We start from the raw sequence: 118629 nt of genomic DNA, 5'->3' as shown, positions 1-118629 counted from the left end.
TGCCACCATGCCTAATTTTTTATTTCTTTTGTAGAGACAGGGTTTCACCATGTTGCCCATGCTGGTCTAAAACTCCTGAGCTCAAGTGATCTACCCAACTTGGCCTCCCAAAGTGCTGGGATTACAGGTATAAGCCACCACACTGGCACATATCTTTCAATCTGGAAAATTCTCTGTCTTTGCATCTTCCATATTGTGTGCCACCCATTCCTTCTATTTTAACCTGCAGGAACTTTTCTCAGACACATGTTGGACCTGCTCATTCTCTCTGGTCTCTTCTCTTCCATAGGTCCTATTTATACCTCTTTGTGCTGCAATCTAATGGACCGCATTGGTTTCCACAAGGCTCTGGAGCTTTCACCAGTCTGGGCCAATCTTTATGTTAATTTTTCAGCTTGTGGCCCTTCAGCATGCTGGTAACAAAAATTCAGGCTACACACATCTGTATGTGGCCCAGGTTTGGGAATTTTTCATGGATGTCTTTTTCGCCCTATCCATTTCCCTGGTCAAACACCACATTTCCCTGCGGCTGCCCCAGCATGATTGGCAGGGGTTCTCTAGTCCCCTTCCAGCTTCCAGCTCTCTTCATGCAGGAGACTCAGCTGTAGCAATCCTGCACTTCGCAGGGGCTCAGGCTGTATGTGTCCTGGCCCTACCTGGAATGAAACCAGAATCCTGGGAGCTGTGCTAGTACCACTCAGCTTCCCTTTCCTTCTTGTAACAAATATTAACCTTCCTCCCTCCCCGACTCCCCTCTCTTTTCTTCCCTGGTAAGTTTGTTATAGCTGATAAACCTACACTGACATATTACCCAGAGTCCATAGTTTACATCAGGGTTCACTCTTGGTGTACATTCCGTGGGATCAGACAGATTCATAATGACATGTATTCACCATTACAGCATCACAGTGAATAGTTCCGCTGCCCTAAAAATCCTTTGTTTCTGCCCATTCATCTCTCATCTCTCTCTCCACAACTGCTGATCCTTTTTTTTCTGAGATGGAGTTTTGCTCGTCGCCCATGCTGGAGTGCAATGGCGTGATCTCAGCTCACTGCAACCTCTGCCTCCTGCCTCAAGCGATTCTCCTGCCTCAGCTTCCCGAGTAGCAGGGATTACAGGTGCCCGCCACCACACCCAGCTAATTTTTGTACTTTTAGTAGAGACGGGGTTTTACCATGTTGGCCAGGCTGGTCTCAAACTCCTGACCTCATGATCCGCCCACCTCGGCCTCCCAAAGTGCTGGGATTGTAGATGTGAGCCACTGCACCCAACCAAACTGCTGATCCTTTTACTATCTCCACAGTTTTGCCTTTTCCAGAATGTTATACATTGGAGTCATATATAGCCTTTCCACATTGGCTTTTTCCAATTTAGTAATATACATTTAAGTTCCTCTGTGTCTTTCCATGACTTGATAGCTCATTTCCTTTTAGTGCTCAATAATATTCCACTGTCCAGGTGCAGTTTGTCCATTCATCTACTGAAGCACATCTTGGATGCTTCCAAGTTTTGGAAACGATGAATACAGCTGCTATGAACGTCTGTGTGCAGGCTTTTGTGTGGACATGAGTTTTCATCCCCTTTGGGTAAATAAACACCAAGGAGTATGACTGCTGCTCCATATGATAAGATTATGTATGTTGTTTTGTAATCCTGTTTACTTTTATTAAAAACTCTCTTCTCAAGTGGCTGTACCAGTTCCTGTGGCTCTGCAACCTCACCAGCATATGGTGTGGTTAAGTGTTTTGGATTTTGGCTATTCTACCAGGTATGGAATGGGTACCTTGTTTTAATTTGTGGTTCCCTAAGGAGATATGATGTGGAGCATCTTTTCATACGCTTATTTACCATCTGTGCATCTTTGGCGATGTCTGTACAGGTCTATTGCCGATTTTTTAAAAAACTGACTAGTTTCCTTATTAAGTTTAAAGAGTTCTTTGTATATTTTGGATAACAATCCTTGATCAGATGTGTATTCTGCAAATATTTTCTTTCAGTCTGTGGCTTTTCTTCTCATGCTCTTGATGTTCCTCGTTTTTTGAAAAAAAGAAAACTCTAGGCAGGAAAAGTTACTAAGTAACTCAGCTAACCATAGAGCCAGAAAGAAAAAACAGGGTCTTCTCTAATAATCCCAAACCTCTAGAGAAATTAATTTCAGGCCCAAATTTTAAGGTTTTAAAATATATAATCATTTCTAAAATTCCTTTTTCACACCATTCAACAAAATGCTGCCCAAGTAAAAAGGACCCTGTCACACCGTACAGCAGTCCCTCCTTTCCACGGTTTCATTTTCTGAGGTTTCAGTTGCCCTTGGTCAGCCAAAGTCCAAAACTATTAAATGGAAAATTCCAGAAATTCATGTTATAAATTGCAAACTGTTCTGAGTAGTGTGATGAAACTTCACGTTGTCCCACTCCATCCCCCGGGAACATGAATCATGTCTGTCCAGAGTATCCACACCGGTGATGCTACACATTAGTCACTTAATAGACATCCTGAGTTTCAGATTCAAATAACATAGTACGGTATAGGATTCAGTACTATCTGAGGTTTCAGGCAACCGCTGGGGGTATTCAAATGTATTCCCCATGGATAAGAAAGAGACTACTGCACAGAAATGAGGTTCTTTCTAGAATGAGTTCAGGAAGCACAGAGTTTCTAAATAAATAGGGAAACTGTAGTATTCTAAAGAAACGCAGTGCTTAAGTGAGCAGGTAGGTGCTTTGGGAAGGTACTTAAAATTTTATTTTTAATTTTTTGGATACATAGTGGTACATATTTATGGCATATATGTGATATTCTGATACAAGCATATGATGTGTAAGAATCAAATCAGGGTAACTGGGCTATCACTGCAAACATTTATCTTTTTTTTTCTTTTGAGACAGAATTTTGCTCTGTCACCCAGGCTGGAGTGAGGTGGCACAATCGCGGCTCACTGCAACCTCTGCCTCCTGGGTTCAAGCAATCCTCCTGCTTTAGTCTCCTGAGTAGCTGGGACTATAGGCACACACCACCAAGCCTGGCCAATTTTTGCATTTTGTAGAGTCAAGGTCTTGCCATGTTGCCCAGCTGGTCTTGAAGTCCTGAGCTCAAATGATCCACCCACCTCAGCCTCCCAAAGTGCTGGGATTATAGGTGTGAGCCACGGCACCCGGCTCATTTATCATTTCTTTGTGTTAGGAACATTCCAATTCCACTCCTCTATTTTGAAATGTACAATAAATTTTTGTTAACTATAGTTGCTCTACTGTGCCACTGAACACTACATCTTATTCTTTCTAATGGGATTTTTGTACCCAGGGAAGGTATTTCAATGGTGAAAGACATGCCGTGAGGTATGTGTAAAAAAGGGCAAGCGTTAAAAGAGTGGAGTGGTGGGGAGGCTGCCCTTGCAAGTGGACACACTCTGGCTCTCACTTAGGGTAACAGAAATTGTCTGATGGGAGAAAGAGAGCTAAAAACCACATACACACACACACACACACACACACACACACACACACACACACACACACACACACACACACACAAAGTGCTTCATCTGTCTGAGAAGTGAGGCGGCTACTGTCTTTTTCAATAAGTCTTCTTACCCAGCTGATGATGAAATTACCTGGCTACTAACACTGGAGTTGCATCTTACAAGCAGAGTAATGAGTGTTTCTAGGAAGTGCTGCAGCTCTCTGAAGAAAAAGAGTTACATCAATATAATAATAAACAACATTATTTCAAACACAACTACAAATTTATACAAAGTTGTTTTTATTTCCCACCCCATGACCCAATCATTTGGCATTAAAACCGAAAAACGAGGCAAGAAAACCAAGAATAAAAAGTAAAGAAATTTTTGTATTATAATGTATTCAACCATTTGTTCTGACTATCTAAGAGAAAAAGAGTATTAGGAAATCCAACTTCAACAGAAAAATTCAAAACTCTTCCAAAGAAAATCAGAAAACTGATCTGTTTAGCCAGAGACCAGTGGTTCATAGTGTTTGATCCTGTGGTTTTTAAATTCCAGGTCCTTGTCTCACCCTAATGTCCCACACTCCAAATGAAACCAGAAGGGCACCAACAATACCCATCCCTCCTCAACCTCTGCTGGGCACCGCAACAAACCAAAAACATTCTTGGTTTTCTTGTTTTAAGGAAATCTTTTTTCTTTTTTCTATATGCTAATCTTCTCCATATCATTTCAATTTTAGTGTATGTGCTGCTGAAGTGAGCACATTTTAAGGAGTTTTAAGCTAAAGTTTCTTTTCTCACACATTGTCATATAAAAGGGGTATTTCTGCTTTGTCCTCTCCCTGCCATCATACCAAAAAATAAATAAGTACATAAGTACAAATTAGAAAAGCTTAAATAAGACTGGTTTTTAAAACCCAATAAAGCAAGATGAGACAGAACTAGGCCCGAAGGGACTGGGAGAAGATTCTAAAATGGAGAGAGGGGAAAAAAAAAACAGAAAAAAAACGGGTTTCCAAAAACACTGAAACCCATGGTATGTGATAACTTTCTGAACCGTCTGGACTTTGACAGGAGTGTCACGTTTTCCAAAGCTGACTTCTGGAAATCTTAACCTGGATTCAGAAAAATTCCAGCAAAGTGAGCCAACAGCCAGGAAGAGGTTATTTTGCAAGAGAAAGGGGGTAATTCCATTTACAAACATATATAAATAGAAATAAAGGCCACACACCTGGGAGAAAAGTTCACTAAAAACTCCCACCCCAACTTGAACTCTCCTAGCTGCTAGATTTTTTCCACCTGTTAAAAAACTAAAAATTACTGAAGATCAGGCACAAAGAGCAAAAGAGCATGTGTATATTTGGGGAAGAAATCGTCATGGTATGCTGGAAAGTTACTGAAAGCCACGGAAAAGGCTTCATCTGCACTCTTTCAAGAGGCCAAGGGAAGCCATTTTCGAATTCAACTCAAGTCACAGGCGTCATCAATTCAATCCCCAGAGAGGATTTAGTCAGCAAGGGCCTACCTATGCCACAAACTGATTTTACTACATGCCTTGCACACCTGCCAGTAATAGCAATATCTACTTGAAAACTTTGCTTCACAGACCTTCCACTGCCTTTCCCAGCTGCCTGAGTAATTCTCTTCAGGAAACTTGCAATGACTTAATTATCCTCTCTGGCTCCAGAAATGGGAACCACTTAGTTGGCACAGCTTAGAAGTATGATGGCTGCTTCTGCTGGTTTCTGCAGCTCATGTTGGCTTTTTTTTTTTTTTTTTGAGACAATCTTGCTTTGTCACCAGGCTGGAGTGCAGTGGCGCAATCTCGGCTCACTGCAACCTCCACCTCCCAGGTTCAAGCGATTCTCCTGCCTCAGCCTCCTGAGTAGCTGAGACTACAGGCGTGCACCACCACGCCCGGCTAATTTTTTTGTATTTTAGTAGAGATGGGGTTTCACCATGTTGGCCAGGAGATGGTCTTGATCTCCTGACCTCATGATCCACCCGCCTCAGCCTCCCAAAGTGCTTGGATTACAGGCGTGAACCACTGCACCCGGTCTGGAGGTCTTAATGGTCCCCCAGAGTCACCCGCTCCACCTGCAGAGTGGCAGTACCACCGTAACTCGCTCTACACAGGCAACAAGGCCATTTTCAGCTGTTACTCAGAAACTTGCTTCTTGGTGATATTAGGTTTAAAAGACAAAAAAGAAATCTTATTCTACACGGTTGGAGAAAGGGAAAATTATAACACAAAAGCCCACTTCAGTCTCTGTTGATTCTGCAAGAGTCACAGCTGAGTTCAGAGGCTGCCTTTCTTCTCACCAGCCCATCTCCAAGCTGTGCAGTCACAGGAAGAACAGGTTCTCGCACAGCTGGATGGCTGGTTCATGATGCAAGATGTGTCCTGACAGGAAAGCTAGCTTGTGGGCATACTTGCAAGGAGCTGGAACTCTGATGGTGCCAGGCCAATTCCAGTACATGTGGCACATTTTGAAAGTCAGCCTGTAGGCCAAGAAGAAAATATAATTCTCATCATCCCCCACCTTCAATTTGTGGCATGCAATACAATACAATAGTCACGGGGATATGACACAGAGCACACCTTCCTGAAAACTGGGGAGCAGAGGAATACATGATGCAGCTTTTTAGAATCATTGTTTTTAAATGGACTTGTTTTTATTCCCACTATTCATAAGTCAGACGACATGGATAAATCTTCTCAATTTAGGCATTTCCCTGTTTTTTTTGTTTTTGTTTTTGTTTTTGTTTTTGAGGGAGTCTTGCTCTGTTGCCCAGGCTGGAGTGCAATGGCACAATTTCTGCTCACTGCAACCTCCGCCTCCTGGGTTCAAGTGATTCTCCCGCCTCAGCCTCCCGAGTAGCTGGGATTATAGGCGTGCGCCACCACACCCAGCTAATTTTTTCTATTTTTAGTAGAGACAGGGTTTTGCCGTGTTGGTCAGGCTGGTCTCGAACTCCTGGCCTCAGGTGATCCGCCTGCCTCAGCCTCCCAAAGCGCTGGGATTATAGGCGTAAGCCACCGCACCCAGCCTCCTGTTTTTATATGAAAACAACACAAAGAGAAAATATTTCTTGTTTACAAGAAAGGGCTGGAGAAAGGTAAGTACCCTAGTGGAGTCTTTATATAACCTGAACTCAATGGCACTGGGTCTCAAGTCTGGCTGTATGTCATAATCACCTGGAACAGATTTAAAAAATACAGATGCCTCAGAATATTTGGGGGGAAGCCTGGCATCAATATTTTTTAAAGCTCTTTAAGTAAAAGTAATTTTAATATAAAACCAGGATTTCCAATCTCTCCTCAAAAAGACACCATAATTGTCAAAGATATGAAGAAAGTCAAGAGGTAAATATATTTGGGGGTGAACAGTGAACCCATCTTAGCTAGCAGGCCGGAATTATTTAAGAAAGAGTAAGTTACTGATGGGCCCACCTCTGCATATGATCAGGGCTCAGGTTTGCGGTGTTGAGAACACAGACATAATGCGTAGGAATGCCACAGCCCTGCCGTACATGATGGGCAAGAAGATAGAAATCCACCCTAGGAAGGAAAACCACAAATCAGTGATATGGTCGGATTCGGCCAGACAGAGCTGGCAAAGATCCTGGAGATCGTTCTAGTTCCTTCAACTAAAGCTCAGAGAGGTCAAATGACTGGACCAAAGACACAGAGGCCAGACCAGGATTAGAACCCAGGTCTCCTGACTCAACAGGCTACTGAAGAATGGTGGTAGCAGGCTGGGTGCAGTGACTCATGCCTATAATCCTAGCACTTTGGAAGGCTGAGGCAGGCAGACTGCTTGAGCCCAGGAGTTCGAGACCAGTCTGGGCAACATGGCAAGACCCTGTCTCTACAAAAAATACAAAAATTAGTTGGGCATGGTGGCATACGCCTATTGTCCCAGTTACTCAGGAGGCTGAGATGGGAGGATCACCTGGGCCTAAGTAGATTGAGGCTGCAGTGAGCTGAGATCACATCATTGCACTCCACCCTGGACAACAAAGCGAGACCCTGCCTCAAAAAAAAAAAAAAAAAAAAAAAAAAAAGGTGGTAGAAACTCCCTTATCTACCTGTAGAAGTTAAGCATACACTATCTTAGCAAAACAAGATATGTTCAACTTTTCACTTAAGAGGTAAAAGCTTTCTTGTTTTTAAATCTTGTTTTGTTTTGAGACAGAGTTTCTCTCTGTTGCCCAGGCTGGATTACAGTGGACTTACTGCAACCTCCGCCTCCTAGGTTCAAGCGATTCTCCTGTCTCAGCCTCCAGAGTAGCTGGGATTACAGGCACACACCATCACACCTGGTTAATTTCTGTATTTTCAGTAGACAGGGTTTTGCCATGTTGGCCAGGCTGGTATTGAACTCCTGACCTCAGGTGATCTACCTGCCTCAGCCTCCCAAAGTGTTGGGATTACAGGTGTGAGCCACCATGCCAGGCCTTTAAATATGTTTTTAAAGCTTCATTCTTTTAGCAGTAGCATCTCTGAGATTCTAGTCCATACCTCTCCAGGAAACCTCCCCATTCCAATACTCAGGAAAGTGATACTATCTCCAACTTATTCTTCCTCCAATACTACATATTTTGCTCACTTACCACTCACAGCTTGTTATTGTATGATCTACCACAGTTCCAGGAGTGGGAGTCACAAAGTTCTGAGAAGCAGCCAGATATAGATTAGTACTGATTTTCTTCTGAACTACAAACACCACCATCTTGGGCTGATAATTCTCAAAAGCTTCAAAACACTTCTGTAGTTGAGGAATCTCATAGTTGGCAACTGTCTTCAGTTGGCCATCAGACACTCCATCACGGTACACCACAATCTTCTCTGGTAGACAGTGGTTCACCTGAAATGACAGCCGGGATGTGGTGACTCACAGAGCCCTCAGGCTACGGACCACAGTCAGTGAGAGGCCCACTCACACTGTGTAACCTGGAATCATGGCAGATCCTTTTGCAGTTAGTCCCAAAGCTACTGTGCCTAGAGGGCAGGGAAAAAAAGCTTCTAATCATTTCTAGACTTCCTTGGGGTAGTAAAACATGCCTGGTGCAGCAAAGGTGTTATAAAACATGAAAGAAAACACGCAAGTTATGAGTCACATGCATACGGCTTATCCACAAACAATGCAAACAAAGTTCAAAGGAATGCTGGGAAAACTGCAGGCTGAATCAATTTTCCTTCTACTTGGATTTAACACTAATAACTGTCGGGGCAAAGAATAAGGTAAAGTGTTAGAGAAATTCTAACATACGACCACATATGCCACAGATCCGCTGCCATCAGACTTTTACCTACTGGAAACATCTCAAGTTGCTGACAAGTGAAACGTCCCTTTACTAAATATTACCCTACAGTCTGGTATGGTGTGAATCATTTTTACTGTAACTAAGTAATTAGCAAACAGCTAGCTATGTGAATTGCCTATGGGTCCAAATTAAATTAAATGCTTGCTTGAAGCAATTTGAAGAATAATTTTTTTCCCATTTAGGGAATATAATTGTGTTCTAGTTGTGTTCAACTTCAATAATTCAAGAATAGCCAGGCACGGTGGCTCAAGCCTATAATCCCAGCACGTTGGGAGGCCAAGACGGGTGGATGACCTGAGGTCAGGAGTTCAAGACCAGCGGATCACCTGAGGTCAGGAGTTCAAGACCAGCCTGGCCAACATGCTGAAACCCTGTCTCTACTAAAGATACAAAAATTAGGCAGGCATGGTGGCACATGCCTCTAATCCCAGCTACTTGGGAGGCTGAGGCAGGAGAATCACTTGAACCCAGGGGGTGGAGGTTGCAGCAAGCTGAGATTATGCCACTGCACTCCAGCCTGGGCAACAAAATTCAAGAGGGTAAGTTCACTTCAACTTAAAATGGAAGTTCCCTTTAAAAGTGCTTTAGTTTAATTCGGTTTTGATTCTAGTGGAGTGTGGTTCATTCTAAGTTTGTGTTCATACTTACCCTCAAAAACCTAAATTATGGGCTGGGCGCAGTGGGTCACTCCTGTAATCCCAGCACTCTTGGAGGCCGAGGTGGGTGGATCACCTGAGGTCCGAAGTTCGAGACCACCCTGGCCAACATGGTGAAACCCTCGTCTCTACTAAAAATACAAAAATTAGCCAGGTGTGGTGGTGCGCACCTGTAGTCCCAGCTACTCAGGAGGCTGAGGCAGGAGAATTGCTTGAACCTGGGAGGTGGAGGTTGCAGTGAGCCGAGATTGCACCACTGCACTCCAGCCTGGGTGACAGAGCGAGACTCCGTCTCAAAGACAAAACCAAACCAAAAAAAACACCAAAAAAACCTAAATTATGAATTAGGTTTAGATATAAATTATATATATATGTATGCACTGTTCCTTACAGGTTACTCTACATGAAAATGTGGTTTCCAAGAACACTTTAAAAAAATAAGCACTTAGAATCCCTTTAAAAAGTTGAGTTTCAGTTTTTTTTTTTTTTTTTTTTTTAAAGAATTGAGGTCTCACTCTATTGCTCAGGTTAGACTGCAATGGTGTAATCATAGCCACTGCAGCTTCAAACTCCTAAGCTCAAGAGATCCTCCTGCCTCAGCCTGTCAAGTAGCTGGAACTACAGGTGCTTGTCACTATGCCAGTTAATTAAATTAAATTAATTAATTTTTTTGAAACAGAGTCTCACTCTGTTGCCCAGGCTGGAAGGCAGTGATGCAATCTTGACTTACTGAAATCTCTGCCTCCCAGGCTCATGCAATTCTTGGTCCTCAGCCTCTCAAGTAGCCGGGGACTATAGGTGTGCACCACCATGCCTGGCTAATTTTTGTATTCTTAGTAGAGACGGGGTTTTGCCATGTAGGGCAGGCTGGTCTCAAACTCCTGACCTCAGGTCATCCGCCTACCTTGGCCTCCCAAAGTACTGGGATTACAAGCATTAGCCACTGCGCCCAGCCTAATTTTATTTAAAAACATTTTTTAAAGACGGGGTCTCACTATGTTGCCCAGGCTGGTCAAACTCCCAGCCTCAAGTAATCCTCCTCCCTCAGCCTCCCAAAGTGCTGAGGTTACAGGAATGAGCCACCACTTCTGGCCCAGAATTTCAAATATTAGTGAACCCTTTTCCTAAGAAGCCTCAAGCACTACATTTACAAGTATGTAATTCATCTTCACAGTCTCAGATTGCACCAGTTTGTGGTACTTTTTATTTTTTCTGAGATGGGGTCTCACTCTCTTGCCCAGGCTGGAGTACAGTGGCACCATCTCTGCTCACTGCAACCTCCACCTCCCAGGCTCAAGCCATCCCTCCTGACTCAGCCTCCTGAGTAGCTGGGACTACAAGTTTGTGCCACCATGCCTAGCTAACTTTTGTATTTTTTGTAGAGATGGAGGTTTCACCATGTTGCCTGGGCTAGTCTCGAACTCCTGGACTCAGTGATCTGCCTGTCTTGGCCTCTCAAAGTGCTCAGATCACAAGTGTGAGATACCACACCTGTCCTGTAGTACCTTTAAAAAAATTTTTTTGGCTTTCCAGCATCTACTCCATCTTTTCTCAGTAATAGCACTTGAGTTTCCTCCTGCCCCCAAAAAGACATAGTCTGGTGGGACTATTAGTCAACGTGCCCTAACCCAACCCAAGGTTTCCCAACCTGTCAGCACTACTGACATTTGTGGGTGGATAATTCTTCATCCTAGAGGGCTGTCCTGTGCACTGTAGAATCTACATTTAGCATCATCCCTGGCCTCTATTCACTAAATGCCAGGAGCAACCTCTCACCCTTATGACTAAAAACGCCTTTGTATATATCACCCACTGGGAGGACAAAATTGCTCCCAGTTGAGAACCACTTCACTAACCAAAGGATGTGTAGATGACTCAAGCCACACCAACAGACTGCTCCTCCCTTGCTCTCCATCTTGAGTAGAGAACGCAAAACAGTGGAGTTTGGCCCTTCAGTGGCAGTGACTTTTCAGGCCCCTGCTTCTGAAACCCCAGGAGTTAGCCTGAATCATGCCCATTTCCCAGCCTGGGGCTCCACCTTCTCACCAATCCTCTCAGCCTCTGCAGGATCTTGCCAATTTCTATTCTGCTCAAGTTACCAGTTCCTGTTAATTCCCAAAGACTCCTAACTAACTCGCTGTGTTAAAAGGGTAGGTAACCCAGGAGGCCAGATCTGGAAGAAACCCTCATTTGACAGACAAGGAAACAGACAGTACACTGGATTTGGGGTCAGGAGACCTGGGACTGAGTCTGACTCTGCTGCTCCTTTAGCTGTGACCTTCAGGACTCAATTTCTTCAGTTGAAAAGTGAAGAAAAATGATCACCTCACCTTCTTCTCAGGGTTGTTAAAAGGGATAAAGTAAAATTTACATAAATAAATAAATATACATATACACATATATATTTATATAAGTTTATTTATATATGTATATATACACATATATATGTATATATATATATACACATATATAGAGAGAGAGCATACACAAAAGTTGAGACCGAGCTAGATGAAGGATATACAGATATTCCGAAGCACAAAGAAGGGACTTAATAAATCAATGGAGTGAAAAATAGAAGGCCGGGTACAGTGTTGCTCATGCCTGTAATCCCAGCACTTTGGGAGGGTGAGGCAGGCGGATCACTTGAGGTCAGGAGGTTGAGACCAGCGGGCAACATGGTGAAACCCTGTCTCTACTAAAAATACAAAAATAAGCCAGGCATGGTGGCGTGCATTGAACCCAGGGGGCGGAGGTTGCAGTGAGCGGAGTTTGTGCCTCTGCACTCCAGCCTGGGTGACAGAGTGAGAGTCCATCTCAAAAAAAAAAAAAAAGAAAGAAAAATAGAAATCAAATTTGACTTTGGTAATTACTGGCATCACCTTCTTTAACATTTGCCAACTAACCACTGAGTTCAAGGCATCACGCTCAGCCCTATGTAGGCCTCCAACAGAACTGAAAGGAATCAAGGAGCTGAAAAATCTAAAAATAATCAACAATGTTAAGCTGTCTAGGTCATCTAGTCTATTTTCTTCATTTTGTAAGTTATAAAACTATGGTTGAGGGAGGAGTCAGAATATAGGACAAATCACAAGGCTAAAACATAACTCTTAAATGTGTTTTTTTTCTTTTTTTTGAGACAGGGTCTTGCTCTGTCACTCAACCTCCCGGGCTCAAACGATCCTCCTGCCTCAGCCTCCTGAGCAGCTGGGACTATAAGCATCGCTGGGACTACAGGGATGTGCCATCAAGCCCGGCTAATTTTTTTATTTATAGTAGAGATGAAGTCTCAATATGTTGCCCAGGTTGGAACTCCTAAATGTATGTTACAAAAACCACTTCAGTACTCAGTAGATACATGAAACAGTAAGTAATGAATGTTCTTGAAAGCAAGACTGTGTTTATTAATCTTGGTATCCCTTAGCACTGCGCAGAGGGGCAAGGGTCAGTTAGGCAAAAAACATCTGCTGAGTGTTTGACATGTTTTTATATGTGGCTCCATTCATTCACGGAACAAATACTTCACGTCCACTAGATACGAGCCACTGCATTTATCTCAGAAAATTAAAACATTATTATTTTTGAGATGGAGTCTCGCTCAGTCACCCAGGCTAGAGTGCAATGGTGTGATCTTGGCTCACTGCAACCTCTGCCTCCCGGGTTCAAGAGATTCTCCTGCCTCAGCCCCCGAGTAGCTGGGATTACAGACACCCGCCATCATGACCGGCTAATTTTTGTATTTTTAGTAGAGATGGGGTTTCGCCATGTTGCCCAGGCTGGTCTTGAACTCCTGACCTCAAGTGATGTGCCTCACTGTCTCGGCCTCCAAAAGTTGCTGGGATTACAGGTGTGGGCCACTGCGCTCAGCTAAAACATTATTTTAATACTATCCAGATCCTCACGGAACTCAAATTAAAAAGGGGAGGCAGACGCATAAATGCCCTCAATATATTATAAATAACATAATAAAGATATAAATGCTATGGCAACAGAGGAGTGTAAGAGATTTGCTCCCTGGAGGGAGAAATGTGTCAGGAAAAGGCATAAAGAATGAGTTGGCCAGTAGTGGTGGCTCACACCTGTAATCCCAGCACTTTGGGAGGCCGAGGTGGGCAGACCACCTGAGGTCAGGAGTTTGAGACTAGCCTGGCCAACACAGTGAAACCCCGTCTATACTAAAAATACAAAAATTAGGCGGGCATGCTGGCAGGCGCCTGTAATCCCAGCTACTCAGGAGGCTGAGGTAGGAGAATAGCTTGAACCCGAGAGGCGGAGGCTGCAGTGAGGCAAGATCATGCCACTGCACTCCAGCCTAGGCAACAGAACAGGACTCCGTCTCAAAAAAAAAAAAAAAAAAAAAAAAAAGCCAGGCGCAGTGGCTCACGCCTGTAATCCCAGCACTTTGGGAGGCTGAGGCGGGCAGATCATGAGGTCAGGAGATCGAGACCATCCTGGCTAACATGGTGAAGCCCCGTCTCTACTAAAAAAAATACAAAAATATTAGCCGGGTGTGATGGCGGGCGCCTGTAGTCCCAGCTACTCGGGAGGCTGAGGCAGGAGAATGGCGTGAGCCCTGGAGGGGGAGCTTGCACAGTGAGCCAAGAGCGCACCACTGCACTCCAGCCTGGGCGACAGAGTGAGACTCCGTCTCAAAAAAAAAAAAAAAAAAAAATTCTGTTTATGTTAATGTGCTGAATTTGCTAATTTTTTTTTTTTTTTTTTTTTTTTTTTGAGACAAGGTCTTGCTCCGTTGCCTAGGCTGGAGTAAAATGGTGTGATGATGGCTCATGCAGTCTGAACTTCCTGAACTCAAGCAATCCTCTTACCTCAGCCTCCTGAGTAGCTGAGACTACAGGCATATACTACCATATCCAGCTAACTTAAAAATTTTTTTATACATATGAGGTCTCACTATGCTGTCCAGGCTGGTCTTGAACTCCTGGGCTCAAGTGCTCCTCCTACCTCGACCTCCCAGTGTTGGGATTACAGCCACGAGCCACTATGCCCAACTAAAAATTTTCCTTAGAGATGGATCTTGCTATGTTACACAAGCTGTTCTCAAACCCCTGAACTCAAAAGATCCTGCCACCTCAGCCTCCTGAGTAGCTGGGACTACAGGCATGCACCACTGTGCCTGGCTTATTGTTATTTCTAAGTAAATTAATAAACATTGAAATTTTTACCTTCTAATATACTAATTATTGACAGATATGTATCCATATAAATAAAAACTCTTTGGGGCCTTCAATAATATTTAAGAATAAAAAGGGGCCCTAATATCAAAAATTTTGAGAACTCCTGAACTAGAGATACAAATCTAAATACAGATATTAAATAAATCACATGTGAGCTTAAGATTGTCTGGGAGGCTTCGGGTGGTGAACCATGAATTCTGAGAAGCCCTACAACTCAGGACAACTGGAAAAGCTGGGCAAAATATGAAAACATGTAGTTTCTCAAGGCCTTAGATGCATCCCAGCATCAGAGGAGGAAGGATGGCGCCCAGGGAAATCAGCCAAGCATGCGAAGGCATTCTTCTCTGGCAGGGCTGATGATTCCACCATGGGAACTAAAAAGCTGTGAGGTGGAGGAGTGCTTTTTATTTTGAACAGCTTTATTGAAATATAATTAGAAATACCATAAAACTCATCCTTTTATTTACTTTACTATTAGTATTTTTAGAGACAAGGCCTCACTGTGTTGCCCAGGCCTGAGTGCAGTGGTGTGATCATAGCTCACTGCAGCCTTGAACTCCTGGCCTCAAGCAATACTCCCACTTTGGCCTCCCAAAGCTCTGGGATTACAGATGTGAGCCAGCACGCCTGGCGAGACTCACCCACTTAAACTATACAATTCAATATTTTTTTAATACTTTCAGAATTTTGAAACCATCACCGCTATCTAATTTTAGAACATATTGATCACCCCAAAAGATTTTAATCCCATACCCATTGGCAGTCAGTCCCCCAGTGCCTCCTTCCTTCAACTCCTAGAACCTACTAATGCCCTTTGTTTCCATGGGTTGGACTATACTAGACAAATAAAATCATAAACTTTTTTATGTTTAAATAATTTCACTGAACATAACATTTTCACAGTTCATCCATGTTGCAGTACGTCTCAGTCCTTCATTCCTTATTACAGAATAGTATTCCATTGTATGCATATGTCACATTTTCTTTGTCCATTCATCAATTTGTGGACATTTGTGGGTTTTTAAAATTATTTCATTTTATTTAAAATTATTTCATTTTATTTTTGAGACAGAGTCTTGCTCCGTCACCCAGGCTGGAGTGCAGTGGTGCGATCTCAAGTCACTGCAACCTCTGCCTCCAGGGTTCAAGCGATTCTCCTGCCTCAGCCTCCCTAGTAGCTGGGATTACAGGTGCACACCACCATGCCCAGCTAATTGTTTTTGTATTTTTACTAGAGTTGCAGTTTCGCCATGTTGCCCAGGCTGGTCTCAAACCCCTGGCCTCAAGTGATCCGCCTGCCTCAGCCTCCCAAAGTGCTGGGATTATAGGTGTGAACCACTGCGCCTGGCCCATTTGTATTATTTCAATTTCTGGCCATTATGAATAATGTTGCTACAAACATTTGTGTACAAGTTTTTGTGTGGACTTATGTTTTCAATTTTCTTGGGTACATACCTAGGACTAGAATTCTTGGGTCATGTGGTAAATCTGTTTAACTTTGATTTTTATTTTATTTTACATATGGAGTCTATGTTGCCCTGGCTGGAGTACTGTGGCTATTCACAGGTGTGATCATCACACACTATAGCCTTGAACTCCTGGGTTCAAGTGACCCTTCCACCTTACCTTTAAGAGTAGCGGGGACCACAGGCTTGCATCTCCAGGCCTGGCATGTTTAACTTTTTAAGGAACTGCCCAACTGTTTTCCAAAGTAGCTGCATTATTTTATTTTACAATCCCATTAGCAATCTATGAAGTTTCCAATTTCTCCATGTCCTGGACAACACTTTTATTACTTGTCTTTTAAATTTTATTTTAATCTTTTCTTTAAAAGGGTCTTACTCTGTCACCAAGGCTGGAGTGTAGCGGCACAATCACAGCTCACTGCAGCTTTGACCTCCCGGGCTCAAGCCATCTTCCCACTTCAGCCTCCTGAGTAGCTGGGACCACAGATGTGCACCATCATGACCATATAATTTATTTTCATTTTTTATTTTTGTAGAGATAGGGGTCTCCCTATGTGGCCCAGGCAGTCTCAAACTCCTGGGCTCCAGCAGTCCTCCCACCTTGACCTCACAAGGAGCTGGGATTACAGGCATCAGCCATCATACCTGGCCTCTTTTAAATTTTAGACATCCTCGTGCACATGATATGGTACCTCATTGTGTGTCTGTATGTTTTTAAATTAAGAAACTATTTTTTAGAGGAATTTTCAAGTTTACAAAAAAACCTGAGGCAATAGTACAGAGTTCCCATATGCCCTCCTCCCACCTCCTATCCCCACCCATAAACAGTTTCCCCTTTTGTTATCATATTGCATTATGGTACATTTGTTACAACTGATGACCAAATGTTGATACATTAGCTATAGTCTACAGTTTACATATTTGTGTTGTACAGTTCTATGGGTTTTGACAAACGCATGTTATCTAGTTTCACTGCCCTAAAAATCCTGTGTGCCACGTATTCCTTTCTCCCCCTTCCAAACCCTTGACAGCCACTTTTTACTGTCACCACATTTATGCATTCTCTAGAATGCCATTTATCATACAGCTGGAATCATATAAAGCCTTTTCAGATTACCATCTTTCACTGAGCAATATGTATTTAAGATTCCTCCACGTCTTTTCATGGCTTAATGGCTTATTTCTTTTAACACAATATTCCATTGTCTGGATGCATGGCAGTTTATCCACTCACCTACTGAAGGATATCTCTGTTTCCAAGTTCTGGCAATAATGAATAAAGTTGCTATAAACATTCACGTGCAGGTTTTTGTGTGGGCGTAAGTTTTCAAATTATTTGGGAAAATATCAAGGAGCGTGATTGTTGGTATGTGTATGTAAGTGCATAGTTAGTTTAGTAATTAGCTGCCAAACTGTTCTGCAAAGTGGTTGTACCATTTCCATTCTCACCAGCAGTGAATGAGCATTCCTATGGCTCTATACCCTCACCAGCATTTGGCATTACCAGTTTTTGAATTCTGATCATTTATAGGTGTGCAGTGGTATCTCATTGTTTTAATTTGCAGTTCCCTAAGGGCAAGTGATATTGAACACCTGCTTGTATGCTAATTTGCCATCTATTTATCTACCTATTTTTGAGACGGAGTCTCGCTCTGTCACCCAGGCTGGAGTGAAGTGGTACAATCTTGGCTCACTGCAACCTCTGCCTCCTTGGTTCAACCCGTTCTCCTGCCTCAGCCTCCTGAGTAGCTGGGTTTACAGGCGTGCGCCACCATGCCCAGCTAATTTTTTTTTGAGATGGAGTTTTGCTCTTGTTGCCCAGGCTGGAGTGCAATGGCACAATCTCGACTCACCGCAGCCTCTGCCTCCCAGGTTCAAGTGATTCTCCTGCCTCAGCCTTCCCGAGTAGCCGCGATTACAGGCATGCGCCACCATGCCCAGCTAACTTTGTATTTTTAGTAGAGACGGGGTTTCTCCATGTTGGTCAAGTTGGTCTTGAACTCTCTACCTCAGGTGATCAGCCCACCTCGGCCCCCTCTAAAGTGCTGGGATTACAGGTGTGAGCCACTGCGCCCGACCTAATTTTTGTATTTTTAGTAGAGATGGGGTTTCACTACATTGGTCAGGCTGGTCTCAAACTCCTGGCCTTGTGATCTGCCCGCTTTGGCCTCCCAGAGTGCTGGGATTACAGACGTGAGCCACCGCACCTGGCCTTATCTACCTATACTCTTTGGTGAAATGTCTGTTGGGCTATTTTGCTCATTTTCTAATTGGGTTGTTCATTTTCTTACTGTTGAGTTTTAAGAGTTCTTTGTATACTTTATAACAGTCCTTTACCAGATACGTGTTTTGCAGATATTTCCTCCTAATCATGGCTTGTTGTTTCATTCTCTTATCAGTGTTTCCCAGAAGTTTTTAAATTCGATGAATTTTCGATGAAAAATTTATCAATTTTTCCTTTCATGGGCTTTTGGCATCATATCTAAAAAGTAATCACCAAACCCAAAGCCACCTAGATTTTCTATGTTATCTTCTATAAGTTTTAGAGTTTTGCATTTTAAACATAGGTCTATAATTTGTTTTAATTTTTGCAAAAGGTGTATGGTCTATGCATAGAGTTTTTTGCATGCAGGTGGCCACTTGTTCTAGCACCATTTTTTGAAAAGATTATTGTTTTTCCACTGACTTGCCTTTGTTCTTTTATCAAAAATCACTTGACTATATTTGTGTGGGTCTATTTCTGGGCTTTCTATTCTGTTCCACTTATCTATTTGGCTGTCTTTTCATCAATACCACACAATCTTGATTACCATAGTTTTTACAGTAAGTCTTTGGGCTAGGCAGTATCAGACCTCTGCAGTACTATGTTGGCTATCGTGTGTCTTTGCCTCTTATAAACCTTAAAATCAAGTTTGTTGATATCCACAAAATAACTTGCTGGGATTTTGAGTAAGATTGCATTGAATCTAGCAATCAAAGTTGGGAAGAATTGATATCCTAACAATATTGAGTCTTCCTATCAATGAATACAGAATCTCTCTCCATTTTTTAGATATTGATTTTTTTCATCAGTTTTATAGTTTTCCATGTGTACATCTTGTATGTAATTTGTTAGGCTGAAACCAAAGTATTCCATTTTTTTCTGCTGACACAAATATTTATTGTCTAAAATTTCAAATTCCGATTGTTCATTGCTGGTACACAGGAACAAAATTGACTTTTTTTTTTTTTTTTTCCCACAGCAATAGACTTTTGTATAACTGTGTATCCTACAACCTTGCAATTCTCACTTACTAGTTCTAGCAGGGTTTTTTGTTGTTGGATTCTTGGGATTTTCTACATAGACAATCATGCTATCTGCAAACAAAGATAGTTTTGTTTTCTCCTTCCCAATCTGCAAGGCTTTAATTTCCTTTTCTTACTGCATTAGCTAGGATTTCCAGGAGGAAACTGAATAATAGTAGTGATAAAGAGTATCTTTATAGCATCTATCTTAAGGGGAAAGCATCCAGTTTTTCACAAGTATGATGTTAGCTGTAGCTTTTTTGTAGATTTTAAAAATCAAATTGATGAAGTTCCCCTCTATTCCTAATGTGCTGGGAAACTTTTTTTTTTTTTTTTTTGAGACAGAATTTCACTCTTGTTGCCCAGGCTGGAGTGCAATGGCACAATCCTGGCTCACCACAACCTCCGCCTCCCAGGTTTAAGCGATTCTCCTGTTTCGGCCTCCTGAGTAGCTGGGATTACAGGCATGCACCACCATGCCCAGCTAATTTTGTATTTTTAGTAGAGACGGGGTTTCTCCATGTTGGTCAGGCTGGTCTCGAACTCCTGACCTCAAGTGATCCGCCCACCTCAGCCTCCCAAAGTGTCGGAATTACAGGCATGAGCCACCATCCCTGGCCTTTTTTTTTTTTTTTTTAATCATGAATGAGAGTGAAATGATTTTTCTTCATCTACTAAAGTAGTCATATGATTTTTCTTCTTTAGCCTGTTGATGGATGGATTGCATTAACTGATTTTTGACTGTTGAACTAGCCTTGCATAACTAGAATAAAACTCACTTGGTTGTTTCACTAGTTTCCTAGGGCTGCTATAACAAAGTACCACGAACTGGGCGGCTTAAAACAACAAAGATTTATTCTCTGATGGTTCCCAAGGTATCAGTAGAGCCATGCTTCCTCTAAAGGCTCTATGAACAAATCTTTGCTAGGGTGCAGTGGTTCATGCCTATAACCCCAGCACTCTGGGAGGGCAAGGCGGGAGAACTGCTTGAATCTGGGAGTTCCAATCAGCTTGAGCAACATTGTGAGACCGTCTTTACAAAAAAATTTAAAAATTAGCCAGAAATGGTGGCGCATTCCTGTAGATCCAGCTACTCAGAATACTGAGGTGGGAGAATTGCTTCAGCCTGGGAGGTAGTGAGCTATGATCGTGCCACTGCACTCCAGCCTGGGCGACACAGAAAGACTCTGTCTCAGAAAAAAAAGAAATAAGAAAATAAAAAATCTTTCCTTGTCTGTTCAAGCTTCTGGTGGTTCAATCCTTGGTGTTTCTGGCTTGTAGATACATTCTTCCAATCTCTGCCTCCTTCTTCCTGTTGCCTTCTCCCATCTGTGTCTGCATCTTCACATGGTGTTCTCCCTGTCTCTGTGTCCTATCCCTGTCTTACGGTAATAACCGTCATTGGCTTAGGGCCCACTCTAATCTGGTCTTACCTCATCTTAATTTGATTACATCTACAAAAACCCTGCTTCCAAATATGGTCACATTGACACGTTCCAGGTGAACATAAATCTGGAGGAGCTTTGTTTAACGTAGTATGGTCTCAATGCAGAATTCTTTTTATAGGCCAGGCATAGTGGCTCACGCCTGTAATTCCAGCACTTTGGGAGGCCAAGGCGGGCGGATCACCTGAGGTCGGGAGATCAAGACCAGCCTGACCATCATGGAGAAACCCCATCTCCACTAAAAATACAAAAAAAAATTAGCCGGGCATGGTGGCACGTCTGTAATCCCAGCTACTTGGGAGGCTGAGGCAGGAGAATCACTTGATCCCAGGAGGCAGAGGTTGCGGTGAGCCGAGATTGCGCCATTGCACTCCAGCCTGGGCAACAAGAGTGAAACTCCATCTCAAAAAAAAAAAAAAAAAAAAAAAAAAATTCTTTTTATACAGTTAGGTTCATTCTGCTAATGTTTTGTTGAGGATTTTTGCATCTATGTGCATGACAAACATCGGTCTGTAGTTTTCCTTTCTTGCGATGTCTTTATCTGGTTTTGCTGTGAAGTGGCATCTCATCGCTTTGATTCCCAATTTCCTAATGACAAATGATATTTAGCTTCTTTTCATGTGCTATTTGTATATACTCTTTGAAGAAATGTCTAGTCAAAATGTCTGCCCATTTTAAAATTGGGTTGTGTTTTTCTTGAGTTGTAAGACTTCTTTACATATTCTGGATACTAGAGCCTTTCCATATGTATCGGATGAATGACTTCTCCCATTCTATGCATTGTCTTTTAACTTTCTTAATAGTGACTTTTGAAGCACAAAAGGTTTTAATTTTGAACAAATCTTATTTTTTCTTTGGTTGCTTTTGCTTCCAGCATCATATCTAATAAACTGTTGCCTAATATTAATAGAGATGGTCACAAAGATTTACATCTATGTTGCCGTCTACAGTTGCATAGTTTTTTTTTGGAGATGGAGTCTCACTCTGTCGCCAGGCTGGAGTGCAGTGGTGTGATCTCGGCTCACCACAACCTCCGACTCCCTGGTTCAAGTGATTCTCCTGCCTCAGCCTCCTGAGTAGCTGGGATTACAGGCACGTGCCACCACGCCCAGCTAATTTTTTTGTATTTTTAGTAGAGATGGGGTTTCACCATGTTGGCCAGGATGGTCTCGATCTCCTGACCTCGTGATCCGCCCGCCTTGGCCTCCCAAAGTGCTGGAATTACAGGCATGAGCCACCACGCTTGGCCAGTTTTATAGTTTTAATTCTTACATTTAGGTCTTTGATCCATTTGGAGTTACTTTTTGTATATTGTGTAAAGAAGAGCTTCAATGTCATTCTTGTGTATGTGGATATCCAGTAGTCCCAGTACCATTTCTTGAAAACATTACTCTTTCCCCCACTGAATGGCAAACTTGCTGAAAATCAGTTAACCGGCCATAGGCCCATGGGTTTATTTTTGGACTCTCATTTTTACTTCACTGATTTGAGTCTATCTCAATGCTACTGACCACACTGTCTTGTTTATCTCTGTAACAAGTTCTGAAATCAGAAACTGCGAGTCTACTTTGTTCTTCTTTTTAAAGATGTTCTTGACTATTCTGTTTTTGCATTTCTATACGAATTTGAATATCTGCTTATCACTTCTGCAAAAAAAATGTTACTTTTGCAATGGATCTTGTTGCATTTGTAGATTCACATTTGGAGAGTTAAACCCAAAGTACTCCATTGTTTTCTGCTAATGCATAAATGTTGTTTTTATTTATTTATTTATTTTTGAGATGGAGTCTCGCCGTCACCCAGGCTGGAGTGCAGTGATGTGATCTTGGCTCACGGTAACCTCTGCCTCCTGGGTTCAAGTGATTCTCCTGTCTCAGCCTCCCTATTAGCTGGGATTACAGGCACACACCACCACACCCAGCTGTTTTTTTGCGTTTTTAGTAGAGATGGGGTTTTGCCATGTTGGCCAGGCTGGTCTCAAACTCTTGACCTCAGGTGAACCGCCCACCTCGGTCTTCTAAAGTGCTGAGATTACAGGCGTGAGCCACCGCACCTGGCCATTAATGTTTTTAATTTCAAATTCCAATTGTTCATTGCTGGCACACAGGAAAGGAACTGACTTTTAAGTGATTGACTTTTGTGTAATAACTGTGTATCCTGCAACCTTGCAATTCTTGCTTACTAGTTCTAGCAGGTTTTTGTTGTCGTCGTTGTTGGTTCCCTGGGATTTTCTACATAATCACGCAAACTGCAAAGATAGTTTTCTTTTCTCCTTCCCAATCTTCTCAATATTGCATCTTAACAATATTGTCTTCCAATCCATAAACATGAGATGTCTTTCCTTTTATTTAGATCTTCAATTTCTTTTTTTTTTTTTGAGATGGAGTCTCGCTCCCGTCACACAGGCTGTAGCAGTGGCATGATCTTGGCTCACTGCAACCTCCATCTCCTGGGTTCAAGCAATTCTCCTTCCTCAGCCTCCTGCGTAGCTGGGATTACAGGCATGCACCACCACACCCTGCTAATTCTTGTACTTTTAGTAGAGATGGGGTTTTGCCATGTTGGCGAGGCTGGTCTTGAACTCCAGCCTCAGGTGATCCACCTGCCTCAGCCTCCCAAAGTGCTAGGATTACAGGTGCGAGTCACTGCGCCTGGCCTAGATCTTCAATTTCTTTAACAATGATCTGTCGTTTCCAGTATGTCTAGTATTATTATTATTTATTTTTTTATTTTTATTTTTTTTGAGACAGAGTTTTGCTCTTATTGCCCAGGCTGGAGTGCAACGGCACAATCTTGGCTTACTGCAGCCTCCGCCTCCCAGATACAAGCTATTCTCCTGTCTCACCTCCCAAGTACCTCGGATTACAGGCATGCACCACCACGCCCAGCTATTTTTGTTTGTTTGTTTAAACTTAGTAGAGACAGGGTTTCACCATGTTAGTCAGGCTGGTCCAAACTCCTGACCTCAGGTGATCCACCCGCCTCAGCCTCCCAAAGTGCTGGGATTGCAGGTGTGTGCCACTGTGCCTGGCCTAGTATCTTTTTTGTTAAAAATTTTTCCTACATAGCTTATTTTTATGCTATCATAGATTGTTTTCTGAATTCCATTTTTGATCATTCTAGTGTACAGAAATAAAACCAATTATTAGATACTGATCTTGTATCTTCAACCTTGCTGCCCTCATTTATTAGCTCTAATTGTGTGTGTGTGTGTGTGCACTCTTTAGGATTTTCTAATATAAGTTCTTTTTATTGTTCTACTTCTTTTCCAGTCTGGATTCTTCTGCAGTTTTCTTGAGATGGCTTTGTTTGGCTTTAGTATCAGAGTAATATTGACCTCATAGTATAAGCAGGGAAGTGTTCCTCCTATTTTGGGGGGAAGTTTGTAAAAACAAAGCAAAACAAAACTGGTTTATTTAAATATTATGATCCAATTCTGAAATTTCAGTATTTTCTGTATTTCCAGGGATGTGTCCATTTAGGGCATCTAATTTGTTGGTATATAGTTGTTCACCTTATTCTCTTATAATCTCTGTATTTCTGTTAGGTCAGTGGCAATGTTACCGCTCTCATTCCTGATCTTACTTATCAAATTCTTCTATTTTTCATAAATGGTCTAAGCTAAAGGTTGTCAACTTTATTTCCTCAAAGAACCAACTTTTGGCTTCATTGATTCTATTGTTTTTCTAGTCTCCATTTCATTTATTTATGCTCTAATCTCTACTAATATTATTTTTAGAGACAGGGTCTCACTATGTTACCCAAGCTGGTCTTGAACTCCTGGGCTCAAGTGATCTCCCACCGCAGCCTCCGGAGTACCTGTAACTACAAGCATGAGCCACTGCACCCAGCTCTCTAATGTCTATTATTTCCTTCCTTCTCCTTGTTTTGGATTTAGTTTGTTGTTCTTTCCTGGTTCCTTAAGGTGGAAGCTAGTTTGTCTTTAGATTCTTATTTTAAAATACGTTGTTTATAATAAATTTTCCTCTAAGTACTGCTTTACTTACATCCATAAGTTTTGATATGTTGTGTTTTTGTTTTCAGTCATCTCCCAAGTATTTCCTAATTTCCTTTTAATTTCTTCTTTGAGCCACTGGTTATTTTGGAGCTAGTCTTGTTTAATTTCCATGTATTTGTGAATTTCCCAAATTTCCTTTATTTATTTCAAATTTCATTCTATTGTGGGTTGAGAATATATTTTGAAAGATTAAAGTCATTTTTAAATGTGCTGAGCCTTGTTTTATAGCCTATCATGGAGAAGACTGCCACATACATTAAGAAGAATGTGTATTTGGTTGCTGGGTGAAGTGTTTTATAGATGTCTGTTAGGTATAGTCAGACTACAGTGTTGTGCAAATCTTCCATTTCCTTGTTGATCTTATGTCTAATTATTATATCTAAGACTGAAAATAAAGCTTTGAAGTCTCAAACTATTGCTGAATTGCCTATTTTTCCCTTTAATTATATTAGTTTTTGTTTCCTCTATTTTTGGGTCTCTACTGTTAGGTGCACATATAATTGTTACGTCTTTCTCATGGATTGACTCTTTTGCTATTATAATATGTCATTCCTTGTCTCTACTTACAAGTGTTATCTAAAAGTCTGTTTTGTCTGAGGCCGGGCACAGTTGCTCAGCCTGTAATCCCAACACTCTGGGAGGCAGAGGCAGGTGGATCACTTGAGGCCAGGAGTTCCAGACTAGCCTGGCCAACATGGTGAAACACTACCTCTACTAACAATACAAAAAAAAAAAATTAGTTGGGTGTGGTGGTGTACACCTGTAATCCCAGCTACTCGGGAGGCTGAGGCAGCAGAATTGCTTGAACCCAGGAGGCAGAGGCTGCAGTGAGCCGAGATCATGCCACTACACTCCAGCCTGAGCGACAGAGCAAGACTCCGTCTCAAAAAAAAAAAAAAAAAAGTCTATTTTGTCTGATATTAATATAGCTATTTAATTTCTTTTGGTTACAGTATAGCTATACTAGGCAGAAAGATTGCTTGAGACCAGGAGCTTGAGGCTGCAGTGAGCTATGATCACACCGCTGCACTCTAGCATGAGCAACAGAGACCCTGTCTCAAGAAAAAATAAATAGGACTACAGACATGACCACCACGTCTAGCCACATTTTTCTTTTAATTTGTACTGTCAACCACTATCTTTTGAGTGTTGAGTCCATTTACACTTAATGTAATTATTAATAAGGTGACATTTACATCTACCTTTTTGCTATTCTTCTATCCCTTATATCTTTGTCATTCTTCTATTTTTCCATTACTCCTCATTTTGTATTAAATAGCTATTTTCCAGTTACTGTTATAATTCTCTTTTTTACTATATATCTTGGAGTTATTTTCTTAGTGGTCCTTTTGGGGATTAAAATCGACATTTTTTTTTTTTTTTTTTTTTTTGGAGACAGAGTCTCACTCTGTCACCCAAGCTAGAGTGCAGTGGCACAATGTTGGCTCGCTGCAACCTCCACCTTCTGGGTTCAAGTGATTCTCCTGCCTCAGCCTCCTGAGTAGCTGCGATTACAGGTGCCTGCCACCATGCCCAGCTAATTTTTGAATTTTTAGCAGAGATGAGGTTTCACTATGTTGGCCAGGCTGGTCTCAAACTCCTGACCTCATGATCTGCCTGCCTCAGCCTCCCAAAGTGCTGGGATTACAGGTGTGAGCCACCACACCCAGCTAAAATTAACATCTTTAATTTACAATAATCTTGCCAGGCACAGTAGTTTATACCTGTAATCTCAGTGCTTTGGAAGGCTGAGGTGAGAGAATCACCTAAGCCCAGGAGTTCAAGACCAGCCTGACCAACATGGAGAAACCCAGTCTCTACTAAAAATACAACATTAGTATTCACAAAGTCATGTACCTATCAAAATTACCAAATTTTGTATTTTCTTTTTTTTTTGAGACGGAATCTCACTCTGTCACCCAGGCTGGAGTGCAGTGGCACGATCTTGGCTCACTGCAACCTCCATCTCCTAGGTTCAAGCGATTCTCCTGCCTCAGCCTCCCGAGTAGCTGGGGCTATAGGCGCCCGCCGTGACGCCCAGCTAATTTTTGTATTTTTAGTAGAGATGGGATTTCACTACAGGTGTGAGCCACTGCACCCGGCCCCAAATTTTGTATTTCATCACCCCAAAAAGAACCTTGTACCCAGGGCCAGGTGCGGTGGCTCATGCCTGTAATTCCAGCACTTCGGGAGGCCAAGGAAGGTGGATCACCTAAGGTCAGGAGTTCGAGACCAGCCTGGCCAACATGATGAAACCCCATCTATACTAAAAATACAAAAAATTACCCAGACATGGTGGTGGGTGCCTGTAATCCAAGCTACTCAGGAGGCTGAGGCACAAGAATTGCTTGAACCCACAAGGCGGAGGTTGCAGTGAGCTGAGATCCTACCACTGCACTCCATCCAGCCTGGGCAACGAGTGAAAACTGTCTCCAAAAAAAAAAAAAACAAAAAAACTCTGTACCCATTAGTAGTTCCTCCTCATTCTTGCCCTTCCTCCCTATTCTCTGGAAACCACTAATCATCTGCCTCTGTGAATCTGAGCTATAATTCATATGCTACAATTCACTGAATTAAAGTTTATTATTATATTCCCACATGTGTAACCACCACCATAGTCAATTTTATAACATTTTCATCACCTCACAAAGAAACCTCATACTTTTGAGTAATCATCACCCTATCCATACTCCAGTTCCCTCCTTGACCCCAGCCCCAGGCGACCACTAACCTTCTGGTTTCTATAGATGTTCGTGTTCTGAACATTTCTTATAGATGTTCGTGTTCTGAACATTTCTTATAGATGTTCGTGTTCTGAACATTTCTTATAAATGTTCAGAAACTTTTTTTTTTTTTTGAGACAGAGTCTTGCTCTTGTTGCCCAGGATGGAGTTGAATGGCGTGATATTGGCTCACCGCAACCTCTGCCTCCTGGGTTCAAGCGATTCTCCTGCCTCAGCCTCCTGACTAGCTAGGATTACAGGCATGTGCCACCATGCCCAGCTAATTTTGTTACTTTTAGTAGAGATGGGGTTTCTCCATGTTGGTCAGGCTGGTCTCGAACTCCCGACCTCAGGTGATCCGCACACCTCGGCCTCCCAAAGTGCTGGGATTACAGGCATGAGCCACTGCACCCGGCCCAGAAACATTTCTTCTATGTGATCTTTTGTGACTGGCTTCATTCACACAGCATGTTTTCAAGACTTAGGTATTGCTTGCTGTTGATCCTGTTTATTTACCTGTATTCTTCTTAAATTTATTTTGTTTTTTCCTCTCATATCTTGATAATTATACATTCTTTTATTCTTCCTTTAGTAGCTACCCTAGAGAGTACAACATCTATAGCATATCAAAGTGTAATGTAAATGAGTACTTTTACCTTTTCCTCAACAATTCAAAGACCTATGAATATCAGGACATCATTTACTTCTTCCTGATATATGTGCTGTTGTCATAAATTTCAAATTATATGCACAGACAAATATACAGCCACATGACATTTTTTTCTTGTTTTAGATGGAACAGATTTAAATTTACCTTCATAATGGTCACTTATATTGTTACTTATTCCTTTAACCATTTCTAAACTTCTATCTGGGATCATGTTCCTCCTAGCTGAATAATGCTTTTTATATTTTCCTTCAGTGTAAGTCAGCTGGTGACAGTCTATTTTTTATTTGCCATGCAATATCTTTTTTCACCTTCACTAGTGAAAGTTATTTTCAGTGGCTATGAGATTGAAGCTATGCTGGCAGTTACTTTCTTTTAGTGCTTTGACACTATTATATTATTATCTTGTGGCTTACACTGTTTATTTTGATAAGTTAGCTATTAGTCCATATTGATCCTTTGAAGGAACCTCTTTTTAATTTTTCCTTGACTGTTCTTACTATATATATATTTGTATTTATCCTCAACAGTGTTATAATGTGCCTAGATGTGCTTTTCTTTTTATAAATCCTGCTTGAGATGTGTTGGGCTTTCTGAATCTATGGCTTGGGGTCTTCTAACAGTTTTGGAACATTCCTTACCATCGTCTTTTCAGATGTTGTTTCTGCCTTCTTTAACCTCCTTCTGAGCCACTTCTTATGTACATATTATATTTTAACCCCCTATCTATTGGCCTGTTACAGTTTGATTATTTTTATTTTTGTTTTTGAGAGACAGAGTCTCACTGTGTAAGCCCAGGCTGGAGTGCAGTGGCACAATCTCAGCTCACTATAACCTCTGCCTGCCGCCCAGGTTCAAGCCATTCTCATGACTCAGCCTCCCGAGAAGCTGGGATTACAGGGGCGCAGCACCACACCTGGCTAATTTTTGTATTTTTAGTAGAGACGGGGTTTCACCATGTTGGCCAGTCTTGAACACCTGACTTCACGTGATCCACCTGCCTCAGCCTCCCAAAATGCTGGGATTACAGGCTAGTTTGATTATTTTCTGCTCACCTATCTTTCAGTTGACTCTTTCCAGCCTCAGCTGTATCTAAGCTACTGTTATCCATTGTTAGGGGATGAATTATGCCCTCCGCAACATTCATATGTTGAAGTCCTAACCCCCAGTACCTCAGAATGTGACTGTTTTTCAAACATAAGATCTTAAAAGAGGTACTTAAGGTTAAATGAGGTCATGGGGGTGGGCCTAATCCAATATGACTGATGTCCTCATAAGAAAAGGAGATGAAGACACAGACACAAAGAAGACCAAGGCCCCCAAAAGAAACCGACTCTGCCAACTCTTTGAGCTTGGATTTCTGACCTCTGAAACTGTGAGGAAATAAATTTCTGTTGTGTAAGCCAGTTGGTGGTACTTTGTTATGTCATTTGTAGCAAACTAATACACCCATCTACTGAGTTTAATTTCAGTTACTGTAGTTTTCATTTCTAAAAATTCCAATTATTTTTTTCATGCTTTCTAATTCTTTGTTAAAATTCTTAATGTTGTATTTCATCTCTCTGAAGAATTTAAGTAAAAGTCATTTTTATTTTTATTTGCAACAGGGTCTTGCTCTGTTGAAAGAGGGAGTGCAGTAATGCGATCACGGCTCACTGCAACCTTGAACTCCTTGGGCTTTAGAAATTAAAGAAAATAAATTAGAAAACAAAAACAAGAAATAAAAATTAAAAATTTTAATTTCTTTTTTGTAGAGACGAGATCTCACTATGTTGAGCAGGCTGGTTGCAGACTCCTGGCCTCAAGCTATCCTCCTACCTTGGCTAAAAGTTACTTTTAAATGCATCTGATCAATTACCTGAATCCTCTGTAGGTCAGAATTTTTTATTTTTTACTTTTATTTTTTTGAGACAGAGTCTCGCTCTGTAGCTTAGGCTGAAATGCACTGGCACAATCTTGGCTCACTGCAACCTCCGCCTCCTGGGTTCAAGTGATTCTCCTCCCTCAGCCTCCTTAGCAGCTGGGATTATAGGAGTCCACCACCACACCAGGCTAATTTTTTCTATTTTTGGTAGAGACGGGGTTTCACCATGTTGGCCAGGCTGGTCTCGAACTCCCGACCTCAGGTGATTCACCCGCCTCAGCCTCCCAAAATGCTGGGATTACAGGCGTGAGCCACCTTGTGCCCAGCTTAAATTTCCAGTTCTCAACAAAGAATTATGATGCTTGCCAAGAAATAGAAAAGTAGGACACGTATGTATGGGAAAAAAAAAAGTCAACAGAAACTGTCCTGGAGGAAGCCCAGACGTTGGTCCTATAGACAGTCTTTATATCAACTATTTATTTATTTATTTATTTATTTATTTATTTTGAGACAGAGTCTCACTCTGTTGCCCATGCTGGAGTGCAGTGGCGTGATCTCGGCTCACTGCAACCTCCGCTTCCCAGGTTCAAGCAGTTCTCCTGCTTCAGCCTCCTGAGTAGCTGGGATTACAGGTGCCCGCCACCACACCCAGGTAATTTTTGTATTTTTAGTGGAGGTGGGGTTTCTCCATGTTGGTCAGGCTGGTCTCGAACCCCTGACCTGGTGATCCACCTGCCTCAGCCTCCCAAAGTGCTGGGATTACAGGCATGAGCCACCAGGCCCGGCTATATCAACTATTTTAAATATTATTCAAAGAACTAAAGGAATCCATGTCTTAAGACCTTAAGGAAAGTATGAGAATGTGCCTCACCAAATAAAGACTATCAATAAAGGCATAGAAATTATAAGAAAGAACCAAATAGAAATTCAGGAGTGAGAAACTATGGTAATTGCAATGAAAAATTTACTAGAGGTGCTTAAACAGCAGATTTGAGCAAGCAGAAGAAATAATCAGCAAACCAGAAACGATGTCAGTTGAGATTATATCCAGTATAAGAAAAAGAAATAAGAAAGAAAAATGAAGACAGCCTCTGAAACCTAGGAGACACCATCAAACACACCATCATATAAATATTTGCTGTCTCAAAAGGAGAAGAACAAGAGGAAGGGGCAAAAAGAATATCTGAGTAAATAACACATAAATTTCCCAAATTTGAGGAAAAACATTAACGGACACATCCCCAAAGCCTAAGTAAGGGACACCAAGCAGGATAAACTCAAAGCTGACCTGCAACATCAGCTATCCCCCGGGTCTCCAGCCTATTGGTTCATCCTGCAGATTTTGAACTTGCCAGCCTCTGTAACTGTGTGAGCCTATTTGTTAAAATAAATCTATACACACGCTCACACCCTCTCAGTCCAGTTTCTCTGGGGAATGCTAATACAGAATTAGCACCAAGAAAGTGGGAGAGAATAGAACTACACAGAAACAAAGTTTCTATATACTATTGCTACAGTCTAAATGTGTGTCCCTGCCAAATCTCATGTTGACATGTAATTCCCAATATCGGAGGTGGGGCATGGTGGGAGGTGTTTGGATTATAGGAGCGGATCCCTCAGGAATGGCTTGGGCCATCCCCCAGTGATAAGTGAGCTCTTGCTCTGAATTTACACAAGATTTGGTCATTTAAAATGTGTACCACCTCTTCTCTCTCACTCTCTCTCTCTCTCATTTACTCCTGCTTTCACCATGTGAAGTGCCTCCTTCTGCTTCACCTTCCACCAAGACTGTAAGCTTCCTGAGGCCTCCCTAGCAGCTGAGTGGATGCCAGCATTATGTTTTGTGTAAAGCCTGCAGAACTATGAGCCAATTAAACCTCTTTTCTTTATAAATTACCCAGTCTCAGGTATCTTGTTACAGGCAATGCAAGAATAGCCTGACACAACTATTGAAATTAATTTGGTATTAATCTGAAAAAGACTGTTAAAAGTTAATATGCAGAAAAATCATCTGATAAAATCCAACATACTTTCATTATAAAAATACTCAGAAAATTAGGAGCAGAAACTTTCTTAACATGATAAAGGAAATTTATTAAAAACTCACAGCTAACATCATATACAACAGTGAAAACCTGAAACCTTTGCCTCTACTATCAGGAAAAAGACAAAGATGCCTGATTTTAGCACTGCTATTCAATACCATAATAGAAATCCTAGCCATAACAATTAAGGAAGAAAAGGAAATAAACTAAGCAAATTAAGAAAGAAAAGGAAACAAAAAGAATTCAAACTGAAAAGAAAGAAGACTCCATTCCCATAAGCAAATGACATTATTCTGTATCTAGAAAATCCCAAAGAATTAAAAAAAAAAAAAACTACTAGAGCTCATAACCACATTCAGCAAAGTTACAGGGTACATGATCAACACATAAAAACAGCTGTGTTTCTATATGCCAGCAATGAACAATCCAAAAATGAAATTAAAACTATTCCATTTACGATAGCATCCAAAAGAATAAAATAGCTAGGAATAAACTTCAACCAAACAGGTAAAAGACTTATACATGGAAACTACAAAACACTGCTGAAAGAAATGTAAAAAGATCTAAATAAATAGAAAGACATCCTATGTCCATATGCTGGAAGACAGTATTATTAAGATAACAATACTCTTCAAAGTAATCTAGATATTCAATACAATCCCTATGAAAGTTTCAATGGCCTTTTTTTGCAGAAACAAAAAAGCCTTCTCTCAAATTCATATACAATTCCAAGGGGGCACTGAATAGCAAAAACAATACTGAAAAAGAAAAATAAAGTTGGAAGACTCACACTCTCCAATTTCAAAACTTATTACAAAGCAACAATAATCAAAACAGTGTGTTACTGGCATAAAATGAGATGCACAGACCAATGGAATAGAATTAGGAGTCCAGAAATAAACCCAAACATCTATGACAATTGCTTTTCGAGTAGGGTGCCAAGATTTCTCAATGGGGAATTCTCTCAACGAATGGTGCTATGACAAGTAGATATCCAGATGCAAAAGAATAAAACTGGACCCTTACCTCACTTTGTATAACTCAAATCAGTGACTTATATATGTAAGAGTTAAAAAGTGTAAAATTGTTAGCAAAAAAATACAAGGAACAAGCTTTTATGACCTTGGATTTGGCAATGAATTCTTAGATTGAGCACCAAAACCATAAGGAACAAGATACAATAGATAAATTGCGTGTTATCAAAATTTAAAATTTTCGTGCACCAGAGACCATTATCAAGCAAGTGAAAATCTAAAGAAAGGGGGAGATATTTGTAAATCATACATCAGATAAGAGTATAGTTTCCAGAATATTTTTAAAACTCCTGCAACTCAACAACAAAATGACAAATAGCCCAATTTAAATGGGCAAAGGATTTGAATGACACAAACGAGCAACAAGCACATGAAGGATGTTCAACATCACTGGTCATTAAGAAACGCAAGTCAAAACCACAATGAGATACTTCACAACAGTGATGATTCAAGCCGGGCGTGGTGATTCATGCCTGTAATCCCAGCACTTTGGGAGGCTGAGGCAGGGAGATCACTTGAGGTCAGGAGTTTGAGACCAGGCTGGTCAACATGGTGAAATCCCATCTCTACTAAAAATACAAAAATTAGCTGGGTGTGGTGGCGCACACTTGTAATCCCAGCTATGTGGCAGGCTGAGACAGGAGAATCACTTGAACCTGGGAGGTGGAGGTTGCAGTGAATGGAAATCACATCTCTGCACTCCAGACTGGGTGACAGAATGAGAGTGTCCCAAAAAAAAAAAAAAAAAAGACTAAATCAAAAGATAATGCATCAGTTTGGACTATGGAGTCACATTTCTTCAAACCAAAGAACACACTTTCATCCTCACAGTAATGGTTTGATAATTAGAATGGGCAACTGAAACATCTGTTGTCTAAAATGGAAGAAAGAAAAACCTGAAGGGCTGGCTTACACACTTTCACGAGTGTGGGCTCACACTCAACAGGGCCAGGGCCTAGGAAACATCTCCACTAGGTAGATTTCTCCCCTTTTTCTGCCGAATCGAAGAAAGTGCAGTGGGCAGGATGCTATCGTGACTTTATAATTCTTCCCTGGGGGCAGGATGTGGTACAACTATACTTTTTTCTTTCTTTCCCACATGACCTCAAAAGTTTTCCTACCTGATGTAGTACTCCTACACTGCAGGTGCCAGAAGCTGGGATGACTTCTGTATTAGTCTGCTACGGCTGTCATACAAAACAAGCTGGCTTAAACAACAGAAATTTATTGTCTCACAGTTCTGGAGGCTGGAAGTTCAAAATCAAGGTGTTTACAGACTTTCTGAGGGTTGTAAAGAAAAGGATCTGTTCATGCCTCTCTCCTAGCTTCTGGGATTCTCAGGTGTCTCTTGGCTTACAGATAGGTGTTCTCCCTGTGTCTTCAGATTATCTTCCGTCTATGTGTGTCTGCCTCTGTGTCTAAATTTCCTCTCTTCATAAAAACATAGTCATATTGAAGCACGGCCCATTCTAATGACCTCATTTTAATTTAATCATATGCAAAGCAAAGACTTTATTTCCAAATAAGGTTACATTCACAGGTACTGGGGATTGGGACTTCATCTTCTTGGGAGCACAAACTCATAACAAGCTCTAAGCAAGAAACTATACTTTAAAACCTTCATGTTAGAGTTCCTAAGGACCTGATGGGGGTGAACTGTACCTTCATTCCATCTGGCAAAACTGGGGTTCACAGGGAATGCAGTTATGTTGCCTAGCAGTAGAGAAAACCCACTAGTTCTGTACCTGTGTAACACTGCCCTATATGAATGGGAGTGGACTGAGTGGGAGACGTTTGCTAGGCTAGTATTGCTGCCGGCAGTCTAGATCAGCACAGTGGCCAAACTTAACGTCCCTTTCAAAAGTGGAAAGGTGGGGGTATAAATGGAGAGAAGGAAGAATGGTATCTGAAGATTAGGGAAAGAACAAATGGTTATACAGTGAGCAAAATCCAATATTCCTTTTTTTTGAGACAAAGTCTCACTGTCGCCCAGACTGGAGTGCAGTGGCATGATCTTGGCACACTACAACCTTCACCTCCCAGGTTCAAGTGATTCTCCTACCTCAGCCTCCCAAGCAGTTGAGATTACAGGTGCCTGCCACCACACCCAGCTAATTTTTGTATTTTTAGTAAAGACAGGGTTTCATCATGTTGGTCAGGCTGGTCTTGAACTCCTAACCTCAAGCCATCCACCCACCTCAGACTCCCTAAGTGCTGGGATTATAGGCATGAGCCACCAAGCCCAGCCCAAAATCCAATATTCTACTGGTGCCTTGGGAGAGGCTTAGAGCAAGATGTGATATTGTTTGTTAGCTCAACTAAATGGGATGCCTAAAGGGGTAAAGCCATGTTACTGAGAGGACTCCTGCTTTTGAAACCTGACAATGTAGAATGGAAGCCTGCAAACCTAAGTGGCACGTATCTGGGAGACACTTTAATCATGCAGTATGATGATAATCTGGACTAATTATTTATAACTGAGTAGGACTCTAGTAATGCGCCATTATCTTTGACTCTTACATTTCAGGTTATATCTATTATTGTACTATGAGATGAAATAACACTAATATTGTTTGGAAGATTCAACTAACTCATTGTAAACAAGTCTTATGATGATGCTGACATTAATACTCAATTGTATTGGGAAATTAGGTTAAAGACACTCTAAGATGTAATACTGACGGAAAAAAATGACAGGGTTGGGCGCTGTGGCTCACGCCTATAATCCCAGCACTTTGGGAGGCCGAAGCGGGGGGATCACGAGGTCAAGAGATCAAGACTATCCTGGCCCACATAGTGAAACCCCGTCTCTACTGAAAATACAAAAATTAGCTGGGCGTGGTGGTGTGTGTCTGTAGTCCCAGCTACTCGGAAGGCTGAGGCAGAACTGCTTGAACCCGGGAGGTGGAAGTTGCACTGAGCCGAGATCATGCCACTGCACTCCAGCCTGGTGACAGAGAGAGACTCCGCCTCAAAAAACAACAACAACAACAACAAAAAACTGGCCTGGGGAAGGTGTCTGGCTCTTGAGATATGAGAGTAATCACAACCTGAGATAATTCTAAGAAAACGGTATTCAGCTGGGCACAGTGGCTCACGTCTGTAATCCCAGCACTTTGGGAGGCCAAGGCAGGCGGATCACTTAAGGTCAGGAGTTCGAGACAAGCCTGGCCAACACGGTGAAATCCCGTCTCTACTAAAAATACAAAACTGAGCTGGGTGTGGTGGCATGTGCCTATACAGGACAGGACAAAAAAGGACAGGACAAGGACAGGACAAGTAAAGGAAAGGACAGGACAGGACAAGACGGGATGGGACGGGACGGGACGGGACAGGACAGGGTATTCAGCTGGGCGCAGTGGCTCACAGCTATAATCCCAGCACTCTGGGAGGCTGAGGTAGGCGGACAGCTTGAGGCCAGGAGTTTGAGATCAGCCTGAGTTTGAGACCAGCCTGAGCAATATGGTGACCCTCTGTCTCTACAAAAAATACAAAAATTAGCTGGGTGTGGTGGTATGTGCCTGTAGTCCCAGCTACTTGGGAGGCTGAGGTGGGAGGATCCCTTGAGCCCAGGAGGTTGAGGCTGCAGTGAACCAAGACTGTGACTCTACACTCCAGCCCAGGCAACAGAGCAACCCTGTCTCAAAAAAAAAGATGGGGGGTGGGGCGTGTATTCATCAAGGAAAAGCCTGGTTACAGAAAAAGGAGAAGAGCAAAATCAACTATTCAACGAAAAGGATAAGAATATTTGGAAACATTTATGTAACACAGCTAGCAAGGCAAGATGTTAACAATGAGGGAAAACTGGATGAAGGATGTATGGGAACTCTATCCTCTATCCTATTTTGCAACTTTTATTCCAAAATAAACAGTTTATTTACAAAAAAAAACCCAAAACAATATTTGGAAGCATTTTATTATTGCATGTGAGTCCAGAGGACAAGTGAGAGATTTAGAATGCAGAAAATGGGCTTTGGACTAGCAAGCCCTGATGCAAAATGGGGCTGAAAATGTGTAAGGCGGCAACTGTTTGGAGGTGTTGGAACTTCCGGTGGTTACTGCCATTCATAGGGGAAGATATTAATAAAACTGGGGAGTCCAGAGGCAGTCAGAATCTTAGAACCCCAAAGCAAATTTGTTGAGGCTGCCGAGTCAGGATAAGCTCTGGGAGAGGCATGATCAAAATCGTTTATTTTTTATTTTATTTGTTTTAGAGACGGGCTCTGTCAACCGGGCTGGCATGATCATAGCTCACTGGAGCACTGGACTCCCAGGCTTAAGGGATCCTCCCACCTCAGCCTCCTGAAGAACTGGGACTACAGGTGCATGCCACCAAACCTGGCTTATTTTTTCTATTTTTTTGTAGAGATGAGGTCTTCATTTTGCAAAACAGTTTAAATACAAAGATTCCTTCCACTAGGTGCAGAACAATTGGGGAAATGGCAAAAGTTGGCACAGGACTAAGCCAATAATGAGGACCTGAATCAAATGAAACCTTTTGGCCAGGCGCAGTGGCTGATGCCCGTAATCCCAGCACTTTGGGAGGCTGAGGTGAGAGGATCGCTTGAGCCCAGGAGTTCAAGATCAGCCTGGGCAAAATAGCAAGACCTCATTTCTACTAAAAATTTTTAACAATCAGCCAGGCGTGGCGGCACATGCCTGTAGTCCCTGCTACTCTGGAGGCTGAGGCAGAGCAAGAAACTGTCTCAAAAAAAAAAATTCTTTTGATTCAGAGAACATTTATATTTAGATGAGCCAGTTTTATTCTAGATTTAAAAACAGATTTATTTTTTCTTTGACCTGGTTCTACAGAATTTAATAAACACTACTTAAGTTCATAGTTCAGATAAAGAAACAGAGACCAAAACAAACAGTAATATGACTTAGAATAGAATTGTGATACTAGAAATTCAATGTAAATCACCAGGAGGAGTGTCAGCTTAGTAGTGTAAGAGATAGAAAAGGAATCAAGACAGCCCCTGTGCTTGCAGCAGACTGCACTTTTACAAAATAGCCACAGTGGCCGGGCACGGTGGCTCACGCCTGTAATCCCAGCACTTTGAGAGGCTGACGGGGGTGGATCACCTGAGGTCAGGAGTTTGAGACCAGCCTGGCCAATGTGGCAAAACCCTATCTCTACTAAAAATACAAAAAAATTAGCAAGGCGTGGTGGCGGGCACCTGTAATCCCAGCTACTTGGGAGGCTGAGGCAGGAGAATTGCTTGAACCCGGGAGGCGGAGGCTGCAGGGAGCCCAGATTGTGCCATTGCACTCCAGCCTGGGCAACAGAGTGAAATTCCATCTCAAAAAAAGAAGAAAAGAAAATAGCCACAGCAGGCCAGGCATGGTGGCTCACGTCTATAATCTCAGCACTTTGAGAGGCTGAGGCGGGCGGATCACTTGAGATTAAGAGTTCGAGACCAGCCCAGCCTGGCCAACATGGCAAAACCCCGTCTCTACTAAAAATACAAAAAAAATTAGCTGGGTCTTGTGGCACATGCAGGTAATCCCAGCTACTCGGGAGGCTGAGGCAGGAGAATCGCTTGAGCCTCGGAGGCAGAGGTTGCAGTGAGCGGAGATCGTGCCACTGCACTCCAGCCTGGGCAACCAGAGTGAGACCCTGTCTCAAAAAAAGAAAATAGCCACAGCAATATCTCTGGTGCCACATGTTCTTTCAGACCCTTGCCACCCTTGGATTAGAAGGTGGAATCAACTGCTCTCCCCTCAAAGCTGGGTGGGACTTTGTGACTCCTTGGACAATTAGAATGCAGCAGAAGTGATACTGCATTATTTCCACAGTTAAGGCATAAAATGCAGCTTGACTTCCACCGGCACTGTCTTGTGGAACATTCAGGCTTTGAATCCAGCCAGCATGCAAGGAGGAGGCCCAAAGAGCCCATGTGAAAAGACCATACAACAAGGCCCACATGGAGAACTGGAGCCCGCTGCTGTGCCTTGTCCAGTTCCTGATTGTGAACATCAAACTTGCTCATTTCATGCCACTAAGTTTCAGGGTAATTTGTTACATAGCCATCCATAACCAGTGTTCAAGTAATTTACAACCCAGTGGGATGGATAAATAAGGATACAACCCAGTGGGATGGATAAATAACAAATATAAGGCAGCTTAAGGATGGAGCAGTGAGGGAAGAAGGGAAAAGGCTTCACAGATAGGTCTTAGAAGACAGATCAAACTTCGAAGGAAAACAATTACAACAACAACAAAAAGGAAAGTCTGGTAGAACTTGGTGACTCAGTAGCCTAACATATGGACCTTGCTGGAGACAGACTTTAAAAAAAAAATAACCTCTAATAACTGAACAGTATTAAAGTATTTGCAGGATGCTGGAGGAAACATTATTCTATAAAGAGACAAGGTGGAGCCTTAGAGACTGAGTTCAATCATATGAAATTATTACATTTCTTGCTGCTTAGCCTCTACGCAAAGGTTAAGGTCTAACCCTGACCCTAAGAAATGAAAGGCACTTATCAGAGCTTCCTTTGATGTACTGGCCAAGGCAGAAATCAGTACCTTGCTTGCTCACTGTTCTAGATCCAGTATCAGCTTAATTATAGCAATCCTCCATGGATAGCATTCTTTAGAGTTCGAGGGGGTGATTTATAAGGAGGCATTTGTCTTGAACCAAAATGAAAAGAGCCAGCGCCTAATAAGTTATAAAAAGCTGAGTACACTCATAAGCTGCTTTAATTGCTGAAACTTATCCCCAACTTCCCCGATAAGGGCATGAAGATTATGTCTAGAGACATCATACTGACAACCTGAGAAATAATTATTACTTACTAAACCAAATGAAAGCATTTAGCTCTTTAAGCTGATCTGTGCAAGCTGAAGCCTGAAAGGAGGAGCTCTGAGCTGCCTGCTCAGCAGCAGCTGTTTAGGAGACTCACCTTTGATTTGAGATCCTTCTCACCACATCAGACTTCCTGTAAAGTGTTCACATAGGTAATCCTTAAAAACCCAGAAAATTGGCCAGGCGCGGTGGCTCACAGCTGTAATCCCAACACTTTGGGAGGCCCAGGCAGGCAGATCACTTGAGGTCAGGAGTTCGAAACCAGCCTGGCCAACATGGTGAAACCACATCTCTACTAAAAATACAGAAATTAGCTGGGCGTGCTGGTGCGCGCCTGTAATCCCAGCTACTTGGGAGGCTGAGGCAGGAGAACCGCTTGAACCCAGGAGGCAGAGGTTGCAGTGAACAGAGATCGCACCACTGCACTCCAGCCTGGGCGACAAGAGTGAGACTGTCTCAAAAAAAAAAATAAAAAAACAAAAAACCCCAGAAGCCTGAGAATTTCTGTTCTCCTCACCTCATAAAACTTTTTTAAGGAGCCCACGAGGCATAGCTTCAGGCTGTCCACAATCTCCTGATGCGGCATCTGGAACACCACTCGGGAATACCATTTTGTGAGGGTGCTAGGGTCAGGGTGAGCAGAGAGACAGAGAAAGAAAGATGAACAAATGCTCGAAGGGGACAGCCTATGGCTTGTGTCAGTAACACAGGTTTCTCTATGAATCAATCCAAAAACAAATACCTACAAAATGCATTTATGTTATATGTAAGAACAAGTAGTGACATGGGGAAAAGATACATTTAAGTCATATGCAGAACATAAAAATGTGTAATTGTGGCAGAGCGCGGTGGCTCATGCCTGTAATCTCAGCACTTTGGGAGGCCAATGCAGACAGATCACGAGGTCAAGAGATCGAGACCATCCTGGCTAACATCCTGGAAACCCCGTCTCTACTAAAAGTACAAAAAAAATTAGCCGGGCGTGGTGGCGGGCACCTGTAGTCCCAGCTACTCGGGAGGCTGAGGCAGGAGAATGGCATGAACCCAGGAGGTGGAGCTTGCAATGAGCTGAGATTGTGCCATTGCATTCCAGCCTGGGCGACACAGCGAGACTCTGTCTCAAAAAATAAATAAATAAATAAATAAATAAATAAATAATTTTAAAAAGTGTAATTGTGGATATTTCCTACAAAAACTGCTCCAATAGAAAAAATTTAACAACTTAAGATATCCACCAAGAGAGGACTGGTTAAATAATGATACACAGAATAAATTCTGAGCAGCAGTTGAGTTGGTGGAGATTTATTTGTAATGATACAGGAAAATGTACAGTTTAAGTGCATATTAAGCTAAGGAATAGTATGCCTAGCAATATCCCATTTGTACAAATATATATATATGTGTGTGTGTGTGTGTGTGTTTCAGAGATATATATCACATGTATGTGTTACTATACGCATAGAAGAGAATCTGAAAGTATATATACATCAAACCTTTGGCAGCTGTTAATATTAATAAAAGGTGGACCATGAGGAATTCTCACTTTCTAAATTTCTGCAGATATTTGGGATGAGCATGCCTTATTTTTACAGTTGGAACAAACAATCAAAAAAACCTCATTTCTGGGGGAAAAACGCCAACAACAAGGCAGCACAGCCCCAGCCTTGGAGGAGGCTGCTCTTCAGCTGGGAAGCACATTCACACCCGTGCCAAGTTTGTTAAATAAGCTGCAAAGCCAGATGCAGTGCTCATGCCTGTAATCCCAGCACTTTGGGAGACTGAGGCAGGTGGATCACTTGAGCCCAGGAGTTCGAGACCAGCCTGGGCAACATGGTGAAACCCCGTCTCTACAAAAATTAGCTGGGTATGGTGGCGCACGCTTGTGGTCCCAGCTACTCGGGAGGCTGAGGTGGGAGGATCACCAAAACCCAGGGAGGTTGAGGTTGCAGTGAGCTGTGATCACGCCACTGCACTCCAGTGCAGAGTAAATCCCAGTCTCAAAAAAAAAAAAGTTGCATAAACAAATTTCATAGCTGGGCATGATGGCTCACGTCTGTAATCCCAGCACTTTGGGAGGCTGAGGCAGGCGGATCACCTGAGGCTGGGAGTCCAAGACCAGCCTGGCCAACATGGTGAAACGCTGTCTCTACTAAAAATACAAAAATTAGCCTGGCATGGTGGTGTGCACCTGTAATCCCAGCTACTGGGGAGGCTGAGGCAGGAGAATCACTTGAACCCAGAAGGTGGAGGTTGCAGTGCGCTGAGATAGCACCACTGCACTCCAGCTGGGTGACAGAGGGAGACTCCATTTCCCCCAACAACAACAACAAAAAAATTCACATGAAGATAGAGGAAGAAAATGTTTAGAAATCTTTATACTGTAATACATAATGCTAAAAAGATTTGCTGGATTTATAATAAGATTAGGCACTAAAATGAAATAATCAAACAAGATGGCACTGTGAGCAGTACTTACAGATTGATGCTTGCCACGAAGCCAACCACGGAGCGCATGCCTCTACTGGGGTCATGGTAAACATCCATCCCGATCACCATTAACTGTTTCTAGTTTAGAAAACAAAAACAAAAACCAAACCCCAGACCTGAGCAATGCATTGCTCCATTTTTAATTACTGTCTGAATCCCAAAGCAACCTCCCCTTACTGTTTATATGTGAAAGTAAGTTCTGGGAAAGAAAAAAAAGACAGCAATCAACTTGACATTTTTTAAACACAATAAGCACAGTTAAGATCTAGATCAGGGATCAGCAAAGGACTAAAGGGTAAATAACTTAAGCTTTCTGAGCCTTATGATTTCTGTAGAAACCACAGGTTGAGCATTCCCAAATCTGAAAAGCTTTTGAGCACCGACATGACACTCAAAGAGTTTCAGATTTTGGAGTGTTTCAGATTGCAGATTTTTGAATTTTGGATGCAAGCAAATGTCCCGAAACCCCCAGAAATCTAAAATCCAAAATGCTTCTGGTCCCAAGTATTTCAGAAAAAGCATACTTGACCTTTATTTAATTCTGTCTGCTTAACACAAAAGCAGTCATGGACAGTATGAAAAGGAGTATGGCTGTATTCCAGTGAAATTTTATTTAAAGACACTGAAAACTCACTTCATATAATTTTTATGTGTCATGGAATAATCATCTTAGCTTTATTTTTTTCGCCATTTAAAAACATAAAAACCAGGCTGGGCATGGTGGCTCACACCTGTAATCCCAGCATTTTGGAAGGCTGAGGTGGGCAGATCACCAGGCCAGGAGTTTGAGACGAGCCTGGCCAACATAGTGAAATCCCATCTGTACTAAAAATACAAAAATTAGCTGGGTATGGTGGCGGGCGCCTGTAATCCCAGCTACTCAGGAGGCTGAGGCAGGAGAATTGCTTGAACCTGGGAGGCGGAGGTTGCAGTGAGCCGAGATCGTGCCAGTGCACTCCAGCCTGGGCGACAAGAACAAGAATCCGTCTCAAAAACACAAAAAACAAAAAACAAACAAACATAAAACCCATTCTTAGACAACGGGCTGAAGAGGCAGGGAGCCATTTAGATTAATGAGTAAGTGTTGAGAAGAGGAAGCATAACGAATAAGGAAAAACAGGAAAACAGCTTGGAGGATTCTCTGGAGAGGCAAACTGAACCATCTCGGCATCACTCACCAGAGGAATATCCACTCCCCAGAGCTCACCACCCAATTTACAGTTAATCTGAAGTAAAATCTTCTGGGCCACACTCCGAAGCCTGGTGGGCTGACCAATGGTTCGAACATTGACAACCTATAATGAAGGGACCAAAAGGTGTCAGGAGAAGCAGGTCACTATCAACCTCTCAGAAAATCTGAACTCTAAAGTAAACATTACATTTATTTACGAAACTCAAGTTAGAAGGTAACACATTTCGCATTAATAATTCTAATTCTAGGCTTTCTAGGCATGCATGCACATGGGCAAAATACAACACACACACACACACACACACACACACACACACACCACAAACCCAAAACAAAATAAAACCAACAAATGAAAACTTTCAAAAGGATCTCACGCAGAGTGGAATGCTTTTTTAAATCCCATAGGAAAAATAGCTTTCCCCTTTCAGAATGAAGCCTATATTCACTCTCAGAACTCAGTCACATGAAACCACCTGGTGACTCAAGCTTGGAACAAGAGAAACTGTTCATTTGGAAGCATGAGGGCAGCTTATGAACAGCAATCTACTCTTTGCCAGGTTGCTCTAATCAGGAGAACCTTTCACCAGAAGGCTCTGCACATACTGGCTTCTAACAGCTACTTTAGTCTTTGTGAACAACATATCCCTCTTTTCAAGCCTCAGGGGAGGCGAGAGGTGCCATCTGTGCCTCCTGCCCCAACACCCACTCACCTGGGAGGGCACTGGGGACTGCACACAGCACAGCTTCTTGATGGCCCCGTAGAGATCATCACGTGTGCCCATGATGATGCAAACAACCATCTGTATCTTCCCCTTGAGGAGATAAAGTATACACAAGTCAGGCTGTGAAACTCTGTGGGGACTTTTACATGACTCTAGTTGGCAGTATTCTGAGTATGCAAAGCCATAGGACCTTTAAGGAAGACAGGGAACTGAAATAAAGAGGGTGGACATTCCAACCAGAACAAGGTCCTTGGAGCTGAATTAGCATTCTTTGGCTCAGGGCTGTTCTGTATAGATAGGTAATATGTTACTATTAATTACCCAGAGCTGGCCCTGATTACCAAAAGATTTATCTATTAGGAGACTCAGATGGCTGGAAAACTACCAGGTTTGAATGCATGCAAGGTTTACGTTACTTGCTGCTTCCAATTCAGTATAATGTTTTTTACTACTCTCTTTGGTTTACTAAACAACTTATTACACTCATACCACAGAACTTTAACCGAGGAAACAGGGAATGCAATACTACAAGAAAGCATTCAGAACTAAATGCAAACTGGAATGAAGCTATTGCCAAATCCATGAGCAGCCACTCCTAACTCTGGTGAAGAGACAGAATGATATTGTCAGCAGCACAGCACATGTCAGTATCATCTATTCCTAACTGCTGAAGGAATCCAATAATGAAGAAAGAGGACCTTTCAAAGCCTGAATAAAGAAAAGCAGCACTCAAGTGAAAGAAGGTTGTCAACCCTTTAAGCCAGAAACTGCTACAAATGGTAAATCAGTGATACCCTGCTCCAAATCAAGATTGGTGTAATGTTAAGACTGTTCAGAGGACACATTCAGCAATAACACCAAGCATTTCCAAAGGCATGAGAACAGAACTGCGCACTGGGAGCCTATGGACTGGACACAGCAAACAGGTGCGTTTTTTTCAGGCCCTACAATGACTTAAAACTGTTTATGTTTGTTTAAATTAACATTTAAACATAGGAAGACACACACATATGCAATTCCAGGTTTTTGGCCTTTATCAACAAACAAGCACATTAAGAATCATTTTGGCAATCCTGGGTTTATATCTCCAGTCACAGGAGTTACCCTCTTTAGTTCATTTCGCTCCCCTCCTGGCCCACTTCCCTCATTTATACTCCTTATCAGGCTCCTGGAGACATATGAGTTTGTGATTCCTCATAGAGATGATAATGGAATGCCTTAAAGATGAACAGAGAGAGAGCAAGGCCACTATGAGATAAGCTGGTAAGCGATACGAATGAAATTCACATCCATGCCACATGAAAACTGTCAGTTGTACCCTCTCAAAAACGGAACACAAGAAGTTGTGAAATGGGGGAGCTGATGTACTGGGCTGGGTTATTCTTTTGAAAGCAGAGCAGAACTTATCTATGATCAGGTCTGAGGGAGGCCATGGTACAGTATGACAGGCATGGTAGATCAGGATGGAATTATAAAGAGAATGCACACGCTGGCTGCAGTGGCTCACAGCTGTAATCCCAGCACTTTGGGAGGTGGAGGTGGGAGGACTGATTGAGGCTGGGAGTTTGAGATCAGCCTGGGCAACAGAAGGAGACCCCATCTCTACAAAAAATTTAAAAATTAGCCAGGAGTGGTGGTGCATGTGTACAGTCGCAGCTACTCAGAAGGCTGAGGCAGGAGGATCCCTTGAGCCCTCAAGTTTGAGGTTATAGTCAGCTATGATCATGCCACTGTACTTAGCCTGAGCAACAGAGCCAAGACCTTGTGTCTAAAAAAAGAGAGAGAGAAACACACCAAAGAACACAAGTGTGCTGTTGTGAATGATACACCGAGAGTGCCGGATCAAAAACAGAATGCTGCTGGGCATGGTGACTCACACCTGTAATCGCATTGCTTTGGGAGGTTGAGGCAGCAGGATCATTTGGGGCCAGAAGTTCGAGACCAGCCTGGGCAACATAGTGAAACCCTGTCTCTATAATTTTTTTTTTTTTAAATTAGCCAGGTGTGATGGCCCACACCTGTAGTTCCAGCTACTTGGAAGGCTGAGGCGGGAGGACTGCCTGAGCCCAGGAGTTTGAGGCAACAATGAGCTAAGATCGCACCAGTGTACTCCACATGGGTGACAGAGTAAAATCCTATCTCTCTCACTTTTTTTTTTTTGGAGAAAAGGTCTCACTCTGTTGCCCAGGTTGGAGTAAAGTGGCATGATCATAGCTCACTGCAGCCTCAACCTCCCCAGGCTCAGGTGATTCTCCCACCTCAGCCTCCTGAGTAGCTGGTACTGTAGGTGCATGCCACCACACCCAGCTAATTTTTAGATATTTTATAGAGACAGGGTTTCGCCATGTTGCCCAGGCTGGTCTCAAACTCCTGGGCTCAAGCAACCCGCCCACCTCAGCATCCCAACGTGCTGGAATTCCAGGCGTAAGCCACTGTGCGCCCAGCCGACCCAATCTCTTAAAAAAAAATTTAAAAAAAGAACTCCATGATGCCAAGATGATTGAATTCTAGGATTGAACTCACCAGAACAATTTACCAGAATCTTCAATTCAAGGGCTAATTACTTCCAAAAGCCTTCCCCTTGCTTTTTTCTCTCCCTATTCCTCTTGTTCTATTTTATTTACAAACAGATAAGAACTGAAAAGCCTGAATAACTAAGTTGTGAGTACTATGACCTGGCCAGCTCTAGTGTTCCTGATCAGTCATCCGGACCCAATCAATGGGCCATCTGCCAAGTTCATCACCAGAGTAATTTTAATCTTGAACCAGGCCGGACTGAGGCACTCAGTAGTGAATCGTGCAAGACGACACCTAACCCAAGCTGCTGCTTTCTGAGCACAACATGTTCTATAGATAATGAACCACAGTCAAGTCAGCTATTCTCTCAGCCAGTTAGGTGAGAAAAAGAAGACTAGAGTAAGTGAGGGTGCCAACATAGAGTGAGAGAAGCAAAATTAACCAAAGGGCATAAAGAACACTTTTCAATCAGTATTTCATGTGCACATGGGTAAGACAAGTTCTAGGGCATCATCAACAGCAGACTGATAACCATGATAAATTAAAATTAAGTATTTAAGTAATTTAAAATGGACATCCTATAAATTTATTTGAAGTACATTTTTACCTCAGCTCCTAACGTGGATTGAATGGTTCTGACATAGGTCTCTATTCGGTCATCCTTTAGTTCAACCCAGGCCGGTGGGCTCATACGCATGCCAATGGGGCCAGCTATCTTCTCCAACATGTTGACCAGTTCTCGAGCCTGGTCCATTGCTCTCTTTGGGTAAAAAAGTGCCCAGAAATGCATGGGGATCTAGGAACAACCACGAGCTTTTAGTATTTCTCACAATTTAAATATCCCATACTCATACTTAAGATTTCATTCTAGAGAATAAATTACTTTTCACTCTCATTGCTTGAATCCTGTCTTATCTAACTCCTGTATTAACATGAATGTACATGATAAGAAAACTGTGGCGTAGTCTCAAAATGGAATGTTATACAGTAATGAGAATGGAAGAGCAACAACCACACCTAACAACAGGATGAAACTTACCAACACAAATTTAAGAAAAGAGGCCAGACACAGAAGAATATATAATCTATGATTCCATGTATATATAAAGCACAGAAATTGGTAAAACCAGTCTGTGCTGTGAAAAGTCAGGACAGTGGTTATACTGGGTGTGTGAGGGGTAAGGGATAGGCAGTAACTGGGAGAATAGAGGGGGCTTCTGGAGTGCTGGTAAAGTTCTGCATCTTAACCCTTGGTGTGGCTTACACAGGTCTATTTAATTAAAAAAAAAAACTCATCAAGTTATACCTTTATAAGTGTGCTTTCCGTTTATATTTTAATAAAACATTTAAAAACATGCATTTTATATATCTGTTTTTATATATCTTGCCACGAAGTCCATGTTGGTCAAAAACACTGAGAAGTAATTATACGCCATTTTGTACTTTGATACAAATAGCTAGCGTATTATTAGTTCCCTAGGTGAGGTACTGTTTTAATCTAACTTCTTTCACGGATACAAATACCCTCTAGATACTCCCGGGGAAAAAGAGGGGGAAAAGAGAAAGAAAGAAGGGAGAGTGGGTAACAGGTTGGCACTATGTGAATTACCACAGCAATTTATTTCCTTTCCCTAAGTCTATGGTCAGGCAAAGGGCTTACCTCTAACAACTCATCAACCGCTCTGTTTGAAGGATCCCTGGTTAGTAGGTAATTCAAAATGGGGATTCAATTGGTACTTTCCCTCAAAAAAGAGGACTCTAGATCATTCCTGCTTCCTAATTCCCACACTTTGGGGAATACTGGTCCTCTCTTTATCACTTCAAAAATCACTTACAGTCAAGATGGAAGGATCTCTGGTTACTTCCTTAACCCAGTTTAGTTCCTGAGATGTGATAAACGAAGTATTTTTTAAGTTAATTCTTTCCATTGGTAGAACACGTCCTTCAATCTAAACAGAAAATAAACCACCTATGACATGAGCCTTTTCAAACACTATTTAGAAAAACACTGCTACTGCTCTATGAGGCCTGCTCAGCTCCACCATAGACACTTGTCCCTGTTATAACTTTTGAGACTAGCAGAATAATAAAGATTCTAGTAGTGAAAGTCCCTGTCAGTAGAAACCTACATTTATATAAGTAAAATTACTATAGGTACTAATCTTTCATTATTGAAGCTTCCACATGATATCCCAAGAAAGGGATTTGGAAACATTGTCTATTTAGAACCACTGAATAAAGGAAAACAATCTTTAAAAAATATTTTAAAGGGGCAGGGCACCATGGCTCACGCCTGTAATCCCAGCTCTTTGGGAGGGCGAGGAGGGCAGATCACTTGAGGTCAGGAGTTTGACACCAGCCTGGCCAACGTGGTGAAACCCTGTCCCTACTAAAAATACAAAAATTAGCTGGGTGTGGTGGCCCATGCCTGTAGTCCCCAGCTACTTGGGAGGCTGAGGCAGGAGATTTACCTGAATCTGGGAGGAGGTTGCAGTGAGCTGAGATCACGCCACTGCACTCCAGCCTGGGTGACAGGACAAGACTGTCTCAAAATAATTTTTTTAAATAAATAAATAAAATATAAGTATTAAAAACATAAATGTCCCTAAATTATTTTACCTTCATAAATTGGACTTAATATCCAAGGGGGCTGGGTGCGGTGGCTAACACCTGTAATCCCAGCACTTTGGGAGGCAGAGGCGGGTGGATCACGAGGTCAGGAGTTCAAGATCAGCCTGGCCAAGAAGGTGAAACCCCGTCTCTACTAAAAATACAAAAATTAGCCGGACGTGGTAGCACGTACTTGTAATCCCAGCTACTTGGGAAGCTGAGGCAGGAGAATCGCTTGAACCTGGGAGGTGGAGGTTGCAGTGAGCCGAGATTGCGCCATTACACTGCAGCCTGACCAACAAAAGAATGAAACCACGTCTTAAAAAAACAGAAAAAAGAAAATAAACAAGGGCTAGCATGTTGGCTCACACCTGTAATCCTAACACTTTGGGAGGCTGAGGGAGGCGGATCACTTGAGGTCAGGAGCTCGAGAGACCAGCCATGGCAACATGGTGAAACTCCATCTCTACTAAAAATACAAAAATTAGCCAGGCATGGTGGTGTGAGCCTGTAATTCCAGCTACTCAGGAGGCTGAGACAGGAGAATCACTTGGAATCCGTCTCAAAAAAATAAATAACACATACAAAGATTCAGTTATAAGAATGTACACTGCATCGTTATTTTTTTAAATTAGTTCATTTTTTTTGAGATGGATTCTCCCTCTGTCTCCCAGGCTAGAGTGCAGTGGCCCCATCTTGGCTCACTGCAACCTCCACCTCCCGGGTTCAAGTGCTTCTCCTACCTCACCCTCCCGAGTAGCTGGTATTACAGGCTCGTGCCTCCACACCCAGCTAATTTTTGTATTTTTAGTAGAGATGGGGTTTTACCATGTTGGCCAGGCTCTTCTCGAACTCCTGACCTAAGGTGATCCACCTGTCTCACCCTCCCAAAGTGCTGGGATTACAGGTGTGAGCCACCACGCCTGCCCTGCAGCATTATTTATAATAGAAAAATACTAAATTCAATTTGAATGTAAAAGGATAGAAAACCGTTAATAAAAAGTATCAGGCAGCCATTAGAAATACTTAGAAAAATATGACCAGGCACAGAGGTTCACACCTGTAATGCCAGTAAGACTCTGGCATTACTAAGTTTTCTAAGTAAAACTTAGAAAAATACTAAATGACATGGACAAACATTCAAAATATACTGACAACAAAAGGAAAGTCACATAAATATTGCACACGTGTGTCTGTACATGCGCATACACCATCACGTTTTCTGGTTTACCTTATGTACATCCTTTTGCAGACGGAGCCCCCAACGCATCAGTTCATTGGTGGCTGCCTCGTTCTTTGCAATTCTTTGCAGCAAGCATTCCAAAGCACTATGGTGTTGCTTGGGGCTCAGATTGATTTGCTGGGCCAAATCCTAAACAGAATTAAAATAAAGATAACTTATAAAGATAACTTCACCAATATGAAGTTAAATAAACCCCAGTAGGTCTAAAATGTTTCTCTTTCCCATTGAAATCAGCAGAAATTTTCAAATATCTTCAAGGACTTATTAAATATATCTCTTAGGAATGTGAATGTGATATAAGGTTAAAAATTGATTGGGAGGATGAGGTGGGTGGATCGCTTGAGCCCAGGTGTTCGAGACCAACATGGGCAACATGGGCAAGACTCTGTCTCTATAAAAAACTTGTACAAATTAGCCAGGTATGGTGGTACGTGCCCTCTACTCCTAGCTACTCAGGAGGCTGAGGCAGGAGGATCACTTGAGCTCAAGGGATTGAGGCTGCAGTGAGCCATGATTGTGCCACTGCGCTCCAGCCTGGGCAACAGAGCAAGATACTATCTCCACAAAAAAAAAAAATAATAAAAATAAAAAAATTGAATAATAAAAGAATTTTAAATGTCATTGACTCTCTCTTTCATGATGTGTGGATCTTATTTCTTTCTCAAAGCATGTTTTGACTTTAAAATTCCTATAAGAGCCAATAAAACAGGAACAAAGGGGCTTGATTACACCTACTTAAAATGTGGGGCCTGGCACAGTGGCTCATGCCTGTAATCCCAGCACTTTGGGAGGCCAAGACAGGCAGATCACTTGAGCCCAGGAATTTGAGACCAGCCTGGGCAACGCAGCTAGATCCCATCTGTATAATAAAACAAATATTAAAAAAGAAATAAAATTTGGGAAAAAATGTGGAAAAAATGCCATGTGCGAGGCATCCAGCCAAACAAAATAGAAAACCATATTCAGTCTAACACTATATGCCATAGTATACTAGTTATTTGATGTTACCATAAGTCACTTTTTTGCCCAGAACTTGTCATGGTGTTTGACTCATTTATAGGTACTTGCTAAATATTGTTGAGTAAAATCTAACAGGTATGCAGGAAGATTCTGAATCACATAAGTGAGTTCTTTCTTTATTCTTCTGAGATGAATGAATTGCATAGCTGTTATTCCCTCTGAGGTAGTCATTAGGGTCAGTAAGTCTACAGGGGTATATAGATACAGCTCTGTGATCATAAAGTCATCAGGCAACTGGGAGTTGTACGGAAAAGGCCTTGACCTACAAGGTAGGTTAAAGTAGAAGAATTGGAAGGTAAACATGAACGAAATCTCTCACAGGAATTTGGAGCTTCACTTCAAGCTCTTTCTTTATGATGTTACTAAAAACTGTATGTGGCATATGGGTCTAAGACAGACAAGGACTGGAAAGTGAGGCAGCAGAAAGGAGTTCAAGTGTGGACAGCCCCAGACAGAGTGTGGCGGGCCGGCTCTCGAGGTCTGGACTCAACGCCACCTAGGTGCTAGGTGCTGTACCCATCTCTGCTACTCAGCCCTGCCCATAGGAGCTGAGCCCAACACCCCCAGGACAATCAGGGCCCCACAAGATAAACTTCTATCCTTATCTCCTGACTTATTTGCTTTTTGCCTCATTATCTTCTCCATGCCTTCAAATAAACTGAATGCTTTGGAAATGTTAGAATAACTCAGTGCTCTCAAAGAACCTCACCCATGGTCACATGACCAGTTTACAATTATCCACCTGACTGGTGAGGATGAAGACAGAGTTGTTTGTTTCTTCTTTTATGATCTAGTCCCTCTACTGTTCTAACGACCTTCAAAAGGAAGTTCTGATATGCTTTTTCACATCGTGTGTGGGAAGGGACATGGATCATGTTTTACAGAGGACAAAACGAGCCTGGAAGAATGGACAGGCCCAGGTTACAATACAAGCCAACATCAGAGTTGGAACGTGGCTCGGTTCTAACTCAAACTGTTAACCAAAAGGCTGCCTCACAAAGTGGGCATTTCTGGCTGAAAACACAGGACTCCAACCTTCATGGCTCTGAAGTCCTTCTTCATCTTCTCTGGGATTCCGGTCATAAAAGAAAGCTCGGGCAGCAGCAGGATTTCCCCTTTTAGCAGCTTTGAAGAGAGAACGAAGAGGGAAAATAAGACAGTACAAGAGGCTCATGTTCCTGACCATACAGGACATGTCATGGCCAGGGCTGCTCCTGCAGTGATATACCTTGCACACTAAGGAGTATAGAATCCTGGAGGAGAGAGCAGTGAAATGCTAGAAGTATTTTATCCTTTCTCCCTCAGTCACTATACATACAGCCTGTTGTATTAGGTCAAAGGAAAAATACTGAAACTGTCAAAGGAGAGTGAAAACTAGAAAAAAAAAATCTGTCCCTCTTGGGCCTCAAGACAATGGTAAGACAATGCCTCCTATCGCTATGCAGTGTGCCTCAGTCTCACTGTATCCTACTGGTCTTCAGTCTTCACATTTAAGACAGAGGAGTCAGGTAACAAGGTACCTTCCTTAAGCCTTTGGCCCTGTTAAAATAAATGTCTAGGCCAGGCGCGGTGGCTCACGCCTGTAATCTCAGCACTTTAGGAGACCGAGGCGGGCAAATCACGAGGTCAGGAGATCGAGACCATCCTGGCTAACACGGTGAAACCCCGTCTCTATTAAAAATACAAAAAATTAGCTGGGCGTGGTGGCGGGCTCCTGTAGTCCCAGCTACTCAGGAGGCTGAGGCAGGAGAATGACGTGAACCCGGGAGGCGGAGCTTGCAGTGAGCTGAGATTACCCTGCTGCACTCCAGCCTGGGTGACAGAGCCAGACTCCGTCAAATAAATGAATAAATGAATGAATGAATGAATGTCTATACCTTTCCTAATGGATTGAGTTTTAATCTTCCTTCACTGGAAATTCTCCTTAACTCTTTAACCTAATAGCTTATGTGGATATTTAGCTCTGCCTCGTGGGGACTTCTAAAGCAGATCTTACCAGTGTGAGTGGTGCCTCTGGCTGGATGAGACAGACAAACACTTGCACAGCTTTCCACAACCACACTACGATCGCTACTCCACAGCTCCCACAAAGCCATGAGGACGGCTAAAAGCAGCTGACAGGATGAAGAACTGAAGCTGGAATTGTAAGCCTGACAGCCCTACTCACCATCCCATGATTATTCTGTCTCTCACTGGGCCTGTGAATCAGCAGTGGCTGGTCCTCTTCCTTAACTGTGATCCCATAATTTTTGCTAGAGCAGAGTACAGGCAGGAAAAAATTTCAGAAGCAGCATCAATACTCTTAGAGCACCATAGTCTGAGTCTCTTAACCAGGACTGAGGTATATAATTTGCATAATACTCTTGTCAAGGAGCCACTGCAAACTGATCATAATATATTTATAACCAGAAAAAGCAGGCTCAAATTTTGTTACAATTAAATATAGGAGAAATAAGGCTAAAAGTTCAAGAAAGACTTTGTTAAAAACATCAGGCTAAAGGGCTCAGGTAAGAGAAACATGAAATGACAGTCAAATGATTAATGACTTGAATTTAATCTCTCCAGACTTCTAATAAAATCAGAAAAATAAATACAATTCAAAGCCCTGAGATTAATTTATATACTAACTTCCAAATTACTAAAATAATTGAAGCTATAATGGTAGCATACTCAGGTCAAATCCCACAAACAAGCTCATTCAGACACATTACCAATTATTTTTAAAGTGTCAAGTGGTATGCTATTGCAGAACTCAGTATCTGCTGGAGATGGTGGACTACATCCAACCCCCACCCTAAGGCCCAAACCCAGTCTCTTCTTGCTACCTGTAGTATTCCAAGAATGTGATCTCTTTCCCATCAGACATCGTGAAGCTATCCTTTGGAGTCTTATTCCAATCCACATCATCAATACGATAGGTACGATTGTTATATCGGGTGATAACAATATTGCCAACCAGAAGCTTAGTACACTCATCCTGGAAGTGTTCTTTATTCTGCTGATAAATGGCATGCCTTTGGAAAGAGACAAAAGACTTTTGAATCACAGTGTATATCCAGAACAGTATGAAAGGGATATGGGATCAAGTAATTGAGGAATCTAATCACAGCTATATAGCACCAGAAGGCTCCAGTTGTGTTAAAAGATGGGACTCTTGGCCAGATGCAGTGGCTCACGCTTGTAATCCCAGCATTTTAGGAGGCAGAGGCAGGAGGACTGCTTGAACCCAGAAGTTGGAGACCAGCCTGGGCAACATAGTGATACTTTATTTCCTTGGTGGGGGGAAAAAAAGGAAAAAGCTTAAGAGGGCCTGAACTGCAGGAAATAGAGAATATAGGCCTACCAGGCATGATGGCTCACAGCTGTAGTCCCAGCTATTCAAGAGGCTAAGGTGGGAGGAATGCTTGAGCCCAGGATATTGAAATCAGCTTGGGCAACATGGCGAGACCCCATCTCTAAAAAAATTAAAAAATTATTCAGGTATAGTGGCGTACCTTGTAGTCCCAGATACTCCAGAGACTGAGGGAGGTGGGAAGATGGCTTGAACCCAGGAGTTTGAGGCTACAGTGAGCTATGATAGCATCACTGCACTCCATCCTGGGTGACAAAGTAAGGCCCTGTCCCTAAATTAATTAAAATTAATTGTTTAAAATTTCGTACTTTGAAATACTCATCAAATCAAAGAAAGTTGCAAAATCTGGACATAGAGTCTCATGTACAAAACTGCCATTGCTATAATATCATTAACTAGACTACAGATCTTACTCCATTTTCACTGTTATTTACATACACTGGTGTGTTTGTATGTGTATACAGTTTCCTCTCATTTATAGGTTACCACAATCAGATACCAAACTGTTGCATGTCATCACCAAGGGACTATTTCCTGCTGCCCTTTATATTCACACTCCCCCTCCTTCCCTAGATTTGGTAACTATCAGTCTGTTCTCTAGCTTTGTCATTTTGAGACTGCTATAGAAATACCACCAAAAAGTGTACAACCTTTTGAGATAGAGAAAACTTAATCTAGGGGTAAGGATGGGAACCCATGGCAAGCCAACTACAAGTGGCAATGGAGAAAAGCAAAGTTCTGTTAGCCTAGATTTGTCGTCTAAGTTGGGGTGAGCAGTGCATCAACCAGAAATTTAAGGGCTAAATCCTGGCAATCAGAAAGCCATAGAAGGCCACACATCCTTGGCTGACTGGGAAACCATCTATGCTTAGAGGAGAGCCAAGAAATCTCAGCTGAGACTTAAAAGCCAAAAAAGATGGGAGAACTACATTTAATTTTGAATGCATTCTTCAATCTACACACAGATCCATTAGCAGAGACGGAAGCCTTATGGGGTCATGGGGTTTGAGTATAACTGCTATCCGAATGACTAAGCTCTACAGACAAGGTGGTGATCACTAGGAAGCCAGGTTAAAATATGATAATAAGAAAAAACTGAGCAAAGACATCAGTAGCTGCACGCCACAGAAATAACAAGAGTCTTTAGTCTCAATATGGACAGGTTAGTTTAAAAAAAGAAATCAGAAAAATAGGCTGAATGCAATGGCTCACACCCGTAATCCCAGCACTTTGGGAGACCGAGGTGGGTGGATCATGATGTCAAGAGATCGAGACCATCCTGGCCAACATGATGAAACCCATCTCTACTAAAAATACAAAAATTAGCTGGGCGTGGTGGCGTGCGCCTGTAGTCCCAGCTACTCAGAAGGCTGAGACAGAAGAATCACTTGAACCCGGGAGGCAGTGTTTGCAGTGAGCCAAGGTCGCACCACTGCACTCTAGCCTGGCGACAGAGCGAGACCCCGTCTCAAAAAAAACCAAGAAAAATCAGAAAAATAAACGATCCAGACTTGTCAAAATGTATTAAACAGAAAGAAAAAAAAGAAATCTCCAAATATTTGAAAATTATAATACACTCTAAATAACCCACAGATCAAAGAAGAAAGCACAAGAGAAATGAGAAAATATCTTCAACTGAAGGAAAATGAAAAATCAGACAATAAAAAAATCAGGGGCTGTAGCTAATGCAGTGCTCAGAGGGACATTTGTGCCTTAAATTACATGAGAATGAAACACAGAACCTACACATTTATGATCAAATAATAACTGACAAAGGTGTCAAGGTAAATCAGTAGGGAAGGACAATCTTTTCAATAGTGCTGTGATAATTAAATATGTAACAAAAGGAACTCAGACCGTTACCTGACCTCACCTGTAAAAGTTTACTCAAAATGGATCGCAGATCTAAATATGAGTCAAAACTATAAACCTAAAAAAAAAAAAACAGAAAATCTTTGCGACCTCAAGTTAGGCAATGATTTCTTGGATATGACACCAAAACCAAAACCTATTAAAGAAAAAGTATAAATTCGACTTCATCAGAATTAAAAATGTCTACTCCTTAAAAGGGACCGCTGGGCTGGGCATGGTGGCTCATGCCTGTAATCCCAGCACTTTGGGAGGCTGAGGCGGGTGGATCACTTGAGCTCAGGATTTTGAGACAAGCCTGGCCAACATGGTGAAACCCCATCTCTACTTAAAGTACAAAACAGCCAGGTGTGGTGGCGCATGCCTGTAGTCTCAGCTACTCAGGGGGCCAAGGCATGAGAATCGGCCCGGGAGGCAGAGGCTACAGTGAGCTGAGATGGCGCCACTGCACTCCATCCTGGGTGAAAGAGCGATACCCTGTCTCTAAAAATAAAATAATAAAAGAATAAAAAACAAATAAAAGGGACCACTGGCCGGGTGTGATGGCTCACACCTGTAATCCCGGCACTTTAGGAGGATCACTTGAGCCCAGGAATTCAAGAACAGCCTGGGCAATGTGGTGAAACTCTTATTTCTACAAAAAAAATTTTTTTTAATTAGCTGGGCATGGTGGTGCATGCCTGTAGTCACAGCTACTCAGGAGGATAAGGTGAGAGGATGGCTTGAGCCCTGGAGGCCAAGGCTGCAGTGAGTTGTGATTATACCACTGCACTCCAGCCAACAGAGCAAGACTCTGTCTCAAAAAAAAAGTCACCTTTAAGAAAAATGCAAAGACAAGCTACAAAATGGAAGAAAATATGCGTAAATCACGTAATACCTGCATATCATTCACCTGATAAAGGATTTGTACTTCTTATATGTAATGAATCACTGCACAACTCAGTAAAAACAACAACCCAAATATTTAAAAACAGGCAAAAGATACAAACAGATACTTCACCAAAGCAGACAAATGAATGGGAAGTACACACAGGAAAAGATGCTCTACATCATTATTCACTAGGAAAATGTAAATCAAAACCACAATTGGATACCAATGTACACTGGTTAAAATTTCTAAAATTAAGACTGACTAAACCAAGTACTGGTGAGAATGTGGAACAACCTGAATTCTCAGGCACTGCTAGTGGGAATGTGAAACAGTACAAATACTTTGGGAAAGACTTTCTTATAAAATTAAACACACATCTACCATATGACTCGCCGTTCCGCTCCCAGGTATCTACTAACCAAGAGAAATGAAAGTATATGTCCACACAAAGACTTGTACACTAATATTTATAGCAACTTTATTTGTAACAGCCAAAAGCTGGAAAGAACCTGGAAACAATGGGTGAATAAATTATGGTAGAGCCACAAAATGGAACACTACCCAGCAATTAAAAGGAATGAACATTTGCAACATACAACAATGTGAATGATTTCAAAATAACGCTGAGTGAAAGAAGCCAACCAAAAAACAATAGCAGGCAAGCAGGTGGGTGGGTGGGCTGTTGGGTGGGTCTTCTTCCTCGCCCCCCTTACGCCTACAATCCCAGCATTTTGGGAGGCTGAGGCTAGGTAGGAGAACTGCTTGGGCCCAGGAGTTCGAGACCGGCCTGGGCAACATAGTGAGGCCCCACCTCTATTAAAAAAATGTTTTTATATAGCTGGGCGTGGTGGCAGGCACCTGTAAGCCCAGCTATGCGGGAGAATCGCCTGAACGCGGGAGATGGAGGTTGCAGTGAGCTGAGATCGCACCACTGCACTCCAGCCTGGGTGACAGGGAGAGATTCTGTCCCCAAAAAAATAAATAAATAAAATAAAAAATAAAATAAATACAATAAAAAAGAACAAGAACATAGTGATTCCATTTATATAAAATTCTAGAAAATGCAGAATAATCTCTAGTGACAGAAAGCTGACCAGCATTTGCTGCCCATGCGTGCAGAGGAGGAACAGAAGTGGGAAGAGGCTTCAGAGAGACCTGAGTACATTTTGGGGCAATGGCCATGTCTATTTTCTTCACTGTAACGTTTCACAGGTGAAATATATCAAATATATATACATATATCAAAACTCATCAAATTGTATACTTTAAATGTGTGTGGGTTTTTTATGGATGTCAATTTTACCTTTATACATCTGAAAAAAGAGAGAAATTAACGGAACAGAATAAAAGATCTGGAATTAGACTCAAACAGATTAATACTGAGTGTAGAATAAGGTGGTATTTCAAATTTGTAAGAAAAAAGATCATTGACCGGGCGCGGCGGCTCACGCCTGCAATCCCAGCACTTTGGGAAACCGAGGTGGGTGGATCACCTGAGGTCGGGAGTTCAAGACCAGTCTGACCAACATGGAGAAACCCTGTCTCTACTGAAAATACAAAGTTAGCCGGGTGTGGTGGCACATGCCTGTAATCCCAGCTACTCAGAAGGCTGAGGCAGGAGAATCGCTTGAACCCAGAGGGCGGAGGTTGCAGTGAGCTGAGATCATGCCATTGCACTCCAGCCTGGGCAACAAGAGCGAAATTCCATCTCAGAAAAAAAAGAAAAAAGATCATTAAAAAAACAGGTTAGCTTGCTAGCCAATTTTAGAAAATTCTTTATGAATTTAATATCTAAGAAACTAAACAATAAAGCTAAATGAAAACAAATATTCATATACTCCTGAGAATAAAATAAAATTCCCACAAACTGGAAAAGATGGATTACTCTGTCACCATAGTAACAAGTAGCCATAAGAATGGGTTTTAAGCCTGTTGAATCAATCTACATCAATTTACTTCAGCAAACACACTTTTGCAAGCCAACTAATCAATGTCATCCCCTTGTTTCTATAAGCCAGCCAATCACTGATGACTTAATCCAATACACATACCTCTGAGGGCAAATCAACTCACAAGAGTCTCACCTGAGTAACCACCCTTCCTCAGAAGATGCTGACCTACTTGTCCGTCTGCAAGTCTGCAATCCCTGAACTATATACTCTTCTCAAATATTCTATAGAAGACCAATAGTCTCTAACTGCAGTAAGCAAGAAATTCAGCTTTCTTTTTATTTCCGATAGAACAGAGGTCTCACCATCCTCTGACAATTCTGGAGGTCCAACCAAGATAATTTTGAAAACTTCCCAGGCAACATTCCAGAGATTCTCAGACCAACAATCCACTCACTGGGCCCTTGGGGTTAACTCTTTGTTCTTCAGATCTGCTGTCAAGTGAGTCAATCCCAACAACCATCTGAGGTGTGACTAGTTTCATTAAGCTCTAGTTGCTGAATCCCAATATTTGTAATCAAACAGGCCTTTGTCATTAGCCTTAGGTCTTTATGTAAGCCAATTAGCCTTACTTCCTTACATAAAATAGACCTTTTGGTTTAGAAGTACAGCCTCCAGCATATAATCAGACCTAGATCTTTGTGTGAGGTCATTAGCCTTTTTGTTTTGAAAGTACATCATTTGAAAATATTTTTGCCATTACCTTTTTTTTTTTAAATAGGGTCTCACTCCATTGGCCAGGCTGGAGTGCAGTGGTGCAATTATGGCTCACACTCACTGCAGCCTTGATATTCCAGCTCAGATGATTCTCCCACCTCAACCTCCCGAGTAGCTGGGATGACAGATGCGTGCCGCCATGCCCAGCTAATTTCTGTATTTTTTGTAGAGACAGGATTTTGCCATGTTGCCCAGGCTAGTTTCGAACTCTTGGGCTCAACCAATCCACCCTCCTCAGCCTTCCAAAATGCTGGGATTAATGGCATGAGTCACTACACCCAGTCAATTCTGTTTTTCATTTGCTTGCTTTGCTTTTACTGTTGTCTATACATATAAGGCATTTTTGTCTGTTCTGAACTGTCTTTTCTGCTCAACATAAAGAAGAGTACTCTTTAGAAGAAGCCAGATAAGGCTTCATACCAATTAAGGCCATTCCTGAGAGCTTATGGTTGGAGGCCCATTAGACCAGCAACCCAACTGTAAAAATTTGGTGAAACCCCCTGACTCCAAATGGTTCCTATCAGTAATTTTTCATCCACTGACTCCGATCCTTCTCCTAGACTATAAATTCCCACTTTTCCTTGTTGTATTCTGAGTTGAGCCCAATCTCTCTCCCATACTGTAAATCCCCATTGCAGGGGTCCTTGTGCCCATTGCACTGGTTCTGAATAAAGTCTGCCTTATCATTCTTTAACAAGTGCCATGAATATTTTTTTTCTTTTAACAGAAATCACAACTAGATGCATTACAGTAAAACTTCCAAAGCCAAGGACAAAAATAAAAAAAAAATTAAAAAGATAACAGTATCACTGGTGATTAATTTGTCAACAGGAACAATGTAAACCACGGGCTAGGTGCAATAGCTCACACCTGTAATCCTAGCACTTTAGGGGGCCGAGGTAGGAGGAGGATAACTTGAGGCCAGGATTTCGAGGTCAGCCTTGGCAACACAGTCAAACTGCATCTCTACAAAAATAAAAATAAGATAGGCTGGGCACAGTGCCTCACACCAGCACTTTGGGAGGCTGAGGAGAATCACTTGAGCCCAGGAGTTCGAGACCAGCCTTGGCAACACAGTGAGACCCTGCCTCTATGAAAAAATTAAAACATTAGTCAGGTGTGATGGTGCATCCCTGTAGTCCCAGCTACTTGGGAGACTGAGGTGGGAGGATTGCTTGAGCCCAGGAATTTGAGGCTGCAATGAGTTGTGATCGTGCCACTGTACTCCAACCAGGGTAACCAAGTGAGATTCCATCCAAAAAAAAAAAAAGGAAAGAAAGCCAGATAATATTTCTCAAAGGGCGAAAAGAAAATAACTGCCAAACCCAGAATTTTAAGTTAAAGGCAAGATGGAAAACATTTTTAGATAAAAACTAAAAGAATTTGTCACCAGCAAAGTCCACACTAAAGGACATATTACAAGCAGTTCTTCAGGCAAAGGGAAAATAATCCCATATAGAATCCTGAGAGATACAGGAAGGAATAAAGAACAAATAAAATTTCAGAAGACAACAGTAAAGAAAAACTCCCAAAGCTCCCAAAGGGGCAGGACAGGGTGAGGAAAGACATACAAAGTATTCTGGAATCAGAAATTAAAACGGCTTTAGATCTTTCAACAGTAAATCTAAAAGCAAGGACGATGGAGTAGTGCCTTCAAAATTCTCAGGGTAAAGTATCTCCAAACTAGATTTATAACCTAGAGTTACATACCCAATCAAACTAGACAATTACTTTGTAAGCTAAAGACATTTTTCAAACATGTAAGGTCTCAAAATAATTTCCTCCAATGCACACTTCTTCTGGAAAATACTGGAGTATATATGCTACACCAAAACAAGGGAATAAATCAAGAAAACAGCAGTTATGAGATCTGACATACAGGAGATTCCCCTTAAGAAGGGAAGAGGGGGCCAGGCGCGGTGGCTCACGCCTGTAATCCCAGCGCTTTGGGAGACTGAGACAGGTGGATCACAAGGTCAAGAGATCGAGACCATCCTGATCAACGTGGTGAGACCCCCGTCTCTACTAAAAATACAAAAATTAGCTGGGCATGGTGGCGCACACCTGTAGTCCCAGCTACTCAGGAGGCTGAGGCAGGAGAATCGCTTGAACCTGGGAGGTGGAAGCTGCAGTGAGCCGAGATCGCACCACTGTACTCCAGCCTGGGCAACAGAGCAAGACTCCATCTCAACAAAAAAAAAAAAAAAAAAGGGAAGAGGAACCCCAAGACAGTGATGGTTCAGCCAGCCTGGAGAGCAACCAGCCGAACTGAAGCCGATAAGGTTCTAACAGACATTCCTAAGATGGTATTGAATTCAGTAGGAATGGGTCATTAAATGAATTGAGAACTCACCAGTGACAAAAGAAAGTAACCTTATTTTGTAAACCTTAGTTGACTTACTACCTTTTAGAAGTATGCAAACCATTCCTGGGTGATGAAAAGAAAAGCTACTACATTTTTAAACACCGAGCTCTTCTCACCTCCAGGAAAATAAATGCTCTTCTGTGGTTTCCAGTGATCCATAAGAACAGGGAACAAAGGTGGTAGAACACCAAGCCAGTAACAGCTGCAGGGGACAAGGGAGGACAGCCTGCAGAGCTCCCTGACAGACATGGACATGCTCTCGGGGCTGAGCAGCTACACTGAGAAGGTCCATGTGTGACATAATGGGGTAATGCCTGACACAGGCCTTCTCACTATCTTGGAGAAGAGGTTCTCAAAGCTAGATCTAAAGTGATCTAGATCACCCCAAAAATGTGGTATTTGCACGGGAGGGGAATGAAACTGACAAAATACCTAGTGTTTCAATGTATAGTGAAGGGATTACACAACTGAGTGTGAATTTAAGCTTAAATTAGTGGTAAGTACATATAAAATTATGTACGTAGAAAAAAAAAAGCTGAGCATAGTAGCACAAGACTGTAGCCCCAGTCACTCAGGAAGCTGAGGCAGAAAGATCACTTGAGCCCAAGAATTCAAGGCTGCAGTGAACTATGATCATGCCTGTGAATAGCCACTGCATTTCAGTCTGGGCCATGAAATGAGACCTTGTCTCGAAGAAAGGAGGAAAGAAGGAAAGGAAGGAAAGAAAGAAAGGAATGAATTTTAACAAAAAAAATCCAAGATAAATAACTGTGGAAAAAATAAAAATAATTTTTTTTTCCCCAGACGAAGTCTCGCTCTGTTGCCCAGGCTAGAGTGCACTGGCACAATCTCGGCTCACTGCAACCTCCACCTCCCAGGTTCAAGCGATTCTCCTGCCTCAGCCTCCGGAGTAGCTGGGACTACAGCCCTGCGCCACCACGCCCAGCTAATTTTTTTTTTTTTTTTTTTTAGTAGAGATGGGATTTCACCATGTTGGCTAAACTGGTCTCAACCTCCTGACCTCAAGTGATCCGCCTGCCTCGGCCTCCCAAAGTCCTGGGATGACAGGCATGGGCCACTGTGCCTGGCCAAAACAAAATAAATTTCAATAAATATGGAAAGACATGCCATATTTTTCAATAGGACTCAGTGAACAGTCTCCCTAGTCAATGACCATCAAAATGCCAACTGACGTTTTTCTTTTTCTTTTTTTTTTTTTTTTTTGAGACAGAGTCTTGCTCGCTGTCGCCCAGGCTGGAGTACACTGGCACAATCTCGGCTCACTACAAGCTCCGCCTCCCGGGTTCACGCCAACCTCCTGCCTCATCCTCCCAAGTAGCTGGGACTACAGGCGCCTGCCACCACGCCCGGCTAATTTTTTGTATTTTTAGTAGAGACGGGGTTTCACCGTGTTGGCCAGGATGGTCTCAATCGCCTGACTTCGTGATCCATCTGCCTCGGCCTCCCAAAGTGTTGGGATTACGGGCGTGAGCCACCGCGCCCGGACATTTTTTTTTTTTTTTTTTTAGACAGTCTCACTCTGTCACCCAGGCTGGAGTGCAATGGCATCATCTTGGCTCACTGCAACCTCTGCCTCCCAGGTTCCGGGTTCAAGCGATTCTCGTGCCTCAGCCTCCCAAGTAGCTGGAATTACAGGTGTGTGCCACCTCGCCTGGCTAATTTTTGTATTTTTAGCAGAGAGAGGGTTTCACCATGTTGGCCAGGCTGGACTTGAACTGCTGACCTCAACTGATCCGCCTGCCTCAGCCTCCCAAAATGTCAGGATTACAGAGGTGAGCCACCGCATCCAGCCAAAACAAAATAAATTTCAATAAATGGAAAGACATGCCATATTTTTCAACAGAAGACTAAGTGAACATTCTCCCTAGTCAATGCCCATCAAAATGCTAAACAACATTTTTCTTATTTTCACTAAGTTATTCAAAGGATCAAATGAAAGAGTATGTGGGTGACATTCACCATGAAAATTCTGAAAATAAAATTCTGACAAATATTAAAAACCAAAAAAAGTACAGTATTTTAGACAGAATCACATTAGTTTGGACCCAATAGCTCAAACTGAAAGTTCAGAAATAAATCCAGGTATTTTAGCATATAAGGCAGTGATTTGAATCTGTGGAAAAAAAGAATGTTTTTCAATAAATTGTATAATAGTACAGAGACAACCATGATAATCCCAACTTCATATCAAGGTAAATCCATAGGGTTTGAAACACTGAAAATAGGCCTGGCGTGGTGGTTCATGCCTGTAATCCCAGCACTTTGGGAAGCTGAGGCAGGTGGATTACCTGAGGTCAGGAGTTCAAGACCAGCCTGGCCAACGTAGCAAAACCCTGTCTCTGCTAAAAATACAAAAATTAGCCAGGTGTGGTGGCAACTACTCAGAAGGCCTGAGGCAGGAGAATCGCTTGAACCCAGGAGGTGGAGGTTGCAGTGAGCCAACATCATGTCATTGCACTCCAGCCTGGGCAACAGGAGTGAAACTCCATCTCAAAAAAGAAAAAAAAAAGGAAAATAAAAACTAGTTCTGTTTTTTTGAAGACAGGGTCTCACTTGCTTGCCTAGGCTGGAGTACAGTAGCACTATCATAGCACTTTGCAGCCTTGAACCCCTGGCCTCAAGCAATCCTCCCACCTTGGCCTCCCAAAGTGCTGGAATTATAGGCACGAACCAGACCATCCCCAGCCAAGTAGACCTTTCTAAGCAGAAAAGCAAAGGCATTCACTGAAAGTACATACAAGAAAAATAAATATATAAAAGCAAAGGCAGAAACCGCAAAAAAAGAAATAGCGGATTTGAAGACATACACTTTCATTTAATAAATATTCTTGAACATTTACTGTGTACAATTAAATAAAACTTACAGGAGGCTATTGGCTTGGACTGGGCTCCTGCACTAGGCCCAACAGAGCAAACCAAAATGGAGTTACTCATGCTGAAGTTCCATGCCACCAAATAGAAACTAAGATCTTTATCTGACTTTCTGAGACATCAGGAGAGAGATATAATAGCCAAATCCCCAAACAGGCCAGTTTTAATATGATAAAGATGTCCCCTCTGCTTTAACCTTTACAAGGAAAGTAACAAATGACCAATCTTTTTGTTCTGTTTCTGATTCTCTGGCCCTTTCCTGTCTATAAAGCCAACCTCCGCTGCTCAGCTCATCAGAACCCTCAAGGTGTTACCCAATTCATGAACTCCAGATAAAAGCCAATAATTGTGTCTTTTGACAGTGCTAAGCCCTATATTAGGTCTAACTGTACAGGGTGAGCAAAAAAGACACGGCCTCTGCCAGAGGAGCTGACAGTCTAGGAGATACAGAATAATTATAAAAAAGTTCAAGACATCTTCAGCTTCTCTTTCTCTTACCCCACATGCACTCAGGAAATCCACTTAAGTGCCACTTTCAAAATACAGATGTCCAGAATCTGACTCCTTACCACCTCCATGGCTACCATCCGCATGGCTCCACTGGATTACCACAGCCTCTTGACTGGTGTTCCCACTTCCACCCTTAGTCAGCCAAGTCTATTCTCCACACAGCAACAACAGGGATCCTTTCACAGTCCAAGCTGGGTCTTGCCAGTGCACTGCTCAAAGTCCTGCATTTCACTCAGAGTGAAAGTTAAAACCCTCACAAAAGCCCTACAAAGCTCTATGTAATCAGCTCCTCCATTTGCTCTGCCCCTCCACCACCCTGCTTGCTCACTCGGCTCTAGCCACCCTGCATGCGCCTGCACCAGGCCTGTTTCTGTCTTGGTCTGTGCCTGAGCTGTCCACACGCCAAAGCTTCTTCTCCCTTCACCTGGCTAACCTCTTACCTCTTTCAAGCGTTTGCTCAAATGAGCTTGACCACCCCACTTAAAACTGCAATTCTCCGCCCCCTGCCCCACTACTTCTGATTGCCCTGACCGTGTGCTCTTTTTCTTTTTTCCATGGCTCTTATCGCTTTTAATACACTATACAATTTATTTATTACATTTATTATTTACTGTTCGTCTCCCCTGGCAACAACAGAGGCTCCGCGAGGGGAGGGATCTTTGGTTTGGTATCCGATAGGTCCTAAGACTCCGGTTCATAACTGGAGCTCAGTAAGTATACACTGAAGCAATGAATGAAATGGTCAGAGGAGCAAAGATTTACAAGCCTGATAACACCCAGTGGTTGTACATAGCTGGTGGGAAAAGAAACTGAATAAATCTTCTACAGGGTAATTTGTCAAGATATAGTTAACTATCGTATTATATTAGATATATATTAAAAGGCTTTAGAATGTTCAGCCCTTCCATTAAGTAATTCTACTTCTGAGTACATGGCCTAAAAAAATCAGATGTACAGAGACTTGTGTGTAAGATGAGATTTCATGCAACCACTAAAAATTATACACATCTGGCTGGGCACGGTGGCTCATGCCTGTAATCCCAGCACTTTGGGAGGCTGAGGAGGGCAGATCTCCTGAGCTCAGGAGTTCAAGACAAGCCTGGGAAACATGGTGAAACCCTGTCTCTACTAAAATACAAAAAATTAGCCAGACATGGCGGCATGCACCTGTAGTCCTAGCTACTCGGGAGGCTGAAGCAAGAGAATTGTTTCAACCCAGGAGGCAGAGGTTGCAGTGAGTTGAGATCGCACTACTGCACTTTAGCCTAAGCAACAGAGAGAGACTCTGTCTCCAAAAAAAAAAAAAAAAAAAAAAAAGAAAAGAAAAGAAAAGAAAACAAAAGAAAAAAAATTAGCCAGGCTAAGTGGCAGGCGCCTATAATTCCAGCTACTCGGGAGGCTGAGGCAGGAGAATCACTTGAACCCAAGAGGCAGAGGGTGCAGTGAGCCAAGACTGCACCACTGCACTCCAGCCTGGGTGATAAGAGTGAGACTCTGTCTCAATTAAAAAATATATATACACACATCTGTATTTACTACAGTAACACATACACTGTATATTATTATATGCAAACTCAGCATGTGCATATAGCAAACCAAGTTCTCCTAACCACAAATTTAAATAAAACTCCTTCTCAAAGCACAGCAGATGTCCATTCAGATGCTTATCTCAGGAGGACTAGGGACAAGGGCACATATATTCAGTTCAGTTATTCCAGTTTTTCTACAACTAAAAATCTAAACAGGGCTGGGTGCCATGGCTCATGCCTATAATCTCAACACTTTGAGAGGCTGAGGTAGGAGGATCCCTTGAAGCCAGGAAACATAGCAGCCTGGGAAACATAGCAAGACCCTGTCTCTCCAAAAAAAAAAAAAAAAAAAAAAATTAAAAATTAGCTGGGCATGGTAGCACACCTGTAGTCCTGGCTACTCAGAAGGCTGAGGTGGTAGGATCACTTGAACCCAGGAGTTCAGGGTTACAGCGAGCTATGATCAAACCACTGTACTCCAGCCAGGGTGACAAAACAAGACCCTGTCTCTGGGGTAAAAAACAAACAAACAGAACAACGTCTAATGTATATCATTACCAGCTGTTTCTGAACTTTTCAGAAAATCATCAGCATGTTAAAGATAGACCCCACCATTCACTCACATGACATCCAGCACAGAGTCATTCCGAATGACCTTATGGGAGACATCAGCCAGCAGGAAGAGCCCTCCGTCTGTCCTTCGGATGCTAGCTGCATAGCCTGGCCAGATCTGCAATCTGGAGAGAGAGGTGGTCTTAACTGCAGGATTTTCAAAGAACACATATACTTCCGTGCCCCCATGTGAACAATACTTTGAGGTGATACTGCCCTTCCCTAATAGTAATGAGAAAGCCTCAGGAAACTAAGTTAATTGACATTATTGCAAACTTACTGAAAAACCAAACTAAGGAAGAGATTTAACTGACAAACTGTATTCACTACCATAAACTACTGCTGAGATTACAGTACTAAATACAATGGTTGTAATGGAAAATTTCTTTCCAGAACATTCAAAAGTGAGGAAAGGGAAAAAAGTACCAACCTGTGTTGCTGTAGTACCATAGCACTTGTAGGGTCATAAAAGTTTCTCCCCACAAGCTTCATATCTAAAAGTTTCATTACCCTGAAATAAAAAGCAAGTATGAGTTTTCTAATAGAAGAGTATTAAAATTATGTTCCATTATTCTTAGCTACATTTGCCTTTGGAAGTCTAAACGGTTAGAAATGTTTGTGCTCATTGCAGAAGACAGCTTTTATACTGAGAACAATCTTGTTAAAAGAAAACCAAAAACTGCCAAAGTATTTGACTGAAAAAGCAAAGCAAAACGACAGCAGTCTTTTCCACTTACTAGCTGACTAAACACTGAGTTGATTTCCCAGGTTTGATTACATTACTTTTCACCATTAACTATGAAGAATGCAAGAGAGCCCATTGCTAAGTGTGTGAATAACAGCGTGGCAAAGGGAGTTACGTTTATTCCTGGCAGTTCAACTTACTAGGCAGAAATTAGGTTCCGTGGGCCGGGCACGGTGGCTTATGCCTCTAATCCCAGCACTTTGGGAGGCTGAGATGGGCAGATCACGAGGTCAGGAGATCGAGACCATCCTGGCCAACAAGATGAAACATCATCTCTATTAAAAATACAAAAATTAGCCAGGCATGGCGGCGCATGCCTGTAATCCCAGCTACTCAGGAGACTGAGGCAGGAGAATCACTTGAACCAGGGAGTCAGAGGTTGCAGTGAGCCGAGATTGCGCCACTGCACTACAGCCTGGCGACAGAGCGAGACTCCATCTCGAAAAAAAAGAAATTAGGTTGTGTGTTTCATTAAATAAGAGTAAATAAGAGAATAGCAGCTGTATGAAAATTAGGATGTTTCAAAAGAAGTTAAACAATTATGAGCTGTTTGTAATCCATAAATTCAAGACACTGAAAAAACATCCTTCCAGCAAATATTTTTACACACAACCTCTTTAAGTAGCCCCCTTGTTACCGTCACCATTAAATATGCACTATAAATAGCTGCTTTCAAAGTTCCTGAACACAACTGGAGGAACCCATTCCCCTATCCAGCTACCTCCAAACCTAATTTCATATATTCAAATCTGGTCTACCACTTGTGAGATGATTTTTGAGTACGTTAGCCTCAATACCATCCATTTATTCATTAAATGCTTCCAAACCCATCCAGAATATACTGTCACGTATTTCCATCCAAGAATCTTGAAGAACATTACTGTAAATACAAGACTGAAGTTACAGGACGATAGAACTTCAGCTGTTTTCTTACCGACGGAAAACAACGTTGTAGAAGGGAATGCACAGGTCAGAGCAGGGCTCCAGGATCTTTGTCATCTGAATCTTAATGCTGATTTCAGCACTGTCTGTTTTCCTTTGACTTTTTAACTCAAGAACCTAACAAATAAATACACACAGGTAAAACAAAATGACAAAACTAAGAACTAATGACCACATCCTAATCTAATTCAACTGTGTTCTTAAGAACACTAAAGTATCTCAAAACATTTTTCTACTTTTCCCCTCACTTTGTTGCCCACACTGGCAAAAGCACAGCATGACGACTATGATTCAGAAAAATGATTTGGTAAGAGAATTGCAACCAAGTTTACATTTGCAATTTTTTTTTTTTTTTTTTTTTTTTTGAGACAGAGTCTCGCTCTGTTACCCAGGCTGGAGTGCAGTGGCGTGATTTCGGCTCACTGCAGGTTCCGCCTCCTGGGTTGACACCATTCTCCTGCCTCAGCCTCCTGAGTAGCTGGGACTACAGGTGCCTGCCACCACGCCCGGCTAATTTTATTTTTAGTAGAGACGGGGTTTCACCGTGTTAGCCAGGATGGTCTCGATCTCCTGACCTCGTGATCCACCTGACTTGGCCTCCCAAAGTACTAGGATTACAGGCGTGAGCCACCGCACCCGGCCTACATTTGCAATTTTAAGTTACTCTTATCACTGAGGTTACAGACTTCCAACCATTCCTCTCATGTGAGAAGCTGCTTCTTGAGGAATTCAAACCTAAAATGTGCTGTTATGTCCTGCAGAAATCTGTTTTCCCCTCTACAAACAGAAAAGTACAACTCAAACGTACAGGAATTCTATGGTTTCCTACCCCTCAAAACACCAGTCCTGGGCCAGGTGAAGTGGCTCACGCCTGTAGTCCCAGGGCTTTGGGAATTTGAGACCAGTCTGGGCAACATAGCAAGACCCAATCTCTTAAAAGCAAAACCAAACAAAAAACACCAGAGCACTCTTAGAGTTCATCTGAAAGTCTATTTCCTGTTTGGTCTCACTTGTTGAAGCTTAACAGGCAGATAGAGAATAGATCCATCAAACGCAGTGACGTTGCCGGTGACAGCTTGATGGTCCTTCAACATGCCGAACCTCATGCTTTTGCACTCCACATTGGGGCTGGAAAATAATGAAGAGGATTTTCCTTCAACTTGACTCAAACAGCAATCTTTACCAGAGCTGTGCAACAGGTGCTAGTTACCCAGTAACTGCTGCTCCATCTAGTGGCCATATTAAAAATTATCTGTCTGACTAGAACTTCGACTCAAGAAGAGTCAGCTGCCAGCTGAAACATCAGAAACCATAGGTTAACAAAAAAATAAAAACCACCAAATTCTACCACCAAAGGACACCTGCCTTAGCATGTCAGTGTATATTCTTTCATATATACACATTTGTTTTTGAGACGGAGTCTCGCTCTGCCGCCCAGGCTGGAGTACAGTGGCGCGATCTAGGCTCACTGCAATCTCCACCTCCCAGGTTCAAGTGACTCTCCCTTTGTTTCCTTAACATTTGTCAATCCATTTTAAGAGGAACGGTTCTCCCCATCTCCTTTTTTTTTTTTTTTTTTTTTTGAGATAGGGTCTTGCTCTGTCACCCAGGCTGAAGTACAGTGGCATGATCATAGCTCACTGCTGTCTCAAACTCCTGGGCTCAAGTGATCCTTCTGCCTCAGTCCCCAAGTAACTGGGACTATAAGGGTACCACCACACTTGGCCAATTAAAAAAAAATTTTTTTTTTGCCCTCGCTGGGTGGCTCATGCCTGTAATCCCAGCACTTTGGGAGGCCGAGGTGGGTGATCACTTGAGGCCAGGAGTTCAAGATCACTCTGGCCATCATGGTGAAATCCTGTTATACTAAAAATACAAAAAAATTAGTGGGGTGTGGTGGCATGTGGTTGTAATCCCAGCTACTCAGAAGGCTGAGGCATGAGAATCATTTCAGCCTGGGAGATGGAGGTAGCACTGAGGTGAGACTGTGCCACTGCACTCTGGCCTGGGCAACAGAGTGAGACTCTGTCTCAAAAAAACAAATAAATAAAATTTTTTGTTGTTGTTACCTAAGATAGTCTTGAACTCCCAGCCTCAAGCAACTCTCCCTCCTCGGCCTCCCTAAGTGCTGGGATTACAGACGTGAGCCATTGCATGCAGCCCTCTCCCCTCTCTTTAATGCTCACCTCTTTGCTGTATGTTTCACACAAGCCTGTTTCCTGGGATCCAATTTCCCCCCCTTTTCTGGCTACTTCCCTCTACCTGTTGTATGTGCTCAGCTCCGCTTTCTTACCTCATAGAAACTATTACAGCAATCCTGTTGCCTTCTATAATTATTCCATTTCTCACTCCTCTTACAAACTTTTTAAATGAGTGGCCAACTCACTGGCTACTTCTCATGGCCTATGCCCTCCTTTGTGCTTTTCATCTTTCCTTTTTTTTTCTCTACAACTGTAACAAAACTACTAGACGATCACAACACCCTCAACAAGCAAATTCAGTTCCTTTTTTCCCTGCGGCCAAAGTCAACCACCTTCTCATTACCTTCATTCAAATGAGTCCTTCCTTTGGTCTTTATAACATACCTTCAGAATATTTTCTCCCTAACTGTTCCTTTCTTCTTTCTTTCACTCCACTTCTTCCTCCTGTGTCATCAACTAGCAGTTGCCCTTCACAAATTCAGTCTTCCTAGTATAGCTACCTTTAGAAATAGTATGGAAGTTTCTGGCCAGGCATGGTGGCTCATGCCGGTAATCCCAGCACTTTGGGAGGCCGAGGCAGGTGGATTACTTGAGGTCAGGAGTTTGAGACCAGCCTGGTCAACATGGCAAAACCCCGACTCTACTAAAAAAAATACAAAAATTAGCCAGGCATGGGGGCGCTTGCCTATAATCCCAGCTACTAGGAGGCTGAGGCAAGAGAATTGCTTGAACGTGGGAGGCAGAGGTTGCAGTGAGCTGAGATTGCACCACTGCACTCTAGCCTGGGTGACAGACTGAGACCCTGTCTCAAAAAAAAAAAAAAAAAAAAAAAAGAAATAGTATGGAAGTTTCTTAAAAAAACTAAAAATAGTACTAATATGATCCAACAATCCCACTTCTTGGTATTTATCCAAAGGAATTGAAATCAGTGTGTCAAAGAGATATATGTGCACTCCCATGTTCACTGCAGCACTATTCACAACAGGCAAGACATGGAATCAATCTAAGTGTCCACTGAATGGATAAAGTGGTATACATACACAATGGAATACTATATAGTCTTTAAAAAGGAGTACATCCTGTCATTTGTGACAGTACGAAAGGATCCGGAGAGTATTATGCTAAGTGAAATAAGACAGGTACAGAAAGACAAATACCATCTGATCTCACTCATGTATGGAATCTAAAAAAGTTGAACTCATTGTGAACAGACAGTAGGAAGGTGGCTACCAGAGGCTAGGGGTTGAGGGGTATGGAGAAATGGCAGATGTTGGTTAAAAGGTACAAAGTTTCAGATAGACAGGTGGAGTAAGTTTTAGTGATCTATGGTAACCATAGTTAACAATAGCGTGTATTTCAAAATTCCTGAGATTTTAAATATTTTCACGACAAAAAAACAGTAAGTAGGTGAGGTGACACATATGTCAATTAGCCTGACTTAATCTTTCTACAATGTATACATATATCAAAACATCATCTTGTACTCATACATATACACAATTATTTTTCAATTAAAAGAACTGAGACTTCATCTTCTCATTTTCTTCACAGGTATTTCAAAACACTCATTTTCACAATTCCAGCTAAGAACTTCCAGCTAATGACTCCTCTAAGATATTAAAAGAGAATACAAACTAATATATTTTTAAATAGTAATAAATCCTAAAATTATTGATATAAAACTGAAGTTATCTTCCTTCATTTTTCTCACCCCTAAATTTAACCCTAGACTGTCACTAGAGAGATGTCAGATGTTGCTATGATGGTTCACGCAGGGAAGGATCCAGGTTTCATAGGGCATGGATTTCACACCACTGATGGGGGAGGGTTCTTTAAGAAAAATAATACAAATTTACACATACAAAATAAGTTAAAAGATCATGGAAGACACCTAATACAAGTTTTAAAAGGGCCTGAACTTAAGCTTCATTAATTTCACATTAAATTAACTTCTAGCCTCGTGTATAAATCACCCTATGAAGTTAAAATCAAGATTGGTAATATAGCTAAATACATACACAAAGCTTTAAGATTAACCTTAAACTTCCTGTAAGGATCTGAGTAAACACATTATCGCATTGAGACGTCCACCAGGAACTGTCCAGGACAATATTCAGTTATTCCAGGTAACTATTTTTTTACTGCCCTTTAAGAAGTGAACAATACAAAGCAAAGGAAAGCTGTGAATACCTGAAAGTCACGTGATATTGATAAACTGCTTCATTATGACATTGTATTTTGACGAGGTTCAGTCCCAAAGACTGAGGTGTTCCTTTTGATCCCTGCTTCACAATAAGCTCTCTAGAAAATAAAAACAAAAAGCAACTGCATATATCAAAAACAAAAAACAAAATAACTAACCAGCCCACACAACCAACAACAAAAAGATTGGGGGAAGTAACATTTTCTCACATTTTGCCACAGTTACACAAATCAAGAGGCAACACTTACAAAAGCAAGCTCTGAAGGCTAGAAGGCAAATCATTAGCAAGACCTAATTAGATAAGCAAGGTCACCCTACCTTTCCTAGTAACATTACCAAATAAACTAGGCCCATTAACTAAGAACACACGAATGAGTTCTATGGAGAAAGATGAAGTGTCATGATATTCTTCCTAAATTATTTCCTTATCTTCAACATGACAAAGAATTGTCTCAACTGGGAAGGAAATGAAAGGCCGTGAGTCCACTCTTTAGTTGCATGCTATATGTCCACTGTCAAACACATTTAACTTCAGAAATTGTCCCACCTTGGCCAGACACAGTGGCTCACACCTATAATTCCAGCACCTTGGGAAGCCAAGGTGGGTGGATCACGAGGTCAGGAGTTCAAGACTAGCCTGGCCAAGGTGGTGAGACCCCCATCTCTACTAAAAATACAAAAAAATTAGGTGGGGGTGATGGCGGGCACCTATAATCCCAACTACTTGGGAGGTTGAGGCAGGGGAATTGCTTGAACCCACGAGGCGGAGGTTACAATGAGCCGAGATTGCCCCACTGCACTGCAGCCTGGGCGACAGAGTGAGACTCCATCTCAAAAAGAAAAAAAAAAATTGTCCCATCTCTTTGTCAATCTCCCACTGGCAAAAAACAAAACACCCCGCAGTATTATTACCCAGGGAGGACCCAACAAAAATAGATTTTACAATACTACATACCAGCCAAAATGCAGAGTTTTCACGATCATTATAAGTAGAGAAGGCAGTGCTCCTTACTTACTTTTCCTTGTGTTCCACAGTCAGGACCAGAGGGCGATCTGGAGAGTGCAAGGGAGACAGGGGCAGAGCTGGTGGCGATGACAGCTGCGGGGGACCCCGGGACGGTGTGCTGAAGGCACAGGCAGGCTTGTCCACTCCTCTGCCGATACCACCTGCTGCTCTTCCCAGTGGTAATAAAGAAGCATCCGAACTTCCTCTTCCAAGCATCCTGAAATGTAGAGAGAGAGGCAAGTCAGGGCTTTTTATAATAGCTATGTCCCACCCAGATTATTCCCCCAACTCCACAATCTCTTCCTGGAGGAGTCAGCAAAAGGGATCCAAGTTTCAAATTCTCTCAAACTACATATGCCAAGGCCAGGCACAGTGGCTCACGCCTGTAATCCTAGCACTTTGGGAAGCCGAGGTGGGTAGACTGCTTGAGCCCAGGAGTTCAAGACCAGCCTAAACAATACAGTGAGACCCCGAACTATAAAAAATACAAAGGTTAGCCAGGTATGGTGGCTCATAACTGTAGTCCCAGCTACTCGGGTGGCTGAGGTGGGAGGATCACTTCAGCCTGGGAGGTCGAGGCTGCAGTGAGCTGAAATCACAGCACTGCACTAAAGCCTGGGTGACAGAGAGAAAACCAATTTCAAAAAAAAAAAACACAACATATGCCACCATGACTCATTCACCAACCGCTATTAATATTGACTGTCAGAGCTATCTTCCATAGCAGAATAGAGGAGAAAGTTTGACTCAACGTTATTAAAGAATCACCACAGCTGCGTGCAGGGGCTCACGCCTGTAATCCCAGCACTCTGGGAAGCCAAGGCGGGTGGGTTACCTGACGTCAGGAGTTTGAGACCAGCCTGGCTAATATGGTGAAACCCCGTCTCTACTAAAAATACAAAAATTAGCTGGGTGTGAGGCGGAGGTTGCAGTGAGCCGAGATCGCGCCACTGCACTCCAGCCTGGCGACAGAGAGAGACTGTCTCAAAAAAAAAAAAAAAAAAAAAAAATAGCCGGGCGTGGTGGCGCACACCTGTAGTCTCAGCTACTCGGCACACTGAGGCAGGAGAATCGCTTGAACCTGGGAGGTGGAGGTTGCAGTGAACCAAGATTGCCCCACTGCATTCCAGCCCGGGCAACACAGTGAGACTCCATCTCAAAAGAAAAAAAAAAAATGTCCAGGCACAGTGGCTCATGCCCGTAATCTCAGCACTTTGGGAGGCCGAGGTGGGTGGACTGCCTGAGGTCAGGAGTTCAAGCCCAGCCTGGCTAACACGGTGAAACCTCATCTCTACTAAAAATACAAAAAATTAGCTGGGTGTGGTGGCACATGACTGTAGTCCCAGATACTTGGGAGGCTGAGGCAGGAGAATTGCTTGAACCTGGGAGGCGGAGGTTGCAGTGAGCCAAGATTGAGTCATTGCACTCCAGCTTGGGAGACAGAGCAAAACTCCATCTCAAAAAAAAAAAAAAAAATCACCACGATCAGGGTAATTTTTTAAGAGGACAAATGAATTTCTGAGAAGCCCAGTGGAGAACTACTTCTTACCCTTTTCCAATGCCTAGCTGTGTTAACAGCTGCTGACTACTCTTGGGAAATGCACTTTCTTTAATATAAAACCAGACATTGATTATGAGATGACACAACCCTTCTTAGAGTTGCTCTCTGAACTTACAGAGATATTCCATCTGAATTTGATAGTTACCTGAGAGGGTAACTTTACCCACCTACTCCAACCAACGGAGGCCTCTGCCATCTTGCTGTCCCCAGCTGCCAGCACTTTTGGATCCCAAAAAGTGGGAGAGAGCTCCTCCCTGTCCTTGCGTACCAGATTAGCAGACAAGCCTCGACCTAAAATGCCTCTACCTGAAAGAAAGAACCGAACCCCAGCAATGACTGAGTTAAACGTGTTTTAAAGTATAGTTCTTTTTTTTTTTAAAAAAAAAGCAGTTATGTTTCTGAAAATAAACCATTTGGATTTTAGAAGAAACCAATCATACATACCACCGAATTTCTCAAGTTAGTTTTCCACATACCTGATGGAAGCATTTCTTGTTTCAGAGGGGTCTTAGAAACTGTTTCAATGCCCAGGCCTCGGAACATGGAGACCAAACCCACAGACTCCTGTGGAAAGTCAAAGAATAAAGTTCTAAGAGGTCGTTTAAAACCCCAGAAACAAGGGCTTTCTTAGTCTTGGTATATAATAAAAATCATCTTCAAATTCTATACATGTTATAAGAATAAAGGGAAACATTTTATAAACTTTAAAAAATACTTGTAACTACGTGATATTAGGTCTTAAAGCACAGTTACAGTTATGGCCCATGATTTGATGTGTACAGTATAACAAAATGCAACAGAACGGAATTAACTTTTCCATTTTGATTTGATAAACAGTATAACAAAATGCAACAGAACAGAATTAACTTTTCCATTTTTCTATTTTCTGCATATTCAAGGCAAGAGAGAACAAGTGTACTGGTTAATAAATTTCAAAAAAGCTGGATCATTTATGAGTATCAGAGGTTTGGGTAACCTGCTACTGTTTTCCTGTGGCGGTCTTGAATGTCTACTACTGTTATACCAGTTGGATCTGACATGAATAAAAGCTACATATAGACTCAAGCAATTCATTTGAGTCAACATGTAAGATTACTTTCATAAACTTTTCTCCTTACAAAAATAATACATTTGACAAATCTAAACTCTACTTAAAATAATCATAACTTCATTATTAGGTTCTTCCTATATTTGCTAACTCTCCTTGACATATTAATTATAGACAAATATTATTCTTAAAATTACTTTATAATAAAAAGTTTAAGAACATATACATGTTAAGTGTTCACACAGCAGCAGCAATAACTGAAGATCCTTTTTCTTTAAGATTTGGGCAATGAGCCTTCCAAAATGAACAAAAGTATTATTACCTCAGAGGCAGAAACTGCTGCTAATATCATAGAGCCAAAACCAGGTGAAAATCTAAATATTCAGAAAACAACAAGAGGTTGTACCTAACAATTACAGATGGAGGGATGGAGGGATGACTGGAAGCTAGAGGACCTATGGTACTTACCAAGTCCATCTAGCGTTCATTAGGAGGTACTTCTTCATACCTCTAGAAACTCTAGATTCGAAATATTTGCCCAGATGTATCTACTTGTTAAAGAAAAAAAAAAGACAACCTTGTTTCTGTTTAGGGCTTCCCAGTTTTGCAAGCACTTTGTTGTTGTTGTTGTTTGAGATGGAGTCTCGCTCTGTTGCCCAGGCTGGAGTGCACTGGCGAGATCTCAGCTCACTGCAACCTCCGCCTCCATGGTTCAAGCAATTATCCTGCCTTAGCTTCCTGAGTAGCTGGGATTACAGGCGCCCGCCACCACACCTGGCTAATTTTTGTATTTTCAGTAGAGACAGGGTTTCACCATGTTGGCCAGGCTGGTCTTGAACTCCTGACCTCAGATGATCCACCTGCCTCGGCCTCCCAAAGTGCTGGGATTACAGGCATGAGCCACCGTGCCCAGCCTTGCAAGCACTTTGAAATCCACTACTTCCTCTGACGGCACACAGGTAAGCTGTATGCCACTCCTATACATCCAGAAGTGGTCTTACCCTTTGTGCTGGCCCCCTCTGTGTGCTTGGTTCCTCTGGCTTTCCAAATACATGGCCTCTGCCTGCAGGTGCTCCCCTGCCCAGAGCTGGGTCCAAAGGTTTAGAAAGTTGTGGCCAACAGCCTGACATCCGTACAGCCTGGAACTGGGATGGGTGGATAGGAGACTGGCCCCTGAACGATGGTCGGAAAGGATCCATGGAAAGGCTGTAGAGAACACGTGTGTTGATCCTGTTCTGGTTAATTACCTGCCAGCATTTTCAAAATATTAAGGTTCCCAATTGTTTTCCTTTTCCTTCAAGACACACTCACAAAGCACTAAAATAGTATTTTGAGTCAGTCCAGTAACACGCCTAGCCTTCTACAACATATTCACTTCAAAGGCTTCTATTTGATCTGTAATATTTTAAACACCCTTCATTAACAATCCCTCAGAGCAGTGGTCCCCAACCTTTTTGGCACCAGAGACTGGTTTCCTGGAAGGTAATTTTTCCATGGACCCAGGGGTGGGGGAATGGTTTCAGAGTGACTCAAATGCACTACATTTATTGTGTACTTTATTTCTATTATTACATTATAATAGATAATGAAATATAATAATTATATAATTCACCATAATGTAGAATCAGTGGGAGCCCTGATCTTTTCCTTCAACTAGGTGGTCCCATCTGTGGGTGATGGGAGACAGTGACAGATCCATCAGGCATTAGATTCTCATAAGGAGGATGCAACCTAGATCCCTCGAATGCGAAGTTCACAAGAGGGTTTGCACAATGAGAATCTAATGCCACTAGTGATCCGACAGGAGGCAGAGCTCAGGTGATACTACAAGCCATGGGGAGCAGCTGTTAATACAGATGAAGCTTTGCTCATTTGCCAATCTCTCACCTCCTGCTGTGCAGCCCAGTTCCTAACAGGCCCCCCAACCAGTCTGTGGCCTGGGGGTTGGGAACCCCTGCCTTAGAGGCCCATGTCCTCCTTGAACTTACTTATATTTTCTACCCAAATACCCTCTCACAAAACTCAGTCCTGTAAGTTAACTAGCTGTTGTATAAGGAAGCAGTTTTTTAGGAGGGTCTCCCTCTGTCACCCAGGCTGCAGTGCAGTGGCATGATCATGGCTCACTGCAGCCTTGACCTCCTGGACTCAAGTGACCCTCACATCTCAGTCTCCTGAGTAGCTGGGACTACAGGCACGCACCACAACACCCAGCTAATTTGTATATTTTTTGTAGAGACGGGGTCTTGCCATGTTGCCAAGCCTGGTCTCAAACACCTGGGCTCAAGCGATCTGCTGCCTCAGCATCCCAAAATGCTGGGATAACAGGCGTGAGCCACTGCACCTGGCTAAGGCAGTTTTTATGTATGAGGATGACTTTGGTTTATAAACAATTTCTTTTTTTTTTTTCCTTTTTTTTTTTTTTTTTTAAAAGACAGAGTTTCACTCTTATTGCCCAGGCTGGAGTGCAATGGCGCGATCTTGGCTCACCGCAACCTCTGCCTCCTTGGTTCAAGTGATTCTCCTGCCTCAGCCTCCCGAGTAGCTGGGATTACAGGCATGCAGCACCACGCTCGGCTAATTTTGTATTTTTAGTAGAGACAAGGTTTCTCTATGTTGGTCAGGCTGGTCTCGAACTCCCAACCTCAGGCGATCAGCCCACCTGGGCCTCCCAAAGTGCTGGGATTACAGGCGTGAGCCACTGCGCCTGGCCTATAAACAATTTCATAGTTAACACAGCCATATCATAAAATTATTGTCAATAAATATTTATGGGTTTTTGCTTTGTTTTTGGCCTCTCTTTCCTACATAAGAGTCCTAACTTTTTTCCAGTCTATGATTGCACTAAAGTCTCTTCCTTGATCTGTTTAGCTGCTTCTCCGAATCTCTATCCAATTTTTTTGCAAAATTCTTCCTTCAGGCTGAGCACACACACACACAGTGGTTCATGCTTGTAATCCCAGCACTCTGGGAGGCCTAGGTGGGAGGACCACTTGAGGCCAGGAGTTTGAGGCCAGCCTTAGGAACACAACGAGACCCTGTCTCTACAAAGAATTAAAAAACAGAAAAAAAAATTTTTTTAAACTCTCTTCTTTCAAACTCCATCAGAAGTCTCCAGAGTACACAGTCTTTCTGCTTTGAGCCTACGATACTTGCTCGGTCTCACAGGTTGCATTTAACACCCTTCTCTCTCCCAGGTTACCAGGGGTGAGGCTCTCCCTGGCTTCCCTACCAAATCTAAAGCCCATCAGGTCTCTTCAAAATCACTTCATAACCTGTAGGTCAGGCCACCTGCCTGTAATCACAGCACTTTGGGAGGCCAAGGCAGGTGGATCACTTGAGGTCAGGGGCTCAAGAGCAGCGTGGCAAACATGATGAAACCCTGTCTTTACTAAAAATACGAAAATTAGTCAGGCGTGGTGGTGCATGCCTGTAATCCCCCCTCCTCAGGAGTCTGAGGCACAAGAATTGCTTGAACCCAGGAGGCGGAGGTTGCAGTGAGTCAAGATCGTGGCACTCGAGCCTGGGTGACAGCGCAAGATTCTGTCTCAAAAAATATATATACATCACTTTATAACCTACAGATTTCAAGACTCCCTCTTTAAGGGGCTCCTCTCATTGTCCTGACTTGCCCCTGATTCCTGAAAAATATTTCTTAACGGAAAAGAATTTTTTTTTTTTTTTTTTAAGAGATAGGGTCTTGTTCTGTCATCCAGGCTACAGTGAAGTGGTAGCATCTTAGCTCACTGCAGTCTCAACCTCCTGTGCTCAAGCAGTCCTCGTCTCAGCCTCCCAAGTAGCTAGGACTTCAGGCACCTGCCACCATACCCAGCTAATTTTTTAAAAAAAATTGTGGAGACGGGATCTTGCCATGTTGCCCTGGCTGGTCTCAAATTGCTGACCTCAAGGGATCCTCCCACCTCAGCCTCCCCAAATGCTGGGAGAAGCCTCTTCTTAACTTTCAAAAAGCTGTCTTGGCCGGGCGTGGTGGCTCACGCCTGTAATCCCAGCACTCTGGAAGGCCACGGTGGGCAGATCACAAGGTCAGGGGTTCGAGACCAGCCTGACCAAAATGGTGAAACCCCATTTCTACTAAAAATACAAAAATTAGCCGGGCATGGTGGCCTGCGCCTGTAATCCCAGCTACCCGGGAGGCAGAGGCAGGAGAATCGCTTGAACCTGGGAGGCGAAGCTTGCAGTGAGCAGAGACCACGCCACTGCACTCCAGCCTGGGCGACAGAGCAAGCCTCCGTCTCAAAACAAACAAACAAAAAAATAAAAAAGCTGTCTTAACTATTAGCTACAGAGAAATCACACATTTAAAGAAAATATTAACACAATTCATAAGCCCACAGCATAAATGCAGACAGTTCAAGAACTTGCAAAATTTATTGAACTAAACTATCCTCTTTCACTCTAAACGCAGGATATGACTCCCTTTCTTGAAGGCTATATTTAACTGCTCACACCTCCCCAACACCACCCAAAGAATCCCAAGCAATCAGTATGCTAACAGCTACATACTCAGAAGCGCTGGACGGCCTCCCTTAAGGGACATCTGGAATCTTCCTCTTTGTCCACGCTTCCCTCAACCCCCAGCATCACTTCTACAGATTCAGGTAGCTCCCCCACAGGGCCCTCTCCCAGTGTGGGTTTCCCCCTGGGATCAGGTAGCAGATACTTGGCTGTCTGAAAGGTTCAATGGGGAGCGATCCCAGGACGGGCTGGGCCTGCCTCCCTCGCATCCCTGAGTGCGTGCTCCGCGCTGAGGCCTCGCGACTCAGGCCTAACCAGAAGCAAGGCCCCCGAAGGCGGGTCCCATCCCCTTTCCACCCCGAGAAAAGCACCTTTCCCCAAAGCCACTGCCCTGCCAGGGTTTCTATCTGCTCTCTCAGGCCAAATAAGAGGTCCACTTGGGCCTCCCGCGGGCCTCCCCTGCTGCCCTCACCTGAGCACCTTCTCTGGGGCCAGGGCGCCGGGGCGCCGGGCCTCGAATAACGACTTCCCGCCCCCGCCCGACCCGCAACCTTCAGCACCTCCCCGAAGGGGGAGGGGAGAGGCCTGGGAGGGCGGCTCACCCCACGTGCTTGAGCAAAAACCCAACCTGCCCGCCCCCGAGCGACCCTGGCCTGCCCGGCCTGCCGCAGCCGGGGCCAGTCCTCACCTGGGCGCGAGTCCTCGCCCCACTCGCCCAGCTCCACGCGGCCTCAGGAGAAGACGGGGCTCAACCCACGCCCCAGGGCCCACATGCTCCAGGGCCAATTTCCGCTCTTCGAGGCCTCTGGGGATAAGCCCATTGGCCACATGACCTGTCGTTCACAAGAGCGAGCTAGCTCATTGGCCCATCTGCAAGAGAGGCTCGTCCTTTCCAGCAGGTTCGCTGTGCAGGGGAGGTTCGTGCGGAAGGAGCGCTGGAAGTTATGTGAACCTCAGCATTAAAATGTGTTAGGGTTTGGAGATCCTGACTCCCTTTCTGGGAGCAACTCCTATAAACAGATTTAGCCTAAGACTCGCGTGTTGAAATCGACTTGCCCCATTCCTGCAAGTTAAGAGGATTAGCGATACAGGTGGTGAAAAAGAAATGGTAAGCTCGAGTGCGCATTCAAACACCTAATTCATATGATTTCTGCACATCACTTTCGTTATACATAAAACAGAGATAAAAACTAAAAACATCCATTCATAGGGTTGAATGGAAATGTACACACATAATGACATAACGTATGTAAAATACTTAGCACAAGGAGAAGACGACCCTCGATAAATGTTGCCTATTTTTATTGATGCCTAAATCTGTGAGCCAAGAAGAGCTTTCTAGGAAGCAGATTAAATTATCAGTGGTTACTTCAGCAACTACAGAATGATTTTACCCAAAGAAAGATTTCTGACCCTCTCCCAACCATTTTGTCAAATAACTGCATCCCTCTCCCACACCCAGGTTTTACAGGGTGGTTGAGGTCAAGCTTCTGAAGGCTTTGGCAGATGCTATAGAGACATCCAAAGGCTCTCCATGGAATAGGACTAGAGAAGGGTTAACCTTATCTTTTCCAGGCCTCAGATATCCCATGACTTATTTTAATCCACACATACAAGGGCTCTCCCTATCCTTCCCGAACGAGGATGGTCTGAAAATTATTGGAGCAGGATGATTTTCAACTCAGGAATCCAGCTGGCACGATGCCCCTTCACTGTTCCTAGATAGTATTTGTTTACCATGATCTAACATTTTAACTTCCTTTACCACACAACCTTCTTAACTTGCAGCTGTTGCAATGTTATGTTGTAAGCAATTCTCCTGCCTGTGCAAATACTCAATGGTAGCAAGTGCAGTCAAAAACAGTTATATAAACTGTTTTGTAACCTTCATGAAGATCCAACTCCCTGTTCTTTTAGGAACTCCGACCAAACTTTGCATGACACACTTATTCTATACACATAAAACAATATTTTGGGGGCAGGATTCAGCAGATCTTCTAGTTGAAGTAAGGGAATAATAATCCTCAGATAATTTCCTGAGCATGTCTTCTATTTGGGAACCTAAACCAAGAGCACCATTACAAAGGGTATGCACATTGGGTTTCCTAGATTTCTATATCCTGTCCATCCGTGGAAGTGCAGATGGCCTTGTACAATATTTCTGGCTAATCCAGACATCATTAACACTACTTATTTAACCAAAGGAAAATCCATATAGTCTTGCTGTTGATTGGACATAAAAATGGTTGAAGCTTTCTGAAACCTGGACATCTATTTAGGACCTTTCAAAAGCTAATCAACCTCTGTTGGAGATTATATTCCCTAACAGAGTACTTTGTTAATTAGCCATCCCTAGGATATTGATTAAAAAGGACACACATAATCTCATCACAAAAAGACCAGTATGTGAGGTGATGGATATGTTAATTTGGTTTAATCATTCCACAATGTAAGTAAATATCAGAATATCATACCGTACCACATAACCATATGTAATTGCTATTTGTTAATTAAAAACGAAAGGGGCAAAAAGAGCATGTATATCACACTAAGAGATAGTATTTTGAGATAAATCACAGATTTTTTAACTCAAAAAAGTCATAACACCAAATTCTGTCCACCTGGCCCTGCCAGTCTCTAAAATTCAGAGTGAAAATGGCCCCATAACTATACATAATCTGAATTTTCCTAGGCAGTCATGACTCCAAATACCCTGGGCACTTGGTGCCCATAAATATTTCTATTCCAACCATGTATTCTGGTTTGTTGTTGTTGTTGTTGCTGCTGTTCAGAAAATAAGATCACCAGAGTCACAGCAAGATTAAGGGCAGAAAATTGCATTACCGGTGGGGCCTAAAACCTATAGGAAGGATTTCATTTAAAGTAGACCTATGTAGTATGTCTGGGTTCCTGGCAGAGATAACTAGAAATCCTTTCAGGAGAAATACACCGGGCTCCCAAAACTCCCATGTAAAAACTATCAATAAATATGAGCTCACAAAACACATCAGGCTGAATAACAGGACACACAATCTAATCAAAAAAATGGGCAAAAGGCATGGTGGCTCACACCTGTAATCCCAGCACTTTAGGAGGCCAAGGTGGGCAGATGGCCTAAGGTCAGGAGTTTGAGACCAGCCTGGCCAACGTGGTGTAACCCTGTCTCTACTAAAAACACAAAAATTAGCCAGGCATGCCTGTAATCCCAGCTACTTGGGAGGCTGAGGCAGGAGACTCGCTTGAACCCAGGGGGCGGAGGTTGCAGCAAGCCGAGATCACGCCACTGCACTCCAGCCTGGGCAACAAGTGCAAAACTCTGTCCCAAAAAAAAAAAGACAGGGGGCAAAATATGTGAGTGGACCTGTGTCAGTCCATTAGTCCCTTTAGTGTTGCTATAAAGGAATACCTGAGGCTGGGTAATCTATAAAGAAAAGAGATTTATTGAGCTCATGGTTATGCTGGCTGGAAGGTTCAAGACTGGACACCTGGTGAGGACCTCAGGGTGCTTCCACTCATGGCAGAAGGCAAAGAGACCCGGCCTGTGCAGAGATTACATGGAGAGAGAGGAAGCAAGAAAGAGAGGGGAAGGAGGCGCTAGGTTCTTTTTAACAACCAGCTCTTGTTGGAACTAATAAGTCCTTTAGTAGAGACAGGGTTCCACCATATTGCCCAGGCTGGTCTTGAACTCAGTGGCTTATGGGTGTGAGCCACCAACCCTGACTGGAGCCATAAAATTTAATGGAATTTGTCCTTCAGTATCTGCGGAGTATTGGTTTTTAGGACCTCCCTCCACGGATACCAAAATTCACAGATGCGGAAGTCTCTTATATAAAATGGTGTATTTTATATTTGCATATAACCTATGCACATTTCTCTGTATACTTTAAATCATCTCTAGATGAATTATAATACCAAATACAGTGTAAATGCTACATAAATAGTTGTTACACTGTATTGTTTAGGGAATAATTACAAGAAAAAAGTCTGCACCTGTTCAGTACTGATGCAACCATCCTTTTTGTTTTTTCCAAATATTTTTGATCTGTGGTTGGTTTAATCCATGGATGCAGAACCCGCGAATAGGGAGGGCCTATTGTATTTAGATGACACCTTAGACTTGCAACTGATACTGAAATGGTATAAGACTTTGGGGGCTGTTAGGATGGGGCGAATGTGTTGCATGTGAGAAGAACATGAATTTGGGGGGGGACACAGGGAGGAATGTTAGGGAGTGAATTGTGTCCTCCTTGCAAAACCTATGTTGAAGCCCTAATCCCCTGTATTTGGAGATAGAGTATGTAGGGAGATAATTAACATAAATGAGGTAAGGAGGAGCTCTGATCTGATAGGATCTGTGTCCTTATCAGAAGAGAAAGAGACATGAGATCTCTCTCTATCTCTATCCCTCTCTCTTCATGGAAGCACAGAGACAAGGCCATGTGAGGACACAGCAAGATGTGTCATCTATAAGCTAGGGAGACGGTGCGCACCAGAAATCAAATTTGCCAGCACCTTGATCATAGAATCGTAGCCTCCAGAGCTGTGAGAAAACAAATGTGTGTTGCTGAGGCCACCCAGTCTGTGGTAATTTGTTATGGCAGGCCTGTCTGACTAATAGAATAACAGATGTCAGCAAGGATGTGGTGGAACAGGAACCCTCATACATTGCCAGTGGGAATGTAAAATGATGCAGCCTCTTTGGGAAACATTTGGCAGTTTCTCCAAAAGTTAAGCAAAAAAATTACTGTAGGAACCAAAATTTCACTTCTTGGTAGCTACCTAAGAAAAATGAAAACATGTCCACACAAAACTTGCATGCAAATGTTCATAGCAGCATTATTGATAATTGACAAAAACTTCACCTAAATGTCCATCAACTGGTAAATGAATAAACAGAAATTTGTATGCTTAACAATGGGGATGCGTTAAAAAAAAAAAAAAGGAGGCCGGGCGCGGTGGCTCATGCCTGTAATCCTGGCCAGGTGCGGTGGCTCATGCCTGTAATCCCTGCACTTTGGGAGGCCAAGGCGGGTGGATCACCTGAGGTCAGGAGTTCGAAACCAGCCTGGCCAACATGATGAAACCCCATCTCTACTAAAAATACAAAAAATTAGCTGGGTGTGGTGGCGGGTGCCTGTAATCCCAGCTACTCAGGACGCTGAGGTAGGAGAGTCGCTTGAACCTGGGGGGCAGAGGTTGCAGTGAGCCAAGATCACGCCACTGCACTCCAGCCTGGGCAACAAGAGCAAAACTCTGTCTCAAAAAAAAAAAAAAAGGATAAAGATGTGGTATATATTCACACAATGGATGGATTCATCATTAAGAAGGAACAAACTGCTATGGCATGGATGAACCCCAAAAAATATGTTAAATGAAAGAAACCACACATAAGCAACTACATATTGTATGATTCCATTTACGTGAAATATCTAGAAAAGATAAATCTATAGAGACAGAATGTAAACTAATGGTTGTCTGGGGCTGGGGGTGGGAATTAGGATGAACTGTAAATGTGCATGAGGGCTTTTATTAGGGTGACAAAAATGTTCAAAAACTGATTTATGGCAATGTTTGCACCACTCATTAAATTTACCAAAAATTATTGAATAGGATAAATTATATGATACATAAAATATATCTTTTTTTTTTTTTTTTGAGACGGAGTCTAGTTCTGTCGCCCAGGCTGGAGTACAATGGTGCGATCTTGGCTCACTGCAACCTCTGCCTCCCAGGTTCAAGCAATTTTCCTGCCTCAGCCTCCTGAGTACCTGGGATTATAGGCTCCCGCCATGACACCCAGTTAATTTTTATATTTTTAGTAGAGACGGGGTTTCACTGTGTTGGCCAGGCTGGTCTCAAACTCCTAACCTCATGATCCACCTGCCTCAGCCTCCCAAAGTGCTAGGATTAAAGCTTGAGCCACCACGCCCAGCCTAAAATATATCTTAATAGAGGCATTTTTTTTTAAAACGCACATTAAAAAACAAGCAGAGCACTTTGGGAGGCCACAGTGGGTAGATCTCTTGAGGTCAGGAGTTCGAGACCAGCCTGGCCAACATGGTGAAACCCCATCTCTACTAAAAATACAAAAATTAGCCAGGCATGTTGGCACACGCCTGTAATCCCAGCTACTCGGGAGGCTGAGGCAGGAGAATTGCTTGAACCTGGGAGGCGGAGGTTGTAGTGAGCTGAGATCATGCCACTACACTCCAGCCTGGGTGACAGAATGAGACTCTGTCTCAAAAAAACCAAACCAGCGAACAAAAAGAAACACCACAAAATAACATACAGAAACTACAGTGAACAGAACCAGATCCAGAAATATTTCAAAAAATAGTGTCATTGAACACGGAATATAAATAAATAGCACATTTCATAAATATGAAACAATATGTTTCAAGAAATAAAGGTGGCAATTGCAACAATGAGTAAAGAGCAAAGGCAGGCCAGGTGCAGTGGTTCACACCTGTAACCCCAGCACTTTGGGAGGCTGAGGCGGGCAGATCGCTTTAGCTCAGGAGTTCAAGACCAACCTGGGCAACATGGCAAAACCTTGTCTGTTCAAAAAATAGTAATAAAAAAAAATTGGCCAGGAATGGTGGTGCATGCCTATAGTTCCAGTTACTTGGGAGGCTGAGGTAGGAGGATCACTTGAGCCTGGGAGGTCGAGGCTGCAGTGAGCTCTGATTGCACCACTGCACTCTAGCCTGGGCAACAGAATGAGATCCTGTCTCAAAAAAAAAAGAAAAAGAAAAGAAAAGGTAACCAAAATTGATGAGACAAGTTTGGAAAAGAACCAAAATAGAACTTCTAAAAATGAATAAAGTAATAGAAATTAAACACTTAAAGGAAAATTACACAAGAGAATATACACAGCTAAAGAGAGACATCATGAATTAGAAGATCAGCTGAAATATTTACCTAGAATGTAGCACAGAGACAAAGAGATGGAAACATGAGAGGCTAAGAGACACAGAGAACAGAGTTAAAAGGCCCAATAAAGTTTGAGATGGAGATAACACAGAAAAAAGAGGAAAGGCAATATTCAACGATTTAATGGGTATGAACTTTTTAGATTTGATGAAAGATACAAATCTTTAGCTTCAAGAAGATCAGTGACTCTGAAACAGAGAAGTAAAAAGAAATCTACACTCAGCACATTATCATTGTAATGCAGAATACCAAAGGCAAAGAGAAGATCTAAAAAAGCAGTCATAAAGAAAAAAACACATTATCTATAAATGAGTGAAAAGTGGACTCAGTAATATTAATAGAAAAATCCTGGAAGACAGTGGTATAATATATCCATAGGCCTGAGAGGTTAAAGGAAAAAAAACCTGTCAACCTAGAAATCATATAGCCAGTGAAATTTTCTTTCCAAAACAAGGGTAAAATAAAGCATTTTCAGAGAAACATAAACTGACAGTTCTACCTTCAACAAACCCTCTCTAAAGAAATTTGTAAACATGAAGATAAAGAAAAAATGGGCCAGGTGAGGTGGCTCACCCTGTAATCCCAGCACTTTGGGAGGCCTAGGAAGGCAGATCAGTTGATGCCAGGAGTTCGAGACCAGCCTGGGCAACATGGTGAACCCCCGTCTCTACTAAAAATACAAAAATTAGCCAGGCATGGTGGAGCATGCTTGTAATCCCAGCTACTTGGGAAGCTGAGGCATGAGAATCGCTTGAACTCGGGAAGGGGAGTTTGCAGTGAGTCAAGATCATGCCTTTGTGTTCCAGCCTGGGCAATAGAACAAGACTCTGTTAAAAAACAAAAACAAAACAAAACAAAAAAAACAGAAAAAGAAAAAGGAAAAAAAAAGAAAAAATGCCCCCAGAAGGAAAGTCTGGGAAGAAAAAAGGAATCATGAGTGTAGTAAGTGACTGAATAAAAAGGTAATAATAGTGTCCAATAGATGGATGACTTAGCCTAGATCCTCAGAAGGCAGGGCCTGAGACAAAGATTTAGTGCAAGTATTTTACTGCAGAGTGTGACCCCAGGGACTAGGAGTGAGGGACAGGGGAATGATGCAGGGAGGGAGGGAGAGCTTACTCAAAGATGCATTAGGAAGTTGGCCACTGCTACAATGATCTGGTTGCTCTATCCGTCAGGACCATTTGAAAAGCCATATAAAGTCCATGTCAAGACCACCTATCCTACAGGAGCGAGGAGGATGCTTGTACCATTGACTCTCTCCTTTCCTTTGGTCAAAGACACGCCTGAAGGAGTGTTAAATCCCGGTACTTTGTAGTTGCACCATGGTGTTCCCATCCTGTTCCATGCCTTGTCATTAACACAGAAAGTCTCAGGGAAGAAGGGAGAAGATGCACAGAGCAAGCCTGAGGTTAAGTACTATCAGGTTGAATCTGTGTAGACCTAGTGGGTACCCAGAGAGAACTGGTCAACACAGTGCTGGCTAAATAAAGAGACAGGTGAGACTGAGAAGATATGCAAAGGGTCGTAGAGATGTCCGATACAATGAAGTTTTTAAAAAGCCAAAAAAAAAAAATGATAGAGCCAAGAAGTTAAGAAAAATAGGCATATAAGTCAGGAGAGAGATAATTATAATAAAAAGCATTATAAGGTTCTGGAGGAGGGTAATAAGAATTAACTTTACACTCACTAAGTATGCACATTAAATTTTTTTAAAGAAATAAAGTAAGCCTACACAACATGGTGAAACCCTATCTCTGCAAAAAATAAAGAAAAAAAAATTAGCTGGGCATGGTGGCACACACCTGTAGCCCCAACTTTAGGGAGGCTGAAGTGGGAAGATCCCTTGAGCCTGGGAGTTTGAGGCTGCAGTGAGCTGTGATCATGCTACTGCCTGGGCAACAGATCAAGACCCTGTCTCAATTTTTTTTAAGAAATAAAATCTATATATCTCCAATCAGTGGAGGAAAAACAAATGAGATAAAATTAATCTAAACAAAAAGGAAGAATAAAAATTTATCACAGAAAAATCTGGACAAAAAGGAAACATAAAATAAGTGACAGAAATAAATTCTACTGTGTTAGTAATTACAATATAAATATGTAGAACTTTCCAGGCAAAAGGCAGAGATTGGTCAGGCGTGGTGGCTCACTCTGTAATTCCAGCACTTTGGGAGGCTGAGCTGGGTGGATCACTTGAGCTCAGGCGTTTGAGACCAGCCTGGCCAACATGGTGAAACCTTGTCTCTACTAAAAAAAAAAAAAAAAAAAAAATTAGTCGGGCATGGTGGCATGTGCCTGTAGTCCCAGCTACTCAGCAGGCTGAGGCAGGAGAATCGCTTGAATCCAGGAGACGGAGGTCACAGTGAGCTGAAATCATGCGACTGACTTCAGCGTGAGCAACAGAGCAAGCTTCTGTCTCAAAAAAAAAAAAGCAGAGATTATCAGATTGGATTTTAAAAACAAAATCCAGCTATATAGTGTTTAGTAGATAGAGATAGACATAAGTAGACATAAAATACAATGATAGAGAAAGGTTGAAATTCAGATGGTGAAAACATAGGCCCAGTGCTTTGGGAGGTAGGAGATGACTTAAGGCCAGGTGTTCCAAGACCAGCCTGGATAACCTGGTGAGACTCCATTTCTACAAAAAAAAAAAAAAAAAAAAAAAAATTAGCTGGATGTGGTGGTGCATGCCTGTAGCCCTAGCTACTTGGAAGGCTGAGGCGAGAGGATTGCTTGAGCAGAAGAATTTGAAGTTACAGTGAACTAGGATCCTGCCATTGCACTCCACCCTGGGTGACAGAGTGGGATCCCATCTCTACAAAAAATAAGAATAAATAAATAAAATCAAGCAAGCACTAACCCCCTAAAAAAGCAAGCAAGCTGGAGTCGCCATGTCAATATCAGACAAAGAAAACCTTACAGCAGAAAAAGTAGTATTAGAGAAAAAGAGACTCACTTAATGACAAGATTCAAGGAGTTCTAGTTTCATGTGCCAGAATCAGTTGATTGGACCAGGATAACAGCACTGTAACCTGAAAAAGTGTCAACAGCAGTAAGCCAGGAGCCCCAAAAAGGGTTCAAAGGTTGGATGGACTCAACTGCCACACCGTGTGCAATGCGGTCTCCTCCCTGGAGACAAACAGCTCACCTGTTATTCCTTTTATTAGGAGTCACAAGTCTGGCATGCAGTGATAGCTTGTGCATCTGAAGCAGAGTTCTCTACTGGGTGCCCAGTCTGTGGTCGGTGTGCTGCCATGTCTGGCACAACGATCGATCCAGAAAGCAAAGGTGTTAGTCTGGGCAGTGCAGACTCAATCTGCACCTTGATTCCAGTTGGTCTCATCAGAGACACCCTTACCATGGGCACCTAGATCGACCAAGACAGTTCAATCAGCAGCTGCAATTTGTTTCCACAGTTCGTGGCCAAAGACAAAACAAAACAAGACAAAAACAAAAATCTTTTTTTTTTGAGAGAGTCTTGCTTTATGGTCCAGGCTGGAGTGCAATGGTGTGATCTTGGCTCACTGCAACCTCTGCCTCCCAGGTTCAAGCGATTCTCCTGCCTCAGCCTCTGAAGTGGCTAGGATTACAGGCACCTGCCACCACGCCCTGCTAATTTTTGTATTTTTAGTAGAGATGGAATTTCACCATGTTGGCCAGGCTGGTCTCGAACTCCTGACCTCAGGTGATCCGCCTGACTTGGCCTCCCAAAGTGCTGGGATGACAGGCGTGAGCCACTGTACCCAGCTGACAAAAATCTTTTTTAAAAAAGTGTTATTACTTTTAGAGTTGTGTTTCACTATATTGCCCAGGCTAGAGTGCAGTGACTATTTGCAGGTGCAGTCATAGCTCACTGCAGCCTCTAACTCCTGCGCTCAAGCGATTCTCCCACCTCAGCCTCCCAAGTAGCTGGGATTGCAGGTATGCACCACCATGCCAGGCTAGAGAAATATTTAATCTGCCAGTCTGTAGTTTTCCAAGTGGCCCAACTAAGGAGCTAGGTCATTGTCAGCAGCCTGAGTCAGTAAAAATATAACAGAAAGAGGTTCATCAAGGAGTACTGACCTGGGCTATGAGAACAGCTTTGAGTTCTGCCTACCAAGTGGAGTGACCATATCTGTTTTCCATTCCACATAGCAGCCCAGTGGACAGCACTGGCTTCAGCTTAGCCAAGCCATCAGTGAACCAGGCACAGGCATTTAGGGGAACCTCTGTGGATTGTGAGCCTCGTTGAGCTAGTGGCTTTGCTTAGGCTGTGGGGTGGAGGATAAAATTTCCCCTAAAAGAATAGCTGCCGTTTTGTGTTTTTTTTTTTTCTTCATGTAAAGCCAAAATGCCACTAGGGCCAGGCCAGCTGCATACTGAATGCACCATTTCCATCGGACAAGAGAGGCTTGTCAGGCCTTTCCCACATTGTTAGCTTTGAGTTGGAATCATGCCACCCCCAAATGGGACTATCAGTCACAAGGCCTTTATGAGGATGTGCTGTGCACACTTCGTCAGGTGCTCAGGGTTTTTTTTAAGAGACAGCGTCTTGCTCTGTCATCCAGGCTGGAGTGCAGGGGTGTGATCCTGGCTCACTGCAGCCTCGAACTTCTGGGCTCAAGCAATCCTCTCGCCTCAGCCTCCCGAGTAGCTGGGACTACAGGTGAGTGCCACCACTCCTGGATAATTTTTAATTTTTTTTTTTTGTAGAGATGAGGGTCTTGCTATGTTGTCCAGGCTGGTCTCAAAATCCTGGCCTCAAGTGATCCTCCTGCCTCGGCCTCCCAAAGGGCTGGGATTACAGGCGTGAGTGCTTGGTTTTGACGAGAACCCAGTAGCACATTAAGAGCTGCTTTTCAAAAGGGGTGTATCTCTTACGTCAGGAAGACAACAAATCCAAAACCTCCCAAGAGGCACCTCCAGGTGATGCTTGCCTCCCTTTGGCACATGCCCCAATCAGCAAAATCATCAATCAGCAGGACTTTTAGGTCAAAGGGGTCATTAGCGCTGTGGGGTCCCAAAGACCCTAGTACTGCTCTACGTGCAGTACTCGCTGGTGGGTAGAATGCCCTTCAGCCTTTATGAGCATTCACAGGACATTGATGTAAAACACCAGTGCCCATTGTACACGTAGCTTGGGGAGCCACAAGGACTGTATGTTGAATAGACTCAAAGCCCTACCCTACAAGTCAGTGTCCTGGAAAAGTGAGGGACATTCTTCCGCTGGGAGGAAGCTAGGAGACTTTCCAGCCATTATCAGTTTTCTTTCTCTATATGCTCAGAAATCTGGTTATGGATTCTTTAGTGCATACTTGCAGCATTCACACAATAATAGTCATGCCTCTATTCTTTCAACCAGCACTTATTTGGTGCCTATTATGGGCAAGAAATTAGAAGTCCTGGGGATACAGGAATGAACAAAACCATCTCTACTCTATAGCTTGTGTTCTAGGGGGAATAGCAGATGGAAAAAGGAAATACATGGTATGTCAGTGCTATGGAGAAAAAGAAAACAAAGAAAAAGAAAATAAAACAAGAAAAGGGGTGTAAAGACTCTCAGAGGCCAGGCGTGGCTCACTCCTGTAATCTCAGCACTTTGGGAGGCTGAGGTGGGTGGATCACGTGAGGCCAGGAGTTCAAGACCAGCCTGGCCAACATGATGGAAAAAAAAAAAATGCTACTGAAAAAAAAAAATAACAAAAATTAGCCAGGTGTGGTGGCGCGTGCCTGTAGTCCCAGCTACCCAGGTGGCTGAGACATGAGAATTGCTTGAACCCAGGAGGTGGAGGTTGCAGTGAGCCGAGATAGTGCCACTGCACTCCAGCCTGGGTGATACAGTGAGACTGTCTCACAAAAATAACTTAAAAATTTAAAAAAAAAAAAAAGAGTGTCAGGGATGGGAGTTTACTAATTTATGTAGGGTGGTCAGGAAAGTCTCAGAGACCTGAAGAAATGGAGGAAACAAGACATGCAGCTATCTGGGGAAAGCAAGTTCTAGGCAGGGGGGAAAGTAATGGGAAAGCTCTGCACCTGGAACCAGCCTGCTGCGCAACAAAAGTAGCAAGGCCTGTGCGACTGGAGTGGGATGGCCTGGGAGGAGAGTGGGACATGAGGCCCCAGGGGCCCCAGGAGGGTCCCATGCTAACTTCTGTAACAGACTGAGCAGACTGGCGGTGGGTAGGAGGGGGTGATGTATCATTGAAGAGGCAAATGGGGCCGGGCATAGTAGCTCATCCCTGTAATCCCAGCACTTTGGGAGGCCAAGGTGGGAGGACTGATTGAGCCCAGGATTTTGAGATCAGCCTGGGCAACATGCTGAACCCTGTCTCTACAAAAAATACAGAAATTAGATAGGCATGGTGATGTGTGCCTGCCTAAAAAAAAAAAAGAAAGAAAAAAAGAGGCAAATGTAAAAATCTGTTATCTGATAAAAGGATGTTTGGCCAAGAGTGGTAGTGCTGGAAGTGGGGAGAGATGCTAATAGTCTGGATAAATTTCTTTGGATTATTTTGAAAAACATAACCACAACACCATTATCACAGCTCAAAAGAATGAACAACAATCATTTAATATTATCAAATATCTAGCCAATATGCAAATGTCCCTCATTGTCTCAGGATTTTTTTTTTTTAAAGTTTGTTAGAATTGTCAAAGATAAACAAAGCCAGGCCAGGCACAGTTTCTCATGCCTGTAATCCCCGTGCTTTGGGAGGCTGAGGGAGGAGAATCACTTGAGGCCTGGAGTTTCAGATCAGCCTGGGCAACATAGTGAGGCCCCTCTCTCTACTAGAAAATTTTAAAAATTACCTGGACATAGTGGTGTATGCCTGTAGTCCCAGCTACTCAGGAGGCTGAGGCGAGAGGATCACTTGAACTTGGGAGGTCAAGGTTGCAGTGAGCAGTAACCACACCACTGCATTGCAGACGGGGTGAAAGAGTGAGACTCCATCTCTAAAAAAAAAAATTAAAAATTAAAAAGCCAGACACCAGTTAAAGCAGTGAATCAGATTTTATTTAGTAACTACTAACAGTAGGGGAAAGAGCTGAGTTCCGTTCTAATTTTCAAAGAGGTAACTGGACCTCTTAAAGGGAGAAAGAGATGCATGGTTTGGTGGCTCATGCCTATAATCTCAGCACTTTGGGAGGCTGAGGCGGGAGGATCTCTTGATCCCAGGAGTTCAAGGCCAGCCTGGGGAGCAAAGTGAGACCTTGCCTCTAATTTTTATTTTTTTTTAATTAGCTATAATCCTAGCTACTCAGGGGGCTGATGTGGGAGGATTGTTGAGTCTGGGAGGTCGAGGCTGCAGTGAGCTGTCCACCTCCCCATTCTCTTTCTCCTTTTATTTGAGACAGGATCTTGCTTTGTCACCCAGGCTGGAGTGCAGTGGTGTGATCACAGCTCACTAGGCATAGGAAGTTTAAAGCTGGCTGGGCGCGGTGGCTCATGCCTGTAATCCCAGCACTTTGGGAGGCCAAGGCAGATCACAAGGTCAGGAGTTCAAGACCAGCCTGGCCAACGTAATGAAACCCCGTCTCTACTAAAAATACAAAAAAATTTTCTGGGCGTGGTGGCGGGCGCCTGTAGTCCCAGCTACGAGGCTGAGGCAGGAGAATGGCATGAACCCAGGAGGGGAGTTTGCAGTGAGCCGAGATCGCACCACTGCACTCCAGCCTGGGCAACAGAGTGAGACTCTGTCTCAAAAAAAAACAGAAAGTTTAAAGCCATGATTCTGGCTGAGATTGCTGAGGGAAGGAGGGTAGATGGACAAGAGAAACCTTGAAAGGCCTGAGCCCTGGGCATTCCATGTTTAGAGCTGGAAAGATGAGGAAGTACTAGGAAAGGAGGCGAGGCACACACATAGCCCCTGACATAAACCATCTACATTGTCATGGCTCAGTGGTCCAGGATCACCTGAAGCAGATGATCCTCCTACTGATGTATCTTCAAAAGTTTGTAGTAGCCTAACACTGTGCCCCAATGCCCAAGCCACTCACCTCACTTCATCTCATCACAAAGGCATTGTACCATCTCACAGCATCACAAGGATGAGTACAATACAATAAGATGTTGAGAGAGAACCACATTTACATAACTTTTATTACAGTATATTGTTATAATTGTTCTCTTTTCTTACTGCTGTTAATCTCCTAATGTGCTAAATTATAAATTAAACTTTATCATAGGTATGTATGAGTAGGAAAAAACACAGTATATCTAGAGCTCAGTGCTTTCCAGTTTCAAATATCCACTGAGGGTCTTGGAACTCATCCCCTGCAGATAGGAGGGGACTACTGCTTTGTATCCTGTGGAGCTGGTCTATATGTGTGGGGAGTGGGTGAATATGGGAGTGGTCTATATGTGTGTGAAGGGGATCAATATGTGTGGGTGAGTGGGTGAGGGAGGTGTTTGCTGGAGCTGTATCCTTTGAGTGGACAAGAGGGAATGGGATCTAAGGCCCACTGAAGGGTCTGGTCTCAGGCAGGAGCAGACAGTTCATCCATAGGTTTCTTTTCTTGTTTTTGAGATGGAGTTTTGCTCTAGTTGCCCAGGCTGGAGTGCAATGACACGATCTTGCCTCACTGCAACCTCTGCCTCCCAGGTTTAAGCAATTCTGCCTCAGCCTCCCAAGTAGCTGGGATTACAGGCATGTGCCACCACGCCCAGCTAATTTTGTATTTTTAGTAAAGACAGGGTCTCTCCATGTTGGTCAGGCTGGTCTCAAACTCCCGACCTCAGGTGATCTGCCTGCCTCGGCCTCCCAAAGTGCTGGGATTACAGGCGTGAGCCACTGCGCCCGACCAGACAGTTCATCCATAGGAATAGGAGGAAAGAACAGGCACCTGGACACAGACTCAAGATGTGGTAGTGGGAACCACACCCTCTCCAACTACTTCTATTTTCTTTTTCTTTTTTTGACACAGTCTTGCTCTGTCACCCAGGCTGGAGTGCAGTGGCACGATCTTGGTTCACTGCAACCTCTGCCTCTTGGGTTCAAGCAATTCTTGTGCCTCAGCCTCTTGAGTAGCTGAGATTATAGGCACCCGCCACCATGCCTGGCTCATTTTTGTATTTTTAGTGGAGACAGGGTTTCACCATGTTGGCCAGGCTGCTCTGAAACTCCCGACCTCAGGTCATCCGCCTGCCTCGGCCTCCCAAAGTGCTGGGATTACAGGCGTGAGCCACTGCGCCTGGCTGATTGCTTCTATTTTCTTAATGCACTGAGAAGCAGTGTCCTCAGCTGAGAGTGAGAACTGGGGAGAGGCGCTGGAGGCTTGAGGACATAGGAAAAGGGGAATGGGAGAGTAAACAGACAAGGAGAATGGTAGTTTGTTTTATTTATTTATTTTTAAAAATAAATCTTTAAATAAAGGTTCATAATTCCCCCACGCCTGCCAAGTAACAGAGGCATGTATCATGTCTCCCTTAAGGAAAGCTCCTGGGAGCTCCCTGCCTTAGTTCATCTGGCTGCTGTTACAAATACCACAGACTGGGTAATTTGTAAATATTTATTTATTTCTCACAGTTCTGGAGGCTGGGAAGTCCAAGATCAAGGTGTCAGCAGATTTGGTGGCTGTTGAGGGCTTGCCCTCTCTGCTTCAGGCATGATGCCTTGTTGCTGTGTCCTCATATGGTGGAAAGTGGAAAAGGGACAAACATTCCCTCAAGCCCTTTTATGAGGGCACTAATCCCATCCACAAGGTGGGAGCACTCACGGTCAGGTCACCTCCTAATGGTCCCGCCTCTTAGTACTGTTGCATTGGGGACTAAGTTTCAACATGAATTTTGGAAGGTGACAAACATCCAAACCTTAGCACTGCCCCCTGTTTATGATTACATACCATTGTACAGAAAGTAATGATAGAGTCACCTCTGCTCTCAAAAGAGGCTGAGAATGTGGTCTTTGTATTGAATGAGTACAGGCCCTCCTAAAAGTCAAGGCTCATTATCATGGAAGAAGGAAAGAGTGGATATTTGGATATTGAGGAACAACCAACAGCTTCTATCACATCTTTTTTGTTTGTTTGTTTTTTGAGAGAGTCTCCCTCTGTCGCCGAGGCTGGAGTGCAATGGAGTGATCTCGGGTCACTGCACCCTCCACTTCCTGGGTTCATGTGATTCTCCTGCCTCAGCCTTCCAAGTAGCCGGGATTACAGGCTTGTGCCACCACACCTAGCTAATTTTTGTATTTTTAGTAGAGACAGGGTTTCACTATGTTGGTCATGCTGGTCTCAAACTCCTGACCTCAAGTGATCCACCCGCCTCGGCCTCCCAAAGTGTTGGGATTATAGGCATGAGCCACTGCGCTCAGCCTCATCTTTAATCTTGCCAAAGCCTTTACCTTAGTTTCCATAGAAATAAGAATTTTTTCTTCAGCACTCACATTATATCAGTTTATATATTTAACAAAAATTATGCATTTACCATATTTTCTTTTTCTTTTTTTTTTTTTTGTTTTTGAGACAAAGTTTCACTCTTGTTGCCCAGGCTGGAATGCAATGGTGTGATCTCGGCTCACTGCAACCTCCACCTCCCAGGTTCAAGCGATTCTCCTGCCTCAGCCTCCTGAGTAGCTGGGATTACAGGCATGCACCACCACACCCGGCGAACTTTGTATTTTTAGTAGAGACGGGGTTTCTCCATGTTAGTTAGGCTTGTCTCGAACTCCTGACCTCAGGTGATCCGCCCACCTTGGCCTCCCAAAGTGCTGGGATTACAGGCAGGAACCACGCTGCCTGGCCCAACATTTGCACACACGCACACACACGTGTGTGTGTGTGTATATATATATATATTTTTTTTTTTGAGACAGAGTTTCACTCTGTCCCCCAGGCTGGAGTGTAGTGGCATGATCTCAGCTCACTGCAACCTCCACCTCCTGGCTTCAAGCAATTCCCTGGTTCAGGCAATTCTCGGGCCTCCATTACCTGAGTAGATGGGATTACAGCGCGTGCCACCATGGGCCCAGCTAATTTTTTATTTTTTGTAGTGATAGGGTTTTGCCATTTTGGCCAGGCTGGTCTCAAACTCCTGGCCTCAAGTGATCCACCCACCTCGGCCTCCCAAAGTGCTGGGATTACAGGCAGGAACCATGGTGCCTGGCCCAACATTTGTATAGTTTTAAAAACAGAATGTTAACTACACATTTAACTACAAATGCACTGCTGATGCACATATGAATAGATGCAAACATTCTGGAGGGAAAAATCTATCAAAATCCTTAATAATCGCATAGGATTGGACTTAACAAACTCCTAGGCTCTACTGATCCTGATCCTCGCACATCAGCCTTCAGAGTAGCTGGAGCTATATATCCTCATATCACCACGCCCAGTTAATTAAAAAAATTTTTTTTTTTCTAGAGACCAGGTCTTGCTACATTGCCCAGTCTGGTCAGGACAACCATTTTAAATAGAGACTCCTTAGGAAATAATTGAGGATACTGGCAATTTAATGGATTTTTTTTTTTTTTTTTTTTTGAGACAAGTTCTGACTGTCACCCAGGCTAGAGTGCAGTGGTGCGATCTCGTCTCAGCTCACTGCAACCTCCCCCTCCTGGGCTCATGCAATCCTCCCACTTCAGCCCCCCAAGTAGCTGGGAGTACAGGAGCAAGCCACCACGCCTGGCTAAGTTTTATATTTTTGGTAGAGATGGGTTTTCACCATGTTGCCTAGGCTGGTCTCAAACTCCTGAGCTCAAGTGATCCACCAGCCTTGGCCTCCCAAACTGCTAGGATTATAGATGTGAGCCACCACCCCAGGCTGTATCATTTTTTAAATGATGAAAAACTAGAAAAAATCTAAATATCCCAGAAATGGGAGATCACTTGGGTGAATTTTCATAGTACGAAGATGGATTCTAATATAACCATTAAACTTTAGTTGTACAATGTAAGAGACGTTCCTAAAGGAATTCTTGTGATCATCTTGCCCTGGGGAAAGGTCTGAGAGCCACATTGAACATGGCTAGTTTAAGTACTGGTCGTGCTTTCATTGGGAATGTACTGTTTTGAGGGAATGAATCGGAAAGAACTGTGTTGGCAGCATGGCACAGTCTCAGGAAGCTTCACTCAAACTGTGAACCCTTATGCCAACTCTCGTGAATATGGCTGGTGGCGCCCACCACCCACTCCACTCCCACTTTATAAGGTGGAACCTGAACTGCAGGGCTAGAAAGCGAAATACCCACATTTCCCTAAATCTCTTGTGCTAGCGTTCTGGGCATGCATGAGGTTTTACCAGTTGAGGTTTGAAAGGTGGAGGTAAACTTGAGGCCACCTTCTTCACTTTGGCCGTCTTCCACTGCCAGAGCTGTGGATGAGCTTGCCTCTCCTCCCTGTCACACCTGACATGGAATCTATCAGCAGATCATGTGTGTGCTACCCTTGAAATCAGTATCTAGAATCCAATCACTTCCCAGTGGCCCTGCTGTTAGCAGCCTGGCCAAGCCACTGCCATCCATTGTCCAGGGACTCCATCGGCCCTGCATCCCGCCTGATCTCCACACCAGCCGGCTCACCAGGTCACTTTAAGAATAAAGCTGGGCCGGGCGTGGTGGCTCACGCCTGTAATCCCAACACTTTGGGAGGCCGAGGCGGGTGGATCACCTGAGGTCAGGCATTTGAGACCAGCCTGGCCAACCTGGTGAAACCCTGTCTCTACTAAAAATACAAAAATTAGCTGGGCTTGGTGGCGGGTGCCTGTAATCCCAGCTACTCGGGAGGCTGAGGCACGAGAATCACTTGAACCTGGGAGGTGGGGGTTGCAGTGAGCCAAGATCACGCCACTGCACTCCAGCCTGGGCAACATAGCGAGACTCCGTCTCAAAAAAAAAAAAAGAATAAAGCCAAGGTCCCTACTGTGGCCTAAAAGCCCTCCAGGGCCAGGTCCCACCCCTCTCACTCCCTCAGCTCCAGCCAGTCTCTGTCTTACTCTTCACTCAGCCCAGAGCATTCTCCCCACCTGCATCTGATCCCGCTGGTTCACTTCCTCAGACGATACCTTCTCAAGGAGGCCTACCCTACTTGCTGCAACATGCCCACCACCACCCAGAATCCCCTGCTCCCTGCAAGTTCCCAAACTCTTGTCACCTTTTAACCTCCTTCCTTAAGCTTATCCTGTCTCCCTCACTAGAGCGCAGGCTCCTCCAGCAGGACATAGCCCCTAACCACTGCTTTCCTAACTCCTGCAGGGTGCCTAGCACACAGCAGGCACTTTCTTCAGGTGTGCCAGGGTCCAGCTACAGCTGTATGGTTCCCCAGAGGCAGCTGGGGCTGTGGGATTCCCTCATCCCTGGCTGGCAGCTGTGGCAGTGTGTTGTGTTCTGGAACTCAGTCAAGCTTCAGTCTCCACCCTCCTGGTTGTGGCAGAGGGTGTAGCTCCCTCACCATCTGTTCTATGGGGTGCTAATTCCTGGATGCTCAACCTATGGCTCACTCCTCCAGCCTTCCAACGAGTCTATAAACTTCTCTTCTTGTATTAACTCTTTCTGAATACCTAGAATGGTTTCTACTTGTCCAGTGAAACCTCATGCATGCCCTGGAAAATACACAAGATAAAGTCTCCAGGCCAACAGTGATCAAGACTGCATTTTTCTTTTTCTTTCATGTAAGCTTTCTTTTTTTTCATTTTTTCTTTTTGAGATGGAGTTTCACTCTTGTTGCCCAGGCTGGAGTGCAATGGCGTGATCTCGGCTCACCGCAACCTCCGCCTCCCAGGTTCAAGCAATTCTCCTGCCTCAGCCACCCAAGTAGCTGGGATTACAGGCATGCACCACCATGCCCAGCTAATTTTGTATTTTTACTAGAGACGGGGTTTCTCCATGTTGAGGCTGGTCTCAAACTCCTGACCTCAGGTGATCCGCCCACCTCGGCCTCCCAAAGTGTTGGGATTACAGGCGTGAGCCACCGCGCCCGGCCCATGTAAGCTTTCTTAAGATGTAAAGACTGCATTTTTTTCTGACTATATCTTAAATGTAGATGAGCCAAATAACAAACTCCAACTTCTGACTCAGTTTTTGAGGAGACAGATCAGTGGTTACCCCAATGGAAGGGAACAGAAGAAATGCTTTAGAAGAGCTGAGGCAGAAAGTGGCCATGCAGAGGGCTCCTAGAGCTGGCGTCCCATCACCATCTCTGTTTTTTCAGATGACACCCCTAAGACCTGAGCCCCTTCTGGGCCCCACACTCCACCTGTAGAACTCTGGTGGGGCCTTCTGCGGCCGAACCACAATCCAAGAGAGGTGTTCACATCATTTGTCGCTAGCCACAGCCATCTCAAGGGGAAATGCCCCAAATGTGGAAGTATCTGACACCAGGACTGGGGGTTGGAGCACTGGATGAACAGCGTGGGTGCCACTCTTTCACTGTGCACCGTCCTAAAAAAGAAGCCTGTTTCCCTTTGAAGAGCCTAGTGCTGAGTGCCCAATTCAATCAGACCACGCAGGGCAGTCTGAGGATTAAAAGATGCTACCTTTAATTCCTTCAGCTAATTCAGAAGTATGTGAAACACAAGATATTCATTAACATGGAAGAACTGGATGTATGTGCATGTGGGTGTGTATTATTTACTTTTCAGAGACAAGGTTTCACCATGTTGCCCAGGCTGGTCTTGAGCTCCTGGGCTCAAGTGATCCTCTCACCTTAGCTCCAGAGTAGCTGGGAACGAAGAATTGTATATATTTCTGAGTGAGACAGAGTACACCATAAAACCACGTAATTTATATTATTATAAATAACATACAAAATTTTGGAGGCTGAAATAATATACATGAGCAGTCATAAAATATAATGAAATCATGTACTTTGCAGCAACATGGATGGAGCTTGAGATTATTATCCTAAGTGTACTCGGAAACAGAAAATCAAATAGCACATGTTCTCACTTATAAGCGGGAGCTAAATAATGGGTACCTATGGACATAAAGATGGAAATAGCAAACACTGGGCACTCCAAAAGGGGGTGAGTGGGAGAGGAGGCAAGGGTTGAAAAGTTACCTGAGTACAGTGTTCACTATTTGGGTGATAGGTATGACAGAAGCCCAATCCCCACCAGTATGCAATATACACAAACATGCACATGTGGCTGGGTGCGGTGGCTCACGCCTGTAATTCCAGCACTTGGGAGGCTGAGGCAGGTAGATCACTTGAGGTGAGGAGTTTGAGAGCAGCCTGGCCAACATGGTGAAACCCCCGTCTCTACTAAAAATACAAAAATTAGCCGGGTGTGGTGGCATGTGCCTGTAATCCCAACTATTTGGGTGGCTGAGGCGGGAGGATCACTTGAACCTGGGAGACAGAGTTGCAGTAAGCCAAGATCACACCACTGGGCGACAGAGTGAGACTCCATCTCAAAAAACAAAACAGAACAAAACAAAACTAACATGCTCATGTACTTGCTGAATCTAAAATAAAATAATATACACTAAAATGTTAAAATTGATTTTAGTAGAATAAAAGGTGACTGAACATTTTAAAAAGTTATGCCTAAATGAATACTTCATGATTTTACATTGTAGCATTTTTTGAACATGGCAGCAGCTGCTATGAATTGTCTATCCAACTGCTACTCCAGCTTCCTCCCTACTAACAAAACCCCAGCTCAAGGGCAAGTGTGCTCGGTGCCAGGGGATACACTAGTCGACCCATCCCCCTTTGCCAGGGCCCGGTCCAAGAGTGGGCACGCGGCCCCACTCTATAAAGAGATGGGGGGAGGCTGCTGGAGCTGCTGAGGGTTCTTCCCGGATAAGGGCAGAATGAGAACGCTCCTGTACTACTCTCCACTCTGGCTGTGGACACCATCATTTGCAGAACGATGCTTGGCGCAGGAGCAGCCATTCTGCGATACTGAGGATGGCAAAGCAAACGGTTCCAAGGAAATTCTGATGACATTTTGGCTTCCATCCAACTCTAGAACCATCTATTTACAGACTTTTTGCTATGTGAGATAAACATTCCCATTGCTTAAGCCACCGTCAGGCTAATTTTCTGTTACTTGTGCTGATCACATCCTGTTATAAGCAATTATCTGTCTGGCACCGAATAAATGCCTCATGTTCACTCTAATTTAAAAGCAACCCTATTAAGCTACTACTGTCTCACTCTTACATAAAATAAAATAAATAAAATCAAGCTTAAAGAGGATAAGTGATTTTTTCCAACCAAAGTTACTGGTGGAGTCAGATTCAAACCCAACCATGACTCGACAGCCTGGACTCTGCCACTTAAACATGTAGTTAGAAAAGTGTGCAAACCTATTGTTCCTTCTTTCTGTATTTAACAGAAAGCATATACACAGATGCAGGGAGCAATAAATTTGCATCCACTTGCACTCATGTATAAATTTGGCTTTGGGCTCTTCTCCTCTGTCATTTGTCTATATTCCTTGCTAGAAATGCATGCCTCAGGGGCCCAACCAAGAAGGTGGACTCTCCTCTCTTTTCCCACACTTATTAATAAGACCTAATTTGTGCATCAGGGATCTAGAGACAGGTTGTGCGGACTTTGATACGGAGTCATAATGTTCAAGCCAAGACATCTGAATGGGCGAAATGAACGTGAAAGCAGTACATGCTCTTCCTCAAACTTTCTTGGAAGGGTCGGAAAACTGAAGATTGAAAAATACCCAATATCTAACATCGGGCCATTGAGTTTGTCCAAAAAAAGCAGAAGAGTATTTCTGAACCAAAGAAACAGAACAGAAAGAGAGGATGAGAATGGAGACCTGCTGGCTGCGCATCAGCTATTTAAAGGAAGAAAGGGCTGGAGCCCAGAGTTAACCAAAGCTTAGCCTTAGACCAAACAGGGCTTCCCAGCACAGGTTTCCAAGGAACCCTTTCTGCTCCAGTCCTCTACAGTGAGAAGAGCCCAGAACAACACTGTCCAATGGAGCTGACATGAGCTTCAGCACCAGAAAGGGTGATATGGTCACCAAATATTCAGTCAGCCTCACAGCTGCTGGCTGGGCAGGTTGAGGGCTTGGTAGGAAAAGCCCAGCCTTGACAAATGAGTAACAGGCTTGAGGAACTTTGAAAAGAAGGAAGGTGAGCCTGAAGGAAGATGTACCCAAAAGCTAAGGGGCCACTAGGAATCAGGGATGGGGGGTGGAGGGGAAGCGGTTCTTCCTGAGCCCCTGTGGTTCATACTGTCCCAGAGGCCATGTGCCACGACACCAGCAAAGGGAAGTTGTGCCATCAGTGTCTAACAGCCACACACACTGCTGCATGAGACCTTTTTCTAACCTGCAAACGTCTCCCCAGCTGAACCAGGGAAAACCCCAGCCCTACTGTCAAGACAAGAGGAGAAGCTGTTCCTCCAGGGACAACACAGTACAATGACCTGGTAAAGGGAACAGGATCACAGACCCAAAAAAGTAACACTGAGTAGGTGGCTCTGGCAGTGCTAGGACAGGAGACAGAGGTAGGCCTCTGAAACCCAAAGTTTTTGAAGTGGGCATCATCGGCCAAGTGTCAAAGAGGCCATTATTCAATACATCCCTAACTTCTCTTACGAAGGATTTAGTTTTTTGTTAGCAATATATGACTTTGGCTCATCATGAGTAATAACTGCAAAGGAAAGAGTGCAGGGAACATGTCCTGGGCCCAACATGTCCCCTAAGGGCTTTTGCAGGGTGCTGGGAGGGGTCTCTGACTTCTTCCTTTCTATTACCTGCAGCTATTACAGTAACTCACACAGGAGGCACCTGGCTAAGAGGAGCCAGGAGAAAAAGGCATAGAAGAGTCTGACGCCATAAATTTAGGGCATCAGGCCCAGGGTGAGGACGGGATATAAAGCAGGAAGGGGCAAGAGTGGGGACAGGAGCAGCTCTAGTCGCTGCTTCTGGGAGACTTAGAATCTCTATTTTGTCTGAAAATAGACTCAGGTAGAGAAAAAGGACATGAACGTTTATTGAGTGCCTGCTGGTTCTGGCCTTGTGCAGTTTTCATCTCTAATAGCCCATGAATCCTCACGCCAACCCTGGAGGTAGGTATCATCCCCATTTGTGTCGGATGAGGAATAGGAGGCTCAGAAAGGTTAGGCAGTTTGTCCAAGGACACAGAACCAGGAACTGGCAAGCTGGGACCGAGTGCTTAAGTCTCAGACTCAATCCTTGCTCTCTCTCCTATGCTGCCTCCGGGAGGAAGGAGGGAGCACCAGCAGAAGCTGCAGTCCACACGCTTCCTGCCCCTGCAACCCAGCAGGCACCAAGAGAAGCCAGCCCCTTCACACAGACCCTCCCCATCTACCCTTGGAGAATGCATCAGTGGAAGAGATTAAGACATAAATACAAAAATAAATAGCAGGGCCAAGTCCCCAGCAGCAAGGATGTGCCATCTCCACACTGCAGGAAGGTCACTGTGCCATTCACAGCTGCTGTGGGAGGAAGCCCTGGGGGACCTGGAACAATGGCTGCCAAAGGCTGGAGTGAGTGGGCTCAGTGGGCCCCTTCTGGGTCTCACAGATTCAAGAACAAAATGTCTGGAGCAGGCAGCAGCCGTGGGCAGAGGCGCCGTCCTCCTCCATCTGCTCATTTTACCGGTGTTTGTGATCCAAGAGGGATTCAAAATCGGGGGAACATACAAGTTTGTGCTTCACGTGTCCCAGGACTGTCATCTCCCCTGTCCTACTGTCTCCAAGGCCCACGGACACCAGCTCCTGCCAATTGACAGAGACAGTGATGAGAACCACCACCACGTGCCCGGCGTGTAGAGCTGTGAATGGGGACATGATACTCCCAGAATCCCCCTCCCTTATTTAGCAGTGGCTCTTCAATCCTCCTTCACTCCTGAAAGGGTCCCTCCTTGGCCCTAAGGAAGCTCTTACCTGCAGGAAGGAGCAGGCAGTTCCCATGGTCACGTCCAGAGTCACCTTGCCCAGGAGGAGTTGCACCCTTCCAGACTTGCGGATGAGTAGCTTGCCAACCTGACCCTCTGTCAGGTCAGCCAGGGTACAAGCATTCTCTGCCAGCTTGGCTTCCTGCGGAGAAAACCAGAGGATGGACACTGGGCTAGGAGCTCTTCCTCCATCTTTCGTGAACCTCCTTCTACTCCGCAAGAGAAAGGCACAGCAGAGGCCAAAATGAGCTCCCCAAAGAGTGCCTTCTCCTAGGGCTGTCTGCTACGGTTAAAATACAAAACCCACAGCAAACAAATACATAATGGACAAAATATCAGTAACTGCTGCAGCTGAGTTCTGGTACACGGTGATTTACGTTCTCTTATTTTTTTGAGACAAGGTCTGACTCTGTCGCCAAGGTTGGGGTGCAGTGGCGTGATCTAGGCTTACTGCAACCTCTGCCTCCGGGGCTCAAGCCATTCCCCCAGCTCAGCCTCCCAAGTAGTGGGGACTACAGGCACACGCCACCATGCCTGGCTAATTTTTGTATTAGCCATGGTGTCACCATGTTGCCCAGGCTAGTCTCGAACTCCTAGGCTCAAGTGATCCTCCCGTCTCAGCCTCCCAAAGTGCTGGGATTAGAGGCATGAGCCACCGCACCTGGCCTTATGTTCTCTCATTTGTGTTTGAAATATTTCCTTATAAGAAGTGAACACACACCCCCACAACACACACACAATTGGGGTTGGAGGTACAAAGCCCCATGGCTCTTGCAGGCGTCAAGAACAACCACCCATTATTGTCCCATTTCAGGCAGGGTGACACGGCTTTGCTTCCCACTACAGGTCACCACTTCCCCTCCCACTCCCCGACTTGATTCCCGCAGGCCTCTGAGCGTACTCGGTCTTTCTCCTGCTTGATGAGCACCACCTGTCCGTCCTCGCCCTGCACCTCTGTCTTGATAGGCTTGATGTCCTGGGTGGGTGGCTGGCCAGGGAGGGTGTCTGGCAGCTGCAAAAACAGCAGTTCCTCCTCCTTGGTGAGGCTCAGCTCCCTCAGCAGCTCTGCCACAGATACATCCTTCGGGAGGCCTGGGGTCTTCCTGGCTGCTCTGGGAGGAGCCTTCATCTTGGCCTCTTCCTCCTCATCTCGTGGCTCCTCTTTCACTGCCCGGGTGACAGACATGGAATGCTATCACGTGACCACCCTCCATACCAGCTCACTGTTACCAGCCCTTTGCCCCTGTCTGCTCCACTGTCACTCAGCCAGGGAGTGGGAAGGAGGCAACAGTTATAGAGAGGGGCAAGAGACAACATGTTCAAGTCTCGCGTGACTTATCTAAAAAGGGACATCTGAGGCTGGGCCCACCGCTCCCTGTCAACACAGGAACCCTCTGCGAGGGAGAATGGAGCATCTTGGTTCAGCTCATGCATCTTACAGCCGGAATAGGAGGACCTGCTCATGAGCAGCAGTCAGGGGCACATGCAAGGGATGTCTGATGCAAGGGATTCCTGGGGAGCAGCCATGGAATTGGAGATGAGAAGTTAACCGACAGAGTACCTTTCACAGCAGGTATGTCCACCTCCATGTCCTCTTCCTTGGGGCCAGGCAGCCAAGGTTTAACATCTGGTTCGTCATTTTCTTCCTTAAAAAGCCATCCTGAGTGAGCCAGCGGCAGCTGCACAGGCATATTTCGAGTGTCGTTCCTCAGGCCGGGGTCATCGAGGAACTGCCAAAAAGAGTCTGGGTCATCCAGCCTGCTAGCACATGCACCTGGATCAAAGTCTGCTTTAGTCCCTTTCTAACCAAAGATTCCTGCTGCTCCCCAGGATTCCAGGAATCAGTGAGCTCTTCTACCCCTCACCTGGCTCCCCAGAAGCCCTGTTCTACAGCCACAAGGAAACCCCTTCCCCCCAGCCTCCCGGTACCCACATCGTCCTTTTCCAGCATACGCAAGATCTGTTTAGTTTCTTCATCTGTCTCTCTCTTCTCTTTTTTGATGTTGATGATATGAGAAGGTCCCATGTCTGACACATCCACTGTCTTATCCCAGTTCCCTGTGGGAAATCACCCAGGTCACTAGGGATAGATAAGGAAGATGCCAACAGCAAGGAAAACTGAAATGGGAGTGGGGAAATTCCACTGCTCTCGCCCTTCTCTTGGGCAGTCTGAACTGAAATTCACTGATTCCTTCCTTATACCTTTTTTCTTCATCATTTCGGCTGGGCCCTGCTCAAAGATGGAGTGAGACTGGATCACTTCTGGGCGGCCTCGTCCTCGTCCATGCCCCTCTCGTTGTCGGTCTCTGTCTCTTTCACGCTTCTCCTTCTTGACAGTTACTTCTTCCTTGGGCCTGGAAAAAAGAATGGATTAAGGGAAACCACTCACTCACTGTGTCTCCAAAAACTGGCCTTACTCTCCCATACCACTTCACTCCAAGACAGTGGAGAGTTTGAGCCAATAATTACACCATGAGAAGCAGAATCCAATCCTAATTCTAGCACTTTTCTCACTTCCTTGATGAGGCAGGATTTTTTCAGTTTGCTTTACTTTACCTTCTTGTCCAAAAATGTAGATTTTTGTTTGCATTGGGACTGAAAGCAGGAAGGCAGAAATGCAAAGGAACTTCAGGGAAAGTGTGATACATCTTTGTTTAAACTATTGGCTCTCAACTCGGGCATCAAAGAGAATCACTCCATTCTACTGCCAGCAAGTTAAATCACAATTTCTAAAGATGGAACCCTAGACACCAGTATTTATTTATTTATTTATTTTTTAAAGCTTGCAGAATCACCTAGGAGCCAGGGTTGAAAATCACTAGTGAAAAGAACTAAAGATATAAATTTAAATTTTGGAGCTACAAACCTAGTTATTTCCCCCAAAGCCCCAAATTCAGAGCAAGTAAATAAGGGGCAAGTATTCAGAAGGCCTAGCTACTTACTCTTCCTTGATCTTCCGACTGATGATATTTGGGGTGAAGGTTTTCTGAAAGCAAAATACAGGAGTCACTGATGTGTTAGGTTCTGACCCCAAAGTACAGAGGAAAATAAAAATTCCCAAAGGGCATCTTCTACAGACCAAGGCCACCATGGCTCTCTTTGGCACATTCCACAGTGCTGTCAGTTTTATAGATACACATGTGCCTGAAAAGGAGGAATGTCATAGTGTGGTGGCAGTAGAGTTATACATAGAAGGGGCACCAAAACCCACTTCTAACCAGCAGCCTTAGGTTCTGCCTCTGAAAGAAGATCCTCTGGGACTTCTAAAAGCAAAGGAATTTCTCTGGTCTCACCTCTTATCTTCAAACTGCTATAGAGACCAGTCAGTATCATGGGGGAATAGCTCTAGCAGCAAGGCCTAAGCAGGGAAGGCCATAGATCTGCCAACACTCTCAATCAGGTGATTATGGACTGTCACCACAGTTTTCCAAGGCAAAGTTAGGTTTTTAAAAACTGCTTTATGGCTGGGCATTATGGCTCATGCCTGTAATCCCAGCACTTTGGGAGGCCAAGGCGGGTGGATCACGAGGTCAGGAGTTCGAGGTCAGGAGTTCAATATCAGCCTGGCCCAGATGGTGAAACCCCGTCTGTACTAAAAACTACAAAAATTAGCCAGGCGCGGTTGCAGGCCACTGTAATCCCAGCTACTCGGGAGGCTGAGGCAGGAGAATCGCTTGAACCCGGGAGGCGGAGGTTGCAGTGAGCCGAGATGCTGCCTCTGCACTCCAGCCTGGGCAACAGAAAGAGATTCCGTTAAAAACGAAACAAAACAAAAAACAAAACAAAACAAACAAAAAAAAACTGCTTTATTCAGCCAGGAGCGGTGATTCACACCTGTAATCCCAGCACTTTGGGAGGCCGAGGCGGGTGGGCAGATCATGAGGTCAGGGGTTCAAGAACAGCCTGGCCAACATGGCAAAACCCTGTGTCTACTAAAAATACAAAAATCAGCTGGGCATGGTGGCAGGCGCCTGTAATCCCAGCTACTCAGGAGGCTGAGGCAGGAGAATCGCTCAAACCCGGGAGGCAGAGGTTGCAGTGAGCTGAGATCATGCCATTGCACTCCAGCCTGGGGAACAAGGGCAAGACTTCCTCTCAAAAAAAACAAAAACAAACAAAAACCTGCTTTATTCTTCTGTCATCCTGAACCCACCCTTTCTGGGCTACTCTTGACATCCACAGTCATATACACATGGGAGAGGCCACAGAGCCTTGAATGCCATTCCTAGGATTCATCATACTCTAGATAACAAGTTTTGCACACTGAGATGGTGAATTCTGAACCCTCTAAGACTGCGAAGTTTATGCCTGTCTGGCTTTCATGGGTTTCTTAAAGATGTCCAAACACACAATAAAAGTAAATAAACACTGTTCAAACTGCTTTTGAACGACTTTAACTTATTAGGATTCTCTGTCCTTCAACCACCTCTGGGAGTCATTTCAACATCTTGTACTCAGTACCTAGATTTGAAGGTAGGACAATCTCCCTAGAATTTAAAGAGGGGTAGGCTTGAGGCCCAACGACCGTCCTGACACACAGTAGGCCCTACACAAACATTAGTTGAATCCCGGGGCTTGGAATTCAAGGTAGTTTAGTTTCTTTAGAAACGCGCTGTTGGGTACCTTCTTGACTCCCCCGAGGGTGAGGTCCCTGGAACGGATGGAGGGAAGGCGGCCGGGGGTGAGCGGGGGTGCCGGCCGCCGCCCGATGAGCCCCCGGGCCCCAGTCAGGAGAGGTCGGGGCCCTCCCGGAGTGCTGGGCTCGCCGGCGGCGTTTCCTTCCGACATGTTGCCTGGGAGAAAAGGGACGACGAGATCACCAGAGGGGACTGACACGCGGACCCTGGCGGAACCCCACCCCCTTGCTTTCCGGTCCCCCAGTCGGTGCGTCCCTCCAGTGGCCTCTCAGCTCCTCCCCTCCCACGTGGCGAGACTCCCGGGACCACCCAGGTGAGAGCCTTTGGCTCGCGACACGCCCTCTCCAGGAACCCCGCCCAGGGACCAGGCAGGGACGCACCCGGGCCGCTGCTCCACACTGCGCGTCACGACTTCACCTGCAACACGATCCCCTGCCAGCCTTCGGTCTCCGCGCCGGGCGGAAGTCTGCGTGGCACGGCCTGGGCGCCGCCATCTTGGCGCGGGGCGGAAGTGACGTTCCGGGGGCGGGACTGGGCCACAGTATTTATCAGGCGGCGCTTCGCTCCCCTCCGCCTTCTCTTCCCGGTTCTTCCCGGAGTCGGGAAAAGCTGGGTTGAGAGGGCGAAAAAGGATGAGGTGACTGGTCTGGGCTACGCTATGGTGCGGCGCTCGGGGGTCTTGGCCTCAGCGGTGGCGTGGAGGCGCCGAGATCAGGGTCCCGGGTCTTGTCGGCCACCACGCCGCAATGTGAGGATTCGCCTCGGCGGAGCCCCTGGGATCTTGGGGGTAGCTGCTCGAGATGGGGCGAGGGGCGCGGCGCGGCGCAGAGTGAGACCTGGACTTAGAGTCAGGGAGTCCTGGGCCACACCGAGCCCTGTCTGCGGGTTCTCCATGGTGACCTTGGAATGGTCACTACCTCCGGGCAGCGACCTCGCCCACTTTCGGGGACCCCTTCCCTGTGCTCCTGGTGGAGTCCTGGGGTGAGGCTGTGGGGGGCAGCTTGGAACAGCCGCAATGGACCAACCGGTGCCCAATCACACCCGCTTGGGATCACGAAGGCGGTGGCCCTCGTGTGCGCTCTTGGTCAAAGCCTGGAGGGAATTGGAATACCAAGTTTGCTCTACTGCTGGAGGAATTTAAAGAACTTTTGTTGACTCCTGCGTTTGTGATTTAACATAAAAAGTGTCATTTAATGTTATCCCCCATCCCCCAGACCGTATAAAAACCATGTAACTATTACGGGGAGTTTGAGGAAAGGAAATAATTTCTACCAGAATGCCACGTAGAGTACTACTATTAAAAATTTTGTAATGTATCTAGTAGTCTTCACAGAGTTGTCGTATCACAATTTCGTGTCCTTTTTCTTTTCTTTTCTTTCTTTCTTTTTTTTTTTTTTTTTTTTTTTGAGACGAGGTTTCTCTCTGTTACCCAGACGGGAGTGCTGTGGTGCGATCAACACACCGCAACCTCTGCCTCCCAGGCTCAAGCCATGCTTTCACCTCAGCCTCCCGAGTAGCTGGGAATACAAGTGCATGCTACACCACGCCTGGTTAATTTTTTCTTTCTTAATTTTTTTTTTTTTTTGTATTTTTGGTAGAGACGGGGTTTCACTATGTTGCCCAGGCTGGTCTTGAACTCCTGAGGTCAAGTGGTCCCACCCGCCTCGGCCTCCCAATATGCTGGGATTACAGGCATCAGCCACCGCGCCTGGCCTGTTTCCTCCTTTTTCAAATAACATTTCTCTGTTGCGGCATCAAAGACTGCGTAGTTCTCCAGTGGCTGTATCACGATTTAAGTATTTCCCTGATTGTTTCTTTTTTCCCTGTTTTAAATAATGCTATAGTGAATGTCTGGTACATTCGACTTGCTTTTTTTCGATTTTGTTCTTGTTTTTGTTTTCTTTTGGATTATATTCCCGGGATAGATTTCCCGTCCTGGGATAACTGGCCAAAAGAAGATTTTTTTTTTTAAGTAAATATTTGGGATGGGCATGGTGGCTTACGCTTGTAAACCCAGTGCTTTGGGAGGCGGAGGTGGGAGGATCGCTTGAAAGGCTCAGCAGTTGGAGATTGCAGTGAGCTATGATCCAGCCCTTGCACTCCAGCCCGGGTGACACAGCAAGACCCTATCTCTAAAAACATTTTTTAAATGAAATTTTTTATTTTGAGAACATTGTAGGTTCACGTAGAGTGGTAAGAAACAATGTAGACAGATCCCAAGTACTGTTTACCCGTTTTCCTCCAGTGGTAACATCTTGCCACCAGAATATTGACATTGGTACAGTCAAGATACAAGAAGTTTCCATCACCACAAGGATCCCTCTAGTTGCCCTTTTATAGCCACACCTCCCTCCCCCCACCTCCTCCCACCACTAATCTGTTCTCCGTTTCTGCCATTTTGTTATTTCAAAAGTGTTATATAAATGGAATCATACAGTATGTGACTTCTTGGGATTGCTTTTTTCACTCGGCATTGTTCCCCGGAGATCATCCAAGTTGTGTGTATCAACAGTTCGTTCTATTTTATTGCAGAGTATTCATGGTTTGTTTAACCATTCACCCTTTGAAGGACATCTGGGTGGTTTTCCGTTTGGGGTTATTATGGATAAAGCTGCTGTGAAAATACATGTACGAGATTTTGTGTGAACATAAGTTTTTATTTCTCTGGGATAATTGCCCATGAGTACAATCATTGGGTCATATGGTAGTTGTATCTTAGTTTTATAAGAAACTGCCAAGCTGCTTTCCACAGTGGCTGTACCATTTTGTACATGCACATTTTATGGTTCTTCATTCACATTGCTAAATTGCTTTCAAAAAGGATTGTGTGGCCGGGCGTGGTGGCTCACGCCAGTAATGCCAGCACTTTGGAAGGCCAAGGTGGGCAGATCTCTTGAGGTCAGGAGTTCCAGACCAGCCTTGCCAACATGGTGAAACACTGTCTCTACTAAAAATACAAAATTAGCTGGGCGTGATGGCACACGCCCATAAGCCTAGCTACTCGGGAGGCTGGGGCACAAGAATCGCTTGAACCACAGAGGCGGAGGTTGCAGTGAGCTGAGCTCACACCATTGCACTCCAACCTGGGTGACAGAGGGAGACTGTCTAAAAACAACAAAAACAAAAAAACCCCACAAAAAAACAAAAAAGATTGTGCTGAAATGCATCAAAACTAAGAATGTGTGTATATACAATAATCAAACATATATACACACACACACTATACACACACACACACACACACACATTGTGGGCTTTTGAAGGACTCCTGGGTGAGGCTGTGTGGGCAGCCTTGGAACAGCCACAATGGATCAACTGGTGCCCAGTCCCACCCTTCCTGGGCTCACAGCAGTGACCCTCGTGTGCACTTTTGGTCAAAGCCTGGAAGGAATCTGAATACCAAGTTTGCTTTACTGTTGGAATTTAAAGAACTTTTATTGACCAGGTGTGGTAGCTCACACCTGTAATCCCAGCACTTTGGGAGGCCGAGGTGGGTGGATCACCTGAGGTCAGGAGTTCAAGACCAGCCTGGCCAACGTGGTGAAACCCTGTCTCTACTAAAAGTACAAAAATTAGCCAGGCCTGGTGGTGGGCATCCGTAATCCCAGCTACTCGGGAGTTTGAGGCAGGAGAATCACTTGAACCTGGGAGAAGGAGGTTGCAGTGAGCCAAGATCGCGCCATTGCACTCCAGCCTGGGCAACGAGCAAAACTCCATCTCAAAAAAAAAAAAAAAAAAAAAAAGCCGGGCACAGTGGCTCACGCCTGTAATCCCAGCACTTTCGGGGGCCAAGGTGGGCGGAACACGAGGTCAGGAGTTCAAGACTAGCCTGACCAACATGGTGAAAACCCGTCTCTACTAAAAATACAAAAATTAGCCGGGCGTGGTGGCATGCGCCTGTAGTCCCAGCTACTTGGGAGGCTGAGGCAGGAGAATAGCTTGAATCCGGGAGGCGGAGGTTGCAGTGAGCCAAGATCACGCCACTACACTCCAGCCTGGGAGACAGAGCAAGATTCCGTCTCAAAAAAAACACAAACTTTTATTGACTCCGAAATTAACGTATGTGTACAGACACACACACACACAGAGAGAGAGAGAGAGAGAGAGAGGTAGTATTAAGAATATATAATTTTAGGGCTTGGTGGCACCCACCTGTAGTCCCAGCTGCTTGGGAGGCTGAGGTGAGAGGATCGATTGAGCCCAGGAGTTGAAGGCTGTAGTGAGCCTTGATTGTGCTACTGCACTCCAGCTTGGGAGACAGAGGAGACCTTGTCTCAGAAAAACAAAAAAGAGAATATATAATTTTTTGGCCACGTCCTTTTGAGTATTGGCTTTTAAAATTTAAAACTTTGTTTGCCAATTTACTAATATATTAATATTTTGTTACGTTGTTTTCTAAACATCGTTTTCAACTTCTTTCTTCATGTTGATTTTACAATAATCAAACCAAACTAATACCCTTTTCCTGTTCCCTACAGAGCTACACGCAGCAGCCCTTAGCTTCTAATTAGAGCACTGGATGAAATAGCTTTGATTTCATTCTGTTGGGCTTTGAAGTTCACCAGGTAGTAGCTTTTTTGTTGTTGTTTTTTTTTGTTTTTTTTTGTTTTTTTTTGAGACAGAGTCTTGCTCTGTCGCCCAGGCTAGAGTGCAGTGCCGCAATCTCGGCTCACTGCAAGCTCTGCCTCCCGGGTTCATGCCATTCTCCCGCCTCAGCCTCCTAAGTAGCTGTAGCTGGGACTACAGGCGCTCGCCACCATGCCCGGCTAATTTTTTGTATTTTTGGTAGAGACGGGGTTTCACCGTGTTAGCCAGGGTGGTCTCGATCTCCTGACCTCGTGATCCGCCTGCCTTGGCCTCCCAAAGTGCTGGGATTACGAGCATGAGCCACCACGCCTGGCTTATTTTGTATTTTTAAAAATACACTCATTCATTTTAGAAAATTTGGAAAAATTTAAAAAGCACTGAGAAGAAAAAGCTATCCATTATTATCCCATCAAATGTTTTACATACTTGAAGTCATTTTTCTATGCATTTAGATTTTTTTAAATTGGGATATTTTACACAGAGTTCTTTTAATATTTTCATCTATCCATTTATTTTGAGACCGGGTTTTGAGACTGGCTAATTTTTCTATTTTTGATAGAGTCGGGGTTTTGCCATGTTGCCCAGGCTGGTCTTGAACTCCTGGGCTCAATTGATCTGCCCGCCTCGAACTCCCAAAGTGCTAGGATTACAGGCGTGAGCCACTGTGCCCAGCTGAGCTTAGTTTGTTATTAATAACATTTTATTTTCACAAATATCATAATAAAGACAATCATCTCATTGTAATTTAATAATCAAACTCTTGAGAACAAATACAGTTTTCTGGGTCTAAATGCAGGTTTTAGAAGGTATAACAGATTCTGTCAAAAATCTGTTCTTGTGAAATTTTTTTTTTTTTGAGACAGAGTCTTGCTCTGTTGCCCAGGCTGTAGTGCAATGGCACGATCTCGACTCACTGCAACCTCTGCCTCCTGGGTTCAAGCAATTCTCCTGCCTCAGCCTCCTGAGTAGCTGGGATCACAGGTGTGCGCCACTACACCTGACTAATTTTTG

At 43.7% G+C, this 118629-nt stretch overlaps 2 protein-coding genes across 10 annotated transcripts; both read right to left on the bottom strand.

Moving 5' to 3' along the window:
- Positions 1-3740: 3740 nt before the first annotated feature.
- On the bottom strand, positions 3741-97249 carry PIWIL2 (piwi like RNA-mediated gene silencing 2). 8 transcript variants are annotated; one of them, XM_054561324.2, is made up of 25 exons: positions 96372-97249; positions 92728-92946; positions 92536-92611; positions 79169-79414; positions 77596-77683; positions 77287-77425; positions 75569-75775; positions 74540-74650; positions 71159-71276; positions 70141-70265; positions 68892-68972; positions 68473-68586; positions 54621-54809; positions 53963-54047; positions 52831-52920; positions 50764-50904; positions 48758-48871; positions 47530-47718; positions 44394-44495; positions 43670-43786; positions 42481-42569; positions 40522-40627; positions 8084-8337; positions 6921-7028; positions 3741-5968 (listed from the first exon to the last, which is right to left on the bottom strand). In XM_054561324.2, the coding sequence occupies exons 4-25, from the start codon at positions 79364-79366 to the stop codon at positions 5812-5814; spliced, it is 2922 nt and encodes a 973-aa protein (XP_054417299.2). In that variant the 5' UTR covers positions 79367-79414; positions 92536-92611; positions 92728-92946; positions 96372-97249; the 3' UTR covers positions 3741-5811. The 8 variants fall into 8 exon arrangements, with proteins under 8 accessions (XP_054417299.2, XP_054417300.2, XP_054417295.2 ...); XM_054561325.2 differs by having other exon boundaries at positions 79169-79373; XM_054561320.2 differs by lacking the exons at positions 92536-92611; positions 92728-92946; positions 96372-97249 and adding an exon at positions 83329-85886.
- Positions 97250-107443: 10194 nt separating this feature from the next.
- On the bottom strand, positions 107444-113533 carry POLR3D (RNA polymerase III subunit D). Of its 2 annotated transcripts, none has more exons than XM_009243604.4 (9): positions 113412-113533; positions 113018-113187; positions 111337-111380; positions 110597-110748; positions 110328-110452; positions 109956-110124; positions 109296-109561; positions 108384-108536; positions 107444-108215 (listed from the first exon to the last, which is right to left on the bottom strand). In XM_009243604.4, exons 2-9 carry the CDS (start codon positions 113180-113182, stop codon positions 108093-108095), a joined length of 1197 nt encoding a protein of 398 aa, XP_009241879.1. In that variant the 5' UTR covers positions 113183-113187; positions 113412-113533; the 3' UTR covers positions 107444-108092. The 2 variants fall into 2 exon arrangements, with proteins under 2 accessions (XP_009241879.1, XP_002818919.1); XM_002818873.5 differs by having other exon boundaries at positions 113449-113523.
- Between the last annotated feature and the right edge of the window lie 5096 nt (positions 113534-118629).

This window comes from Pongo abelii, chromosome 7 (genome assembly GCF_028885655.2).
Source record: "Pongo abelii isolate AG06213 chromosome 7, NHGRI_mPonAbe1-v2.0_pri, whole genome shotgun sequence".
NCBI classification, from domain to species: domain Eukaryota; kingdom Metazoa; phylum Chordata; class Mammalia; order Primates; family Hominidae; genus Pongo; species Pongo abelii.
The sequence above is the reverse complement of the archived record's forward strand: the minus strand, read 5'-3'. Positions and strand labels throughout refer to the sequence as shown.

What these genes read in the sequence shown, in the direction of transcription:
- PIWIL2 (XM_054561324.2), bottom strand. Translation starts at nt 79,366, where the DNA reads ATGGATCCTTTCCGACCATCGTTCAGGGGCCAGTCTCCTATCCACCCA. An exon ending in ACTGTGGAACACAAGGAAAA is followed by an intron (nt 74,651 to 75,568) that starts GTAAGTAAGGAG and finishes TTTATTTTCTAG; the next exon opens with AGAGCTTATTGTGAAGCAGG. An exon ending in GACAGAATAATCATGGGATG is followed by an intron (nt 52,921 to 53,962) that starts GTGAGTAGGGCT and finishes CTCTCTTCAAAG; the next exon opens with CTGCTAAAAGGGGAAATCCT.
- POLR3D (XM_009243604.4), bottom strand. Translation starts at nt 113,182, where the DNA reads ATGTCGGAAGGAAACGCCGCCGGCGAGCCCAGCACTCCGGGAGGGCCC. An exon ending in AGTCGGAAGATCAAGGAAGA is followed by an intron (nt 110,749 to 111,336) that starts GTAAGTAGCTAG and finishes TCTTTTTTCCAG; the next exon opens with GCCCAAGGAAGAAGTAACTG. An exon ending in GGACATACCTGCTGTGAAAG is followed by an intron (nt 109,562 to 109,955) that starts GTACTCTGTCGG and finishes TCACCCGGGCAG; the next exon opens with TGAAAGAGGAGCCACGAGAT.